General features: G+C 45.2%; 1 protein-coding gene across 1 annotated transcript; it reads right to left on the bottom strand.

Moving 5' to 3' along the window:
• Positions 1-34,288: 34,288 nt before the first annotated feature.
• Positions 34,289-122,193, bottom strand: RCOR1 (REST corepressor 1). The gene is made up of 12 exons (XM_064460809.1): positions 121,773-122,193; positions 121,605-121,664; positions 77,988-78,071; positions 58,965-59,017; positions 54,750-54,911; positions 52,018-52,136; positions 48,402-48,480; positions 43,956-44,150; positions 42,874-42,951; positions 42,122-42,179; positions 41,351-41,580; positions 34,289-38,729 (listed from the first exon to the last, which is right to left on the bottom strand). Exons 1-12 carry the CDS (start codon positions 121,957-121,959, stop codon positions 38,688-38,690), a joined length of 1,347 nt encoding a protein of 448 aa, XP_064316879.1. The 5' UTR covers positions 121,960-122,193; the 3' UTR covers positions 34,289-38,687.
• Positions 122,194-127,500: the final 5,307 nt, after the last annotated feature.

Below are 127,500 nucleotides of genomic sequence, written 5' to 3'. Positions count from 1 at the left end.
GCAGGAGCTTAATTCAGTATGAAATGAAGCTTGATGCATTCATTAAAGGGATTATTCAGTACAATCACCTGCAAAGACAGCCAACTTGTTTCAACAGTCCCCAAGATCTCCACCTCTGTTCCCAAATCCCACTGTTTGGGATTTGGGATTTGCACCTTGCTTTTGCATGGCTTTCATGGACCCAACAGCACCACACTTTAAGAATAAAGGACAACAGTGCAAAACAAATTTGGAAGTTATTAATGTAGCACCATACATATTAGTACTTTTACACTGATAAGACCAACTTTTTCACTTAGGAATATAGGGCCAATCAAGGGCTGCAAGAGCACATACAGATCCGTCCCAAAATAATGCTTTCTGTATATTTCAGGAATGAACCTTAACTATACTTAGGATAAGGAATTTGTCTTCATGTGATGAGCCTGACCTCATCATCTACAAAGGGAGAGGTTGTGAGCAAGCAGACACTCCTCCCATCTGCAAGGTCCAAATCACCAGTATATTTTATATATTTAAAGTACTGATCTGGAACCCATTGCCATAGCGTCTGGGTGCCTGGTAGTCTGCCTAAAAATAAACAAATATCTGTTACCCAAGTGGGTGACTCATAATCATACATGAGCCCCTTCCAGTGTGAGCGGGTTGGGTGGTTAATTAACTTGAAGTCTGACTAACAGATGATCCTAATACCATCCTTAAACTACCATCAAACCACATTAATTAGTATGTGAAAAAGGGCCAAAGTGCACAAAGCTATTAAGCTAATTGCCCTTCCCTCTTACATCATGTGCTAGAAAAAATTCCCCATTCTCAGACCAGAGGTCTTCCCTATCGAGAAGAAATGCTCATAGAGCTTTTTCTGTCCCACAGTCAAAATATGGGCAGAGGGGCATCATAGCACCAGCAACAACCCTTCACCAAACCATGAACCCAGCATAAAATTCAATTGCCTCTTCAGATACTTGTCACGATGCTCAAGTAGCCCGTTGATGATATTTCTGATAACTTAACCTTGTCCTCCATCCCCTCCACACTCCTAAAAAATACACGGACTATTGAGATGATATTTCTGAGTCTTGACCTCATGGGAAATATTTTTTTAAAATATTTCAAATTAAAAATATTTTTGAATGAGTGGAGCCCTTTGGAATCTGATAAGTTGTTTATTTCCTTGAGTTTAGTTTTTTGTATATAAAAACTCCTGTCTACATGTAGGTATACGCACAAACAAGAACATATATATAACTAGAAACACACACTTATATATATAGATATATGGGACCATATGGAACTCTTTTTGCCAAGCCAGACTCAGCCCAGGGGGAGCTTTGCTGGCAATCACAGGAACCTTTGCCATCCTTCGACTCAGTAGCAGCCCTCTCACTGCCAGCAACATCAGTTTAGTTATCATTCAAAAATGGAGAAAAAAATCTGAGCTTAATTTCCTTGAAAAGCTACCATACTCAATTGTTCCAAGAAAAATAAAGTCCATCTTTTAAAAAAAAAAAAAAAGAAAAAAGAACAGCTCTTGTGGCATCTCTCTATGAAGTATTACAACTGGCCACCTTTAAAAGACACTTGAAGATTAAACCCATGTCATACTCCACATGCTGGTTGCTTTCCAGTCTAAGCAACTCCTCTGGGCTGGCGAGGGAAGGAAGGGGGATCCCAACAGACACTCCTCATCTGTAATCAACAACTATAATCGCACCTTTCTTTAGCTGGCTCTAGCACTTTCCAGGCTAAACCCCACCATTCTCATGCAGGGAAAACTCTTTGGAAGTCAATACAGAACTGCCGCTCCAAAGTCAATGAAAATTGACTTTTTCAGCCTGTCTGCAGGTGCTGGCCACAGTCGCTTTTTGACATCCCTGCATTACACTGGCTTTGTGTGTACAAATGAGTGAAGTTGCTCCCCGGTGACTGACTTGAAGAGACTTATTACTACCGACAGCTGCAGGAACTCTCTTTTTCACTCAAGAGATAAAAATGTGTGTTTTGGAGCCAAAGAACCAGACAGTCAGAGTAAAACACACTGAAGTTGATGAGAAAACTCCTACCAACTTCAGTGGGACTAGGAATTCATCCTTCTCCAGGTTGCTGATACATATGTGCTGCTGTGCCTGTTGCCTTTCTGACTGCTTTACAGCTCACACCCCGAGGGTCTGCTCTGGAGCCCTGCAGCACAGCAACATCAGGGGAAAGATCAGAGCTCACATCACAAAGCGGTCTCGTGTTCGCACCAATCCCAACATTTTTCTATACAGTAATTTATGCTGGCCGGTGCTGTCTAATGAATGAGAAAAACATCTGGTCTCATAACCCCTTGTATGGGCTCCATGAAGCTGAACTGAGATGACTCTTTAGGGCTAAATGGTCATGTACAATACTTCTCTTGGTGTTGCTACTTGAATTTTCTATCAGCGTTCCAAAATGTGTGAAAACAAAGATAACTCAGGTTTTCATCTTACTTTATTGACTATTTCAAAGCGATGTTCACCAGTGCCTACCTAATTATCTAAGTGAGATAATACAACAAACACCTTTCAAGCCACAGGACTGCATCAGTGGATGAGCTCTGCATATTATTTGTACCATGAAAAATACTGGTAAAGTAAGTAGGGTTTTGTTCTAAGTTATCCTTCAAAAGCTATTTTTTGTAGGAGTTATGAAAGTACATGAAAACAAATGGAAAAATGTGCTGTAGAGGCAAACACAATGCTCACCACAAAAGCCAGCCCAAAGAAAAAAAAATTCCTGACATTGTTTGGTGCGGGTTGTTGTTTCAGGGAAGAAATAGCATGAAGAGTTCAAATAGGCTGTTCTCTGACCTGACCAGACTCTGAACAAAGACAAGAAAGTCTTCATGTTGTGGCTTTTTCCCCTCTTATTTTAAGATACATGTGAATGTCATGGGACATTTGCAGCCTGATATTGGGAAAGTGTTATAAAATACAATTTCACGTGCTACACCTGAGCTTTTTCTCTCCACTGAATGCTATCCTGGATATATAAGTGCAGTTTCTTTTAGAGCTTCCTTCTTACTCTAGAAAAGAGTCACCCAGCTCTACAAGGGAAACAAAATAGCTGCTTTCACATGAAAGTAGCAGCAAAACTGATAATACAGAGCATATCCTCAAATTTACCCAGGGAGCACACTGGAAAAATAGAGACATTTTAATTATTTGGGGTAGTGTGATGCTGAAGTTGGCAGCATTCTTTCAGCATTAGCAAAGACTGACAGTTTGCACTGGGGATCAGAGCATTCTTTATCTCTACGTAATGGGGTCTTCTCATTTAATGAAGGCACATACACCTCCCCCTGCCATCGAGCTGGAGTTTTTTTCCTACTTCTGTTAAGGGAAACAGAAGATGACATAAAATATTATAAAACCTCTGGCACAAAAACAATAGATGAATTTAAAAGACATTCAAACTACAAGTTTTATTACTACTGAAAATATGTCATTTGTGCCAATGTACATTGTGCTCCGGCATTACACTGCAGTGAAGTGAATTCTGCCATGAATGTTACTAAAGGAAAGTAGTTTCTACTTTAACTCCCACCTTGGGGCTTGTGTCTGGGTTTGCTTCTTGATTTGAGGTTTTTTCCTTACTTTAAAGCTCCCTATATAAAAGACCTTTAGGTTTTGGTGGGGTTCTTTCTTAATTTCAGCATTTAAAAAGGTATTCAGCCCTTCTGCCTGGGTGAAGCCCTGTGCCAGGTAAGAGCCCATCCCTGGGGGACTGCCCATACCAGCATACTCAGGGTAAGCCCTTCCTTCTGGTTCCCTGAGACTATGGGAGAAGAGCTCCCCACTTCTCCCTCATTTTCTCTGTGTTGTCGGGAGCTCAGAGGTGGTGATCCGATGTGAGTACCTCATCCATTGCTCATCTGCCAAGCAATTCCTACAGGATCCAGAGGATGGGGACTTGGCCTCTCTCTCCTTTGTCTATATCCTGAAGCAAGAAGATAAATAAGTTATATCTTCAGAGCCTGCAGAAGTGCACTCAGGTAAACATGTTTATGCTCCACCCAGGTAGTGCACACACGTTCTGGACTGTTCCAACTCATGGAGATCAGACTTTGCTCCAAGTGGAAGCACTTCCCAGGTGGTACAATTGATGGCCAAACCAGATCAGAAATAAGATCTAAAGTCTGTAAAGAGCTCATAATCCAGAGAGTTTGGCACAGGTTTTTTTCATTATACCAGTAACATAAGAACTTGGAATCTCCTGTGATCATCTGGCCATGAAGAAAGGACTATCCATCCAATACTACTGCTGCCAGTGATAGCACTGTTGGTATCACTGATGACAGGCAGATGGATTTCAAAAATTCCTCCGCATCCCTTGTCTTCATGACTCAGTAGCCAGCTGATCCTACAACACCCATGCCAGCCCTATAAGCCTCACAGGCACGTCCACTTGGTGCCAGAGGTACATGTGTCTCTGTGAGACCCAGTCCACACTGCTTGCCTCACTCTTGTATCACAGCCCTGAAATACCTGCTAAGCACCATCAGCACCAGCGAAACTGTGTCAGTGATGACACTGTTTTGCACCAGCAGCACATAAACTCAGGCTTTCAGCACAATCCTGAGGTATCTTGGTGCAGTGGCATGAACCATATCTCAAGCTCCCACACCCATCCTCCTTCTGAAATACAAGAAGGAAATTTCTACCGACTGTCATCATCCAAATTTGACTTCATTAGGGTCCTCTCCAGGCATATCCAGGTTGTTGGTACCTTTCTGCTCAACAGACTTACCCACTGAGCAAACTGGCAGGTCCAGGCCCAGGCAGGGGTCTGCCTGAAACATGCTGCACTGGATTTTGGCCTAGCAGCCATACCAACCCTGATGCGTGCCAGGGATATCTTCACCTCTATCACCTGATTATTCATGCTATCAGTGCTGGTCAGCATCTTCAGGCTACACCAGAGGCTTTCTTGAAAGACTTGTCCATAGGGGACATCTGAAAAGCAGCTGCTCCACTGCCACAACCCTGACTTCCCAATGTGCCATGCCATGATGAGGTCCATCCAACACTGACATCAGAGAGGCTGTCCTGCCCTCAGGCTTTAAACAAACCCTGAGTCTCAGTATCATGGAGACCTACTTGGGATCTTCACAGACAAAAACAGACAAGTGCAATCTATCATAGAAACAAGCAACACTGGGCACAGCAAAATAAATACAGTTTTGTTTTCTACAAAAAATGTCTTAAAGGTGAGGCTGGATTTTTCCCAGATACCTGGGGAAAGACGAGTTGCTGCCACTTCCACGTCCTAGAAGTCTACATGTTCATGGAATTGAAGGAGCTTGATACTTCTGGGGTCCCCAAAATTTTGTCTGATTTGGTCAAATGAGTTCAAAATCAGAGGAAGACAGAGTGATAATACGAGCACGTAATCTCACTTGCATAGTAACCATTTAGCCCAAGTCACACCCCCATTTCCTGCAGCTCCCCAGCCCTCTGTGGGAACCGAGAGCCAGACAGCAGGAGGACACATGTCACCTGGAACTTCTTACTGTGGGAACTTTTCCTGTGTGCTGAACAAGAGCACAGGAAAATGTGTGTGTCTCACACCTTGAATGGAACCTCTATGTAGGCACATAACCATCACTATTTTTTCCCTGCTGGCCCACTAATGCCAGGGGGACCATTCACAACCGAGATAGGGACTGCTATGCACACAGTAACATCCAGAAAAGGCTGGGGCGGTCAGATAGAGACAACCAGGCTTCAGACTGCCACCACAGGGCCTCCTGGGCTCCTCTGACACAGGCCTTGGTTTCTGTGGCTTAGGTTTTCTCATGAAGATAAAGCTACTCCCTTTCTCCTGCTTGCACTAGTCTGGCTTTCTCAGTAACTGCATGCAGTTCAAAAAGCATGCAGGGGAGCACCCCAAAAACCTGGGGTTTATTTCTTCTTTTTTTTTTTTTTTTCTGGTAACAGAAATGCATATAAATTTGCAAGTGTTTGATTCAAATTTTTTAAAGGGATATCTTTTCCTTCCTGAGCATCCCCATCTTCCCCAGCTACAGATGACATCTCCCAGCAAAGACCCTTACGGAAATTCAGCTTATTGCAAGGTCCTTTGGCTGGAATATCTCAGACTGGCTCTTGAGAGAGAGCAAATAATGCCAGCAAAGTCCTTTTCAAGTGATACAACTGCATCAGCACTGGGACATTTGCCAGCACAGCTATTTTTTGACAAGAGAAGGGTGAAAGCCACTGCTCCAACCAACATAATGAAGCTGGCAAAACAGAAGCATGGGCCACTGCATCGCTAATAGCACCTGTCTCCTCTGTCCCCCTTCTCCAGCCCCACTTTCTCCCACCATCACTTACACACCCGGTTTCAGGTCTGCCTGGGAAGGGAAGGGATGTGCTGCCAAAATATCTCATGTAAACAAGTCCAAAGGACCTGTGGGAGATGCAGACCTTATGCTGCAAGTCAATTCATTCACTCAGTCACTCATCACCTCATTGAGACCCTAACCTGACAGAGTCTCCTCAGATGTCCTTGCTAACTACAAAGCTTTTGCTTCAAAGGAAAATGCTTTGAATGATCTTTGTGCAAAAAAGGATACCATGTCGGCGATAAGAGCTGCAGTGCAGCCATTTGGTCTGTGGGGCACTGCTGAAAGAAGCAAACAGGCAAAAGCGTAGCTGCAGCCTGTTCTCTTTAATGAGCAGTGAACTTCATGGGTGAGTTGGGACTGTTTCATCAATAGCGTTATTAAGCCAAGTGCATTTGTCCTCCCACCTGCCGCCCAGGAAAAAAAGGAGAGAAGCTCAATACCGAACTCTGCGCTAACACAACTACAAAATTACAGTTTAAGAAAAGAGCTTAAAAAGGGGAAGCTGGGGGACTCTTTTAGCAGCAGCCGTAGTGCAGCCTTGCTGCAGTGACCCAGGTGGGCTTCCCTGGGCGAGGGCAAGCTGACAGCTTTACATCTTCGCTCGTGATGCTTCAGCATAGCAGAGAGTGCAGGAAGACTTGGCACAGCCTGAATGCAAGTTCCAGTGCATCTGCAGGCTCACACCTTGGCTTTCATTTTAGCGAACAGCACATGGTGCAGTCTGACAGTGCCTGGAAGGAGGCTGTGCTGTAGCTACACCTGCATGCAAGCAAACTAAGCAACAGATAGGAAAAACAAAGTATATGCAGCCACATCTCTGCTGACATGCAGGTAAATCCTGATGACAGACTCTAATCCTTCTTGTTAACATACCTAAATTTCTCCCTGTGGTTTAGCAAGTTGATGCAATTTGGGCAAAATACCACAATCAACATATAAGTTGGCGGGCACAGCAAATTGAAGAGGCTTTGAATAATGTTGATCCAATTCATGGCTTGAAAGCTTATAGCTTACAAACAACATAACATGTAACAACACAGTGTATTGATTTCATTAAATAATAGCACTGAGCGGGGGGAAATTGCTCTGAATAGTGGCTTTTAGGAAAATCACTTTATAGTCCATAGTATCTGATAAAAACGTAGTGCTGGCAATCAAGAGCAAGGGGAGAAAGAGCTGAATCAGAGGCCCCTGGGATGCAGTGCCAGTCTCTGCTGCAAGGGTGTGGGAATCCTGCAGCAAATTTTACTAATTCTCCTCCAGCCCTGCAGTAGCAGCATGTGACCGCAATCCCCCGGCCCCCGGGATGCCACCGACAGCCCCGCTCTGCCCTGCATCCCCAGGAACCGCCGCTAAAATCCTTCATGGCAAGACACAGTATCAATCCCCCCAAGCAGCAAAACGGTCAGATTGTGCTGCGGAATAAAACGTTGCTGGGGCTGTCAGGAACATTTTGGGCAGGGGTTGGAGCTGCGCTGGCAGCGTTTTACCAGGATACCCAGACCAGACCATCCTCAGGCAAAGTAGCCACGGTATAGGCGCCGGTCAGCTGCAAAACTGAATTTCTACCAGATAAATGTACTCAACCTCTCCTCCACTCCCCTCACCCCAAACAACCTCTAGCACATAAAAACCTGCTGGGGGCATATCCAAGGGGCTTTTTCCAATACAATTCTTTCAAGCACCTTGTGCATCTCATCATATCTCCACCCAGTGCAGCTCTGCGGGGCTAGACCAGAGCCTGACCTCCAGTACGATGCGAGGGAAAAGCCTCAGATCTGTCAAATTAGATCCCGCTTAGAGCAGCATGCACTACACTAGGATCTAGTGGGGCAGCCGTTTAACCTCGCCATCAGGCAACCGGCTGCCTCTGCCGGGGTGGAGCCCAGTTAATTGGGCTCCTGACCTCCCCATTCCCCTCTCCTCTCATTCAGAGCAGGCTCGTAAAAGTGCAGAGGTTGCCAGCCAGAAGCGCGCTATTAGTAGTAATAATAGTGGCGCCGTTATTATTAGCTAGGTTTTTATTTATTTTTTAGGAAGTTATACTGCTGAACTGCAGACCTGCCTCTAATGCTTTACTACGGGGGGGTTAGGGAGGGCAGACTCCCAGGCACCAAACCCATCATTAATCTATTTTGAAAACAAGATCGTGTGTTTTCCAAATATCACTGCATGACTCGTTCCTATTCTGCCAACATATTTTTATGGTGGTTTGGGATTTTTAGGGGGTTTCTTGGTGGTGGGGAGGAGGTTAATGACTGATAAGTGTACTAGCCTGCTTTGCAGTGAGCCAGGAGAAGAGTCCATGTCCTTGCTCGGGGTGCACTGAGCAAGGGAAGCCTTTCTGCACCAGACGGGGATCGGGTCCGAGGGAAGCTGTCTGCATAGGCGCTGGCTGTAATCCATTCCAGCCGGAGGATGCGCCCGTTTCAATACACAGCGATAGCTGGAGGCAACGGTGTCACTGGCCACGCATGCAGGAGGCTTGCAGGGTGCATGCCCTAGGAGCATGGTTAACCCCCAAAAAAAGGCAGCGTGGCTGCAGCCCAGCAAGATGCAGGGCCAGATTCTCCACCGATGCTCTGCAAAGCTGAACTTTCTCTGCCGTGTCGCCGGTGTAACAGCTGCCTCTCCTGCAGCACAACGCCCCTGACTTTCCCGCAAGGCTGACCCTGCAGCCAGCGGTGCAGGGAGCTGGACCTTGCAGGACCGGCTCTGCCCGGAGCCTGGGGTAGGTTCCTGCAAGCCCCAGCCATGTTTGCCAAGTGCAAAGGTCCCGTCTTGGTCACTGCTGTGATTAAAGATGAAGCTCAGCTACAGGCTCCATGCCAGAGCTGGTCTGAATGGTTTCCAGTGCTTGAGCGCAGACTGGTGCTCCAAATACAAACAGATTTGTCCTGCACCTCCGTAAAGACTAGCTCAGGATTGAAAGCTGGTTCAGTCTCTAACTGCTGTTATTTAAGGGAGATGGGCACTGTCCTGACAGGAAGAAATCAGCTAGCTGCTGGCAGGCTTTGTGGGCAGGAGCAGCAGGGACAGACGAGGACCAGCAGCCTTACTGTGAAGACAGTGAGGAAAGCAAAACACTAGCATTTTAGCTCATAGCTTTGGACCCCATTTGGGGAATTCCCAGCGTACAAGATACTGTTTGCTTTCTCCTGGGGTCCGTCAGGAGCTTTTGGGCAATTACAAATGCATGCAGCAGAGTGCAAACCCCAACTTCTCCCTGGGCTAGATGATGCAGCCTGGTCCTGCACCAAGGGCTTTCAGCAGCCTGGAGGAGCCAAGCTCACAGCGAGCCTCTGCACCTCCCCTGCCTCCAGCCAGCGCTAATGTGGGTAAAAGGCACCCAAGCAAGAAGCAACAGAGGTGAGAGCATGGACCTAAAACTGAGGAAACACAGTCTCTACTTCCAGCACCACCTTCGCTTCCTGACGATCCCGTACAAGATGCCTGGCTGTGTGCCTCAGTTTCCCTCTCTGTAAAATGGGCTTGCAGCCAGCCTTCTGGTAAGCTCTTTGACAGGCAGGGAGGGGAAGCACTGCGAGTGCTATCACACAGGCACTGCCCTGGGGAGAGGGCAAGGGAAGGGGACAGGTAGCCGTGTAGCAGGAACAGCAGAAAGGACCTTAGCACTTGTTTTTTCTCAGTTTAAAAAACAGGAATCCTGGGCAAATGAAAAGAAATGAGTAAAATCAGGTGAGAAGCCAGATAGTTGGTGAAGTGACGCAGCTGGGGAAACTGACGCAGAGGCAAGCTTCAGGTGGGAATCAATTCACTGACACTGAAAAGCCTCTTTAGCAGAGGGTCTTGTTCAACCCTGAGACTGGGACAATTCTGGCAGTTGTCGTACTTCTAAATATTGCAGAAAGTCCCAGCTGCTGCAGGGACAGGAGTCCTCTCCCTAGGCAGAGCCAGGCCAGCTCAGGAGAACGTGAGTGTGCTGCAAAACAAAACTCAGTGAGAGGTTACTGGGTGCTTTGCTCCATTTAAAATGGTGTTGTGCTTATTCATCTTTGTGCAATGTCCCCTGTGATTGCATGCGGCTGCATGCAATACTGGAGAAGTTAGGAGAAATTCAATTATATTGATTTACAGAAGAAAGAGACAATAACAAATGTAATGGGTAGTTGCTATTCCATATTTTATCATGAGCCATTAAGACTTCAGTTTCTAATATCCTCTACCTTTAGTGTGAGAATGAAACTAAAACAATAATTTTCAGGATGAGGTGCTTCTCCCCTCAAAGCCCGGAGCTGCCAGCTAACCAAGTGTCAACACACATAAATCAAGACCTCCTCAAATCTGGGTGCATTCAGATACTTGATGGAAATAACTGAAGAAGGTTCTTCTCAGAAAAGATGCTTCTTGGTATAAAACATGCCAAGTGGGTGTCCCACTTGTGCAAATCTAGTGTAGACTGGATAAATATACAGTAGGAAACTGAATCTGAGTAGGTTTCTGTTTAATGTCCATGCTTTGAAGATCCACCTTCTAATTACTAGGTAGCTGACCACAGTCTACAGCAGGGAAATAGAAAATGCAAAGTATTAAGCTAAAGCAAGCAGAGAATTGTACTGGTCTGTAGCACATTCCAGGCAACAATGACCAAAACCTGACTGATTTTAGCAAAGATCTGAAAAGAGACAGATTTCTGAGAGGGGTAATAAATCCAGTCATCCAGACTTGAAGTTACCAGCTAAGAAATCCCTGGCATCTCCCACTGCTGGATACACATATCACTAGTGACAGCTTAATGTGCTGCTGCTCTGCTGCCGGGCATACAGCTCCACATCCACAAGGAATAAAGCCCTGAACCTCTCCTAGCCAGGCTTTCCTCCCTCTGGCTCACCTTCCATTAGGGGCTGCAGTACCATGATGGCTCAGATGGAAAACAAAGTGCAACCAATTCTCCAAACCTCTTCCTTTCAGCAAGTAAAATCTGAAACCAGCTTGTTTATAGGTAGACTGCTAGCGGAGGAGTTTCCCTCCCCAATATTCAGATTTTGCTGGTGACACAAAACCAGGCAGCCGCTTTCTAACGTAGTCTGAAAACACCTGCTCTTTATTACAGGCAAGGGCTGAAAAGCTGCTGAGGCACATTCCAGCATTGTAATATTGCTCTGAATGCAAAAACAATAGGATAAAACTCTGGCTTCTGGAGGTAGAGCATTTTTATGTTAATTGTGGTTTAGGAGCCCTGCTCAGTAGTTGAATGAATGACCATTTGTTTGCAGAGTCTTAAGCTATGACTGCATGCAGTTTATGGCAATTTAACAGAGTATTTATAGCTGAGGTTATTCATTTCCCTGCAGTTTTTCTTAGCTCCTTGCTATCATTTGACACCTTGAATGGCTCCTCCCCACCCACTGCCTGGACTGAGCAGTGACATGCTGCCAAAACAGCAGCAATGCCTCCTTCAGTGTGCTCCTGCCTCGGCTGAGCGATGGGAGCAACTTTTAACTAGCTAAAGCATTTCTGTCCCCAGAAATCAGCCTCAGAGTCATACACCTCTCTCCCCAACCCCATCAATGTGGGAGGCTTCCCAAAAGCCCCTCCACCCTGAGACACCAGGGTAACCTGCATCCCCTCTGCACAGAGGCTGATGGGTCCCCAGCGAAGCTCCTGCAGGACATGAGGAAGACTGCCAACCTACCCAGCCTTCCACCAGTGAGCAGACTGGAGCACTGCTTAGGCTTGCAGCTGTCTGGCACTTCTCCAGGTGATGCTTGCTTGCTTTTCAAAAGCAAGACACCCACAGCCCTTTCTCCGGCAAGGTGTGACATGTGGCAGCATCTGCCAAGCTCTCACCAAAGATGTTCTCCCAGCCCTTGCTTTCTGCACAAAATCCGGAGGCACATCGTGGTCCAAAAGCACCGGTGGGTGGAAAGCGGCTACTTTGAGCCCTGGGCATGGACCTTCCCCAGAACATTCTCCCTGCAGAAGGCCTCCAAAGGGCTTGTGGTTTCTCCCAGCAAAGTCATTTCCCTGGGGTGGGAAGAGCCCCAAGGGCAGCTCCCTTCATCAGGTTCTTCCCTCTGCCCCAGAGCACAGGTTTTGCACCTGGATGGATGGATGGATGGATGGATGGATGGATGGATGGATGGATGGATGGATGGACACTTCAGTGCTTCCACCTCCTCAAGGATGCACAGCTCCTCTGGGGCAGGTCACTGACAGCTGGCTCTGCCCCAGCCCAAGCCTGCAGCTCATCCCACGGGTCCCTCCAACACTTCAGACCATCGTTGGGAAGACAGGACCTGAGGTTTGGGTGGAGGTTGGGCAGGTGGGAGGGGACTCTGGGGCATCCCCAGGGTGCAGGGCTGGGGCGTGAGGGGAAGCAGCAGCTGCACACCTTCCCTGGGGAGCAGACAGAGCGAGAGACGAGTTTCAGTGCCAGTTTCAAAGGCACACGCTTCTCACAATTAACCCTCTGGCCTCCCAGCACACCCTGGGCCAACCTATTGACACTTTCCTTGGAGTTTCAGAGGCTCAGGGCATCCTCCTCAAGCTTTACAACAGGGGAACAATGCACTAGGTATGTCTCCAAGCAGGAGGAGAGAGCAAGAGGAGCAATGGGACCGGGTGATTTGAGGTATCAGCATGGCTGAAGCTGGCAGGGACCTCTGGAGAGGGTCTGTCATTCCCCCACCCAGGGCAAGGTCAGCCAGAGCTGCTTGCTCGGTCAGGCTTTGTACATCTCCATGGGTGGGGATACTATATTCTCTCTGGGTGAGCTGTTCCCATGTTTGGCCACTGGTAACATCCAGGCAGGCTGGGATTTAATCTCAGGCCACTTCTGAGAATGTCATTAAAGCTTGGGCAGAGCTGGTAGCCTTCACCCTTACTCCAGGCCTCCTCATTTTCTGTGTAAAACTGCTGTCCTCTGCAGGGCCCCTGGTCCAGCTCTGCTCCTTGATGCCCATGGGAGCCTTCACCACCCCAGAAGTATGATCACATCAGCACAGGAGACCGTCTCCCAGCTAGACCTACTCCCTGCTCTGAGTTCATCGTCCATGCATTTGATAATTCACAGATTCAGAATATTCTACCTTTGCCATTTAACCTTTGTCAGCAAAGTTATTTGCAGAGGCAGATTGTGAGCTCTGTGGGACAGAAACCACATTTTTCTAGCGTGTTGTACATAGTAACAGTTTCTATGTAATATTCTGTAGAAATAAGAGTCTTTATAGGACAGGCTAAATATAACAGCTCTAATGAAGTTACCTCTGGTCTTAAACATAACATGCTGCCTTTCAGCCTGCAAGGCTTTAGCACATGCATTGTTCCCCTTCGTCAAAAACAAGGGAGTAGGATGGCTGTTTTTCTATCCTCAGGCAGCTTGACCTGATTCTTCTTTGGCCTGGGAGCCACTTTGATACATTCTTTGCAAAGTATCACACAGTGACTCCCTAGGAAATGACACAGCCCTCCTTTGCCACCTCCTCCCACCCAGGCCACTTCCTACCATTCCATGGCCTTCTCGACATCACCCCTGCCACTGCCACTGCAAGAGCCCTCACCAATTCCCAGCACTACCAAATGCCAGCAGAAAACTGGTCTGCCAGATTTTCCTATGCTCATTTTATTATTTCCAGTTACTGTTTCTAAAAATGAGGAGATAAAGCTTATGTGAAAGAAAACAAAATCATCCCCTAACCTCAGGATGAACAAAACTCAACGTTGCCTGGTTAGATAGGGCAGAATTGAAACCTCCCTCTAGAAGCTCACAGCATAGTAGCTTCAAACCCAAGGAAATTTTAACGACCTCAGCTAATCATGCTTATGAATGAGGCTGCTTGGGTTGATTCCTATTGTGCGTTATACAGGATCGCGCACAGTGCAGCAACACAGCCAGCCAGGTTAAAAATGTGCACAATCACTTCTAGGGTTGTGGACAGTAATGGCAGACAAGGGGTTCCTGCCTGGCCCAAAAAGCAGAGCTCTGTGGATCACTGCACCCTAATGTGTAAAGTTATTAAATGCATTTATTTGGGACCATCTGCTCCGTGAGCCGCAGCGTGAGGACAGGGGAAGCTGCCTGCAATAGCTTGTTGTCTCTAGCTGCTTATCTGGAACCCAAGTCACAGTTGGCTGGTGGTCCAGAACTGAGAAGCGAAAGACACCCAAATGAAATGTAGTCGGCTCAAGCACTGCATTAGCATTTCACTAACGGGCTGCCTTGCTTAAAATCACTTACAATTTCTGTTACACACTCAGCGGGAAAGAGCACTCCAGAAGTTACAGATACTCTACAGATGCACAAAAATAAACAGTGGCTTAGCTAAAACTGAGTATAGCTATGGGGCGGGGGGACACGACCCAGTATTTCTATTATGTATTTCAGGCTTACAGATAATAAGAATGTGATTCTCCTTTCCTGCCTACTAGCTGCATTCACTTCCACTGCGGGCAATGTTTGGAAAACACAAATAAGCAAAGAGTACCTGATGATATGCCACTGCACATGCAGTGGTGGCACTTGCTATTTGCACAGAATTGTCTTTACTGTACAAAACTGGTGTCGTGCTCTTATAAAACAGGCCAGAGACCCTGTCCCACACCCCTTCACTAGAGTAGGTACACCTACTACAGGTGCATGTGTCAAACTTTGCCTATTCTATAGGTAGAATAGGGACACTCATTCTCTGTAGCCAAAGGATGTGCTGGATGAACAAGAGAAGTTCCTTTAAAATACCCATTTTGCATTTCCTGTGAAGGCCAAATCCAGCCAATAGCACACTGTACCGCAGGCATTGCAATAAGCTGTAGATCATCGTTTGGCAGGAGACTTACCCACACACTGCCAAGCTGTCCAGGAGCTAGTAACAAGAGACCTTGCTGCCTCTGGCTAACCCTGACGTGCTCAGGACCTGCGGACCGCTGTGCAGCACTCTCCCCTGTGAAGCAAGTATGGCTCAATCCAGGTCATGAAGTCACTCTCATTGGCAACAGTGGCGGATGCATCCGGCTGCATCTCAAGCCACAGCTGAAAGCCTCTTGGCTGGGATTGTTTTGTACAGTCCCCTGTGGGCTCGCTTTGCAAAGGGTGACCAGGCAGGGTGGAGGCTAATGCTGTTGGTCAACTGGCTGGCTCCTGCCTGCCCCTGCTAGTATTCCTGCTAGTAGCCGTGGAGGGTTATGTGCCCCGTGGGTTCTCAACTTGGGATATTAACATTTGAAGTAATAGGTCAATTTACTGAGCTAGACCCAGAGCTCTGTACTTGCCAGGCCCTGAGATGGTATTTCAAGCACCATGCTGTCACCAGGAGCCAGCCGCCTGCCAGCCCCAAGGTCTCCAGGTTGGGGCTGCAACTTGACTCTGAAAAAAACCTAAAACCCATACAACATTCTCATTTTCTGTTTTACCACTGTGAAACACTGTGTTTGCTCAAGTGGCTGACGGCACTCAGCCATCACTGCTGAGTGAAGGCAGCTCAGCAGCCACATTCACTCTGGCACCTGCGGCGTGAGACCAGCTGGAGCGTGAGGCCGTGCAGGCGAGGGGAAGAGCTGCACCAGAGGGACAACAGGAGAGGCAGAAGAGAGGATCTTCCTTCTGCTTTCCTCTCTGTTCTGTCTTTTCTCCTTTTATCACTCTCGTTCCTGCTTTACCTTTTTCTGCTGCCTTCCTCCTCCTCTATTCTTGATCCTGAACCCTTCCTTGGTTCCCACCAAAACCAGATGGGTCCAGTCTCTGACATTTGCAGCCCCCAGCACTGAATTAAGCCATGCTTTTTCTCAGGGAAGAGGCATCAGCTCCCCCACCAAGACTGATCCCAAATCTCTGCACCTGGTTCCCTCCACAGCTTTTTCCCCACCTGTCCCAAAGGGCAGGAGCTGTCTGGGTGAGGTTAGGTTTGGAAGCTGCAAGCAGATGCCTGCAGTAGCAGAGGACAGCCTTTTGCTGGGTTACTGGAGCAGAGCACCGTGGACACCTGAGCTTCGACACCAAATACACATGTACCTGGGGGTCCATATGGGCATGGTGCATCCCTCTATCCAGCTGTGTCTGGACCCACAGCTCTTCCTTCCCAAGCTGGCATGTCTACTCACGCTGTCACCATGTGCTCTGCCTCCAGCACTTGCTGGTAACTCAAAATCAGAGGGTATTCGCAGTGATTTGGTGGGAGGTACCTATATCCTTCATTCCTAGTGTTTCACCATGCAACAGTGACCAGAAACTCTTCATATTCAGTTTCTCACAGTAATTTATTTCCTTAAATCCTCGCCAGAAACCCTTCAGGTTATACACACTGCTAACACAGCATAAGACTCGGCATTAATCCAATAAATTCAGATTTGTTGCTAAAAAAGGTGAGAAAATGCGTGGCCACTGATGCATCCATGACCTTGCCTCCAGCATCACAAGGAATTACTATTTTCCCCTTACCTGCCACCTTCTCTTCCATTTTCCAGTATGTGAAACAATTAAGCATGGAAAGCATGAAAAGCACGGAAAGCACGGAAAGCACGGAAAGCACGGAAAGCACTCCTCCTTGCTCCTGGAGACGGGAAGAAAGGAGCTGCAGGACATTTCTAGCCCAAGTAAAAAGCACTGGGGTAAGAGTCTGGCACCAAGTCATTCTACAGAAAAATTAGCAATGATCTCCACTGCAACACGAACTGGAGCTGGCTGGATATTTGTCAGGGTTTTGGCATGTGTGGGTTGGGGTTGGTTGGGTTTTTTTGCTTTTATATAAATTAATTTAGAAATGGAAGGCAGAGGTGCCTCTTTTATAGTGGCTGAGCTCAGGAAATGTTGATTTGCAGTTTTTGTGAGGATTTAGGTGATAATACTCCTCTTGCTTTTGCTGTAGCAGCCCATTTCTAGACCATGGACACACTGATTTGCTTCCTCTTTGCTAGTTTGGGAGGAATATATAATGTGTGCATATATATATACACATGGTTGTTTGTTTTCCATGTTTGTATTTCAGACCTCCTCTTTGTTCTTCTCCAGGCATCCTTGTTGACAGACTAATAAATATTACGGCATCTCTTTCCCATGGATTAGGAGGGCTGCAACTATCTGTTCAAATGCTCAGAAAAATCCACTTTTTCACTGCACATAAAGGGGAGGGGAAGAAAAAGCATCATAAACCATGATGGGCAATCAGGAGGGGAACAGCATGTACACAAAAGGCTCCGTAGCGGCTCTGGAATTACACTGTGCCTTTTTTCTGAGAGCTTAATTTGTCATTTCAGGATTTTCTATACCAGAGGATCCAGCTGCAGCCTTGAATCATTGTATTCCTGTCAGGGCAGCTCCCAGAAATTGTCTAGGAGGTAAATTGTATACCAGCTTTGCAAGGTATATTGTTTTCAGTAGGCCAGGTAAGAATGGATTTGCCGAAAAAGGGGCATTTCAGAACAACGCTGTGCCTGTAGTTCTGGAAATGCAGAACCAGGTCTGAGGTTCTTGAGTCAAGAGCAATCTTCTGGTCTTCTCAAGCACATAATATGTCAGGACGCTCCGGGCTCATCTCCCTTCCCAGAGGCAGCGTTGCCTTAGTTAGTCCCTTGCTGCAGTTTGGGACCAGATGAAGGAAAACCACACTAGATTTGCATCACTAATTTATTGTGGCTGCAAAGCTCAATGCTCTAGGCAAGAGCAAGGCAATGGGACTTTGTAAAATCGCTGCTTTTCCTCAAAAAACCTCATCTCTTGCCTTTATTGCAGGAAAGTTACCCATTGACACATGGTACTTAGAAAGCACAGGGCATCAAGTGGATAAAACAGATGGGGGTAAAGGATAAACAAGATATGAAATTAAATAATGGATTATAACACTTGTCTCTTGCCTGTGAGAATTTGGAAAATAAGAGAAGGAAGGTGCTTAGCACTAGAAATACCATCAAAAAAGGCTCACGCAAGATTTAATTTTTATGAAGACATGCTCATGAGGAAGACAAGCAAAGCATGGCTCTAAAACAAATATAATTTTTCACAGTCAAAAAGATTAGTCTTGCTCAATAGTCTACAGTTAAGTGGGAAGAGCCGGTTATTAGGCGACACTAGAAAAGATATAGAACACCACTGCGGTCTTACAAAAAAAATTAGAGGCATATCAGTTTCATATAAAGACAGAAGCTTCTGAGGTCTGAGATGGGAGATTTACATCAAACCCAGAGCCTAGTGAAATGCCTAGTTTAAAGCCAGATTGTAAGGGCTGTCTGAGACACAAAGCTGGCAAAGAGCCTGCTAAAAGAGCCCAGTAAAGATTCACTATTGCTGTAGCTCACAACTGCAAAACCTGGCCAGAAAATCATGGTGGACCAAGGGAGAAAATCCCAGCCCCAGGGACCAGGGGTGCAAAGCCAGAATTGCAAGACCCAAGAAAAGATTTGCAAAGCCCAGCATATTTGCACGAAGGGTTTGCTACCCACTGTGGAAGTATGCATGGGCTTCTGCAACTCTGCTGTGTTTACAAGAACATGGTGAGGACCCACAGAAACATACCTGGAAAGAAACCCCAAAGGTTCAACCCTGCAGGTAGTAGATGACCTCAGTACAAAGATGAGGAGGGGAACTGCTCACGAGGATTTCTCAGGAAGCCAAGGCACCCAGCAAGTGAAACATCAGCATGAGCATGAAGGTCTCTTAGAAATTGAACACTCCTATGAGTGGGTAGATAGAGTTCCAGTAAAAGGGTTGAAAAGAAAATGCAATCATACTCTTTGCTGAACTTAGCTAACACAGTAGGAAAATATTTTCTATCATAGATAGAAGCAAGCTAGATGTCAGAGGAAAACAAAATATTGAAGAGTTTGCTTCAAGTAACAAGTTCCCATTCTAAGGCTGAAAACATTTTAAGCTTCAGCATTTGGGTTAATCTCCTCCAGCTTTCACGACATCCGGTATGGAAACCTGCATCTGCACTACCTGTCCAGGGTCTACACATGAGCTGGTTGGTCACCATCACCTGAAACCAGGGCAAGATTCATCTTACCTTACTGAGTGAAAGTTTGTATTACAGGACAGGAGCTTGCAGAGAAACAAAATAAAGAGAAGCAGAACTAAAAAAGGTCAAAAAAACCCAAATAAAAACCCAGTTCCCAGTAGTAGGTGAAGGCGATGCGGAAAGTGTTACCTCTAAAGTAAGATGAAAAAGAGACAGAATAAAAAAACCCCTAAGCTAATGTTTCTGAACATACTGAAAGAAGCCAGATTCACAGGCCAAGGCTGGCACAGGCCTGCTTATGCTGGGAAAATATATATTGATTTTGGATCATTGTTCTTAGAATCCAAAAATAACATTATTAAAGATTACGAACCAGTAACCATGTGGTCTCCTGTCTAAAAGTCTATCTGCCAGTCATAGCATAACAGCTATGGAAACAACAGATAACAAACCACAGCTTGAGTGTTACAAGTTTAAGTGTTTCAGGGTGTGTGGGGGGAATTATTGTGAAGACAATTTCCTGAACCCAAAGCAATTTGGCTCAGTCTGGGATCTCCAGCTTATCTACTGCATGGGAAGCAATGCCTATGGTCCCAGCCCAGCATACAAATATAGAACAAGGTATTATTCTGGGTGCTGGGGGGCAATTCCACCCTCCTCCTGCCTCCAAAGGACTTATTGGAGGGGAAGCAGACCTATAAGAGAAACAGGAAACCCTTCATCAGATTTATCCAGAAAAAGGGGATATGGCAGGTCTGGTTCTCCAAGCTGCAGAGCAAGGCTGGCTGGGCTCATTGCACCAGGGAGTGGACTGAGGGGTTCAGCACAGGGACACCTGGGGTACACAAGAGCGAGAAGGCCAGCGCCAAGCACAACCAAGTCCCATTGAATTGTTTTTCAATACTATGCAAGTCCTTCCTTCAAGAGAGTGGGGCTGAACCACAGCATCCCAGAGCAACCCAGTCAGAGCAGTTTTGGGAACAGTAAGAGTTTGCAGCCAGAGACAAGCAGACAATGCCTTCCTTCAGCTGGCAGGAATATTTTTTAATTCACCTCTTACACTAAGATGCATCCAAGTCATTACCCCAGCCAGGCAACTGCCCTCCCCTCAACCACTACCACCACCTGCACGTACTGCATGTGTGAAGAAGCTGTTACCAACACCTGGACATCTCCACCCAACTCTGTGGAGGTACCTCCATGATTCAGCTACCCGGGGGAGTGGGCTGGTCCCACGGCAGCCAGTGCTGCTGAGGAACTGAGCGGTCGCTGCTGGAGCTGCAGCCCTGTCTGGGTCACCGTCAGCTCTTCTGTGTCTGGAGCACTGCAACCTTCAGGGTTTGCTGCAAGCTTGAAGTTCACATTCAAAAACCGGGAATTTTTAGCCCTAGGGAGAGGCACAAGAGAGGATGGAGGAGGGAGAGGTGGATGGAAAAGAATTTGATGCTGTTCTGAGCACAGTGAAAACTAGAGAAAGAAAAAATAATCCTGCAGAGGTAGAAAAGCTGACTTGCAGCCGAGCTCGTTTCTAGAGCGGCAGCCACCAACATCTGCTAATGGCAGTAAAAGTCCTCCCACTTTGGCTACATATCAGTTCCTGTATAAACTCATCCAAAGGCTGACAGGCATCCTGGGTTGGCTGTTCAGTGTGTTTTATTGCTTCAGTGCTTGCAAAGGGAATGAATATGTGTCCCCAGTGGCTAAAAGCCACATGTAACCTGCAGCCTCACCTCTCACCGGAGTTTAAGACCCCCCGCATCCCCAGCCAGCCAGCTGATGCTGCCTCAGGCCCCCAGCCCAGCAGCCACCCTCACAGCAGCATCACCAAGCCCCTAATTCCCTGCAGAGGACAACACCATGGCAGCCGACCTACCTTTTACCCAACCATGGGCTCTGTTAGGAGGGAGGCTGCGGCTAACCAAGCCCATGGCAGGCATTGCCTGGAGTTTGCAGCAGCTGGGGTGCTTCCCGCAGGGCAGGGGAATAGCTACAACTTCTGCTAAAACTCTTCTGCAAAGTACTCAAGATGCTAATGGGTTTTAATTTTCCATGAATTTGCAAAAGCAGTATCCTACAAAGCTGCAGATGACTGTTCATGCTTCCTCACCTAGTCTAACATTTATTATATTTTTCAAACAGACATTAGTATTAATTTAATCTTGATTTTTTTTTTCTTGAAGCAGGTTATAATTAAATGTCCTTTTCCCGTGACATTTGCTGGGATATATTGAGGCCAGGGCGTTTTTAAAGACTCATTCAATCTAACTAGCATTTCAATTAGTGTAAGTGCATCAAGTAAACATTAAAAAAAACAGCCCAGTCACTTGAACTCATACACATGGGACAGTTTAATTTTTAAATGACTGGAATTTTTTATTTTTTCAAAGGAGAGGAAGCCTGACTGAGTGGTGGAAGTCCTAGCAAAGTATGCATGTTAAAGCATGCTGAATTTCTTTTCATTTTCTCCTCAGAGCTGTAATATATTTTCCTTTCCACAGCTGAAGCTTCATGTTGACACTTCATCTCTGTGCTGCTGCCCTTACTTGGGGAGATTTTCATACAGGAAATTTCCTACTGAGCAACACTGTTTCACTGAACGAAACTGCCTCTCTTTTGGTCCATCACATCAGCAAGCCCAAGCATGGACTGGCAAAGGCATATGTAATATTTTCACCAGCTTACTGTTTCTTTTTAAAAGCAATCACAGAGTCATATGGTATTCTTCTCGTTCCTGTTTTTCAGGAAACATTTCTAAAAAAAAAAAAAAAGCCTCCTTTGGGGGTTCACAGATCCCAGCTATCTGCTGAGAAGGAGGTCATTAAAGCAAGAGTCACATCATGCTGTATATTAGTGCAGCATCTCACACAACAGACCCCTGACCTTGCTTGGGGTGCTGGGCACGAGGAGGCAGTGCTATGCAGCAGCAACTGTCATTGAGCCTTTAATAAGTTGTCTCAAATTACCATAGGAGACATTAAAGAAAGGAACATTTAATTACAGTTCTCTGTTAGAGGAGAAAGAAAGCAACAATCATTTTAATCCATCTCCCACAAGTGTGGAAAAGGAAGAGCATCGCCCCCAAGCCATTTAAGTCTCCTTTCTGTACTTCTGGTAACCAGAGCGGAGGTACGGTGGGAGAGGATGCCAGCCCATGGGGTGACAGTGGCTCCTGGAGAAGCAAAGTGGAAGGCTCGACTTTTCTAACCCAATATAAAAACACTTACAATACAGCACTCAGAGATATTGTCCTGCTTTGAGAAAGCTCCCCATGTTCCTGCTGGTTACACAGGTCCGAGGGTGGTGTGTCTGTAAGAGGGCTCCAACGCTTCTGGGCTTGCTTCAGGAGCCACATGGAGAAATGATGTGCTGAAAGTGAAAAGACAGGCTTGGGAAAAAGGCGAATACAAGCCTTCCCTGCAGAAAGTGGAGGCCTGGGGGCTTGCATGGTAGGAGGGTCACATCCCCAAAGGGACAGCTCAAAAGCACATGCAGGAGGCTCCCAACATGGACGCAGCAGCAGCAGCGAGGAACACCGCATGCAGATACCTCATCCCTGAGTAACCCAACCAGGCTGCAATAAATCAGGCAGGTCTTTGGGCCTTAATTACCACCAAGACCCGGAGAACCATGGGGACAGTGCTTCAGAAGAAACCCGGCATCCATACCGCTATTTCTCTTCCCAATAATACTGTTGCAATACCAAAATGAAGCATGATTACAAAAAGTATTTCTAAAAATAAAGGGAATATTAGTAAATACCTACATATGAAATGCAGCATTTTATCTAACACTACCAATTCAACTAAACACAGCGCTGCTTGCTCTGCTGTTCCCAGAATAAGCACGGTGCATCTCCAATTGATTTACCCTTATTACTCATTTTGTACTGGGGTTTGCAAATTCCTCTCCCAGCGCAGAACATAATTTTTCTCCATTGCTGACGGATGGCAGCAGGCTGACTCTGATAAATCCCACTTGGTCAGAACTGAGTATCTACATAATCATTCCTCCTAACCAACCGGCTGAAACACTGCTGGCACTGCATTAGCGGAGGGCAATTTCAGTAGTTGCATTTATATTTTCTTTAGCCTCTTCCACAGATCCCAGAGCTTCACCATTATTTCAGATGCTGGAGATGCTTTCCTCAACTTAGATACAAAGCAACCCTCTCCAGGAGGAGAGGCGATTTGAATGCCTTCACCTCTGGATAGAAAGCCACCTTTAGGAAGGCTTGACCCAGAACCATCATCTGCTCCCAAGGGGAAACGAGCATCCCACTGCCTTTTTCCCACTTCAACCAATGGCACTTGGCTTGAGCTGGAACCCAACAGACGCCGTGGTCGGGGTAAAGTTTATGAACAATTTAGTGACGTGTTTATTTTTGTGCAAGCAGTTGCTACAGTTACTGCACACTGATAGTTGTCCTTGATGTGACACTAGGCTTTCTTCTGGGCCTGGCATTTCCTGCCCAACAAGTCTACCCAGTGGGTCTTATTAATTAATCTTTGGCCATCCTTAGTATTTGCTGATGGGAGCCCTGACTGGGGGTCTGCACTCCCTTTTCCTGGGCACAGAGAACCTCATGTCCCCCTGGTTTTTTGGGTTTTTTTAATCAAAATTGCAACAGGTTGCTACCAGAGATAAACAGGGGAGGAGGAGGAAGATGACAAATTAAATACCAAAGCTGACCTGCCCGGCATACTAACGAGGCTCCTCAGTGCATTGCTGCACTAGCTGGCAGCAAACCCTTTCCCCATCTCTCCCTACAGCAGCGGAAAGGCAGCACAGAACAGCACTGCAGGGAACACAACCCTGTTAGCGGTGCCTCTAGTTAAAGGCAACACCTAGAAAGCTCCTCGCTGCAGGAGGGAGGCAGCACACCTGGCCCAAGGTGCCCCTCTGTATCCTGTGGAAGGGATACAGGGTCTGGAGCCTTCTCCATGCCCTTCCCAGAGGAGCCTAAACCCAGCTCCCCACCTTCTGAATCAGTTTTGCCTTGAGATCTTGGTGCCTCCCCAGGCCTCAATTGGAAACCACATTTTTGGTTTTTTTAGGTACTTCTTTTAACACCTGGGACCTCTTGCCTGGACTTCACCAATTAGAGACAGTTGCAGAGACTGCAGAATCGCTCTAATTTTGTATTTCATTTTTTCAGTTAGATTAGTTCAGGGATCAGAAAATGAATGAGCTTAGCTTGAGTCCCACAAGCCTGCTTTTCTCCAGGCAGCTAAACACGCTGCTCTGCTTGCTAGACAAACATTTAATCACTTTCTGCACTCAGCATCCTCAACTCACTGGGAGATGGGCTCTTGCCAGGTTCCTCAAATAGACAAAGCAGCCACAAGCATATATTTATTTGCCATGCAAGTTGTGGCTGACTCACAAGGACAGACACAAAGAGAGGAAATCACCTTTTGTAAAAGGAAAACCTTGTAAATAGGATCAGTTTAAACAGGTTCCCTGACTTCCAGAGCATCTTCAATGCAACTGTAAAACAGGAACCTATCTGATAACGTACCTATCAGGCAATTTATGCCAGGAAACATAGGGGAAGGGAGATTCACTTCCACGTGTTACCAGTGCCAAATAGCATGGTTTTGAGAGGACAGCATCAGGAACCATTTCAGTTCTGTAAATTTGCCTTTTCATGAGGACAACAGCAAACTCGTACTACTGAGTTTATCCAAAATGAGACTATGATGTAGGTGACTTCTCATCTACAAGTACCAGATTGGGAAGAAGTGTCTGCTAATAGTCCTTAACCTAGCAGAACCAAGTAGAAAGAAAAAAAAAAAAAGATGCTGGGCAAATTAAGGCAGCAAAGGCAACTTACTATTGAAGCAACTTGCTTAGGGACCTTGTGAATTCATTGTTGCTTGAAGTCAAACCTGGGCATCTTTCCAAGAGCTATGTTACAGCTCAAGAATAAATTACAGGTGTGACAGAGCTGATGTTCTGGAAGCACAGAGATATGATAAAGACCATGGAAACATTCACATCAAGCAGAAGTCATTATGAATAAATCGGTATTCCTTACCCAATGGGAACTGCTGAAGCGTGTGGGAGAGGAAAGGGGAGAAAGGGGTAATTAGGGCAAGCTCCCACAATTGCCTACATAGATGGCTTGATCTCCTGAGACATCACCTCCCAAAGAAAACAGCACCACTTGGCTCAGGAGGCTGGATGGGGCCCTTGTGCTAAATAAAAATACTACCAGACTTGTAGGAACCACCTCACTCTGGTACAAATGCCAAACATGTGCCCCACACATGCCATCTGCTCCCACCACCATCCTGCTCACCTAAGCAAATGTGGCCTTGCTTTGTGGGAGCCTCTGTGATGCTGCTGCCCCCAGCAGAGCTGGGGAGGTCAAGCTGACGTCCAATGCATTGAAATCTCCACAGTACATCAGAAGGCAGCAGCAGGTTTAAAACCCATCCCTGGAGAGACATGAATGTGGGACAGAGACAGCAGAAAACCTTGAGAAGTCCCCATGGAGCTGCAGAAGAGCTGCAAGTATGGCCAGCCTGGGGCTCCAAACAGGGTCTCGGTGCAGAGTTCATCAGGCAGGTTCTGAGATGTTTTAGGGCTATTAGAGTCTGAGTGGTGGAACAAGCCACACAAAACATGGCTGTAGGCCTTTCTGGCTTCAAAATCTACAGGGATTCATTCCACTCAATCATTTTTCGCTAGACGCGTGGGTCCTTCATGCCTTCCAGCATAGCTTGTGCCTCCCCCTCAGATTATACTCACCTAGACTTCTCTTCAGAGAAAACCCCCAAATAAATAATTTGTGAATCATAATTTATTCAAGTAGTTCCCAATCCTTTGGACTACGTGTTGCTTGTGTTGTCATCTGACAAGATTAATCACTTTTCAGAGCCACTGGGAACACCTTCCCCATCCTCTCCTCCTCAGATCTTTACCGGCTCTGGCAAAGTACAGGCTGGAGGTGCCACCTGGCACTCCTGCACCGAACGCAGGCTGTCGAGAAACAGTTTGTGTAGAAAGACAACCAAACTCAAAGTTTCACAGCAATAAAGAACGTCGCACATCTGTCACTCAGCTCTGCTAATGATTAGTTCCTTTTCCCACCTCATTTCCAGGACTTCATCAAGAGCTAATTTCTACCCCTACCACACATCCTGGGCGAAAGCATCCACCTATCCACCATCTCCTGCAGAAATAAACCTTGTCGGCTCAGGGCTTCAAGATGCTCCCTGTGCCCATGGCGTAGCCTACACCCAGTGCTTCCTTTCCATCTGCTGAGGACTTCCACTGCTTCCCTCCAGCCCCTCGCCATTTCTGCCATCGCTCTTCTGCAGCCTCAGCTTCACCACCGGACAAGAGGTAGATTTTTTAACAGTGGATTGCTGGAGCAATCCATCCTTACATGAAGCTTCCCACACAAAAGAGTTTTTTTCTTACATGGGGGTAGGAGGAAGTGAAGAAATATGAAGACACATCCATGCCCCTTCCTCTTGTAGGGTCTACAGATTCTTCCCAAGCTTCTGCTGTAAGCAATATTTAAGACAGCAGCACACACGCACTACCCAGCTTCCAGCCACAAACACATGGCTTCCAAAGGCTTCTGCAAGCATTAATCAAACACTTCAGGACACACAGTTTTTACATACTAATTTACCTAAATGACATGTTACTTTGTCTTCACAACCGAGACACCTAAACAGCTGAACAGAAATCACAAACTGAATCTCACAGGAATAATTAGTATATGAAAAATAAACCAAGCCAAGCTAGAGCCACCCAGGCAAGCGGCCCTTGGGGTCTGCCTACAAAACAACTCATTTAGAACCAAAATAGTCACACACTGAAGAAATTCGGACAGCCTCTCCTAAAGCTCCAGCTATTCTAGGAAAACAACCTGCCTTAAAAGGCTGTCGTGAAAACTGGATTTTGTGATGTGCAGAAAACAGACCAAACTGTTCATCCATTACTCAGGAATGGATCTTAGAGATGGGGCCATGGCAGGGGTCCCAAGCCCCACCTCCCCCACAGACTGCGACGGTGCTTCCACTACTCCCAACTCAGGTTCAAGGTACCTTTTGTTGAATTCTAGACGCCCACGCTAGTCTGTAGCTGGAGCACAGCCCAGCAATCTTGTTGATGTGTGACATTACTAGCCTTTAACCTGAGCCCACAGGTGAGTTAATGCTGACTTAGTTTTGGCAGAAATTAGCAGAAATTATAGTTTTGCTTCTCCTCCATGAGCACGTTAATGACTGTCAGCAGTGCTGTGTGTCCCCCCAAATGACCAGCAGTTGTTTGAAGCCCTTAGTAGGGTCTGAATTTTTAAACAAAGATGTATTCTCCTGAGTGTTTACAGGGCATTAAGTAACTATTAAACTTTTTAGCAACATTTAAAAACACTGAAAACCATCTCAATTACTCAGCTTTCATTTATACAGCACTGTGACCTCTCCATCCCAGGAGGCTATAGAAACAAGACTGAGTTACTAAATGAAAAAATTCACCTTTACAAGAAAAACAGAGATGGCTCTGCTGCCTTTTGGTAAACTTCAAATGCAAGAACAGCAACAAAAATTATATAAACCCTCTTCACTTCATTTTACAGATTACTTTTTCCTTTCATATCAGAGCAAAAGCAAAACATGGCAGGACAGAAACCTGGACCACACCCAAGTTTGAAGGCACTGCCCTCTTGTTAACACATGTTACTAGTGAAATCCTCGAGATTAACCAGTTTCATCTAGAAAATTACCATCTCCAGTGGACAAATTAAAAAGCAAAGAGTTTCCTGGATGCGACATAATTCTCTCCTCCAAGTCCTCAAAACAGGTTCACCAACCAACAAGGAAGCAATTCCGAGGTGCTAGATGCTCTCTCAAGTCGATAAAGCATTGCTGAAACCTTGCTGCTTCTCACAGCATGCTGATGCTTTCCGTCATTAGCAAGGCACATCTTTCCTTGTCAAGTTTCTGCTTGGCCCTAGACACTAATGAGAGGCTGATGGGTAATCATTTAAAGCTGCATTGGCTCTAATGTTATAAAGTTATTTACTATCTACCTGGACCAACCCTTACTGCAGACTATGTAAAAGCAACTAACAAGACTTGGATTAGGCTCCCTACTATTTATTTAACGCCTATAGCGGGGCCATCCTCATGTGGGGAACTTGCAGTTTGAAACATTAATACAAAAACATCTTGGGAAATCCAGCAGAAGTTAGGGAGTCATGAGTAATTTTTATTTATATATGTATGTATATAAAAATTAAGTTTTCTCCTCCTATTGTAAGAGATTTTCTCTGCACCTTGAGAGACAGGCTGGCAGAAGAGTACTGACTGTATTTCACATTATGGAGGCACTAGGCAGCACACTTTTGAGGGCGGCGAAGATGCAAGTCAGTTCATAGTTATTTATTATGGATCTTTTTTCTTGACACTGGTTTCTAAACCACAAATGTGGAGCCCTGGGCAGATCCCAGTACTTGCTGCTAGCAATGCACAAAAATAAAACCGGGAGGAATATAAGTTATCCATCCATGGCTAGGGCTGAAGGCATTGTTCGTAACAAATTGCTTAACTAGTTTATCTTCCTTGTGTGCATAGCACAATTCTCGTAAATTATTTTTCTCCTGCTAAATCCCACCGTGGTCCTGGGTCACTCATTGAAAGTCAAAGCGAGAGGCTGCCTGTGATGGAGCATGGACACGGGGTATTGCTTGCTTCTAGAGTACGGCATAGTGCTGAACCGAGGGCCTCCCATGATTAATTGCAGAAACTGGAATCTTTATACAAATACTTCAAAAGGAGAATTTGATTAAGCTTAAAAGTTATCTTCTCAGAATACTTGTATCAGTGAGACTTGATTGTGCAAGGAAGAGAGAACCAGCCATGCAGGAAAAGGGAATTAGCTTAACTAGAACATCCAATTAACTGCTTTTGGTTTTGGTTTTTTTTTTAATAGTTGTTTTTAATTTATTTTTTTAAGGGAGAACATTAACAGCACAAGATACTGACCAGAGGCTCAAAGCTACTTTTGGCATCAGAAAAGTTGTCCCTAAAGTTGTATTGGAAAGGCCAAACATGATAGGAAATATATAAGAATAACATTTTTGGCTTTAGTGAATGATGACAGTTCTACCCTGAGCTGTCTCTTCAAGAAAGGTAGGACCCAGGACCCAAAAGAATGGAAATTGGGTCCAGTGAGGTTGTCCCATCCCCCCTCAGCACAGGTACATTTCTAGAGTACTGAAAATGTACCAAGCAGCAGGGAAGCTAGTTCCGTTGTCAGAAACATATCTCAACAAGCAACTCAATTTGGCATGTTCAGGAGGACGTACTTGTTTAGAAGCTCCAGAATTTTGCGACTCTGTCCCACATTTCCCACTATATCTCATGGCAGGGAGCAGATTTAATTCTCCTTCACAAGGAAAGAGCACAGGACAGGAGTAAGGACCTTTCCTACAGGAAAGCAGGATAAGCAATTCAGTTATCAATGATGGAGACAGGCCTGCAGGCCATGCTACGCTGCAGTTTGTGGAAACACAATATACAGTAGCTACTGAAATTAAAATATACAGAATGCCAGTCTGTCCTCTAGGGAACCCAGTTCATTTTACATGAGGAAAAAAGAAAACCTAAGCCAGCACAAAATCCCCAAGCCAACACAGCAGGAATCTGGATCTGCTGGTGCTCCCCTGAGTGCCCTTCCGAAGCCTCCCCACGCCAGCGGTGAGATCCTGGGTCTGGCACTGGGAGAATGAGCATCCCAGTGGCAAATGGCCCAGCTGCTGTGGGCTGTGGTCCAAGGCAGGCAAGGCAACTGGAGCGGGTCAAGGCTTCTTCAAATCAGCCTCTGTACCCAGAATAGTACGTGCAAATCCAGACCAGAGTGCCACAACACAACTTCTACTTGGCCAAGGGCATCTCTCTTAGTCTTTCCCTATCCCAAAGACATTTATCCCACCTGCAGAGCATAGCCCAGGACCTGATAGCTCCAGGGAGCCCTCCATCCCCAGCTTTCACCCACACAGCTGTCAGCCAGCAGCTTCATCCTGGTTTGAGTCCAAGCTTGCAATCCACAGCCAGCACACACTCACATGCTCATAGCGCCGCTTTTCATCTTTCATACTAGAGAGCTGCTTGGCCCCTGCTTGGCCAGCTGCAGGCAGCCAGGCACCCAGAACAGGGGAAGGCTACAGGTACAGTCAGAGGCAGGTAAGTCTTCCAGAGAACCGTTCCACCAGAAGCTGTGGCCCTGCCAACGGGACAAATCCCTGTGAGTCAACACCACTACTTTCCTGGAGCAAGAAAACCAGGTGGCAGTAAGGGTGGACCCAACTGGTAAACCAGAGCTTGCCCAATACCCTCTGTACCAAGGAGGAGGAAGCTGGAAAGAATCTTCAGCTGCATGGAGTTCAGCTCAGTAACCACAGCACCTTCTTCACATGCTTTCAGAGCTTAGAATTTGCCTCTAACCTGGAAAAGTCATCTCATTAAGGTTAAGGACAGACTAAAATCCAGCCCAGTTTTTCTGCCTTCAACACTGCCCTTATCTGTGCTCCCCAGGGTGCCATTTACAGAGAATGGGAACAACCCCCAGCCCCTCTTCCACCTGCCCAAGCAGGCCAAGCTCACTGGGTGCCTTTCATTTCTACCTGCTCAGGCAGACCTGTCTTCCAAGGGATGAACCAGGATTATGCACAATACCCCAGAGGAGCTTTTCAAAGGATTGGTATGATAGTACCAACCTTTACTTGTCTAGCTGAAAGTACAATGCCCAGCACTGCAGTGAGGGGTCTCAGTCCTTGCCCCCTCCTGGGGTTAAGCCCAGGCAGCCATGGCACTGGTGTTGTTAATGCCCAGCTTCCGTATCTGAGGCTCTGCGTATAATCTATAATGAGAGAAATAAGTCCTTTCAGGATGTAATACATTAGATCAGTCTTCAACATCTAATTTAGGATTAAATTAATTATACCCTAGAAAAGCGTATTTCTCTCTAAGGGATTCTGGACAGTGAGCTCAGGCCCATATCCAGTTATGAATCCCACACCTTGTGATTGACTAGTCAGGCACAAGTCTTTCTCTGGCAAACCCATTGCACCCATTCTTCTATTTTATTAATTCACCTAATTCTCCTTTCCATCATGACTTATTCTAAACCTTGAATACATAAGGCAGTATCAAGAAGTCTGCAGCTTCCTAGATCTCCTATTCATCTTTTCCTTTTAGAAATCAGTTCAGTTCTGTCAGTCACACAGTATCATTTTCCATTTTAAAAGCTTATTCAGGTCTTGCTAAGCCATGCTGTTTCATATGCTAGGTGTCAGACAAATTATATCTGCTCCCCCAAAATGTGCAGATGGGGAAAAGCTCTTCCCAGTTCACACATGCACATTTTATTTCCATCACCCCACACACCTTCTCCTGTTCCAAACTACCTTCATGAAAACTAAATGTCCAACTAGAATCAGAACAAACATCTCGACCTCCCCCTCACCATTCCCTCCAGCTGGAAACAAACAGAAGTCAGCCTGATGTGTGTCAGTTGTTCTCTTACTCCCATTTCCTGATCTCCCCTGTGAAAACTCCATGACTGATCAATGTTTTCCCCCCACCTTACAAGTCCCTGCCCTTTGCTGCCCTTGTTAGGCTAGGCCTGCAGCCTTCTTCCATACAAACTTCTCCCCTTTCAGTAGTGGAAACGTCCATGTGATTTCTCCATCTTTGATAAAAGTTCAGACCTCCTGTATGCTACCATCCTCAAGTTTTCCCTTCTGGATGATTTCAGAAACAGTCCCCTTAATATTTTACAGTAATTCTATCCCTTGCCCTTCTGCAGGAAAAGCAAACAATTCCTCTACCGCTGTCAGTGGGCCCTTCGCTGAGTTTTGGGGGGTGTTTTCTGGTTTTGTTTCACTGGGGTTTTTTGGTTTGTTTTCACATACACACATGCACATTTTGTTTACAGTTTACTAAAAGCAAGACCAGAAATTACATTTGCTCTTATTAGTTCAAAGAAGATTTGGGTGGATAAGACAGAGCAGTTTAGAGGGGAATGAGAGAACGGGTTTGATACCTGGCTCTCTCAAATATCACACTGTATCTTTCAGAGTGGAAGTTCGTTTGTGAAATAAAATCCACGCTTATACTGTTATTTCATAAAGCCGATACTTGGGGATTAGATTAAGATCTCAGCACACAAACAGCAGAAACACTGAACGCTTCCACTTCAGCCTGAACTCCAGCTAATATCGCATTCTGCAAGGCAGCTCCTATCCTAAGGGAGAAGTGCTCGGTGCTGCTGTGTTGGTCATATTCCACAGCTTGCAGAGACAGGAAATGCCTAGAAGACATGTGCATGTGTTCTGGAAACTACAGTTTCCCCTTATACACGTATTCCCATTCTCAGTTATGGTCCAAAACTTAATTAAGGTCAGACCTTAGAGTCTAACCATAGTAGTTGCTGGAGTGCTGATGCCTTAAGACCTCAACACTGGAAGTTATCTGATACCAATTTGTTTATGTAGGGAACAGGCTGTCAGGAATACTAAACGCAGCATTTTAACTCCATTCATCATTAATTCAACACTGCATTCCCATTTACAAATACATACCATTACTAGGTAGAAGTGTAGCACCTGCGTTTTTGAAAACAGTAGCATTACCACTATTTTACCTTTGCTTCTGGACTCCTCAGGAGACTCCTCAGGTATGTGTTTGGGCAGAGGAAGTCCCAGCTTCCTCACCTGCTTATGCTCCCTGATTGAAAGGAGAAGCAGCTCCTTTTCTATTTGTTTCTCCTTACTTTGGGGTTGGGGGAGGGGCATATGGGCAGGAAGGGCTGGTTTTTGTTGATGGTTAAGGGCTGAAAGATCTTCAAGTCAGACTCCTCCACTAAAAAAGCGATCACTACCTTACAATACTGGTAACCATATCCTCCACCACCAGGAAAATTACAAGATGCTTTCCAGTAAGGAAACACTCTCAACTCTTAAAAATGCCGTCTGTGCTTCCAAGACCCCAAGCCTGTCTCCCTCCCAACAGACCTTGCTTTACAGTACAGAAAGGCACGACTAATTCTTGCCCTCCATACGCTACAGCATTGGAAACCACCACAGTATCTTGCCATATTAGTTCTGCTGCATTTAACACATGCGAACAAAGCAGAAAACTCCTTGTCATTAGTCCTGTGCTAACACCCAGACTCACAAAGCACTGCTGGTACCCCACCTGATGAATTTAACAAGACAACACAGAGCAGTTTTCCCCCAGCTGCCCTGTAACACCTTATCTGTGCTTCTGCATTTAGTGCTTTGCACCCAGCACATTAAGACAGAAAATATTACCTTCCTGAAAATCCCAAGGTTCAACCCCAGTGCAAAATTTCCTGCCATTTTGAGCATCTGTGATAGCAACATCTACACACTGCCAAGCTTCAAGGGTAAGAGTCATCTTTTCCCCTGTATTTTAAACGCAGGACAAAGATGATGATCTCATTAAGTTGTACAGCCAAGTGCCAGCCCTTTGCATGCAGCAGCTTATCCTTCAGGTCCTCATTACAACAGCGATGACTGTTAGCTAGTCTCCATCCATACCCTACAAGCTAGACTCCAGCTCTAACCCCTCAAGGCCAGCCAGCATCCCAGTCCCACCACTTCTCAAACAGGAGAGCTGTCTCGAGCCAGTGCTGCCAGTTAGCTGAAGGCGATGGCCGTGCCAGCGGGACTGCGGGGTGCGGCTGCACAGCCGGGGGAAGGAGCATGCCGCACCATCACTCTCTCCAGGGCCACTGGCATGAATTGCACCAGGCAGCTCCAGCTGGTAGCACTGTACTAAAGGTTGCTCGAATTCCCAAGAGCCGGGGACTCTGCCCACTGACTCCGGCAGCAGTAAACCTGCGCTCCAATAACACCTACACGCAGACAATACAGTACAGGAGGGGGCAAGCCCCGGTCTGTTCTCCTGACCAAAATTTGAAAGGTAGGGGATCAGTTACATTTCGGAATGACATTTTACATCAATAACATTTTACTACATATTTTATTACATCAATGGCTTGAAAAAATTTTATTTGATGTCAGCAAACATTGGAAATCATAGAAAAATGTATTATGTAGAATTTCACAAAGGAATTTACCCCACTATATTCCTCATACAGTAAAATAATTCAAAACCAAATGTTACTTTTCAGTGGCTAAGCAATTTTATAATGCTATGAACATTCATCACAGTAAGTGTGCTGAATAATAGAAAACAGGCAAAAAAGACATTTAAAATATTACTTACAACAGCATTATTACAACATACTTTCTTTAAAATCCCAACGAGTATTTTAGCACTTCAAAAGCTATACAGAATTTCCATTATATTTGCAAACTTAACCTTATACATCTTTTAAAATCTTGAAAAAACTTCTTTTAAGCAATCTATAAGCAGTTAACAAAATTGATAAAATCTACATAATGGAATACTATACACTCCAGTATAAATTTTATTTTAGGAGAATATGAATGTAAACACTCATTATTATACAACATGCATAGACTATACTGACCTTCCATCTTCTGAACTGTAACTTTCACTGCAATTGTGCTTTACTATCAACAGGAGAAGCTGCATTAATCCAGGGAGTGGCAGAAAGTATTTGCTTTAGGGGCATTGCACAAGATCACTAGATTTTGACTTGCTGAAGACAAGCTGGAGCTAATAAAAATACTCTCTTTTTTTTTTTGTAAAGAGTAAATATCAGGCCACTCATCACTGAATGGGCTAGGCATAATTTTGTACAGGTCTGAAAAAATGCATTATCAGAGAAATCTCCTACGATATTTTTGCGCTTCATTGACTTGGAGATTTATGTTCACAAATCCAGTGATCAAGTTAGTGTAATGCACTGTTTGGCTCATTTGATGTGCAAGAATACCAACAGCATGTTAGCGATTTAGAGACTAAAAACTGAAATTTAAAGTGACAATGAGCATATTTTAATACATAATGTTTCAGATGTATTTGTACAGGAGAGAAAAATGCTTGTCAGGACATTGCTTTAAGAGAGTAGGAGTCTCACTCTTATGTTAACTATTAAAAAAGTGTTCTATTGGATATTCATGGGGCCTTCTGGTTGCAAACTTGTAAAAATATATTAAGAATTCATTATCCCCATTGGTATTAAATATATCAAGACACAACCACTGTGGTTGCAACTACCAGTTATGGCTACTATGGTCTTAAGCATCTGATTGTACATTGTTGCTATATTGTTAAGCACAACTGAGGCATGTATTTTTTCCCTTGGTTATAAGATTATAAAAATTGATCACTGTTTCAAACCAGTTAAACACGAATATTCAAGTAACAAGGTGGTTTTAATGGATAAGCGAGAAAAGAAGTTACCTAGCACTTTACACAACTACATAAAAATTAAATAGAACAAATGAAATTTGTTTATGTATATGCAATACACTTTTATATCTTTAAGATTTCTAAAACTAAAACTTAAACTATCATTTTCTTTAACGATACCATATTTTGCACAATAACTTATACTTAGGAGAAATAATTTCCCATTTTCCACAAAATATATATAATTATGACATTCACATTGATAGTTTAAGAACAAAATTTAAGTGAATATTCTATCTTATGCAGTTAACTTTGTGGACCCTTCTAATCAGAATGCAACCAGTTGATGTATCTAATACTTGACCCATTTAAAAAAAAACAAAGCAAAGAGGGTCTTCACCTAAACAAGACCAAACCATTTAAACTTTCACAAGCTAAAATTATTTTATCGCATTTAAAAACAGAGTTGAAGAGAATGTAGGAAACTAAGTGTTGAAAATACAGTGCTATTATATTGTATGTATCAACTACAATAGATAGCAGTCAACTGAAAAGTAATTTAAACAACTTTTTTCTTCCCAATATCATGAATTATATATGTTTCCCCCTACCCCTTGGGGATGAAGCCAAAACACAACTTTTCTGATCATAAGATGGACAGATTTGAGGGCAAAAACCGATGAAAAGTCCTCACAGGTAACTTAACTCACCAGCAGAAGCCTCCCCGATGAGTTTAATCACCTGGGATGCAAGCTCACACAACCCTCTCACACTGGCGACGACCTGTCTCCGTGCATTGGTACCAGCAGGAGGTTTAATACTAGAGTATTTCTAACGAGTGGCATTGTTTTACACCAGAACTGTCAGCTGAATTCACAGTGCTATTTGCCTGTCTTTAATCCTAACTCACACTGGCTAACAACTAGTGTCCTTTCTGATAAGAGACTCCCAACTCCAACTGGCACAGGACTGAAGGAACATCTGCAGGGCCACCATCAGAGCTGCCAGTTCACATCAACAGCTGCAGAGATGCAGCCACAAACTTGAGATTACAGGTTTCCAATACAGAGGGCAGGGAATAGCTCCCTTCCATCCCCCCATCACCTCAAAGGAACTCTCTGGAGCAACCAGAATGAAACTGCTCAGAAACAGCTGCCAAGTGGCTGAAACAGGCCCTTTTGGGGCTCCAAGCTCTAGCTTGCCCTATGAAATGACTATCTGCTCCTTCGCCTGTGTGTTGTAGCTCAATTTCTGATGTTGAATTACTTTCTTCACACAAGGCCCGAGGAGGAGACCGCCATAGTGATACAAGGATACCTCCCCTGCCTTTCCTTGGGTTGTGTCTACACTGCAGGAGGTGCAGTCACAGCTGGCTCGTTAGCTGGCTGGCATTAGCTGACCTAGTTTAGGTACAGAGAACAGAGTCATCACAGCACACAGCATGGCACAGCCCAGCAGCTCAAACATCAGCACCAAGTTTGGGGCTAGACTCCAAGCTGCAGCACTTCAGCTGCAGGCCAGGACATGGACTAGCTCATTTCAGGTTGTGTTAAAGAGAGGCTGGTGCCATATATTGCTGTGTGCCATCTTGGCTTGAACCCTCTGTAGAGGGAGAGAGGCAAAAAAGGTCCTTTTTTCCACCTGCAAAGACACCTGGTGGTTTCTTCCAACAGCATTATATTAACCATTTTTAAATGCTTTGTGACTAGTGTTATTTTGCAGCTTTCCACTGGCCAAGAAGTAATACTGCTGCTTCTAGCTTCTCTGAACACTGTCTGCTCGGCAGTCAGCAACTACCTTGTTCAAGGTGCAAAGTCCTCATACAGGACTTTCAAGAACAGCTCCAGTTCAAGCCAGCTAGGTAGGCCACAGCACAGGTCATCTGAGCAGAGGGCTGCGGATTTGAAAGCTGCATGCACCAAGTATCTGGAAAAGCACCTCTAAAGTTTTAAATTGCATATTTTGGTTCAGAACATGAAAGCAATGTGTGCTTCAGAAGGGTTAAAGTGGCCAATGAAATTAACCCAGTTCTTCTCCATTAGTTTTCCAAGAGATCAAAAACTACCCTAAAGGCTGAATTTTGTGCTCCAACCCTCGTCCAGACTTCCAGTGGGAGAAGTAGTTTAATGTCTTTGGCAAACAGCGCTCTGAAGAGGAATGAGACACTGGGACAGAAAGTGATCTACAGTAGCCAAATGTAAAAAGGCACATATTCCGACAGGAGAGGCACCAGAGAAAGTTGTTTTGACTTAATCCCGCAGAGGATCAGGAAAAAGAAAGTTGTGTTGTACTCATTTAACAAGTTACAATGCAAATGCTGAATGCCAGGGGTTAAATAGCGTATCAAACAGTTTCAGGTTATGTATTCCCTTTTGCACTAAGTAAAAGCCATTAAAATATACAGGAATAAAATGCTCAATTAGGGAGCTTTCTATGAAGCAAGAACACAAATACAGTGGAAAAAATTGCACAAACCAGAAGTGTAATGAGTTATGTTTACAACCTTGGACTGACCAAACCTCAGAAATAACATTTCCTATCACTTTGCATTATTCAAGATTGCTTGTTAACATGCCCTGTCATTTCAGAACAAACCTGACACCACTGGCATGTGCACAGGCCTCTCCTTTATAGAAAGCTCGCTAATAATAGTGTCATCGTAAGAATACACAGGAAGCGGAGACCACAAGGCCATGCAGCAATATGTACTTATACCCTATGGACCAAGTATTATAAGAACTTCTAATGTGTAGAGTTACTGTGGGGGCTCCTTGTTTTGCAGGTTGGTCAAAATTTACAGACAGGTGTTACTGGTTCTAGAAATCCCCATGCTTAAGCAGGACGTTGATGAAATGGAGAGCTGAGCTACCTGGGTGCTTTTGAAAGAAAGTGGAGGCAGTATGGAGGAATGAGGGGAGATTAAGGCAGATGTAGCACAGGACTGGAAGCGTTTGCCTTTTTTTGGTAATAGCTGCTTGTCCACAGATATGATGCAGATGGCTGTCTGAGGTTTGCTAATACCTGATATCCTGGATAACACAGTAGTCAACACAAATTGTTCTAGGCTACAGCACCTTCTCACGAAGCAGATGCATATCTGACATCAAGAACAGAAGTAGCCTGGAGGGAAGGGGGAGGGGGAAGAAAAAGGAGATGTTTAGTTTAAAAATGAATACACATAGGCTTTCTTGCCTCTCCAAACTTCACCCTAGATCCACAGTACTGAAAGTGACAAAATGGACAACCTGGCATATGGGAGGAATCACAGCAGCTTCCCCTATTCTGAGCCACACTGTGATTAGTTGGGAGCACAAACATTCAAGAATTAAGACTGAAGTTGATGCCGCTTTATGATCAACCATCTCACCTCCCCCCTTCAAAAAAAAAAAAACCCAACCAAAAAAAGGAACTGTGGCCACTTGCTATGAAAACACACTGAAGGGGAAAGCCCAGAGCAGTCAGAGGGCTGACGAAGCTTTTACTATGCTGACAGCCAGGCAGACAAGGCATGCCAGGGGAGAAAGCGCCTGAGGGGCTTCAGTATTAGGCCAGTAAAGTCTTCTGGCTACTGCTGACTGAGTTCACCTGACTTGACCAGGTGGACTTGCCTGTGCAAGTGCTCTCAAGAGCAGGCATCAGCCACACAGTACTGCACAGCTCAGGAGGGATGAGGAACCCGCCTCCTAGCCCATATAGGTCACTTATGCGATAATCCCAATGACATTTCACTTTGCCTCCAGAACTGCTCCAACAGGCACCCAGTCAGCACTGTGTGTTACCTCTGAAGACACAAGCACCACATCTATAGCCAGCCTGAGAGGCAATGTCTGATGTGGTCAGAGAGCATGGTGGCCATTAGATGTCCACTGTGCAACACTCTTGTATCCCTTCCTTGTGCATTTTTATAAAAAGCTGCAGGCTTGGTAGTCAAAATCCCCTCCATGCTGCTAGCACCTTCCTCCTCCCAGCCACAACACATCAGTTCCTACTGTCCAGACTAGGCTTCATCAAGAACCACAAGCTGCATGGTGCTAATGTAAGGCATACACAGTACGTCACAACTGGCAGCTCGCTGCCACCCTGCCCAGCTCCTGCCTGTGTCAGCATGGTGCAGGCAGGCTCTGCCCTCATCCCTTACTGTACTGCAAGGCACAGTGAACTGCCTGACTCACAATAGCTGCCTTTTCTCTAGGCTTTGCAGCTATCCCCACCAGCCTATTGTTTTGGTCCCCCTTCTACACTCAGCACTTGCTCGGCTCCAGCCTGGGCACTTTCCATCACTAGTTTGGGGATCACAACTGCTGCTCCACCAGTTATTTCACCAGACCTTGCTGTCATGCCTCCACTCTCCCTCCTCCTCTGCTAACTTGTCTGGGATCCTCACTGCTCCAGTATCAACATACTTGGCCACATCATCACACTCCAGTTCCTACTGCAACCATTTTCTTCCTATCTCAAGTGAGACTCCCCTTTTTTAACTATAACTTTCAGGGGCAAGGGTGTATTTGAAGCCAGGAAGAATCTCAGAGAGCTCAGAGAAGAAAAGCTCTGCACTGCCAACAGATACAGTTCTACCAGTCACAGGAAAAGGCAGTGAGACAAGCTACCTGTCTTTCAAATGGGTGGCTAGATACTAGTACTTCTTTGCTCCACCTCTCAGTTCTGGAGGAATGGGACAATTTTGCTCACAAGCTTCTGAGAAGGCAAGTTTTTTTAGTTTGATTTTGTTCATCTTTGAACCTAGTCCCCAGATATAAGCATCTTTGAGTAACACATTATTAGGATTTGTGAAGCAATCAAGTTCTGCTCTCCGAATGTCTGAACGGCAACATACAAGTGGGCAAACCACAATCAGGGCAATAAAAATGTAGAGTATACTGAGAAGTCTTTAGTCCATGTGAGACCAAAATTTGCCTTACGCTTTTGACTGTGCTTGCATTTAGAAGATACAGCTTTTGTGCCAAGCTGCCTTATAAAATGAGGCCAAAGGGAGTCCTAGATCAGACATTTAACATGCAAACCTCTAGTGGTGTTTCCTTTTGCAAGACTGTTAATATTACATTTTTGTAACTAACTTTCATATTTAAACACTCTACAGTCTCTTAGTTAACTTTAAACACACATTGTCTTTGGAGAAGTGTTAACTCCGTGAAGCTCCATCAAGGAGAGGCTGTTTCTAGAATTTCCGTCTTCACAGAAACTGCTGTAAAATCAAGGAAACTTTGCCTCTAGGTAATTCCAGAGTGAACAGTTTCATACACTCGACTTGTTTATAGCTTTTCTTCCCTTCCCCTGATTGAAACCACTCCATCGTCAAAAGTGAAAGAGCGAGCGTTGCCTCAGAAGACCGTACAGTCCCACAGAGCCAAACCTAGAACAGCTTGGAGAACTGAGTGCAGGGAAAACATCCAAGTGAGATAAAGATGTATGGGGTGTCGGCAGCAAGAGGCATTAAAATGTCCGTGTGCTGATGAGATACAGATACAGTCAGAGGGCTGCAAATTAACTGTTCTCTTTCCACTTTCATACATGTCTGGAATTCCCAATTCCCCAAATCAGTACTGGAATCTGTACATTCAGAGGAAGTGAAATATGCTCAGATTGAAGATTGTCAAAAAATGGCTTTTGCAAAGAGTATGTATGTGTATGTGTGTATATATGTGTGTATATATATACCCACACACCCCTATCTGAACTGAGGTCAGATTGGGAATTTTGCGTCATTTTTAAATTGGATTTACCTCATCTTCCTCTTCGGACATTTTAGTGGAATTATCAGGGGATTTTACAGGCTTCTGGCTGTTGGTTCCATTTGTCTCCTCTTTGCCATGCTCTGCCTCCCACTCCTGTAGAACTTCATCTATGTTGAAACGACGTCGATAATTTACAAAAAAGTTTTTCACTTGCACCACAGATTTGTTTCCGATCACATCAGAGATTGCCTGAAAGTCTCGGCCGTATTTCCTGATTGCTAAAAGCAACAAAAAGAAAAACAAAAGCAATGTGTTATTTCCACACAGACCACAAATCAGGCTCAAGTCACAGGGTAAGGATCCGAAGCTGAACTTCTGTGAAGGTTTCAAGCCTTTCTCAGATTAATCCAGAAGAAAAAGTCTAAATTGGGCAAGAGACACAGTTAAGACTAGTCCTGAAGAAGAGAAAACACAGAGATGTAGTAAAGATGGGCAGAGCCAAATGCAGAAAACCTGTGTAAATCTGCCTGTACTATTTGAGAAGTTATGCAAGCAAAGAGCAGAGCAGTGATTCCAGGAGTTTCACTTTCTGAAAGCTTGGACAAGCAAAGGTTATTTGCAAATGTTCATATGATGCGGTTTATACTGCCCAGGGAAGGGAAGGGCAGATACCATTTTTTGTTCAATTTCATTCTTCAGGCGTTAGTACACAGCAATGTCAAAATCCTTCATTAGCCACTGAAGGGAAACACAGCTCTGAAATGCCGCAGAGGTTTGATTATCACCAGCTGAAGTACAAGTAGACTTGTAGTGCCATACCTTGCACAGCAAGAAGCTGCTCATCTGTGGTCCAACGGGCATTAAATTTCTGAACAACCTACACACATAAAAAAAAAGGGTAACTTCATTTACATAAGCAACAACTTTCACTTGTATCTGAGCTCATAAAAACCTCACAAAAACACAACAGTAGTCAAACTACATCATTCCTTTTAACGTTGAAAACGTTGCTACTAAGAACTGCATATGGCATCCATTCAGTTAACTGTGATAAACACGGTCATGGTAATATAAAAAGATAGGGAATGGTCTGAGCAGATAACCAAGAGCCACACTCCTCTAAAGCACCTACTTGTTGTTATCAGACACCCTCTGTAATCTTGGTCAAATTATTTCCAGCATGGGGTACCAGAGTTGGAAGGAAAAGAGCAAAAGCACCAAGTGCCAAGAGAAAGATGGGCCACTGACATCCTCTCCTACATTTTTCAGTAGTTAGAGCAAAGCAGCTACCTCTCTCACAGGGCATACGGATACAACACTGACAAAACGTGGTACATCTGGGATACCTATCCTTCTGTTAGAAACCACTTTCACTTGTTAAGCACTGCTCTTACTTTCTTCTTATCTCCATTTCCATTACACAACCACAGTGAATATGGTAGTGGTCTTGATTCACACTGACAACTAAGAGGACACTGGTCCTAGTTTACTGGCAACTAGAATAGCCCTGGTATGTAAACACAGATTAACATTTACCTCCACAATAAATAAGGGTCAGAAAATGATCCTACCTCTGGAAGTCTGTATTGTTCTATACCACCTTCAAGTTTTTCTTTGAGTGCGCTGTTTGTCTGTTTGATATTCTGAATCTGAAAAGAAAGTTTCATCCCTTCAACAAGGGAAAAAAAAACAAAACAAAACAAAAAAATCCTCTGGACAAGCCTTCCAGCAGCCCCAGCAGGAACCCCACAAGCTCAGCATTCCAGTTTTTCTCTCAACCTCCCTTTTCCAAAAAGAAGGTTTGTTACATTGGAGTAAAGGAATGCAGGAGCAGCTGGCACATCAGGAGATCCCATTTAATTTATTTTATCCTGTCTGCAAGTTATTTGGAGCAAGAACTGCCCCAGCTTCCAGTTCTGTCTAAAGCCCAGTGTAAGAAGAAAGGCCCTGTTCACAGCAAGTAATGAATCAAAGACTGCTAGAGAGCTCTGCTTCTCCCAAAATGCCAAGAAAAAGGCTTCAGGCCAAAATACCAATTCTATTAAGTTTAATAAAGAGCTTGAGCCAGATCCCTGCTTTAAAAACAGTGAAAACGTTCAGATCTAGGAAACAGACTCATGTAGTAAACCTGTCTTTACTAACTGATATTTGAAAAACATTTGTTTAAAAGACAGATCCATCACGGAAGCAAAAAGGACGTAGGAAAGTTTGTATGATGCCTGTCTAGGAAAGACTAAAACAAACATATCTGCCTGTTCCAAAAGTACCATATGAAAAGGCAAAGGAAACTGCTGCAGATGGAAATCAGATACTGCCGAAACCGATGTAATCTGAGGGAAGTCCATAGTTAAAACATAAGGAACTCTGAACTGCAGGAAACACTAAGCGCCAACAAATGTCCTTTCAAGTCAATACTATGGGCTTTTCCTTGCTTCACATTAGGTATAAAAGTAGGCTTGCCCATAGAACTAAAACGTAAGAGATGTAAACCTAGGGCTGCATTAGTTCATAGCACAAGGCTGGTGGCTTGTCAATTAAGGCACATAATGATGTGCATCATCACTGTCAAGCTACAAATTCCTGCAAACTTTGCAGGCTGTGATAGGCACTGCCACCAAAACCAGCAGTTATTCTTGAACTATCCTATCCATACCTGTCGTTTGATTGAGACTAATTCCATGTCCAGTTGTCTGAGTACAGTGGTAGCAGCTGTCGCATTGGCAGAAACTGCCTCCACATCTTCTTGGGAAAGGAACATTCCTTTGGGAGGTTTCCTCTTCGCTCTGTTCTTGGCCTGCGTACTGTGCTTCTCCTTCTTCACCTGAGGAACGGTTTCAGCAGGCGGCACCTGACAAACAGCAGTCATTTTACAAAACTAGATGATCTTTAAAGGTCCCTTCCAACTCAAACCATTTTGTGATTCTATGGCTTTTAGCCACCTTCAAAGGTTGGAAAATGAAAAAGGTAACTTGCAGACAGAAAGACATTTTTTGCTTTAAGTGGCACATCATACAAATGCTGTCTTAGACAAATCTCTCCTTTCTCCTAGGTAGCTTTCAGTGTTTACAGAGATACTGGTTGTCTTCTCTGCCCATTCTTATTTTGGGAGACAGATGCCCAATTTTCCAGCAGTTAAATATTCTGCTTAGTTTCAAACACCCAGAAACCTCTATTCTTGCTTTCATCGCTTTCATCACTGGGCCTGAACATGCCAGTTTAAATGAACACCAGAAAGAAACAAAGCAGTGTTTGGAGACAGGAGAAGAACACAACTAGAAGAGTTTACAGAGACTCACTTTTCCACACATCAGACAGGAGAAGGAGTAAACCAAATTTATTTAAAAGCTAAGTATAAAGAAGCTCGGTGACTACAGAGTAATTCTTAGATTGTTATGCAGCTTCTTGGAAGCCAGGTTTTCTTGCATAGCACTGATATATCAAGTGTTCCATTTAACTGATGCAGTTTTGCCCACAAATAAAATTTAAGTCTCTTTTGGAAACAGGAAGATTTCACACACCACTAATTATTTTTATGCCTGCTGTCTAAAGCAAAGAATTAGGTGCACACCTCTAACAGGTAGATCAGCTAGGACACTATACTACAGATCCCTCAAGAGCACATCTGATTCCCTAATACCAAAACCATTTGTTCCAGCAGTTATTTTCAACAAGCAACTCATACCCAAGATTTATTACCCAGTGGCTGAAGCCTGGCCAAGAACACAGAATAGAAGGGTAGCAGGGAAAGAAAAAGTGGAGAGGGGAGGCTGCACATCTGAAATCGTCTACTTGATCACTGCCAGCTTTAAACACATTGGCTTCACTTAGCGCTATTGTTTCCCTCCTAATTTGCAGCTACATGTAGTTTCTACACAGTTTGCAGCATTTGCTCATTAGTGAGCATTAAAAAGTTTGCATTCAACATAAGCATGAGGTTCTGCCTCCTGAAGCCTGGAGGACCCCAGCACAGCTGCCAGCAGATAAAAGCTTGCACCCTCTTCATGGGCTCAATGGCCACAGCCACATAGGAGCAGTAATGTGGACAACTACCTGTTCTCAACTTTTCTTCCCTCCTTTAGTGCAAAGGACCCCATAAGAGATAATGCCTAAGGCAAGCCCAGGAGCAAGAGATAACTATTGCTGCAGGATGGATACCCTATTTCTTTCTGCAGAAGGGAGTGGGGAGAAGGAGAATCCATACTGGTTTAGCTACGCACAAGTAAGCTCTGCACTCCGCTTCAGAAGTGAGCACTTTGATAACTGAGCTGGGTAAATTATTCAACATGGATAGACGTTTCATCTACATACAGAATGTCACAGGATCATGCAGTAACACTTCACAACAGGTTCAGGCTGTAGGTTGACCAACACACAATGCCTGCAGTGCAAATGTCCCAGAATCCTCAACAACAGGGAAAAAAGAAAACAGTTTCAAATTATTTCACAGAGTTCAAAGAATGTGAAGCTCTTCAGTGTTGTGGACAAGAAGCCAGAGCTCCAGCAGAACGGTTTTTGACAGCTCCAAATGCCTCTAGGCCCTGGTGATATTGCCCAGGCTCTGAAAATTTAAATGTCTACCCTATCTTGGAAACTCTTTTGCTTTCCTGGGCACACACATATCTCTGTAGAATTAAATCAATTCATGACATCCAGAGGGAATTAAAAATGCAGGGATTTAGCAGTGCTTCTCTGTTTATTTAGATATTGCCACTGCTATCCAGTACACTTCAATCTTACAAACCCCTTAATACAAACAAGGTTCCCTTCCTCAGATTTCACAGTGTAAGAAGTAAAGACCAAGCTATCTCAAGTCATGTAAAAGCAGAGGATGAAATGGGAGGCATTTGCAGGAACAGGGAAGATGTAGAGAAAGCAGCTCTAGTTCATGACCTCAGCAGTATGGAGTCACTATCTGAGGAAACCTGTGAGCAGTTGCACTAACACTGAAAGTACAAAAAAAAAAAAAAAAAGGAAGATTCCCCCTCCAATAACCCCCAAAAGAGGAAACAGATGAGAAATTTCAGATACTCTGAGAAATCCCAGTATTACTTGGCAACTCATACAGTAACTGACATGTCTCAGAGCTGGAAAAACCATCTCTACAGGGTTGGGACAGGGAGGTTCTTTACGGTAAGTGTCCAGGGCTAGTGGTACATCACCACCCCTGCACGTCTGACCACGTCATTAAAAGAAACTTAATAATCAAGAAAGAGCATACACCCCTCCTGGATACCTGCTCTTTCTCAAGGCATTTTCAATCAGCCCCAGGCTCAGGTACTACAAAATCAAGTCAAATTAACTCTGAACAGGCTATACAGGTTGTCAGCTTTATTTTATCCACCAGTACATTCCCTGTCCAGAAAAGCTCCCACAAGGCTGCCTGCCATCACATACACAGCCAGACTGCACATGCTCCATGAGTTCTGGTGATCTCTTTCAGACCAGTTAGTGCACTATGGCCTGTATTAGTGTGACAGGGAGAGCAGACGGCCTCCTCCCATACAAGGCTTTCTACAGAAAGTGCTGATGGTAGCTATCAGCCACCTGCTCTGGTTTGGCCTTACAACAGAGGCAGCCAAGTTGTTGAAGAACCTTTCCCTCTTCTGCAGCAAGTTCAGAACATGTCAGCATAGTAGGGAAGGAAACTGTAATAAAGGGGATTGAAGGGAGCTCTTACAGATGCAAGCTTTCAAAGAGCTTATGGAGAAATCTAAACTCGAAAATGTATTAAAATAATGGGAAATGAGATAATGGTATTAATTATTTACAAGACACTCTGGAGAGCTGCAGTATGCAGCTGCAACTTAGTCAAGTGAAAACCCTCCCAATTTGTGTGTTGCTGAGGCTTTGAAGAACTCAGCTTCTTGTAAGGATGAACATGAGTGGCTTCCACTCTGCTCCTAGGAAGTCATCGGGAATGCCAGTTCCTTCCATGGAATGAACAGCTATGCTTTTCTGGAAGTCTAGAGAGCAGCCTGTCGTGGGTAAAGAAAAGACTAAAATGCTATGATTTTCCAGTTAATTCCATTCAGAATAATTTATTAGAGGAATTAATCTCACTGACAGTGACTGACAAAGCAGCTGGTCTAAGGCCCTTGTTTTTGCCTGTGTGCAATCATGGTTTTAAATAATTCTAGAGTTTTTTTCCTACATATACCCTTTTAAAAATAATTTTAAAAACAGAAAGAGAATGACTATGGGAAAGAAATCAGGCTACAAGAAATCAGGTAAGGGAGCTACTTCAAGGAGAGGAGGCCTTACGGTAAACATCTTCCTGTAGCATTCACTCACACATACAACCCATGCTACTGCAGAAGAGCAAGGCTTTTCTATTTAGTAACAGATAACCAGCAGGTTATATACATGAAAATAAAGTATTACCTGTTAAGCATCACAGACTAGGTTTTCAGAACTGTTGTATTTGTGTGGATCTATTTTAATCTAAAACAGTATGTCCACGTAAAATTAAGTATTTGAAGTGCAAGTACTACCTTTTAATTAGACAAAAATTCTGTGCCTAACAGGTGAAAGCCCCCTGCCAGACAAAATGAACTGACCACACAAAAGCTTTCTCCTCTACTGTTCACCACTGTAGTTGTAGCCCTGATGCCACTGAAGTCCTCGGCACTATCGCTGAGGATTTCAGTATATCAAGAATTTACCTCAGAATCTAAGGTGTAGATAAACACAGTCTTCCTGGTCTACCTAGAATAGATTAAAGGACACACTTGCCCTCCACCAAGACATCTCAGTGGGGACATAGGCGTTTCTACTTCATCTTCATGCAGTTAGGTTGATTTAAACCATCACTGAAGGCGGTTCAAGCTAACACAGCCAACCTTGAATCAAAGAGGCTAGAAACATTCAGATGGTACATTATCACAGGATGGTAAAGTCTTAAATTTTACCAGCTCCATCCATAACTACTTATTTGTCTCTACTTGTCTTGATCTAAGAATAATCCTGAAGACAACTCTTCTTTTCTTGTATGACAACTATACAAAGCACAAATAAAGAAAATTAGATACTGTCAGCTTCTACATGAAGTAGCTAGTAAGTAAACATTTTCATTTGTACAGTAGTAAGAAAAGAATTATACCTCCTTTTTGCTCTCCTTATTTTGTTCAACATCCATATCAATAGGGTTATTTCCATTTGCTTCTTCCATTTCATCCTCACTGGAAGACAAAAGCATCAGTACTGTATTAGTTTGTGAGGCTCTCTATAAGTAGTACACTAAAGGAAACGCATGGATGCAGTAGCGAGTCCAACAGCTGTCCTTAGTTTTATTCTCAGGGTGATTTTTTTTAGGGGGTTGGGGTGGGTGTTTTTTTGTTTTGATTTTTTCGTTTATTTGGTTTTAAGTCAAGAAATTCTTAATTGTAAAAATACTAGGGACCATGTCTTGTAAAGAAAGACTTCTCAGTAGCGTACTTAGGCAACATAAGTCTGATCAGATGAAGGCAAGATACATGAAATAGATTACACAAGTTATCTTTTAAGGAACATGGGACATTGAACATTTTAACTTTAAGCAAATCAAGAGAAAAACAAAGACTTAGAATTAGAGCAAGTAACTAAAATATCAATTTCTGTTTTGGTTTTTTGTTTCTTTGTTTTTTAGGTTTGTTTGGGGGTTTTTTTGCTGGTTTTTTGTTTGTTTCAAGTTTTGGTTTTTTGTCCCCATCCCCCCCAGTGACAGCCTCATATTTCATTCTTCCCTGGAAAAGAAAAAGAGGTTATCAGTTACAGAATAGTAATAGGCATGAAATTGGGGCCATATTGAAAGTGACTTTAACACACCTGGCCAGTTTGGCTTCATTGAAATTTTAATCAGACATTAAATCGAATATATTTTCACCATTTAGAATTTTTGTACTGTACACAACTACAGCTAATTGCACCATTTGGGATGATGTCCAGGAACGGAAGAATTAAGCTGACCTAATCAAACAAATAAAAAAATAAACCTATTTTATCACGTCAAACTTTATAGCCTGGGATGAGGAACTTTGGCTGGTGCAGGTATGTCACAGCGCCAGCGCAAAGCAGGGCTGTGCAATGAAACCCTGGCAGAAGCTGTGCTATGCTGCTGGGGTGCTGGAGCCAGCCAGGGTGCATTCACACAGAAGCAGGGGACAGCAGGCACGGTGGGTGCTAGCGAGCACGGCTGCAGTACCAGCACTTGCTCACAGCTGTCTCCCTGCTGCAGTGATGTCCTGTGCAGACGCAGTCTGAGGAGGAACGTACTGCCGGGTGGCTTGAGCTGACATCCATCTCCACAAGAGCAGTCCCTTGTACAAGCCATTTCTGCTCTCCCAAGCCACCTGGCTCACCAGCTGATTCACAAGATATTTAGTTTGTATAATTGCAATTCCAGGGAATAAACTCACAAGCACCCCCTCCCAGAGCTGCACACACAAAGTCCCTTGCATACAACTAAGAACAGCTACTGAAAACCTGGTCCCAAATGCACTAGGAGCTATTTTAGTGACAATCTGAGGGGTTGGGGAATTTCCCTGCCTAGCCACAGAAGAGATATAGCAGTATTCAAGTGAGATACCTCAGACTGCCTCTTCTCTCAACTCCATCTCCAAAAAAGCTTGCTCGTGTTCTCACCTAGGTTTAGATTTCAGCCTTTCTGTAAAGGCCAAACCCCCACGGGCTTTGTTGTGCTCATAGTTTGCTCTGCTATTCCAGCAAGTTCCCTAGACATGAGCTAGATCAAAATCCACCCACTCATTTCTGCAATTTTAGACATTGATCACTATTCACTGAAGAACATTTCTGAAGTTTTGCCAACACCCAATGGCAGAGTACTACCTCAAAATCCGGGCAGCCCAAACTCACCCAACTCTGCTTCCATGCCCTGCATGGCTGCGCTGACAAATCCTTCAGGGGTGTAGAGGTTTGACTATTTTACTTAATGGAGAGGAAGAAGGGAAATCAAACATCAAGCTGATGGCCTGGTGCTTAGCTTGCTGCAGATGTAAGCCACATCACACATTTCCAATCCAGCTGCCTTCCTCAAAGGTTACAAAATTACAGCACATAGCAGCCCATACAGTTCTTTCCCAATCACAAGACAATCTGAGGTGCTGCTTTGCCCAGAAAACAGGCATAGGTACCAGAGGTGTATTTCCAAATTGCTGTAATTTCATTTAGGAGCACAGAACAAAAATAGAGAGGTAGTATTAAAAGATCCTAACCTACATAGTACGAGACAAACACATCCTTATAAGAGATTCTTCCCCCTCATAAATTAGTAGGAAAATTTAAACAAAAAAAAAAAGCAGGATGGAGGAAAGAAAAAATCAAGACAGCCTTTGCAGAGAGAGGGAAAGAACAGAATGGAAAAAGAGAGTCAGGCCAGAGAAAGCCAACCAAATGCTGGACAAGTTGGCTGGTAGTATACTCCCTGGCCCTGCCTGTTAAGCAAGCATTGCTGATCTAGCAGAGAGATGGGAGAGGTTGAGTGAGTCATTGCTGTAGTACAGCTCAACCCTGGAAACACATTTCTTCCCCCTTCCCAAACTGGGCCTGCTCACATGCACTGGAGCCAGCAAACAGCTCCCTCGGAAGTCCAAGAGCAGTAACTCCTTTAAGGGAAAAGCTTTTGCAGAATTTTGTGCCATTACGTTAGAAGTCTTCCAAAGCCAGTCACAACCCAAGTTTGGTCTGCAAAGACATAAACTGCATTTTAGAGCAGGTTGAGAAGGCACCTGCATCAAGCAGATGGGAGTTACTGCTGTTCAGAAGGGGGTTTCCCCACATACACCTGAGGCCACTGCATTTTTGAGGCCCTGGCAGCTTGGTGACTAGGCAAAGTCACCAAGTGGCAGTTCTAACTGTATAGCTACTTCTAGCAATACACACAAGGCCACTGGCTGACCTACCTTCAAGGGCTTGCACAGGTATCCAGGAAGGTGAACTTGCAGACAAAGCTGCACAAGCAAGAGTCAAGATCATGTGCCGAAGCTCAGTGGCTAGTGACCTCCCAAACACCACCACCCGCACCCAAATCCTAATGCACCCAGCACTCCTTGGGACACCTTTGCCAGAGAACTCATGCTAAGTTCCCCTGTGCTACCCTCTTCTCAGTCTCTCAAAAACACAGCCTTAAACTTTCTCAGGAAATAGAGCTTGGCCTGGTTACCTTATACTGGTAACCTTTTCCAAAGGCAGGGGAAGAGTCTGTGTGTGCATATGCACAGGCTGAGGGGTGCTGCACGGGAGCCTGCTCCCCATCAGGTGCATGTTCTTGCTCGACTGAGCATCATGTGGCAGAAATAAAGGCAGATTTCTAGCTCTTTCATGACTTCCTTTCATCATCCTGCTTATCAGCTTTTCTGGCTCTGCTGACAACAGTGCCAATCAGCTTGTAAAAAGTTTTAATTTTATTTTCTCCACCCTCAAGCAGTATCAGAGAAAAAAGCTTCTAGAGTGATGGGACAGTGACCACTGCACTAGAGGGCAATCAGGAATTGCACAGTGTTGAAAAAGGGAGCACACCTAATTGCCGACAGGTTCCTTTTGGCTTTAAGCAAAGCAAAACATGCACAGCAGGGGAAAAGGGTGGGGAAAGAAGGTGTGGTACCAGGAAACATTTTTGGGGAAATCCTACATCTCGTTTCTTACACGCTAACAGGAATCTCTGAGATAATCTAAAGAAATCAGTGTGCATCAATACACAGCCTTTCTGCTTGCAAACCTACCTTTCCTCACGTTCCCTTTTTTGTTTACGAGCATGACGGTCCATCACGCTAGTTTTAGTCCTTGTCTTCTTCCAGGAGTAGTAAAATTTCACCAGGCTGGCTATTGATTTGTCAGGAAGCTGTAAATTAAACACGTATCCTTTTATATGTTTATATGTAAAGTATTCCCAGGATTTCACATACAATTGGTCTGTTTTTGCCAAGGAACTTCTGATCTCTCTCTGTTGGATTCTCTCAAAGGCTCAAGCAAGTCAGTTCCGCAGCCTTTCCAAAAGTGATCTATGGGGAGTGTTTCAGGTTAGTGCCAACTATTTAGGACATCAAAATCTCTAAAGAGCATCTCAGCAAGCCTCCACTCACCAGCCAGGTAGCTGGTTCCCTTCAGAATAGAGGAACATAGCAAGAGCAAATCCAAAATGAGGCCTTGAAACTGAGATAACAGTTTTAAAAGCCAGTACAGCCATGTGTAAGCAACCACAGGAACTGCTGAATTGCAGGCTACATCCCAAGCGTATCTTTGATGTTTGGTTAAAAAGGCTTATTCACACCATTCACATGATGAAGTCTGTTCAAAGGTCTCAACAAAAGACGTTTTCAAAAGGTGAAATGTTACTGTATGATAAACTGAGAATATAGGAAAACACGAGTCTCATATTTTTTTTAAATCTTCTTATGCTGTCATTGCCCTGTAGCTATGAATGAAATGTCTGCCTCCAAAAAGCATAAAACTACATTAAAGCCTAATTCTCTAGTTCTGAGGTACTCTGCATGCATGTTCTTACACAGGACTTCTACAAGGTAGAAGTCCAGCCCTTCTTGCTGAATAAAACATGTTTTAGGTAAGTGTCTGATTCAGCTTGTGGGGCAGGACAGGTGGGGAAGAAAAAAAAACAAACTGTGAGCAAGAGCCAGATCTCTCTTATTCAGGTACTACAGTTCAAGTCTACACTTGAGATAAGCCTGGTTCTCAGACTGCAGGTTGACTTTAGGTCCTAATAATGGATCGCACCAGAACCACCACCCTGGCCCACAGCCGCACACAGGCATAAATCCATCTGTGCTGGCAAAGCACAGGTGCTATGTCGATGTTGTGTTGCCAGTAGCCATGCAGCAGGCTGATATGCTGGAATTCGAGTTCCATAGAACAAACTCAGGGACAAGGCTGTTCATGACAAACATCCACTTGGCTACAAACACATGCTAAGAGTGCCAAAATATCAGAACCAGCTCCGGTAAATAACAACTCACTTTCCATTCTCTGGCTTTGATGATTTTTCCCCTCAGTTCCAAGCTGCACTGGTGGTAATGGGGCAGCATATATAAACTAACAACTAACATGCTCCTGAGCCATTGATTCCTGTCCCCTGCTAAACACAAAGCTTCATGCCATTTAATTCCTTTCATGCAGGATGGCTTTTGTGGGAGCAACAGTAAAAAACCAATATCATTACCTAGGGAACACTGCATGAGCTTGGCATCCCTGTATTGGAATGCACTTCACTCAGGGACAGAGTCATGCTTCTGTACATAAACCGAATTGAGAATTTCTTGCTTTGGCATTTAACTGAGCAACAGGACAGGCTTTATGTTCTCCTCCTTCCCCAGGACGTTCCCCTCCCCCTTTTTTCCCCTATATAAGAATAGAGGAATAAAAAAGAAAACAGCTTCACCCTCCAGGAGCCCACAACTTCCAAGGCTGTCTTATATCAGGGGTCCAGAGTATGTGCAAGCCCTGTCATCTGACCCAAGGGAGTGGGAGACCCTAGGACTCCAAGAACATTTTGAAACAAACACCAGTGAAGGAACATTCAAGGAAGACATGAGGAGAATGAGCCTCTTCCTGCCACCCTTTTAAGAAGGGGCCTGGCAGTTTTCCTTCACTTGGTAGGCAAGTCACCTTTTGCCTTTCAGCAGGATCAGCACCACAGACCTTCACATGTGCTTTAAAGAGGCGGAACAGACTGCAACAGCCTAGGCTCACTTAAAAGGTCACAACCAATGTAACCAGGTCCTGCTGGAACACTTGAGAGGCACTTTACTGAGGAGCAAAGGACAAAATTTGGTTCCCACCGAGGTGATGAACCACTTGAAGAAACTCAAGATACAATTAATAAGAACATTTTTACATCCCACCCTCTCCCGCTTCCGAAAGAATACTGCACACACCCCAGCAGTTCCCTTTCAGGCAGAAACCTACCCCTGAAGTTTTCAATCACAGTTTAAAAAAATACCACTACTAACCGAAAGCAAAGCACTGAATGCTTGCAATGATGTATAAACCTCTACCACAGCATCCACTGACAGTCCCAAACCCCACTGAACACAGACATCATAGTCAAATAAAAGGAATTCCTAAAAAGCAGGCTTTAAGAACTGAAATCAACTTTGCACAGAGATGATCTTTACTCTGCGTGTGGGTGGGCATGTGTGTACAGACCATGCCGGAACTCCAGCTGAGACATAAACACTACCATAGCTCACAGGGGAGTGAAAACTGTAATTTCCAACCAAAAAAATTGCACAGTGAAAGTTTATCCTGAACCAGTAACACACTTCATGAAAAGACTCTGGAAACAATGTTGTTTCTTCCTATTCATGGTAGTATGTTTTCTCTAACATCCCCCTTGGCCTGTTCTCTCCCAAGAGCACTCTACAGGAGCTCAGCACAATCAGCACTGAAGACGACAGTCTAACTGCCTGTTCTGCTTTTCCATTCCTCTGACACCACTTACCATCTGCTGGATCCTGTGAAAGGTTTTCCCATGGAAACTGAAGGCCTGTTCAAACAAGACCTTGTCTTCCACTGTCCACTCATCTGGGAATGGAGTAAAGTTTGGCAGATCTGCCAAAGACTTCTCAATGTTGTGCTTGTGCCAAAACAGCATCCCAAGGGCCTAGAAATAACAAGGACAGCAAGGGGACAATTGTAATCACAAGAAACGTTATTATATGCATGCAAAGGGAAAGCTACAGCATTTTTCTCAGGAAACACATTAGATAATTTTAGTTCTCAGCTAGATCAGATGCTTTTCTACATGGCAAGAAACCTGGAATCTGACACCCACCCTGCTAGGCTGCAAAGACCAACTTGAAATTTATCCAAAACACACAGGTAGTAATGTAATAAGAGGGTAGCAACAGAAAGGGGGGAGAAGAAAATTCAAGAAACTACTCCAACTTTATGATAACGGTGTACACAGGAGAGCTAGGCAAAGACTTGGGAAGACTACCTAAACAACAGGCTGGACTAAAAGGAGTCTTCCTGCCAGTGCTAAGCTCCCTTCATTTCCTGTGCAGTTAGGAGGATGGTTTAGTTGACTGGGTGATTTTATGGCTGTTTAGGGAGCTCTTTCTGAGGGGGTGGGGGAAGAGGATGAGGGAAGAACTGGAAGAAGGCAAGGCAGAGAGCATCCACAACCTTAACTTGCTGCTAAGATGACCCTGGCCCAAAGGAGGAATAAATCTCACTCATTTTGGGGGTCTGCTCATTTGCTCCCTTCCGAGATACCTCATTTCACTGTTGCAGTCTCTGGTTCTCAGTTCTACAGATTAAGTGCATGTGCTGTTTCACCACCTGCAAACCGTCCTCCTCCCTCCATCTGAGACGCTCACTCACAGCCACCCCTCTCCCAGGGGTGTGCAGCCCCTGTGCGTTATGACACATCACTACATCTGGCATGCCAGTGACCACCGCAAGTCATTTTGGGAAGGCCTGACTCTGCAGAGCTAGAAACCAGCCTTTCACAATGGCTGTAAAGTGAAAACAATCCCTAACATGCCGAGTAAAACATCAGAGTAACCCGCTCATCATATGCAAACTCAGCTCGGGTTTTGCAGCCACAGTTACCCTCATCTAGTAGTTTCGCCCTGGCTGCTCAGAGCTACAAAATCCCTCCAGATTTGGGGTTTCCCCATTATGCTTTGCTATGCAAAAAGCAGTTCCTTTATGGGATCTTGCTCCCCTGAGATTCTGCAGAGAATGAGTATAAATATTAGTGTTTTCCAAGATCCTGTCCTGACCCTACTGGCCTCTCAGCGCTGCCCAGGGCACCCTCTCCCCCCTTTTGCCACCATGTAGAACAGGAAGTAGTCTTGGTTGCAGCAGTCATTCAAGATGTCACAGGAGCCACACAGCCACTTATCTCCATCCACTCTGGCAAGCATGGAGCCACAGAAACTATTCTGCAGTCATGAAGGACCAATTTTTCTCTCCCCTCCCATCCCTTTCAGCCTCAGATATGAGCTGTACCAAATATCCGTGTGAGAAAGCAAGGGAAAAACAAGGATGGAGACATTTTGGGAGGGCATGGTAGTGTTAAATACAACTACGGTGCTAGCAAGGGCTGAAGGGACAGCTGCTTACGCAAAGCAAAAGGTAAACAAAACGGTTTTCCTTATAGGCTTGTTTAACAGAAGAGCAATATTCTTCCTCCACCCCATGCTGCCCTAGGAGAGCTCTGCACTCATCCATAGGTGAGTGCACAGCCTTTCCAGCCTCTTTTGTCCCAGGGCACTTAACATAGGCTGGCAGGAGAGCACAGCTAATAGCCAGACTTGCTGTAGCGCTCCCAGGGGCCTGTGACTGCTACAGCTCCACACAACTACCTACCACAGTTTGTCAACACCAGCTAAAGTGGGCTTGCCCTGCTGGAGCCCACTCGCCTGCCGGAGCCTGCCCTTTGCTTGCCGTCAAGCTGGAAAGGCTGCAGGGACTCCCACCAGCACAGCCCTGAGCCTCCAGCCATCATCCCACAGCAGCAGAGCCAACAACGGGGCACTCAGGCACAGGCAAGAAGAGAGAAAGGACAGAGATATGGGAGCTGCGCCCAGCAGATGCAGCCAGCTGGACAGGAAAGCTGCTGGGCAGAGGAGTGCCAGCACGTGCCCCAGCCACCCTGCCAGACAGCTTGTTGCTCCCTTCAACAAACTGGCACACCGTAGCCTGCAAAGGTTTTGGGCAGGGGCACAGCTGGAAGAACAGGAATCTGTGCGACAACTGTCAGCCAAGCCACCTGCACGGGGGTCCAAAGAGGCCGGTTGTCAGGGGGATGAACGTGTGGGAAAGGGCTGCCTTGGCCAGCAAAGGCCAGAGAGAGTGGCCAAATGCTAAAGTGAGCTCTGACTAGCTTCCAGGGAGGCCATATCAGCTTGTCCACAGTTACCCAGCCAACAGCAACTCTGATGATACCTGCTGAAGGGAGAGCATCTGTGGTGACACAACAAATCATCCTGATTTCAGAGCCCTGACACTTGTCCCTACAATACAAAATGAGTACATGCCTTCCAGAGTACTACAAGATAGATCCTCTCCAGTTATTTCCTGGAAGTACCTAGCTTAGCTCTCTAGGAAATCTCAAAGGACCTGGGAAACATGTTTAACTCCAGAGTATTATGCAAGAGTGCTAGGGAAAGAATGAGGAAGTTTTAGAAGGACAGACATTTTTGCAGTTTGCTTAGCCAATTTACATCCTGATGTGGTGAGTCCCATAACTTCTACTTCTGTACCCAGAGGAGGGGAGAAAAATGGGGAGAAAGTCTTTGAGGAATGAGTGGAAGGTCTGTAATTCCACTGTTTAAGTGAATGCAAGTATCTGTTAGCCAAATCTCAGTTTTGAAAAATATGAGAATTCAGGTTTTTAAAAATCACAAGCTTCCTTCTGATCAGTCTTCTGGATCAGTCTACACTCCTTAAACAACACTTCACCACCAAAATAACGAAACCCCTTTTTATTACCCAGAGACAATCTTTTTTGGCAAATACTATCCACAATATCCGATACTAGGATATACCCATCTCAACTGAAGTGAGCTACTATCCTTATTTTGATTCAAGTTCACAGCCTTGGTGTTCCTTTTTTTGCTGCTTTCTGCTCTTAGAAACCATACATATCAAGTCTGATCATACCTGGTTTTGCTGGAAATTTTGCTGGCTATCTCAACTTCAATGTTCTTGTTCCACAAGAAGCCTTTTTGAGCATGAGTATCAACCACTGAAAGTCTGACTCAAAGATGACAGCAGAGACATTTAAACAGAAACCCTTGTCCATCCAAATCATCGGTTTCTATGCTCACAGCCTTTGTCTGAACAACTTCATAAACTTTCGAGTTTTCATAGAATCCCTTTGTAGAGACAGTATGTAATTTGCCAACATAATAAGTCATGAGATTCCCCGCCTTCTCTTTCTGGTAAAGTATTAATGCATAAGGAAACTCCACAGAATTCAGAAAAGCTTCCCAGGCACATGTCTACTCATCTCCCCAAATGAGGGTTGCAATTGATGTTAGTTAACACGTGGGAGATTAGTACACAGTCCTAGACCACATGGAGTAAAGGACGGATCTGCTCCTCAGACCAGGATTTCCATCCCTAGGCTAAAGGCACTGGCTAACCTCAGGGACAGCTGGTGAAGTCATCCACCGCTACTGCACCGACATCTGAGGTGCTCATCTATGAAATGCAAAATGATTTGCAGCACATTTTTAAAGGTAAATAACCATGGATATTGGTTTGCCTCAGAAAAGCATATGATGGTTCAATAACTCATTAATAACTGCCAAGACATCCATGAAGCAGAGATGGAGCAGACAACTGGAAACTGCAATGCCATCAGGCAGCTGTCCAAAGACAAGCCAATCTTTTTAACGTTGTTCAGGGGTTCTGAAAATGTTCAAGAGGTAGTTACCATAGGAAGCATAATACTCATGGCCAAACTCTGTTAGAAATTACAATGGTTTTGTTTTTCTTCTTTTGACTCTTGATGTAAAACTAGGGGTGAACTCCATAACCCCAGAGCACAGGTTACTATTAGGAACAGTTAGTTTTGTGAAAAGTAGAAGAGAGAACACAGACAAAAGGGAAGAAGCAGTTCTAGGCAGTCACTTTAAGTCACGTTTTAATACCTGCTGAAAAAGATTTTAAAATAAAGTAAGTATTCAAAGGTTGTTACCTGCTCCATATTGTATCCATGCTTCTCTTTAGCAATGGCAATATATTCGTCCACTGAAAAAACAAAGAGAAGGTGTAAGAGCATTTCATATCACGATCTCAACTCCTCTTCCCTTCCCCTTTCCAGTCTAAAAGCAAGTCCTGCAGCTCTGATTTCAGTCATGGTCATTGCACCCTCCACAGAGAACTCATGAATAGCTGCTGTTTCCAACAATTCAAGAAAGGAAGGAAACAAAACAACAGTCACCAGACAACTACGTATTTTCCTTAACAAGCCTAAATGATGCATGATATCCAATCCAGTTCTGGTACTTCTGAAACATAGCATATAATATTTCAGAACTTGTTCACCAAAACTATAGTCATGACTGTCTCAGCTACTTTTTGATTGTTTTGGTTTTTAAATCCCCCAAAGCAGTTATTTTCTTAAGAACAAAAATCCCCAAACACAATCCATACGTTCCAGTACTGCCAGACTCCTAGTGTTGCACAACCACTGCAGATATCTTGGCAAATTTTTCAGCCCTTATGCCTCAGCAATTTTAATCTTGCACTAAACCCCACCTCTATGTATTATAATGCCACCACAAGCTTTTAACCTTTACAATGTGAAGATGCACTGAGAAGTTATATTTTGTATAGAAGGGACTAAAACCCAAATGTCTCTTTCAGTATGACTGACTGAGCTTACATTATATCCAATAGCACTCACTTGAGAGGACTGGATCAGGGTCAGTACCAGTGGTGGTGTTCTGAAATCTGTGCCCTTCTGCTTGGTCATTATTAAACCACACTGTAATGATAACACCACCCTTGGAAAAAAAAAATACAAGCTAAAAGGTGGGACTCCTACTTCACCTAATGGAGTGGAAGATGCTGGAAGCATTGATTGTCTGTAGGGTCCCCAACATGCTTGTACCCTGAAAGAGCTGGTACACACAGCCAGAATTCTCCTACAAATTTTGGACTTCAAGTCACTTAGCCATGAACTCAGAAATCATTCCCCTTTCCTTCTCTGCAGATACCCAGGGAGGGATGCAAGCGAATTCCTGTGCTGAGCACTGGATTCATGGAAAGCATGTATAGCACCTCTGGAAGGAAATGGTTCCATGGGCACTGCAGCTAAGGAAGTCACATTTCCCATAGTTTGGGCCTCACAATTAACTTTAGCTCTCAGATGTGCTTCTCCCATGTTTTCTGCCATTATGGACTCTCACATGGAGTTTGTTGTCTAACAGCACAGCATTTATTAAAGTCTTTCCTTCAAGCTGGAATACTCTTCAATTCTTCCTTCAGCTGAGCAAACTAAGCAATGAACTCCAAAGATATTGGGAAAACAGAGAGGGTAGATCAAAAAACACACAGCAGGAGAGCACCAGCCTCTTATTTTCAGCTTGTCATCAATACAAAGAAATTAAATCTAGGTACTTAAAGTAGACATCCTATCTTACTAGACAATATGATGCGATATCAGTGCTGGCCTTTTTGTTTGGAAAGGAGATGCATTAGCTAATTTTCACAAAAAGGTGTTGCAAGAAAGGGCTTTGTTAAGTGCCACAGAAAAGTCCGTGAGAATATTAATACAGCCACATGGTGCGGCAGGAGAGGCACGCAGTAAAATACAGGCACAGTTCTGCGTTAGCAGGGACACTCCATGAGGTGCTTGCTCTTCCAAGCTCACACCTGCACACAACTGGACTCCCAAGCTGTTGACGAACCTGTTTGTTAGACCACGTTCTGGATACACTCAGTACAAGTTTTATTAGCTCTTTGGAAAAAAAGCATAGCCACAACCATTCATGTGCACCCCTGCAGCACAAACGCATCTGTCTCTCCAGGTCAAACAAACTGTTTTTAAGAACCATGCTGAACTGCGATGAAAACTATCCCTTCTTGCAAACCTCTTCTTGCACAAGGCAAACAATCAAATAGTTGCTCAGATAGTGGAGGTGATTGGGACAGTGATAGAAACTTCGCAGAGTGAAATCCCTGTGTTGCCTAATAGAACATCCTGAAGGTTACCAAAGGGTAGGAACCTCAGCAATCAGCTTTGCCATGGAAAAAACCCAACTTGCAAAAGCACACCCCAAGGGGAGAACATGATCCAGGAGGACCACACAGAGGAAATGGGGACAGAGAAGGGAACTGCCTCTTCCCTGCACACCATCCATTCCCTCCACATGCTAAACGGAGCAGGCAACATCAGTAGGATTTGGGCTGACGAGCAACTTCAGATGCTTCCAGACTTTATAACCACACCAAAAACAAAGGCTGCCAGGAAGCCTTAAGTGCAGCATTTCCTTGTACTTCAACTAAATGCTCTCGGCTTCCTTAGGACAGGTATTGCACATGCAGTCTAAGGGGGAGGTGAAGGAAGGAGAAGGGAAAGGAGTTGAATTCTCTGATCCAAGGCTGAATTAAGCTCTTGAATGCTAAGTACTGCTGCATTAACTAGCTCACTTTCACTGTGGAAAGATCTACAGTTCCTGATTTGACTTCAGCATCTTATCCTTTAATATATACAGAGAAGAGATGAGGTTGTTATCTTTTTCCAGTATATTACCTTTCTTATCCCAGATGCTATAAGCAATGAAAACATACTTCCTTTTCCTTCCCCTTGCTGCCCACCCCCAAAAAAACATTACAGCATTTTCTCTCCTAACCAAGCAAGAACATTGCCAGGGCCACCCATACCAATATCAATAGGATTTCTCTTGTTTCAAGCCAACAGACCATAGAGTCAAACGGAAGACTAAGTGATCGGACACCATGGAAAGGAGGCAGGATGCTTTTCTTGTCATGGTGGGGTCTGTTACACCTCTGTGTTACAACTCATTGTTACAATGGAGGAAGAGAAAAGAAAAATAAGAAAAAGGCAACAAGGCAGTAAACTGCAGACAGCAATGTTCCTTCTATACACTAAGAGTGTTTGTGGATGAAGGAAGGACAAAGAGTACACCATTGTACTCTACTCTTGGCTTGTTTCCTGCCTGCTTACTGACAATCTAGCCCATTCTGCTTGCCATTTCTTGGCTAATTGCAGGCTCACTTGCTTTGATGCTTGCACCATCCGAGAGGTATGACAGTCCCTTGAGCAATCCTTCCGATTGCTCTTTCTTTACCATCCCCCTCCGTACGAAGTGAGCAAGAAAGAGCATGGCACCAGCTGAGTCACAGGATCCCTTTAGTCTCCCATACCAGTAGAGCCTGGAATTGCCACAAGCTTAATGCTTCACATGCCACACCAGATAACTAAGTGCCTCTTCCGTCTCTGCCTTCCCCATGCACCTCTAGCAAGTCCAGGGCAGCAGGCACATTAAATTCTGCTCCGCTGCGTTTCAGTGGCATTCAGTCACACTCAGCGTGTAACCCAGCAATCTGTTTAGACATCAGAGTTCAGAGCCAGAGGAACCTGGGGCAGAGCCCTGCTTACAACAGAACAGACAGTTTGCCAGCACAGCTCTTAGCCTCTTTCTAGAAGAGAATAAGCAAGAGCAGCAAAGCAACCCCATCACATTTTCCCCAGCATAAACTGCACCACCACACACTCTTTCAACCAGCATAACTTTTCCTCGAACAGGGCAGACAAGCATCCTCCCCACTCCAGTCCAACTCATTTCTCTATGCTGGAAAGATATTTCAGCACAGACCAGGCCAAAAAGACAATACTTGAATAGAGACAGTTGTGTGACACAGAGATGCATTGCTCCCACAAAGGCTCTTGTTGCTAATAGAAACCAGATGGGGGGAGGGACAGAAAAGAGAATCTTGAACTGGTTTTTCTTTACTTATTTGGCTATATTTCTTCTCTTGCATGCATTTTACCTGTGTGTGGGTGAGCAGGACCCCCCCATCCACCCACACCCAAAATGGAGTGAGCACTGGCCCAAAGAGCCCCTTCCTACAGCCAGTCATGCTCAAAAGGTGGGGACACAAAGGGAAGAGCGCCCCACATACACAGTGGCACCAGCAAAGAGGAGAACAGGGTGTTCAGATGCTAAAAACACACCTCTCCCTACACAAGAAGTGAGGTCTACAGCGAGATGACCAAAGGACCCCGGGTGCAGCACTAACACAGCCAAAGAGACAAGGGAAACGGAAGGGAGTGCAAAAGGAAGCACAGAAAGGTGCTTCCCCCCCGCCATCTAGAGAGGAGAGTTTCTGACCAAAATGTGCCATCAACTCCCTTAATTTTGTGGTCTTGTTTCCAGCGGTATTTCTCATACACCCTTTTCTTCTGCTAACTATCTTCCTGCAATAATTCCTCACTAGAGGCAAAAGAAAGTGGACCCTCTTGGCTGACAGAGGGAAGGAGAGACAAGAGCAAACAACTGCATTGCTGATTTTCAGTCCCGCATCCTAGAACAGTGAATTGAAAGATGTAAAACAGGAACATTAATTTCAGGGGGGTGGGAGAACTCTGAAAAGAGACATGCTTGAAAGCAACGATTCCACTCATCAGCATTTGATCAGATTAAATGACCTCTCCAAGTGGGTCTTCTGGGAGAATTTCTCCCCCCTACCCAAACTGCTTCTTAATGACCCCACAAGCATCATATCATGTTTAGTGGACTCAGTGACCCCAAGGAGGGTTTGCAGCAGAAGCGAGTGTGCTAAAGCCTATAGAAAGCAACAGGAATGCAGAGGTAGAGCTGTTGCTGCAACCTCAGTTCACCCCTATTACCGGGGTACTGCAGGAGCTCTGAACACTTTGCATATTACGTGATGCAATACCCTGACAGAACAGGGTGAAATGAGGACAAAAGCAGCAGCCTTCACAGCCTCAGTAATGTGCTTCACAGGGTTTGATCAATGCTGGAACCTGTGAGGAATTCTGGATGTTGCTGTACATCTCCCCCTCCCCTCCATCTCCCTCTATCTCCCTTGAGAACAGGAAAAAAGTCAAGACCCAGAACAACTTAATGCTATATAAAGAAAATAAGAAGCATGGACTAGACACATACATGTGAAATTCTTCCAAATTTCAAACCACAATTATGATGGTACACAAACAACTAAGCACAGTTTTTGCCTTGGCTATAAAAATGAGCAGCTGCATTGCCGTCCTGCCGCCCTTGCAGCATCGGTGGAACAATCCTGCCACCTCGTGGTCCCACCACAGGCAAGGAAGCCACAAAAAGCAGAGTTTGAACAAGTATCTCACTAAAGCCAGCTGCAACAGGAGGCAGGGAGGAACAGGCAGAGATCAAAACAAGGTGGCTTGACCACTTTTCCTGGGCAGAATCACTTAAAAGAAAATAAAACCTGCATATTTAAAGGAGTCTTCTGCCTTGGAAAAGCTATTTCCTCTTCTTGGCAAGATGTGATGTGTATCACGGGCAGGTGAGAAGCAGAGAGCCAGAGCACAGCCATGTTTTATGCCCTGTGCTGCATCCACCTGGGCAGGAATGCAGCCTCCTTTAACGTTGTTCTAGGAACAGAGAGTGCTAGTTACAGACACAAAGGCTACTTAAAAATCACTTCACACAACTGAAGGCACAAGAGGATTTAGGCCTCAACTCTGTTGCATCTGCAGCAGGTGAGGGAAAAGTCTGGATGCAACTGCAAGGCAAAGGAAAACCAACATTACCTGGGGAAGTTTACCTAAATAGAAGCAAAAGAAAATACCCTGCAGCAGGGCAGTGTACCTTGAGTCACGGGATTCTAAAGTATATCTCAACCTCCCACCCACGTCCCTCCCCGTAGCTCAGATTTTAATTGTGCATCATCACTTGTCTACATACCAAGGATCGTAGGGTGCCATTGCATTAGAAGTCTCCTTAGGCAGCAGGGCCAGGTTAGGCACTCCTAGCCTCCAGCCAGCTCTACCCACCTGGGAGCATAAACACTTGCCTGGACCCCCACAGAACCAGACAGGGAAACTGGTCCTCCTGAAAAACAACCAACCCCCTCCTGCTGCGCTAGTGGCAGCGAAGCCATACAAGCACTGAGTGGTGGTTGAAAGTATGGAGATGCTCTCACCTACCAGAAGGGTTGGTCCCAGACTCTCCTACCACCCGCCCTAGCCACTCAGGCTGCCCCCTTCTTTTGTACTAGCTCTGGAGCCACTCAAGGCACTGAACAGCTGACCACCACCAAAACAGCATGCTATTCATAAAACAGTTTTATACTTTTATATGGTTGCATACCATATAAAAAAATCACTTTTCTGGAAGATTACACAAGCCTGAGAAGTGATGAGCCCTCCTAGTTTCAGTGAGGGATGAGACTGGCTCAGCCAAAAGTACAACTCATTCCTTGCCTCGGCACAGGACTGTGGCAGGGATGAGCAGGCAGGCAGGAACAGGTATAGCTATGTAAACCAGCACTGCCGAGGACGGAGTTGCTCATGGAACCACACCTGGAGCCTGGAAACTGCAGCCTCAGAGTGCAGAAAACAAGGAATAAAATGGCATGCCCCATTGCTAGGAGATTTATACGTTTAAAAGCCCTGATACCTACTGAAAGCTTCCTTTCTCACACAACGGCAACCAGTCCCCACCCAAGCAGTGCACACTAATAAGCTAGAAAAGAAACACCCTCTTTCCCCCTTTTAATTATTATTTTTAATATTGCTCTGCTCTTTGCATAGCCTGCATCTAAGGGCAAGCCCGAAGTTGAAACTCCAGTGATATTTAAAGACCTGACTCATCTGCCTTAAGATTTTGCTATACCAGCAAGAAGGCTGTACTGCAGACAGGTGTACTGACAAATCTAGCGTAGTTTTTGTAGCTTGCCAGAACTACTTTAAACTGTTTACCAGAAAAGGCCTTTTGCGAGTAGACACTTTATTTTTAAAGCTTTTACCAACCTATGCTCATTCCTAAAGTTGCGCCCTCAGCTGACACTATCACATCAAGAAAAGGCTCAACACAGCGTGTGTACGTGTGGGACAGTGCATTAATGAGGATTACCATAAAGAAAGCCAGCTGGCCGGTGCTCTCTTGCCTCTCTTGCTCTCTGATGCTGCTGTTCTCTGCCAGAAAAGCTATGTGGATGCCCATTGTAAGGGCATCCATGGAAGATCCTCTGGGAAGAAAGATTGCTTCTTACACATCCATCACATTTAACCTTCAGCCAGAAATTTGCTCCACCGTATCACTGAACACCACTTTAGTGGAGGAGTGGCACAGCATTGAGTACCTACAGAGCCCTGGGTACCACAAACTCAGATGTCTCCGTATGTACCACAGAAGAGAAGGGGATGAGGGAGATCTAACAGGGCAGTAGCAAAGAGGAAACACCACCTCTGGCACCTAGCACACAATAGGCAGCGCCACATCAGATCACCCAGTGACACAATCTGTGACCACACAGGATCATGGCTGGATCATTCAGCAGTACAAACCTGATCCTAAATCAGACACTGGACTGTATTAAATGTAATTAGCCAGAGCATTTGATATTGGGTTTGAAGCCCACATGCAAACATAAAACCAGCACACAGTAGCTTCTGACAGGGAGGAAATACTCAATCTCACATATGACCTTCCAAGACATAGACAGGAAGTTACAGAGAGGATAAATGCACAGAGCATGTGCCTGAACAACAAAGCGAGGGTATAGCAGAATAGGTCTTTGCATTATTCAGCACAGTGCTCTCAATTCAGTCCAAGGAGCCCTAAAGCCAGATTTATTCTGCTGTCAAACTGTGTCTTGAGTTAACTCTGCTGAGAGGTTATAGCCTCAGATTATATACTTCAACTACAGACAGCAACATGCCCAAGCAATGCAAGTAGCAATATTATCAATAGTTGTGACAAGGCGTAGAATATTGAAAAAAATTATTTGATCAGACGGTTCACTGCAGAAGATGGTAACTTGGATTAGAAGGAACCTCCCTCATGCAGATTGTCTTATGGAAATTGTTTTTTGCACTCCTTGAGAATGCTTGATCCAGTGTATCCTTTCCAAAAGCCAGATTCACTAATTCAAAAAAAATACAGTTTGATACACACTGATGACAGAGTCAGTATGGGAAGACTACAGATTCAGCCTGCTAAGAGTCTGATACAAGGCTCCACCTTGTACTCTACCTAGGAACATCCTCAGCTCTTCATCCACGTCATGCTATATATGCTAAAATTCTTGGTCTGCACCCTCTTCTTGAGGGTGCCAGAGCAGTGGCACAGGCTGCCCAGGGAGATTGTGGAGTCTCCTTCCCTGGAGACATTCAAAACCCACCTGGATGCAGTCCTGTGCCCCCTGCTCTGGGTGTCCCTGCTCAAGCAGGGGGGTTGGATGAGATGGTCTCCAGAGGTCCCTTCCAACCCCTGCCATTCTGTGATTCTGCAAAATAGTCAGCACAGACTACCATAAAGCTTGGTCAAGGAACCTGCTGTCAACCAGCTTCAGAAGCCACCAAAGAATATCCAGGCTCCAAGCCCTCTAAAGAGGGTGAAAGCTTCCACAGGGTCCATTTTCCACCCCCAACAACATTTTGAAAGCTCCTGTCTAAAACCAGAACTGTTATATTCCCCGCTGTAGGAGGAACACAAACTAATAAAAGCACTGTATCAGAGCCAGGCTTCTTAAACAGCATGGGTAACTCCACTACACCACAGCACAGGGTCTTTATGCAGCATGAGGGCAGGCACACACGAAGTGTGTGTGAGCAGAATAGCCGTCAGGTTCAATTACAGCTCATTATTATTGTTACTGATAATAAAGCCTATGACAAGAGAGTAGAAGCCATGCTCACCCCCTTTATAACAGATACAAAAGCAAATGAAATTATCAATTTGTCCCCTAGCTACCTCCTTGAGGGAGGTCATTTGGGCAGAAAGGGAGTATCAGGCAAGCCAGCAGGCAGTGAAAGGAAGGCAACAAGTTGGAGTCACGCAGAGAAGCTGACCTCAGCAGATGTGCCGAGAGCCACGAGCTGCTCACGGAGCAGAGAGCGCCTCCAGCTGTAATTGCCCACATCCAGTTCCTCAGCAGCTGGAACAGGAGAACCCCATGATCCTGAATGGAGAGTGGTCAGGTCACAAAAGCATCACTTACTATTTTAGTTGTTTTTTGCGGCCGACTCCCTTACTTTCAATCTCAGCTATATGAGTAACATAATAGTCTCAGCAACTCACGAGGCCTCTGCACTCATGAACAAGTTGCACGAAACTTGCTTCCAGCAAAATTAGATGAAGAATGATAGGGACTAAGTGAAGGCTGCTTGATGTTGGAGGGGAACTAATCCTTCAGTTGTATTCTCTGAAGTATTACTGAGATGCTTTTGTTCCTTCTACATCTACGATTAAAAGCCTATTTTCAGATGTTTGGGTCTGGCTCCTTGTGGGAAGGCAAGGGCCTTCCCACAACTCCACTTATTGCGCTACTGCACCTTGAGCAAATCAGGTCTCAAACTTGCTTTGAAAGACTATTTCCTCACTTTCACACCAGCTGGATGTGAGCAAGTTAGCAGGAAGCAGAACAAGGGAGACAGGACAAACACTCCCAATGCAGAGTGCTGCACAACCTAAAGGGAACAGCTTGTCTTGAGAGCAGTCATGGCTCTGCCCCATCTCTCTACTGAAAAGTTCCTACTCCTGCTTCCTACAAGAATGGTTCTGCTGCTTGATTAAGCAGCTGCTTAATCACTTAATAAGGCAGGCCATGAACTAAGGCAACATAACAAGTACCTACTGCAGGTTAAGGCTCAGTGGTTCATGAAATTCCTGGTACCTTACCCCACATAACATGAGAACCTCGACTATAAACAGAGGTGCAGGTGAAGAGCCCATTCTCCACCAGAGATCAGAAGCTACCCATGGACAAACTCATATGGATTGCCCTACTGTAGGCAAGCCAACCTTTGGAAGATGCTAATGCTCAGTACATCCATTCTTGCACTTGTTTACTTCCTACAGGTCTGAAACCAAAGAGATGCAAAGAAATGTTTTTGACCCCTCCAAGAAGTCCATGCAGAGAGACAGCAAGCTTAAACAGCCCGATCTTGGACAAGATGATCTTTATAGTAGCCTCTAAACCAAAGTGTTAGTGTTATGTTGACAGATATTAAGGTGTCAAAAAAAAAAAAAATTAAGTCAATTTAGAAAAAGTCAAGTTACAGATCCACACAGGACATGCTGAAAAAAATGGATTACATACAGGCCCTCAGCCTTCAAGGCTGATCCTAAGAAACTGACCAGAAAAGCCTACAATAAACCAGTGTCACTAACTAGATTCTTGAGTATCACTGGTAGGTGGTCACAGGTTTTAGCCAGGATTTAGAAGCCCAGTCCTTACTGGGAAGTTATTATGTATTACTAACCTTGCAGTGGTAGAAAATGCACTACTACCTTACCATAACATGAGCCTGCATGAGAAGCACATGATCAGGAAAGTAACTTAACATGGAGTGCAAAAATAAGAGTAGAGGGAAAATAACTAGCGGGAGTGGTTCCTAATTAGAGCAAATAATGCCACAGCAAACACATTAAGGTGAGGGAAGCTCTGGCACATGTCCTTGAGAAAGCCTAGCTGCTCTGCCTGCTGCACTAGCACCTCTATAAAGGTCACAGTCAGCAGCACATGAAATCACAGCAAGCTGTTATGACCATGACCTCTTCGAGCATTCCTCAGTGGAGGACACTGCCCACAAGAGCTCCTCCGTACCTGCACACAGCTCCCATCACATCGTGCATTTGCTGACTAACCGGGGGGGGGGGGGGGGGGGAGAAGGAAGAAAAAGCAAGCAAAATTATAGTTACCCCCCCAATTCCCTGACCCTTCTTATTCTTCCCTCACAGCTACAGTAAGAGATGAGGTAAGGAAAGAAGACTTCGCCTTCTGAAATGCTCTGAGCCTGCCATTCCCATCAAGACCAGCAAGACTAGAATACACTCAGCCCATCCCAGGGCTGGGTCCAAGCAGCACGATGTAGCTGTAGCCTGCTAGTTCTTGTCATACTGGTCCTACAACTCACACAGTGTCTATCAGGCTGGCTAGGACTGCTCCCAAACGTATTTCAGATCAAGGCTTGCTACCAGGGTAACTCTTAACATTGCTATCATCACTCCATTACATCCACATCATTTTGCCTCTAAACTTCTCTTACGAAAAAAAAGCTTCTTCCTAGCGCCAGCACTAGTTCAATCCCCATAGCAGCAACAGTAGTAGCAGTCGGCATTTTCCAACTGGGTCATCTCAACACGTTTGGAGAAGGCCTTTTTCACACTGCAGTAAAAAGGAGGAACAAACAGGTGGCAGGAGAGAACAAGGCACATGAAAAACTGGTGACTGCCCCCTCCTTCCCAGCACAGCAGCAAAAATTCCTCCAGGATAAACACAGCTACCTTAGATAAGACATCCTTTTCCTGGATACTTTCCAACACATTCTGTCCTTCAGGTTTTTTGTTTGGGGGGTTGGGGTATATGTTTTGGGTTTGTTTGGGTTTTGCCTGTTCAGGTTTTGTTCTGTTCTGTTTTTTAAATCCACTGTACCTTGGGAGAAATCCAACCCAAACACACACCCTAGTCCTTTCAAACTAAATTGCCTTCCTGGCTCCAATACAAAGCACTACTCTGAAAGGGTTAAAGCCTCATCTTAATTTAAATATGCATTCAGGATCCAGAAATATCAACCTGCAGCAATAATGATGAAAGAGCTGCTCTGAGATTTCCACACAGCATTGCAACAGCAACTAGCACAGCAGATGACAAACAAAGGGGAAACTGCAGCTAAGTTTGAGGCAACTCAGCCATTTCTGGGATACACCCATAGCCTTTGAAGCCTGCATATCTTCTCTTTGCTGTTTGCAATATTGCTACTATAAGCATTGAAAGTTCCCTCAGCTAAAATGAAAAACTGCATCCCTTCACCTTCATCTTTTGAGCGTTTTCTGAAGTGCAGCAACTGCAGCTGCTGGGAGAAGTGGCCATGACTATTATATTTCTACAGCTAAACCCAAGCAGAATCTTAAATTAAACACCAGTTCTCTCGTTTCTGAATTCATAGAGTTGTATTCTTCAGCTACTGTATTTGCATCCAAGCTTCACAGCTGCCAGGTTCACTGCATAATATAAAATTTGTATTAGGGATAAACATAAACCCAGTCCTGCTTTTCCGTTAATCCTTTTACCTGTCACTGGGACAGCCAACAAACTGATATTTCTAGGGAAGAAGCACATACAAAGATCAAGATCTTAAGTATAGGTTTTTTGCTATCTTCACTTGAGTGACAAAAAGCAAGCACCTAGTTTCAAGAGCAAATTATAACCCCTGAAGTCCACCCTTCAGAGACCTGGAAGTCTTGGCAGCTATTTAAGGCTAACACCTTTCCTACTGACAAACAAAAAAACCCAACCAAAACAAAACCAAACACACCACCTCAACAAAAAACCTCAGACACAAACAAGCAAAAAAAACCCAAACAAGAAAAGCACAATACATACACTCCTTTCAAAACCTCCCAGCCAGGGTGTGGAGGGGGCAGGTATAAGCTCAGCTAAGAGTTGAACAATACTTTTCTCTCTGGTGGGAAAGCCTAAGCAGCTCCCACTCTCCCATCCCTGACCAAGGTGGCTGCACTCACACTGTGTGCCAGTGCAACATTTTCTGGGGTTGTGTTATAAACCAGGTCACAGAAATGACAGGGGCTGGAGGGGAGAGGGGACAAAAAATAAACCCACAATTCCAACTGTTTCAAGGATCCTGTTTACAGCATGATGGAGAGGAGGGACTTAAAAAGTAGCTTTGCTGATGCTGAATACACACCAGCCTACATCCTCTTCCTCACTGCTATTGCCCAGGGCAGGGGTGCCTCTATGCCCAGGAGGGGGTGGCTCTTGGGTGCCTCTGAAGCATTAATCCCTTCCATTTTAAATGCATCCTGTTAAATAGGGATTTCATTTTTTAAGAAGGAGATTTTAAGATCAACACTTTCTCCTGTCTACTCTCTCCCATTTGTGATTTCCCACTCACATTTATTTATTGCTAGGGCACCCTACACCCCAAGGAAAATGAGAACCGATGACAATAGTTGTTGGAGTCATATGTCCACAGAATTCACAGGCCAAAATAAGTGAGCCGAGGGGGAAAGGATATGTCCAAGCAGAAGCCCTTCTTAAAACAGCTATGGCTTAGCTACACACTGAAAACAGAGACTTGCCACACAAAGCATGATCAGACACACTCAACAACCGGAGAAGACAACCACTTTCAGGTCCTCTGCTCTGGCAGTCATTTTAAGTTAGAAAATTCAGACAAAGGTTATTTCCAAGCTTGTTAACATCACTTTAAAAGAGAAACTGAAGAATAATCATAGCCTTCTCTATGGATAGATTACCCCTTGAACTACAGCTGGAGACAGGCTCTGGCCACTTAAACCTGCAACCTGCCCTCAGAAGTTTTGAGATTTAGCTCACCTTCACAAGAGGACAGCAACCAAAACTCACTCTCACTCAAAGAAAGCTGCTGACACACTAATGACCAGGACACACTTACAGACTTGGTTGGGACATAGGCTTTTGAGATCCTGAATGCCAACTCATAGCTTCTTAGGGTGGAGCGCTGCAGCTCCATGCTCACAAACCGTTACCCAGTGCGTGGCACAGTTAACTAAACCTTCTTGCCCATCCAGGCACCACAGGGTTACCATCCTTAGTAACCATAGAAACCAGCTCTTCTCCCTCCATCAGAGCCTCAGCTGGCACACTGCTGCCTTCCCAGCTCAGGTTTTGCAACCCATATAGGGACCCCTCCCTTTCCCCCAGCCACGAGGATCTTGGAGCACTCGCTGATTCACCTAACTCTGGCACTCCCCTGTCCTCAAGTCCCCTGGGCACTTCTGCCTCCCCTAACCAGGGGTAGGGAGGCTATCTAAATTCTCTCCAAGTGCACCAAGGCAGGCATAATGTAAAGCAGAGAGCCAGCTGCAGCCTCTCAGGAAAAGATGCCACGGGGTAAGGGAGGGAGCATCCAAAGTTGGCATGTCAGTCAACCATCAGGTCAAACAGAAGTAGCACTGCAAGACCAGGGGACCCAGCTGCCATCCAGGACCCACTGTCACATGGGTATTAGGGACAGTACCTGCCTCTTCAGTGACACCCCATAAATCCACTGGAGACACCCACCAAGGAATCAGTGAGAAACCAAAACTCCCATAGTATTCCACACGTATTCTGACAGGAAGATAGCAGAAAAATTGCTTTCAAGACAGCTTACCACTAGCAAAACAATACATCTTTCTCCAGACGTTTAGTTCACCTTTGAACTGCAGATGCATAAAAGCAATCATCACATCCTATCCTCCCGCCTGGTTTCCATCCCTTGCTCCTGGGCAGCTGTGGCATGCCAGCACTTGCTTATTTCTAAACCAACTCAATGTGATTTTTATGGTTCCACCCATTGGCGTACTTGGCACAGAAAGAAACACTGCTGTTTTATTAATAGCTTCGTGCTGGCCCAGCTCTATCCTGTGCAGGATTTCCACAGCATCATTACAATGCATTTTTCACTATTTCCCCCCTCCTTCCCTATTTCCCCTGTACCACTCGAGACCAGATGCCTGTCTTCCACCTAGCTGTTCCTGCTCCTCAATGTCACCTCGCTGAAGACCTCACTCTTCCTCTCTCCCCGTCTCTGTCCCCACCCTCCATGACAGCATCCCAGCACAGCCAGAACAGTTGCCCTCTGTGGCACCAAGTCCTCAGACAGCCTCTCAGGAGTCTCATTTTGAGAGCAAGCTCTTTGTAAGAGGTGCGACACCAGCCACAGCACACGGGGTATTTGGAGCAGAGCTGGAAGGGGAGCACAGTTATTTTAAGTCCAAGTGTTCAGTTACTGCATAATGACAATTCTTTCTTTCTTCTTCAAAAGAGACAGGACAAACTTCTAGCTTTGGGCTAACTTTGTGAACTACTCACTAATGGTGACAACTGCTATGCAAGTGACCCCTCAAAGGCAGAAGTCTAGCAGTAGATATGGAACATGCTGGCAGCATTCCACTTTGGTATTAATAAGGGCAAGGCAGTAAGTGGTTTGTACCCAGGATTACTGGTTAACAAGGCACAGGATAAAAAAGTGAACAATATGCTAACACACACTTTTGTTTTAACCTTCTCTACCATATCCATCATTTCATGGCATCCAGGCAAAAGGTTTCTCCAACATGATTAAAACATTGCTCCAGCATATAAGGTGCATGGGTTCCAAACAAGCTTTAACTAATTGTATGAGCCTGGAGCACCAGGTATGATGATACCCACCAGCTCTTGGCTGATGCCCTGGTCTTGCCAGGATTCATTTCAGCAGCTCACAGAGGACCCTCCCACAACCTTCACCAGTTTGGCCAGCCATGAGCATGCATTGCTCTGAGCATTGTCACAGATCTGCTCACAGTATTTTGTAGCCCAGGTTCACCTTTAATGGAAGTGGCTTCCAAGAGTTTCACTGATTGCACAGACTTTGCTGCTCACGAGAGCCACCAGTTGACCCCAAGCTAACAGCTAACATGTGCTGCACTAACTTCCATCTTCACGTTGAGCCCCAGCCACAGGAACAGAGAATAGTCCTATGACTTTTTTAAAAGTTCACCACAATAACAGGCACAGGATGAATTAAAGGCTTTGGAATACAAATGAAAGTAACTAGACACAGGTACCAACATGCTGCTGATTAGAAGGATTTGTTCACCCACACTCTACCCTGAACTGCAATATTAAGAATGGATGTGCTAGCTAGGATTCACAGTACTTACAGCCCAATGGGCTACATCAACCTCCTCAAGACCACAGCTCCTTCCAATTGCCACTTCACACAGCCAGTGATTCATCCCACCAAGGATAATATACTCGTCACAAAAATCCATGGTTTAAAAAAGGCATCAAGAAATAGAGAATTCATCACTTCCCTGAATAACTTCCAATAGTCAATCAGGAAAAACACCCCACACACTCAGGCATTTCATTCCAGTCCATGTGTAGCCATTTATTTGTATTAGGCATGTGTCTTACGATGTCAAAATTTCCTTTTGAAAAAATAATTGACAATAGTCCCCTTTCAGTCTCTTTTCAGTAACCTGAACGGATGGAGTTTGCTTCATCTTCAGTTTCCAAAACATTTCAGCAGCTCCCATCTCCAACCTTTTCTCAGTTTTTCGACATTAAAGCCACTATTCTGAGGTTCATCTTCCTGAATGCTGCTGGGTGCAGAGGCAGCAAATGGTTCCAGTGACTACCTCTTTACATCCATATCATCCATTAGGAGGTGGAGGACACCGGGAACCTTTGTCAAATTACCTGCCGACTGTGTCCCCAAAATTGCTCTCCAAGCCACTTCTTCCCAAATATCAGCCTTATTACCCCACAGTTGGGTCATTAAGAGCCCACTGCATTGGCATCAGTTCAAGTTAGGAAAAGACCCAAAGCACTCTACAAGACTATTGGTAGCATTCATTTTATTTATCATCCTGTCAGTCTATGGCTCATCCTCAGTTTCTCTCCACAGCAATTCTATATCAATTCCCATATCACTAATGGAAATGTTGATCATCAGTCCTCTTACACATCCCCACTGACCCCATTTAATTAGGATTCACTATCAACAACGCCAAGACTTGCCAGTGAACTCAAGAGTAGCTGAAGAGACCTCCTGTCCCCTGATGTTATTTCTTCATAAACCATAAAACAGATTAGAGAACTCTGCTTGTAATACATTTAGTAAGTGCTCTACAGCCATTGCAGAGCACTGGTGTTTTGGAAGAGGTTCCCGTCTTTTGAAAGGAAGGGGGATTGAATCAGACTGTCATGCAGTAGCAAATCAATGCCTAACAGCTGGCTGAATACATTAGAGTACAAAGTTATTTCTACCAATCAAACCACTTCTAGTCTCAAAAAGAACAAAAGCAACTACCTTCAGCAGAATTTCTTTTTCACAGTTCATTTTTAAGTAATGCCAGGTAGAGACAGGAATAATTTGTGTCTTTTGGTAGTGTCAGCTCAAATTGACACAAGACAAAGCAATGACCAACCAGCCCATTCTTACCTTGTTCCCTCATTCCCTGCACATCTGCCCTCATCCCATCTGATCAAGTTCTCCTGCCACCCTAAGGTCCCTTCAGCCACCTCTCCCAATGCTCCTTTGGAATTTTTACTACTACTACTATACGCTGAGTTTCACAACTCCACCCCTCTATATCAATTAGGGGCTTGGGAGACATTTTGTGTGTCATGTATGGCACAAGAGCATCATATTTCTCTTCCCCAAACACCGTATGTTGGTTTTTTTTGTGTCTTTTTTGGAAGGTGAAATCACTGATGAGCCTACATTCTTACTAAAATTGAATCCTTTGGGAAGTTTCTTCTTGCCCTCTTCTTATATTCATAGATTTCCACAACTTTTTTATTGTATCAGCAACAGTCCACTGCCACCTAGTTTTTATTTATCAATGTCATACTACATTTTTAATTACCTCTTACGTTCATGACAACTTCTCAGCGGTTGTTATATCCTTTTTATGCTCTATAATATCACAAAATGGTAGGGGTTGGAAGGGACCTCTAGAGATCATCTTGTCCAACCCCCCTGCTTGAGTAGGGGGCACAGGACCACGTCCAGATGGGTTTTGAATGTCTCCAGGGAAGGAGACCCCACAACCTCTCTGGGCAGCCTGTTCCACATATTTTGTGCCAATTGCCACAGAATATTCAGTCACAGATTATTTTACTCAGTCCCACATATCTTCACTCCTTTTCATCCTCCCTTCTATCTTCCCTCTCCAAGAAACCTGTTTCCTATCAGGCAGGAGTTAAATGTTCCAAAGCTGAGCTGAGATTCAAAACTCTCTGACTTGAGAGGCAGCTACAGGAATCCTCTGTGTCACAGATGACCCATGAACAGTCGTTCCCTTTGGTGAAAGCAAGTTCCTTGCTTTTTATACCTTCTTAGAGTTTTCTAGCTGTAGTTAACTGTCAAATATATCCCTCTCCTCATCAGCCTTATTTAGTTCAGCATCTAATAGCCAGCAGGGAGCAGACAAGAAACCACTGGTAGGAGAGAAGGCAGACATGATCCTTGCAAAGCCCTCTTTATCTGTAAATCTCAGTACCATCATTCTTCTGTAATTGAAGGGGCAACTTGCTCAGTGTAACAAATGCCCCAGGGCAAGAGCCCTGCCCTTTCATGACAGAGCCAGTTTGTGCAGAATCTCTGCTGCCTTAATTTGCAAATGCCACTACATCCTCACAAGTGTGTTGTGATGCATCTTAGCCCTTGGGTCTAGGGGAAAACCAGGTATCAACTTAATAGCACTACCACAAACAACTGCAGAGGAACAGGAACGTAAGATTCTTATTCTTCGTCCCAGAATTAGAAAGAAGAAAAAAAAAAAGGTACAAGCAAAGTCAAAAATAGCTCCTTTCAGCTCCCTCCCCCAAAAGCACTTAGGTTTAGTTACTGCATTCAAACAGCAGCCCTTTAATCAAGGAGTCCTACTTATTCATAAGAACTGTAGCTAGACAAACCTTTCAAACACTAGTTCTGCCATCTGGCAGCAGCACTGAGACTTGTTCCCAGACACACACAGAGCACTAGTAATTGCCCTCACGTGGAATTCCAAGGCACTGCAACTGTTCTGGCATTTAAACCTCCATGGGCTCCAGATGTGGATTTTATTTGTGTTTTTGTGTGAGAAAGGTACAACTAATTACCATATTTTCCCCCTCCCCCCGCCAACACTTTTCATTTTGCTCTCCCAGTTATTTCTGTCATCTTCTACAGCACCAACAGCAAAAAAGCAGATCATGTAGGCCCATGGATAAGTGTCTTAAAGAATTCATGCCAAGGAAGAAAGCATGTCACATTTCTCCTGCTTTCCCTGCCTCCATGGATTTGATGCTCTGAGAGGCTGCTCTGGGGGAACAAAGCTCTTCCAGGCGATTGCTTTATAGGCTTTTGTTTTTTCAAATTGATTTCAAGCCATAACGGAAAGGTCAGAGACATAACCTCTCTACTGAAAGTGGCAACTTTGCATTGTTGAAGTGATACATGTAAGGGAAGAGGGGAATAAAAGTATTTGAAGAGACTTACATTTTGCTTCAGACAGATTCTGGTTAGGTGACCAGACCAGCATGCCAAGATTCTCTCTCTCCTGACTCCGCCTTGCAAGTTTGGCTTAAAAGAAAACAGATACAAACCAAGTTACAGAGAAAGTAATTTCAGATGCAAAATGGCTACAAAAGTGACTTATCACACATCTGCAGCTTTTAATCAAGATACAAAACCCATCTGTAGAGTTAAAATCCCATCTTCCCATTCAGACCTGAGGCTTTTCCTTGTTTCTTCAATGCATCACCCCCTATAAAATATGACAGATACCGCACACTCACTCTTTCATGCAGTACACTAAGAAGCATATGTTAGATCTAAATTAAAAGTTAATTAATGTTTCTCTTTCAGCATACTTGATTATTTTTCTTCCAGCCATCGTTAAATGAAAAAGGGAGGAGCTACGCTCAGGAAGCAGGCTCTGAGCCCTTGACATCATGAGAATGTACTGTGCAGCTAGATTAACACTTCAGGGTAGACACACGCATGAACCTCCCAGACTTCACTTCTGAGCACCTCCTCCCCTGCCCCAGCAGCCCCTCTATGCCTCCATCCCCCATGCAGACAAGAATGCCCACCAAGGTGACACTGGGTCCCCCAGGTCAGAACCAGGTCCTCTGCTCAACTGCTCCACAGCAATTCCTGTGCATTCACACCCACACTCAGAACACAAGTCCATTTTTAACCAACCTAACACATGGCTGGCATAAGAGCTCTGAAAAGTCTCAAGCGAAGAACCACAGCTGCTAGCAGTTTGATAGAGCAACCTCAAGCTAAGGTACATTTCAAGAGCAAGTTCTTACGAATCTGCTGCTGTTTGGTCACAGTCAAAGGAGGAGGAGGAGGATAAGAGAAACAAACTTGTTCTGTTGAGTCAGCACACACACAGCCAGCTCAACTACCCTGGCTGAGAGAAACTTGCAGGTCTTGTATGAACGAGTGCCTACAGTATTACTTCCACTACAAAATGTCACATAACGCTCAAGTTTTATGCAATATTTCAACACAATGCTATTTTCTCTGCACTGTGCAATTAGACATATAACCACCACTTCATGATGCACTAAACAGGTCAGAAAAGATCTAATAACATGAAAGATGCAATGCTAGGACGCTGTCTCATGGCACAGGGTATGAGACCAGGACATTATCTGCTCACATCTCCGCTGCAGCAGAAAGACCTGCCAGCATCCAGCTCCTGCTCATCTGAACCCATCAGAAAGTTTAGTAATTACAATGCTATGAACACTCATGGCTTGACCAATGTTTTTAACATGATATCTGCTCAGCTAAGAACAATCAGGGTTTAGATGACAAAAATATTTTACCATGAAGTTTAAAGCACAAATAGCATGTATTAAAAATAAGTAGTTGCAGCAACAGATTTACCTTGAAATAATTTTTTTTCATTACAAACACCATGATTACCTTTCACACTTTTTTTTTAAATAAGGTTAGCAACTGCACATACAAGATATTTTGTGCACTATGCATGTTCATTACTTTCTACACTAGGCAGAAAACAGGAGTGAGAAGAGATCACAACAGCCTTTGGTGGTGAGAGATGGGGGGTGGAGACCAGGTCTATACACAGAACACGAAGGGTACCTGAATTTAAAATTACAATACTGGATTCAAAATTACAACCTCACAAAAAGTCATGAAATGTTGGGGATTAAATTTTACTTTCTCCATCATTCCAAGTCTAGGTCAGGAATGCAAAGAAAGAGGCAACCTTAAGCCCCCGCCTTTATGAAATTTTGCTCCTCACTCTCCCTGCCCAGGATGGTCTGTCCTACTAAAATCTAGCATAGGGTTCAAAACGTGGAAAGAAAAAGTGTCTCTCTAGTCACTTTGCATTACACTAAAAGCGCATTCTCATCCCATAAGAATACTCAAAGACAGAAAACAGCGGTCAGGTGTCCAGGAAGTTAAACACTTTCCACCCAAATACCAACGCACCCCCAGTAACCCACAACAGTTCAGGAGCCCGATGCCCAAATTCTGCCAGCGAGGCTTAACACTAGGTAAATTGCCAGCCTGGCTTTACCACAGTTCCACTTGCTGAACTCGCAAAACCCACCTAACTCAGGAAGAGGGAAGTTTTCTCCCAGTTTAGCAGGCTGAACCTCCTCCCTGACACATCAGGCACACATCCCAGTCTCGCTGTCCCTTTCAGGAGCAGCGTGCCACTAGCACAGCCCACCCACAGTGAGGTGGGTGAAGTTTCACCTCCCATGGTTAAAGCCCGAAGTTATGCTTTGAGGCATTGCAGAGGGAGCTCCACCACCTTCCTGGCTGTGAATTGCAGCAAGACCTCTGAGGTGTCAGCCAGTGCAGAGAGGTACTGAGGGACGTCATGGCCCCCAAGCAGGGTTGGTGAAATGTGTTCCTCACCCTCCATCACAGCTCCCCCCCAGACACCCAGGACCTCCCTCTGCAAAGGGAGTGACTTGGGTTAGGAGCTACCTCCTTCCAGCCCCACATCCCCTCCCTATGAGCCAGGGTAAACCACTCCCTGGGCCTCACATCCATAACATGAACCCCCTGCAGATGGCAGGCTTCATGAAATCCTCAGGACCCCCTTCTGCCCAGTTCCCACAGTCCAGGTTCTTCCCCTCTGACCCCCTCCAGCCTCTCGGTAGCAACAACCAACCAAGTTACAATGCACTTGTAAACCAGTGCAAAGCAGTGCCTCCGGTATTCCCACAACATCTCTCCCTCCCTGCCTCTCCACCCAAGCCCACACCTGTTCACCCTCAGCCCTTGTTCCTCAACAGAGGTACAGGCCAGTGCAAGGCACACAGTAAAGTTAAAGCTCATGCTTCTCTGCAAAGGACAGAAGCACCTAAAGGCCAACAAACATAGAAGGGCAGGGGAGTGGGTCGGCATGTTCCTCAAACATCCACAGAGGCCAAGACTCCCTCCCTAACATCAGAGGTGACTTAGCTTGCCATGCAGCCCCACCACTTTCTCCATCACACCTTCTCAAGCCCACAGCCTCCATATTTACCATTCCCACACAGAAGGCAGAGATGACAGGCATTCTTCCAAGTCCAGCGTTGACCCAGTCATAAATACATGCACCACAAGGACTCTTGCTACATGACAGCAAGGAAGAGCTTAAGAGCTTGCTCAGAATTTGGAAGCATGTTGAAATGGTTATTTCAGAGCAACAGCCACAAGAAAGTTATTACATCCCCTTCCTGCATCTTTCCAAGCACAGCTGCAAGGCTCACCAACACAGGGGAATTCCTCCCTGTCCCCTACTTCTGGACAAAGGGTACCAGGGTGATTTCAAACACTCTACACTTCTGTGACAAAGCTAAAAGGCTAATTCAATTTAATCCATTATATATTTCACATAAAAATAGCTATGTAAGGAGGGCAAGGGTTACTCTTTTTTAGGGGAACAGATCAATTTAGGATCAATGGGGTTTGCTTGTTTAAGCAACTGCAGTTAAACCAGTGCAACCCATGTTTAAAGAAGCTGTATATTGGCAGACAAGATCATCTGACATTTCAGTTAATCCTGCACTTTCATCTAGGCTACCCACCAGGTATTTGTAAAGTCTCTACCATAGCCATTAGCTCCCTGTCACAGCTGTTGTGGCAGCAAACACACTGTAATCACTTTCCCACTGCTGGCTTCGCTGTTTGTCCCAACTCTGGGAGGAATCATGGATGCCTCCTCCATCCCCAAGAGGAAGACCTACTACAAGCAGAGCCCCCTAAATTTTGTTCCACTGCCAGAATTCACAGGGGATGCAAGCTCCCATTGCCTTTACCCAAGTAGAGATGTACAGTCCCAACCAGGCACAGCATTGTGTTGCCTTTTTTCCACGGCAGTTCCCATCCCTCTCTCTTCCCTTGTCCCCAGAACATACCCCTACCCAAAGGGCCATACGCTGAAACACAGAAGGGAAGTGATCCAGTTAAAGCTTATTTTGTGAGTAAAAAGTTATTTTTAAAGTTGGTCTCATTTACAGATTTGGTTTACTGCACAAGCCCCAGCAGTTCAGCTGTACAAGGGAGGAGATGAGGTAGGGCAGAATACCCATATATCAACATTATTCTAAAAAGAAGTTGTGGGGGCTTTATTTCCCCACCCCCCACCCCCCCCTTCCCTGGAGCTGTGAGGACACATCTCAACACCAGCATGCAGCTGACTACACGGTGTGTAGGAATATATTGATTTTCACAGCAGAGACACAAAAACGCTGCTGGAGTTCCTATCACTTCTGCCCGTAGGCTGAGGCTCCCCGTCCCCGGGGTTCCCCAGGCTGCCCATGCTAAGGCACCATCCTGGCACGTGCAAGAGCAGTGCACTGCAAGGATGTGAAACCCCGACCTGCAGCAGCTACATTTCTTCCCCACCTTTTGGAAAGCTGTTGCAAGACTACCCCACAGGAGAGGTTTCAACCAGCAGCAGCAGTCAGTTCAGACTCCAAGTGACATTAGTCTCATTGTAAATAAAAAAATATCTTGACTGAATCTTTAAGGCATGTCTTTCCTCTGCTGTCAAGGTTACTACATGGGACAGCCTCACTCCCAAGCATCTGTCTGTCCAATTTTCACTTGCATACAGAAAGATGTCAGTCCTGCTCTCCCACTACCACCCACAGTTAAAAGCCTCAGGGGTAAATCCACCTTAGACCCCATACTTGAGTGTTCCCAGCTCAAACAGGAGAAGAACAAAGAGTAAAGTGAGAGCAAAGAGGTGTGTGGGTTTTTTTCTGTCAATTTAAAAGAAAAGGGGTGAGGGAAGCACAAACACAAAGCAAAAAAAAAAACCAAACACACTTTTAAAACCCACCCCCTTCCTCCCAGAGCCACACTGCTGCAGTTACTCCAAGTCAGAGAGCAGCGGGTCAACCCTGCCAGGACCCTCTGCAAAAACAAAGGATAAAGGAGGAATTCCTTGAAAGGAACTTCTTAAAGAGCACAAAGCCCTAAATACCTTTGTGAGTCCTCTGATGTGTCTATTACCTTGGACCCCCTCCCTACACCAAGAAATACCCAAGTATGTCGCATTTGAGGGGATCTGCAGATACTGTAACTTAGTATTTTCTCTTAAGGAAACCAAAGTTGTACCAGTGCTGGAATTAGGACTGTATGAATAAGCTCGGTGTTGAATGTGCTGCTGAGTTTGTCATCACGAATACATTTGTGTTGACATGAAACCACAGATCTTTGTTCAGGTTCTCTCCAGAACATTGCAAGAGAGCCAACACATGTGTGTGTGCCCTGCAGGCTCCTCAGCCATCACGCTCAGCAGAGCTGCTGCAAATGGACAACAAAGCGGGGCTGAAAGCTACAAGTGTGCTGCTTCTCCCCACCTCTACCAGGGTGCTGTGAAGTCCAAACACCTGACACTTCAGGGCACGTCTCCAAACAGGAACTCCAAAGGCCACTGTACCTCACATGTGAAGTCCCCACTACAGGTCAGAGAGTACTTTCCCCATCCTTTTGACCCCTCCCCAATTTCAAGTTAGCCATGAAGCAGCTGGCATCAGTACAGAACAAAAGCTGTGCCTGGCAGTAATATCACTCCCTTCATCCCACCTGAATCTCCTTTCAGTGAGATGAACTAAGAGCCTCTGAAGAGCTGTGTCAAAAACACCGAGGGGTGAGGCTTGCACTTCACAGCTTGAATCCATCCAACACCTCACCACTTCTGAAGGAAGAGGAGGTTCTGCTCAGCCAGCATTGCTCTGCTCTCCTGACACAAACTCCCTGCCTCTCCCCTGCAACCTGCGTTGACTCTGGCACTTATCCCTCCAAGCCAAGCACATTTCCTAAAAGTAACATGGCAAAATAGAAAGCAAACAGCATCTTCCCCAGTTATTAAAACAAATCTGGCTGCAAGATGAGACAAACAGCCAAGCAGGGGCACAGGGAGCAACAGGCCCACGTGGACAGGGTCCTTTCTGCCTCTGCCCTAACACGATGGTTCAGCAGCACCACTGCAAAGGAAAGGGAGGGAGGCTGTTTCCCCTTCCACCAGGACCAACACCTACTTGGCAAACCAAAGCAGGGAATCTATCTGAGCTTAAAAAAAGTAATTCAACAACAACAAAAAAAGAGCAGTTAGCTTTAACTCATACCAATTCCTAGTTTTCTGCCGCATATCCTAAGAGCCAAGGAAGGGGAATGAGGAAGCAGGGACAGGCAGGATCACTTCCTTCAATCACAGCACCAGTTTAGGCTGTCTTTAAGGACCACTGGTGGAATGACAGCATACATGAAGAGCAGGCAGGAAGGCAGAGCCCGCCAGCAAGCAGGAACCCAGTGCTGTGCAGCTCCAGTCTGACACATCTCATTTTATTTTAATTCTCCAAGTTAAAGAAACATGACAGAATAAACTCAGTGGGAGCTGAGGCCTCTCAAAGAGCCACCAATCACTCTGGCACCTATTATTTTGCTTCTGTGCAAGGCAGCAGTGCCAGCTCCCACTTGAGTTCCTGCACTTGAGGGAGCTGCTTTGCCTTGCAGCTCTCCCCAAGGATGGCGCATGTTCCAGCTCCAGCTGTGAGCCATTCAAGAGTGCTTTGCACTTTGCCTTTGGCACCTGTACTGACCCCTTGGAGAGATGATCCTCATCTTCCTGCGGATGCCAACACTCTGCTCCCAGCTCCCATCCTGCCCAAGTCAGGGCGAAGCTCTGCCAGGAGGCCTCTAGCATTATTCCTTCTCCATAATCCTTTCAATAGTCTCTGATGCGAGTTTTTGCTCTTGCTGTTTGCGCAAGGCATTTCACAGCTGTTGAAGCCCTCTGTGTTTCAAAGCAAAACACACTAACACATGACTGTGTAAGAGCACTGCACCACACACCATGAAGAGTGGGAATCTGCTGCTAGTCAGTTCCTCCATTATTTAGACATGGCAAAAGGTAACTCAGAAAAGCACGTCCACCATCAGGTGCTCAATACAGACACACACTTCTGTACCTTCTCTGGAAGGCAAATATGGGCAAATCAAAGTTTAAAAAGTACTTGCCAGGGAATTACAGGGAATTCTTCAGGTACTGATTTTTTGCAAGGCAACGGGTAAGAAAAGATTTCCAGATCTAACAAAAATGTATTTCATGAAGTTATTAAAGTTTATACAACAACTGAAATCTCCAAAGCACAGGATAGCAGGATTCCCACCTACAAAGGCTATTGCATTGCTAACAGCACTTATTGATCTCCCCATAAGTGGTACTAACTCATTTTTAAATCACATATTGCAGGTTTAAAAAGAAAGACTAAGAAACACCTCTTCCTTTTAATATGTAACCCTCAGCATTATATACCAAACATGCATTGTATAATACCCAAAGGTGAACAGACATTATTGTTTGGGGAAGAGCTGGAGCTGACATAACTACTTCGCTGTTGAATGCTACTTAAAGCAGTTTTGGACCAAGTCTAAATGTATTTATTTCTAATGAAGTAAGATTAAACAAGTGCTTATATTCCCAACCCTGCATTTTCTTTATCAATCCAGACCTTATATTTAGTGCATAGGGTAAAATCCCCTGTTTACAGTACCCACGATGATTGTTAAACAAAATAAGACGGGGAGGCACTGGCTCCCATAGTCTAAAAAACTCACACTCACTGGTTTATTGATATTACGCAGACTCACAGTGTAACTGTAAGTGTACGACTGTGATACAAACAACAAATGTGTACCTATGTGGCACAAGAGAATTCAAACAAAGTAGAGTCCGAAGAAAAGCTTTTTCCCCTCTTCCTTCCCTGCTGCCGGCACTGGTGTCTCAGCAGCAACTCAAAAGACGTTTGAAGACCTTTGCTGCCCATCTCCACTTCCTCCTGCATGTGACTTCTCCCTAAGTCAGCAGATAATGCTTGTGATCCCTTTTCATTTCAGAGGACTGCCTAGATATAGTAGCTGGTACTTCATAGAAATACCATCTTTGTACACACTATAGTGGCATAAAATGTTCTGGTGCATTTCAGAATGGAGTCCTGCAAGTTGAGGAATTTTTTTTAATTAAAAGCTTACAAATTAAGCAGCAGTTAGCTCCTCCTACACATGACTATACCTGGTTGGCACTATATATGCAAATAAAGTTCTGAGGGCTTTTTTGTATCTGCCTAGGGAAACAAAGGCCACTATTTGGGTTTCTATACAGAGCAGCAGCACTAGAAACGCAGACTAAAGGGCCTTATTGCCTCAGAATAACTGTAGGTGCTGTACTACAAAATCCTACAGTATCACACATTACAACAGTGTAAAAAATATTGCTTTAAAAATTACCCAGTTAAAGATTAATCATCCAGCAATGATTACAAAGGTCACTTTGCAGTGATAAAAATTATTACCATTAGAAGAACTGCAAGAGAAAATAATAAAAAGCATGGATAGCAATGCAGTTTCCTTTTCTTTAAAGTCATCAAGTTCAACCCATACTAAGTCTGAACTTCACGTCTTTGTATGCTTTGATTTTATTTTAAGCTTTTTAAGAATATATCTGATCTAAGATACCTTTTCAGTTTAAGAGCTAGTAGTGAAGCAAAAGCTGCGGCCTACAATTTGCCCACAGCCCAGGCCACACCAAACAATGAAGGCAGAACAACGTTGAGGCCTCGCCTTGATCACACCCCTCCCCCAAATAATAGGAGTCCACTCATTCTTTCCTGCAAGCAGGTGGCACCAATGTGCAGCCATAGATGAAGTCTGAATAACTATACAAACAAACAGCCTTCCAGTATACACTCTTAAGTGTGTAAAATCATTTTTTCTACAGGCATGCAATTCCAATCCAAGCTCTGCAGCAAGTTCTGTGTACACAGCTCTGCAACCCATACAGGAGCAGGAAATACATTAACATAACATCAGAAGCATGAATATATCCCCGCACACACACTCCGTATTGAGAAGCACACCTCTGCTAATCACAACGGGCTTTTGTCTAGACATGGCCGGAGTTCTGTACTGAAACGTGAAAGGTTTGGAATTTGTTTAAAAGGTAGAGTTAAGTATAAAATTAAGAGAAAATGCACATCTTTTGCAAGCCTTTTTAAAAATGTAAAAATTTGCACCGACTTTTTTTTAAAAGGAGGGCTAGTAACTATACTACAGCAATCCTGAATACACAACCAAAAAGCAGGCAACCAGAACAAAGCAAGACCCTGCAGTGCACACGTCGGGTTGGAGCTACGAGGCTCACCTGCCCTCCCAAGCACAGTTCTCCCCCCTCAACATCACCAAGAGCGTCCCTGATCTCCCTAGGCTGCAGTTCAGAGCCACAGCAGCTCCAAAGCTCCATCAGGACTGGGATGGGACTGGCCCTGTGCTGCCCTGCCAATCAGTAGCAACAAAAGCAAGCACCACCCACGGAGCCTTGTGGGCCCCACACACCCTATGGCTACCACCCTACAACCCATAGCTGCCACACTGGGCCCACATCCTACCACCAACCCTGGGAACTCCTGCACCCTCACAACCTACAAAAAAACACCAGGAGGACCTCCACAGAGCCACACAGTGAACCATTTTAAAGTTTGTTAAAAATAGGTAAATGCATGAACACAATTAGTTCAGAGAGCCAAGCTACAAGCTGAGCCAAGCTACAATGAGCCAACTACTGCTGGTTTCGGTCCAATCACCCTGAACACTGCCCCAACAAGAAGATATTTCCTTCCTTCGCTCCATGCTCTTTCCTTTCCACTCTTGTTTAGGTGACCAAGAAGTCACACAGGCACGCCTACATGTATCCAAGTAAGATCCATGTATAGAATTTAATATACAGAAAAGGAACAATAACACAGCACAGTTCCCTCAAGTGCCAGGTCTCGTGCTGCCAACAAATATCTAGGTACTGCCAAACCTATCTGAAGCCAAACAGTCTACTGATGAGGAAGCAAAGATAAGGCAAAACATATTTTTTCTCTTTCCACCACAGATCTTGATTCTGCAGCCTCTCCTTTTCCTCGACAATCAGCAACTCCTACATGCACAGCTCCACATTCACATGGTCTCCCAATTCTTTACTAAGCCAGCCCTCGGCCCTTCCCACCCATTGAATGGGGTCCTCTGTTGTGTTTCCCTTACCCCCAGCAAGAAGAGCTGTTGGCCCAGTCCTGCCCATTATTCACAGGCAGCACTTATGAATAGTAAGACCAAGACCAGCAGAGACTTCCTGAGCCTTACACTATCTGCATCATTGGATTTAATGGCCCTTCATGGGAGGAGGGGGAAAAAAGTCCATCAAATCATCTAATCCTTTTTGAACCCATTTATAATTTTGGCATCTACAACATCCTGTGGCAGAGTGCTACAATTTAATTATATGTTTGTTGTCTGAAGGAGAACAAAGAAAGCCCATGCACACGCTCCCTTCTCAGCTCTGAAGCTGCTACCCAGTCATTTCATTTGGTGGCCCCATTTCCTGCCTTATGAGAAGCAGAGAATAACTGCGCCCTGTTCACCTCCTCCGTGTCTCCTGTTGTTTTACAGACCCTCTACCACACTTCTCTCGGTCATCTGTTTTCCAGGCTAGACAGCCTGGACTTTTCTGCTTCTCCGTCGTACAGAGATGGGAAACAAGAACAATGCCTGTACTTTATCTAGTTATCTTACAGCTCTGAGAAGCATGTATGCATGGGGGAGGGATGGAAACAGGGCACAACCAGAACTGTACGCAGTGTTCAAGAAGAGGGTACACCACAGGATTTATAAAACATGCCATAATGAGGTTCTGTTTTGTTCTCAGATGCTTTCATAACAGCTTTTAACAATACACTTGCCTTTTCACTATTACCATTGAGTTGATGAAAAAAAACCACTATGACTCCCAAGATCTTTATCTGGAAAGGCAACAGCTAATTTGGAGACCACTACCGTACACATACAGTTAAGGGCTGTTCCACCCTACCTCACCCCCCTCACCAAGTATTACTTAGCACATAACAACAAGTGTCACCCGTCATTTTTACAGCCATGCTGTCACAAGACTGAACAGGTTGCCCATTCCCCCATTCAGCAGATATCCACACTCCCCCATCACCCCCTCCTCCCATTCACATACTGCCTTCACACACTGACAAAAGGACAATCCAGCTGTTAGTAGTAAAAATAAAAAGCGAGAAACAAAAGTAACAAGATACGTGATTTGACATGGAGAATACATAAGCATCACTTTGTTCAGAGAGTGAGAAGTGCACGGTGGCTCCTCTCCAACCCCTGGCTCCAGGATACCTCTGGCTTCAAGGCTGCTTCTCTCAGAAGCCATGACATAAGGAGCAAGAAGCCATGACATAAGGAGCAAGAAGCCAGAGGGTTTTCTCAGACCTTGCAGCTCCCCCCATTCCCCTTCCTGTTAAACAGCAATGCTGCTTGGACCCAAGTACTCCCCATTCCCCAGCTACCCTTTCCCATTCCCCAGCACCCTTTGGGGAATGAGAAGAGGAACAGAAAATGGGGAAGAAGGACCAGTGCTTTTGCCTCTGCTCAAGAGAGACGCTTGTACCACCCTAGCTTTAGAAAGCACTGAAACTCCTTACTGACAGAGCAGACCTGGTTTCCCCTTGCAAAGCTTCAAACTTGGCCTTCATCTGCCTGCACTGACAACCCAAACATACTGCATTTTACTCATCTTTCCCACACACTAAGGACCAGCTGGCCTGTTTCTATTGCCCAATGCAGGAAGAAAGAAAAAAAGAAAAAAGAAAAAACTCATTCTCAAGAGTTCACAAAGCAGAGAGATTACTTTTTGAAATTTTTAGCAACACCTCTTCCCTTCCCACCCATCCAAAGTTCACATTTCACATGACAGCATCCTTTTGAAACAGGGGAAGTAAAGAATGCCTAGAAAGCACCAGTGATATAAAATGTAGATTCTTGGTTAACAAAGTAACTGGTTTATTTTTTCCACCACACTTCAAAAACCCTTGCCAAGAGATAGTCAGGAACAGATCTGACTAACTAGAACCTGGTCTCAAAAGAGTATGGATGTAGGCACTTTTCCTCTTCTTCCTCCTCACCCTACAGCTCAGGAGTTCAGGGAGAAGGGGGGGGTGGGGGTGGTATCAAAACCAGCTATGCTCAGTGGCTTATGAACTGAGGCTACTGGGCAAATATATTACTGCTTAGCAAGGCAGTGCTGTGAAGGGCACCCAGATAGGTCACACTAGTGCCTCCATCCAGGCAGGAGCCCACTCAAAAGGTCAAATGAGAGCACAATTCCATGCTACTGTACTGTTGCAGCTCTAAGACAGTAGAGACTTCTCACATTATTGTTATTCTTTAAAACCCAGATCAAACACTAACACTTTTCAAGGCCATAAGGACCATCACATACAGTGGCAGACACACATCCTCCAAACCCAGCTGGATGTCCAGTGAGGTACCACCACTGCACCCCCCTGCTGGAGGGTAGTGCCATCCCCAAAAGCAGCAGAATCAGACCCTGGCAAGCATGCCCAGGAGACATCTCAGCTCTGTGCTGAAGTCACCTAAACTAACCCTGCTACTTCTACCCAAAGTTGGTTTTGTAGAGGTTATGCAAGTGGCGTGGCTGACAGAGTGGCAGACGTAGCAACCTGAAAAAGGAGGCACGGCTTCCTCTCCTGATGCAGCCATCTCCAGAAGCAGATACCTGTCCTCAGGCCAACATGAGCGTATGAGAAGCTTACATATCAAATCCCACCCAGCACTGAGTCATGCACCGATGTGGTGTGCAACTGCAATCAACAGGCTGCGAGCATGCCCAGTTTAACCCACACAAATCCGACTTTTAAACGTCTGCGACAGTTGCATATCCTCCTCTCACCCCCATCCATGACAGTTTTCTAGGTCCTTATCCTCACAGCACCTCTTCCAGCAGATGAGAGCTTTTATCAACATGCACACACACGAAGTGCCAAGTGCCAGGCTCGCAAGAGTTGAGCCAGGTTTCCCAAGCCCTGTATTAGGGCCCCAGCTGTGGGTCACCCTTCCTCATCATTCCACACTCAGAAGTACTGAAATCAAATAGGAGCCCATAAATCAGACATTTGTAATATTTTAAATCAGATCTTGAAAACTCAGTCTGCTTCCAGCTTTCCTTGGAGCTGGCTGTTGTATTCATTAGCTCACAAGCTCCCTTGAGGCACAGTCCCTCTCCTGTCTGCACAGGGCCTGGGCTCAAGAGGGAGCTGTAAGGACTATATTCATACCCAAAAACACGAAGGCAGATTTAACGTGCCCTTGAAATGCAGGCAGCTCCTGGATCACATTTTTCCAACAGATTTCACAAGTCAGTTTGTTTTTTCCCATTTTTGCCAAACTCGGAGGCACAGTAAGGACTATATTTAAAATGTAGCTAACAATCATGGCAAATCTTAAAATTTTGTTTTTAACAAACTTTTAGTAAAAGACTATCCAAAACAAGTTATTTGGTTCCTCTCCTCCTGCCTTCAAAAGAGTCTCAGAACTAGTTTGTCTTGCATCTACATTAATCATTTCAGAGCAAGAAAGCAGTATGATAACTATGAGAGGCTAAACACTTAATTCATCATTGCTCCACACCAAGCACTGCCTAGCACTCATTCTGCACAGCTGGTGTGCCCATACTCCCACCTTATGCTGAACAAAACTGATCCTAAAAGATGCCAAGTAACATCAAACCAAACCCTGGAGAGAGAGAGGCTTTCAGCAATATGCAGCAGCAAGTACACTTGCAGCCCAGAGGAACAAAAGAGGGGCACAGCCCTGCAAAGATGTTGGATTTTCCTGAGCTGCCTCTGCTTTGGGATTATGAACACTCCTTCTGCAGTGCCAGCATTTGCATACCACAGCATATTTACAAAGAAATCAATCGGGACACAAGCACGAAGGTGAACAGAGAGAAGAGGCCCGTAGCGCTTGGGGCACTCTGCAGAAAAGCACGCAGCTTTCTATACTGTTTAGATGCTTCAGGGACAAGCAAACCGGTTACAACCTATCCAGGTCTAAGGCACAATCCCTTTCTCCACCGCGTTTAACAAAGAGGACAGAAGTTTGCAGGCACAAGGCCTTACAAGCTCTCTAAAACACAACGACCACGTGGCGAGCGTCAGGAGCAGAGCTCACACAAAGAGCCGAGAGGCAGGAGACAGAGGGGAGAGGGCTGGGAAAGCTCGGCAGCCAGGAGACGGGGGAAGGGGAGACCAAACCTTTTTCTCCAGCCATCCTCACAAGGAAGCGAGCACAAAGGGGACGGTGAGGCTAAGCAGATAAGGAGAAGCCAGCCGAGTGCCAGCCTGGCAGCTTAGATAAGCGGAGGAGCCAAGACCCTGCTGGAGGGAGAAGAGTGTGGTTTGGTAGGGAGCTGAGGGAGGAACCTGGCTTGGCGCTGCCCCGGGAGGGGAAGGAGGAGACACTTCCTGGCAAGGCAGAGAAAGGCGCCTTGCACAGCACTTACCTGCCCTGTAGCACGTCCCTCGAATGGCACATGCTGCGGCACAGTCCTCCTCTCACACACAGATACACAGCTACAAAATTAACTTAATTTTACTGTGTTCAGGGCCATTAGTCTTTCCATTCTGAGGACCAGGATCCTATTCAGCACTTAAATGCCTCTTTATTGAGGCTGAAAATTCTTCCGTCTTCTCCGATTTAAGAAGTAGAACAACAAAAAAATCCCTTTTAGACATAATTCATGCTCACAGCAAAACATCGCCTCTCTCCCTTCCTTCCAAAACCCACCATCATAGTGAAAACAGCCAGAGCATCCTTGCCTGTGTTAAGAGCCCAAAGGTCTTGTTTTCCCTTTCCACAAATTATATAATTGAGAAAAATGCAGTGGCCAGCCCCTGGCAGCTGTTTGATAGGAATACAGCTGTGCCTCCTTGCACACCAATTACGCTGCCCCGCATTGCACTGGACAAATTCAAAACGTGGCTGCCAATCTCATTTTCTTTACCTAGTGATCACTGGATAACTCCTTAAAAACAACCAGCGGCTCTCTGCAGGACACTGTACTGCGCTCCAGCCACGTACAAAGGCATTAAGCAATTGCCCCTGCCTTCCCACATCCAGTGCTACCACCCTGGCCGCTCTGGAGCGCTATCTCCACACTATCACCTTCTGAGCATCAGTGACCCAATGCAGCCTCTTCTGCCTGGTTCTGCCACCAGGTCACTTTCATTTCAAATCCAAACCTCAGCTCCCCCAGCTTGTAGAAAAGTGCTTACACACATCCAGAGCATCAGAGGAGGGACAGTACTTAGAAGAGCCAAGTTATTAGAGACTGAGAAGCTAAACCATGCTACGGCTGCCAGGTCTTCAAAGAAAAATTCTGTGCAGAGCATCTTGGAGAACACAACAGCCTTACAGGTGCATATGTGGGCTGGAGCAGAGAAAAGCTGAGACACACTGGCACCAGAGGGGAAAGCAGACTGTCAAAGAAAACTACATGCCAAGGTAGGTCAGGGAATCCGCACTGTTTACCCATATCAAGGGGCTCTGCCAAGAATTTTGAGACACATCATCTTCAGCAGAAAACCTGCATGCCCTCTTCATTTCTATGCTGGCCTTCACTTTCTCAGAACAGGTTACTGCATTTACTGAAAGACAAGCATTTTCCCCGACATCTGGATTTTCATAGGCTACTATTTCAATAAAAGTTACCTTAAAGGACAGAATACAAGACAGGGACCATGAAATGGGGACTAACAACCACCATTCTTAGTACAAATGAGCTCTATCTGCAACTAGGAGCTGTAGGTACTACCCCAACACTGATTTCACCCTGCGCATTTGAAAGTCTTAAGTCTTCTGCTCTGTGCCACCACTCCAATACAAATTGCCACAAGTCCAGTTATATCTATGTTGAGGGGAAAGAACAAGTGTCAAAATAATTCAGGATAAGTGGATTCCACAGATTTCTCTCTTCCACTCCTCCTCCTACCCCAGAAAATCCCTCAGCCTTGCCTCGCCTCACCTCCCCCTCCTTGCATGTACATGGCCCCTCGGCAAAAGCTTTGCAAACATTAAACCAATACTTGTTAGCACAGCCAGGGACACTGTGAGCCTCAGGTCCCTTGAAGTCATGCTCTGACTGGTCCAACTTTCTAATGATAAAACTATTTGTAGTCAGTCACGATGCTGCAGTGACTCTTGGTATATTTCTATTCATTAATACCTAGCCTGAATGTACAACAGCAAAGAAGGAAGAGCCCGCAGCCTGTAAAACATACCAAGCTCCAGTTAAAAAATAAAACAAAACAACACAAACTCAAGGGTAAACCAGCTTCACTGAACAAGATGACTGAAGCTCTTTTCTTATGGCAGATTTCTGCAACGTGCATTTACTGTGCAGAGTGACAAGAATATCTTATTCTACTTGTTCTTATGATCCTGCCCAAGCAATGCCCACAGAAGGCACTGGCTGTCTGTACTAGGCCCAAATGCAAGCAAGACTCCAAGCTCACTCTTGTCAATGCTTCCTATGTCTCCACTTGCAAATCCCTGTGTGAGGGCACCCAGCTGCAGCACTGTGACATGCTCACCCTCCCACACCTCCAGAGACAGCTCTCCACTATCCTGCAATGGCTGTGGGAGCTTCCTACAGGAGCAGTCATGATATGTGCCATTGCACAAGCCACAGAAGCAGCAGGGAAGTGGGACTCCCTGACGACCCAGACAACCGCCCCATCTTCAAACGCTGTCATTCAGCAGGAATATGGCCCAGGCTTTCTCAACAGCTGGATGCTAGATCTTTGCACCCAGGTATTTTTTATGCTGGATATACCAGAAGCTACAAACATCAGCTCTTCTGCTCCAGCAAGGTCTGAACACCAGCAATGCTTGCAAGGCAGAAGACAAACATCCCTGCTGAGCCCCAAGAAATTTGGGATGTTCTTTTCCTCAAGGTCATGATTATCATAGGTACCAGCATTGTGTCGAGGCTGGTAAACCACATGCTAGATCAATTCACATGGCCTCCAGCAACAGAGACCTAACAACATCTGTCTTAGACCTGTAGCCACATTTTGGAGGGTACTTCAGACAGCCAAACTGCATGGCCTTACTCATTTCTGTGCCTCCACAGAGAAAGGAAGAAGGAAGCTGCTTAGAAAACTCCTTAAAAGACCTCTTTCTCATAGCAGTGTTCTAGATCCATTACCAGCTGTTCCAGGCTTGCAAAACAAGATGATCCCATTGCATCTGGTGTTGTCCTAAACCAGGAGCATCAATTTACATGCAGGAAGGTTTAGATGCCTGTCGCTGCTGGGTCAGGCTATACTTGCAAACAGAGTCCCTTCCAAAAGCCTCCATTTCTCCACCCCCCCAGAACACAACAGGTCAACCACAAGTATAAACAGGTTCATCAAAAGACATTATCAGTCCAAGAGCAGTTCAACAATGAGTCCCAGAGCCCCATCATCTCCCTCCACAACCTCAGCACTCCTTATGCAACTGCCCAGTCAGTATGTAGAAGACTCACATGAGACTAGAACAGATGCTGGGAGAGTAGGTTTTAAGTTATTCCTGCACAAGAAACAGGAGTCTTAACTAAGCAATGCCTAATAAGATGCCTGGGCTCTATCTATTTGAGAATCCTTGCACCCTTGACTACAGCAATACACCAAGAAAACGGCACTCCCTCTATGCAATTTGTTTAAATACCTGTGCTATATCCAGTACAGAACTCTGCAGCAATTTCTAGGAAAGATGACACCAGAGCATCATGGTTTCCACATGGTTTCTGGCTTACTGCCCTTTGATAGTTCTTTTTGTGCAGTGTCAGTAAGGCTGGAAAACTTGTTTCTATCTGACGCTGGTGGTGCAACCTCCCACCCCCACATCCTAACCTAGCGCAAAGCCCTTTTGAAGATCCTATGCAGTGGTTTACAGGAACAGAATAACTACATCTTTTCTTCTAAGCCCCACTTTGCCAGGCTGACACTACTGGAAAGCTAAAGCTTTCACAATGAGCTTCTAAGTTGCTTCTCTGTTCCTAAAACTGAAGGTCACATGCCAGCAGGCTCAGCTAGTGCCCTGCAGTAATGCTTCACAGAAGGCAAGGGCACCATGCCTTTGCTGTCCTGCAGCACATGCAAGAATTTCCCCTGTAGGAGCAGGAGAGAGAAAAGGGACGGGGAACACATGAGACTATGGTATGCAGAAGCAAAACGTAAGCATTTGTCTCTTACAGCCATCTCCTGACAGATGGATACTGCAGAGAAGATCCCCCCCACCAAGCTGTATGCATACTCCCTAGGTGGGCAGTTGCTGTTCCCTCATCAAGTTGAGACTTGGTCATGTCCAACTTTACCCTGTGACATTGGCACCTTCCGGAACAGAGGTTTTAATTCAAATGTATAGGCCAGGGACATGCTACCAACACTGTGAGGAAAGCAGATTCTTCTGCTTTGAGAAGCCCCTCCTTTACTGTTTGTACAGAACCATCAATTTTGGCCACTAGAAGCCGTGCCACAAGGGAAATTTTTATATTTATTTTTTTTTTTTAATAGAAGCAGCAATTATCATCCCTGGGTTTGCCATTTAGCTATATTAACAATCTCTTCCCTGGTTCCCTTGGCTCTTCTATAGAAAACTCACTTGAAACCATCACTCAACCCTACTGCTTCTGCCATTGATCAAAAACCATGATGAGTTTCCCTTGTTCCTCCTGTTTCTTTGTTCTGGTGACTCCAAGGCCATCTACAATACTATTCTCAGCACTGCCACTAAATATAACACTTGTGAATTAGAAAGAGAACTTCCCCAGCCACATAAATCCTTGGTAGAACAATGCACCACATGCAGAAAACAGAGGGAAAAGTCCATGCCATGCCCCGATTCTCACATGTTAGACAGTGTCCTGTCTTGTTACATCTTGACATAAAGATGATCAGTCCTGTTCACCTCATGCATCACCCAGAGATGTAATGTTTCCTTAAGTTTTGAAACATGGGGAGTGAAAACTAGTTCTCTTTTCTTTCTACCGGCCCTTTCCCAGAAGTTTTTGAAGTCAGCTGTAGGAAGTTGGAATTTCATTTGCTCATCTAGGAATGAGAAGCGCGTCACGTGTAATTGAGCTAGCCCATAAGTTTCCATCAGATATGCTTTCAAATAAAGGCCTTTAATACAAGGTATATTTATCACCATTCAGAAGCAAGACTAGAACATCACAGCACACTGCAGTAATAAGTGTATTTGCTGCAAGTTGGTGTATCTCTAAAATGAGACAAAGGAGGGAGGGAAGTGTCAGAAATAACAATATTGACAATTTCTAACTCAAACAGAAGGTTATATATCCTGGGGGGTTTGAAATTGTACATAAAGACCTTGTATCATAATGCAAATGTAAAGAAAAAAGTACAACATCCCAGTCTACATCAGTGTCCTTCACTGTGACATAGAAACAGCAGGACAAAAAGTTAATCTGATCCCATGTTATCACTAATTAAATTAATATATACCGATTTTATTTTTTCAAATGAAGCAAATATGTTCAAATTCATTAGTGACAGAAAACAGTCTGAATAACTTCAGTACAGCAGTCATCTCCCCTTAAAGCTTTTCAATTTTTATCCTAAATACATCTCAAGAATATCCCTTCCGATTTTGACATGCTGGACTTGGGGAAGGGGAAGTGGATTCTGAGAGCTAATGACTTACTCTTTTCCCCTATTGAGTCCTCACATCTAGTTCATTGCATCCATGACCTTTCCATAGAGATTAAGTGTTGTTTCATGTACTGAATCTTGCCCTAGAGAACTATCTGGCCTTCATGAAACACACCACTATCATCCAGGAACCAGTCCCAGGTATCACTTCTGGTTATGAGGATCTGCATTAGTCTGACCTTCTGACTCTGGGATCAGAGTTCATAAGACATCCATAAAACCACTTTATTTATTTATTAAACCAAACAAAAAACCTGAGAGGATTATTTTCTTCTCATAGACCTAAAAGATCTGTTCCTTGGAATGGGACTCCCTGCATTTCATTACTGATTCACAAAGACCTTACCCTGCTAAGTTGCTTTGCAGCCAGAAGCCCCATGTTCTCTCCTCTTAAGCACTGTTACAACAAAAGCTTATGTTGTCTGCTGGAATGCTTATGCACTGCAGTTCTGAAGAGAAAGCTCTATGAAAATGGATTTATTTCTGACTACCACAGAAAGTGACTGAACATGGAACAGGGATGCTATATGGGAAACCATGCTTTGTTCCCTGGAGCAGAAGCAAGTAATTTCACCTCGGTGCCTCAATTTCCCCCTGCCTTCATCTCACAGTGATACTCAGCACTTTGCAGACATATATGCAGAGGGCTAGAAAGTCTACAGACCATTACCAGGACAGCATTCCAGGCCCCATGGCAGAAAGAACTGCTACACACATGCAAGCCAGGCAAAGACAGACCTTGAGGAAATTTTCGCCACAGTGCACTTCAAAGTAAGACCACAGAAAGTCAATTCAAGTTACCTCCTGGAGGTAACGGTGGCCAAGGAGGCTTCCATCCACCACATCCAAAGAACAAATCTCCCAGTATTAATAGCTTACCAACACAAGCAGATCACCATGCTTGCTGAAGAACATCATCCACAGCAGACTGAACTACAAAAATACCCCTTCTAAGGAAGAAGTGCAGGGCGGGGAAGTGGAGTTCTGCAGGAGAGCAACTGTGTTTTGCGGTCACACCCTCCATTATTTTGTAACTTTTCCAGCGTAGATACCAACAGCACTTGCACATCTGGTTCCAGTGGTAATGGGAGCAGGCACCAGTCTCAGGCCAGTTACCTGGGCAAGTCTCTTGATAGCTGTGTCCCTTTTGCTTGAGACACAGGCCTTTCCAGTGACCTAGATATCAGTGATCTCCATAAAATGGTTCCTGGCCTGAAGGCAAACCAAGATCAGAAACACAGAATCACAGAATAGCAGGGGTTGGAAGGGACCTCTGAAGATCATCTTGTCCAAATCCCCTGCTTGAGCAGGGACACAGGAACACGTCCAGGTGGGTTTTGAATGTCTCCAGGGAAGGAGACTCCACAACCTCCCTGGGCAGCCTGTGCCACTGCTCTGTCACTCTCACAGTAAAGAAGTTTTTCCTCATATTGAGGTGGAAATTCCTGTGTTCCAACTTGTGCCCACTGCCCTTTGTCCTGTCATTGGGCACTATTGAAATGAGCCCAGTCCCATCATCCTGACACCCACCCTTTAGATATTTATAGGTATTGATGAAATCCCCCCATAGTCTTCTCTTCTCCAGGCTGAACAAACCCAAGTCTCTCAGCCTTTCCTCATATGGGGGATACTCCAGTCCCCTGATGGTCTTCGTAGCTCTCCGCTGGACTTGCTCAAGGAGTTCCACATCCTTCTTAAATGGAGGGACCCAAAACTGGGCACAGTACTCCAAATGCAATCTCACCAGGGCAGAGTAGAGGGGGAGGATAACCTCTGTCAATTTGCTGGCCACACTCCTTTTAACGCAGCCCAGGATACTATTGGCCTTCTTGGCTACAAGGGCACATTGCCTGCTCACAGTCAGCTTGCTGTCCACCAGCACTTCCAGGTCCTTCCCAACGAGCTGCTTTCCAGTAGTTCAGCCCCCAGCCTGTGCTGGTGCATGGGGTTGTTCCTCCCCAGGTGCAGGACCTTGCACTTGCTCTTGTTGAATTTCATCAGGTTCCCCTCGGCCCAGCTCTCCAGCCTGCCCAGGCCTCGATGAATGGCAGCACGGCCTTCTGGTGTATCAGCCACTCCTCCCAGCTTGGTGTCATCAGCAAACTTGCTGAGGTTACACTCTATTCCATCATCCAGGTCACTGACGATTATGTTGAACCGGACTGGACCCAGCACTGAACCATTCACTCCAACAGGGCAAAAGGAAGGCATCTTTGGGCTCACAGCCTCAGAGCGGGGTATAGTAGGTTATGAGATGCTTTGCCTACCTAGGAAAGTCTGTGGCTTCCCAAATATCATTTAAGGTTTCACAAAGCCCCTTTCTAAATAGGAGACCCCACTGGGAAAGAGAAAGCAAGCTATGCACTACTGACTGCAGTTCCTCCATAAGGGTTATACAGCCTTCACTACAGCAGATTAAATTCACACCCTAGCTCAGCTCATACAAGAAAAGCTTTTTAGTATAGACAAAGTCAGAACCCTACATCTCTGCAGATCTGTAGCCAGAGTTGTCCTACACAGCTTAAACTTTACTTAAAACAAACTACCAAAAGAACACAGCAGGAGGATTATACCCACATACCCGAGTTATCAAAAGGAGTTCCTGAAGTTCTTATATCCAGGAATCTCACTGCAGAGTACAGTTAGCCTACCTATAAGCTGCTGCCCCAAGCAGGGACAGTCATGACATAACCCCCATCTCTGTACAGATATGGAAGATGAGAGCAAGTTAAACTGAGCAGTTATCAGTGAAAAAGTAGTCGCACCATACTATGTTCTTTCTTGCAGTGGAATGAGGTTGCTTTGTGGTTATACTGGTATGATTGAGTCAATTAAGCAGCAGAACTTCATCAGGAAATCAAAGTCCTCTGTGTCCATCTGGTGTGCTCCTCCTCAGAGGCTGCCGAACTAAGCCTTCTTTTCCTACAGTCAGGTTAAGACAGACAGCAAACTTCGGGCCGAGTCCAAGGATGCTCTGACATTCTGCAGTGTCTTCACATACGGTACCTTTGCAGGGAATATTGCCCAAGGTACAACAGAAGAGCAAGGTAGGATCAACCCCACTCTCCCTCAAATACCACGTGTTTCTCCATAATGAAACTTGATAGGTTATGTGCCAAGAGAAAGTCTAGCCCTAGCTCAGGATAAATGATGCCAATAAAAAGGAATTTTAACTCTGGCTGGTCAAATGTTGGATGGAAAAAAAAAATCAGACTGAACCACCCAGTTATTTACAGCACTGCAGACTTCCTGTTTTGATGCAAGTCAGCAAGATCTTCTGGAAAACTCAGGAACAAAAAGCAGTAGTTAAGGAGGATAAGTTGGTTACAGAGAAGCTAATGATCTGTCTCTGTTAGACTTCAGAACAGAGGAAACTGCATCTATGCCTATCCTTTTCTAGCAGTATTTCAAAGACTAATGCACAGGAAAAGGAAGGAATAAATTAATGAACTAGGTAGAAAAGCAAGCTACTACCTATAAGAAAGGAGGCTATCTATGCCTTTCCAATTTCAGATACAAGTCTTCTCCCCAACTTCCCCCCACCCAGTCCATCCTTCCTCAAGTGCCACATCAGTTTATTCTAACCAGACACTGCAACAGTAGGTACCAAGTACAAAGCCTTTAGGAGGCAGGCAGGCAGAAGTGATTCTGAAAAGTTCAGAACAGCAAGACTTACCTCCACACCAGGTGAACTGCCTGAAAGAGATCACTGGAGACAACTGCTAAAACAAAAAGCTAAACAAATGAAGACAGGACATTTGGGTTCTAGAAATCTTGTTGTCCTTATCATAAAAGCCCCTAGAATACTAAAAAAAAGATTTTAATATATTGCTAAGCTTTAATCAAGTCTTTTGCCAATTTTCAATTTTTGAGAATCACAGATAAGTCAATACTGTGGATTAAAACTAACTACATAAAAGGGAGTGGAGGGGACAAAACCCCCTACAATTCTTTCACATCATACATCGGGAAAGAGAAGAGAAATGGCATTACAAGGCCCAGCCTACAGTCCTCTGACCCAAAGGGACTTGTTCCACTGACCTAGCCGGGCTCTGGTTCATGGTATTTATGCTCTGAAGCTCATGGATTCACTCCATAGCAGTTAAGTACAAAACCATCCCCAGAGCATTCCCAGTATGTATCCTGCTATATTGGTAGAGCTGTGCTCTGTACAACTAGAGCAAACTGCCTCCCAGCAAGCTCTTCTGGTAGAAAGGTGGGGTTTACTGGCCACACAGCACCTGCATTAAGGATTTATGCCTGCCAGCAGCTGACCCACACCTCTATCTCAAAGATGAACAGCGTATCCTGCCATCACAAGCCTGCACACAGCCAATAATTCCAAGTTTATTTTAAAAGCTGTGATTGATAAAGCCATGAGGAAAGTGCTTTGTGAACTAGTGACAGAGCTACCCTGCAAGCCCTTGATCAGAACCAGTCATGGTGTACTTGAGAATGACGGGCCTCAAGGACTGCTCTTGAAATACCAGCATCACCCTCTGCTCCCCTACAAGCAGCTCTACAGCAGAACATGGTGCTGCACACCTCTTTCTTCCAAGCCCCTGGACCAATTACTGAGAAAGATCATTCACTTAAAAGCACAAAACTTCACAGAGCTTAGAAGACACAAGCAGCAGGCAGCCAGGCTTTCAGCAGCTGCTCCTGAACCCAGGGGCTCCATCCAGGCTCCCTTGCACATACTGCATCAAGCAAGGACCAAGCCACCACCACCATGCACTTCACACTTGCTCCTTAGCCCACCAGAGAGTTCACAATCTGACAATTCAAAAGCAAGTTTCCAGGAATAATTAGCAGGGACTTTTGTCACTAGATGGAGGGATGATTTATGTTAGCATGATAGACATATCCTGCAAAAAGACTTATAATAACCAAGGTACAGCTACACACCAATTTGTCTGAGACATGAAACACTCTGCATAGCTGGTAATACACCTTATAAAAAATACATTTTCAAGACACCTGGGTGCACACTAGCAAGCAGGTTGCCGAGCCAGTGTTTGTTTCATTCTTCTCTCCACGAGCTATTCCCATAACATGCTGATTAGGACAACATCTCTTTGGCTACTAGATCCAGGAGAAGCTCTTCTAGCTACTCTGACCTCTTACCCTCTTCTCTGCTCACTTGCGTACTCATCTGTCATAACACATGCCAAACTACAGCAAGGCATACTTGGTCATAGCCTTGGACCAGCCTCTGCTTGTCCATGTCATGATAGCATCTCTTCATGGTAAAGCAGGTCACCAGGAGGCCTTGAACCCTGAGAGGGGCCTCCTTAAATTATGCCTCCACATCAGAGTAACAAGAGCCTATTCCCCTCAGGGTGCCCTGAGGCTCTGTTATAACTGAGCCTAGGAAGATAATTTCATCATCCAATAGACCGTGGTTTTCACAGACCACAGCAGACACATTTAGGACCTGCTTTTAATCTTTTTTCCCTTCCAAGAGCTGACTGAACACAAGTTCTGTTAAGATTTCCAAACAACCAACATTCACATGTTGTACAGACTGGCCTGGAACAAACCTGAGCTCCACTACCAAGGACTTCTGATAGATGCAGCAGGCAATCAGCACCCTCTGGCTACCTTGCACGTGGCTGAGTGACAAATGCTGTGGTTTCTCTGTAGACCAGCAGGCCTCTCATCACTTAGCAGGGGATAGTGCTGGAGTTGTCATTTAATAAAGATTTGGAATTAGTTTCCTGTTTTACACTATCGTGGGGAAAATTAGCTTAGCTCAGAGGCATGAGACAACGGTGTGACTGATGCAGAGGGTGTTTATTTAGGCAGGCAGCTGGAGAGGACTCCAGAAGAACTGAACATGCTTCTGTTAGCATCACTTGGCATTCACTTCTCCAGCTTTTGCAGTAGATGAGGCCTTTGAGTGTGGGAAGTTCTGGGCTTCGGGCACTTGCTTGAATACAGCATGCCAGAACACACTACCTCAAGAGTTTCCTTACTTTCTCCAATATCATGTATTCCCCTCCCAGATTTTCAAGGGACAGGCCTCCAGGTTCTCAGAAACACTCTGGTGAAATAGCCACAGAAGAAAAGCATGGAAGAGAAACTGCCAAGAAACACCCTCCAAATCCTTTGTTTAAGGGGGAAGAGGGTTTCTCCTGAGCCAGTGAAATACCCCTGCTCCAGGGTTGTGGCTGCTCCACCATGCCAGGCTTCAGCCACAGAAGCAACATGTCAGAAACAGGGACATCGCCAAAGCAGTCAGAGCAGAGGACTCCAACTCCAGCAGTCCCTGGGAGCAGTTATTCTTTCACAAGCAAGAGAGGCAGCATCATGAGCTAGAAGTTAAGGTGAACAACAGAAATATGCCCTTACATGAGCAGCACTGGACCTTCCACTCCATCATTATAGGCAGAGGGAAGGAATTAAACTTGGAGGCACGTCAACGCTGCTCATAAGGCACAGCACGGGTCTAGCACAGAGTCTAACCCCAATACACATTTATTTGCTATATACTTCTCTTCCTTCCAAGCAGCCTGAAAGGGAAATGGGTAAATTTAGCTTCTGCCTTCCCTGCTAGAGCCATCTCTCCCTCCCCCCACAGTGCACAAATGCAGACTCCTCCCTGAGATGGACAGGCAAGCTGAGCACTGCCTGCACCTGCTTTACTTTACTGTACAGCTAAAGCAAGCACACTGTCTCCACAAGGAATTCACAGTGGAATAGTTAATGCACCTTAGTTACCCTGCAGCCAGAAACACTTTTGACTTTTGGAAAACAGATTACAAAGGAAAATTTCTTCCTGTTTTACCTTCAGAACATGAATTAGTCTGCTGTGGTCAGACCAGACTTCAGATGCATCAATTCTGTTAAGACAGAACACGAACACTGACACTGCCTCTCCCCATCTTAATCATCACTAAATCACACAGGGGTTTCCAGCCCTGCCCCATAAAGCACTAGCTCTGCTCAGGCTGCTGGTTTCTTCTCTACTGTCTCTAGATACATGCATGCTTGTCCACTCCGCTCTTACCCACATACTGAACACAGGCAGATTTAAGGTAAAACAGAGAAAGCTAAAAGGTTCAGCTTTCTGCCCAAGGTCACACTGGAAGTCAAGCAATGAGTTTCCTACAGTGAAACACCTGTCACAGTCTACGCCAAGTGGAAATTATTCTCACATGTCAAGATTTTAGGTGACTCTGCTTAATGAAACCAAGCTCTTTTTAGAGTCTTCTCACCTCCATCACCTCTTACCTTCAGATGTGAAGTGTTCCTTGCTGCAGGGCAAAGTAACCTAAACCAAGCTTACCTTCCCTTATTAGAAGTCTTGCCTGTTTCCCTGTTTGAGAAATCAACTGGAGGATGCTTTTTTTCAGAGCAATGTTTTACGCCACTGGGCAAAAAGGGGAAGGAAAGGGAAGAAATATCACATTATCTGCATACCAAGCTGGCTCACCTCCCAAATGGTTTCTCATCTCATTCTCATGTGCAGCCTCCATTGTGCAAAGAGAGGTGACCCAGCTAGGAACTACCAGAATAAGAAACACAAGAACTTGATGAAGGCTTAGCTATGAAGAACACACATGCAGAGCAGAAGTGCTAGTTAGTCATCTTAGTATCTGGATTAACTGTGCACTGGAAGTCCTGCCCTAAATGGGAACAGTGGCTACTTCCCCTGTGGCACCCAAATGTCCCAAGCTCCTCTGTGTGGAAGGACATAAGTACCAAGAGCCACAAGCACTTCAGGTGATAGGCATTCATTTTCCCCAACCCCAGCACAAGCTTGTACTCTTTACAGTCCAAGTTACTTTTCTTCCCCTGCCACTGCCCACCTTCTCGTTACTAAATGTCTAAACCCTGGAAGGAACCTAACAGTCAGCTTCACAAGCCACCTCCAGTGGTCAGATATTCCCCAGAAAGCCTTTCAGAGGCGTCCTATGTGTTCTTTCTCCCATCACTGCCCATTAGTCAGACATCTACACAGAAAGGCCATTTTCTGTGTGCTGACAGCTTCCCCCATCCAATTCATTCCAGGGTCTGTCCATGATCATTACTTCATTCCCTCGCTCGCTTCACTAACGCTCTAGCTGTGCTTGGACACAGCCAAAGACTATTTATTTATGGCTATCTGGAGGCAATATTCCCACCACCTCCCTCAATGCTAGCCCATTCTCCTACTCCACTCAATTGTAATTGCATAGACATAGTTGGCTACAATGCAAGTTAAACAGCCACTTAAACATCTGCTTTGACAAGATGATGTTTGTCACTCAACAGTTGCATGATACGGACACGTCTGTAAAACAACAGGTGTAACTGTACTGTGATCTAAGTATGATGGGGATCTCATGCCTCTCTAGCAGCACCAGCACAAAGTGCCTACTCTTACTGAACAGGGTCCTGGCCACGCCTGGCCAAATTCAGTGCCAGAGTAACCACCTGCTACAGCAAGGACACCCCAACAGCTGAGGGGAGAACCTGCTCTGAATGCACGGCACAGGAACAGTGCACAAGTGACTGCAATATTGCTTGTGTTTCAGAGGGGGGAGTTTGAGCTATTGCATGGCACAAGGAACAGGGATTGACATGACCCAGGAGACCCGAGTTAGGCAAGGCCTGTCCCAGCCTCAGAGAGGTCTAAGAACAGAGGTAGTAATAGTATTTCCACCTCTGAACGGGATCTGGTGCTTTGTGCAGCTGAGGGATGAAACAAGGAGTCTGGAAAGAAGGGAGGTTAGAGGTAGAAAGAGAGAAAGCCAGAAGGGCCCCTTAACCCAAAGAAATATTTAGCCAATAACTTATATGGAATAAGACACAGGGATGGAGGAATGAAACCTGTACTATAAAACTCAAGCCTGAACAGAAGTAACAAGACTTGAGAAGATCTACTCAGAGGTGAATTCAGCCTCTAGACCCTGCAAAGCATGTCTTGCAATTTTAGTCAGCTGAATATTGTGCCAAGAGCCAGCCTGCACGGTGACTTACAGTGTTTGGCTCTTCATGCATCTGGCTCAGGCACGCTCCCCAGAGCCAGCAGTTCATTTGGCTTGCTCACACTTCCAGCACCCTGCTAAAGTCCAGCAGAAGGTAATCACACACAAGGTCCCCATGCCCCGAAGGCAGTACAAAGGGATGCTGCCTAGCTTCAAAGAACAGGCAGGACAACCATCAGGAGAGTAAAATATACTGACAGGATGGCTGAAATGCTCCCTTGCAACCCCCCTACACTTTTATCGCAGGTCATGGCAAGCAAGTCATTCGCTCCATGGTGACTAGGCTCCACCAAACCCAGCACAGCAGGGCCAAGTAAACAGTATGCTGTGGGGACACCACACTTTGCTGATAGTCACAGGAATCACAAGTGACAGAGCAACAACAGCAGGTGCCAAATACAACTTGCACCCCCTCTATGTAAGCCCTCAACTTCTGAGCAAACTGCTTTTGGGTAAGGTAGAACAAAAGTCACAGCAAAGAAGAGTTTCAGCTGGATGGCCTGAGCAGCTGTGGGGCTGGCAGAGGACACATGAACCAAGAAAGCCACAGCTCTCCTTCCCTGGGAGGAAAGAAAGGAAGGACAAGCCTGCTCTGGCAAGCTGCATATTTGCCCAGGTTGCCAGAGCAGCATCCAGCCCCTAACGTAAGCCGCTAACACAGACAAGAACAGCTGCTGTAGGCAGAAGCAGTAGCTCAGGTCAATGTGGATGAATCAGACCTTCAGATACAGCAGCCTTTGGCTAGTAAGATACTGTCACAAATGTAGCTTTCTCTCCACCACCACCCCACCAGCCTGGTTGTCTCCTGATCTCAGAAATTCAGTTCAAGACCATATTATCCAAAGTGTAGGAAGGGTAGATTTAGACTCACCTGAACTGGCAACTGTATGTTTTACCTATCAAATGATAAACCAACGGAAGGAATAGCCAAATATCTTTAGAAAAGGACACTAACAGCATTTTTTTTAATTAAGATTTTCCCCACTGCCACTGTTCAGCCCTTCTTGGTTGGTTCTCCTCCTATTCCTTCCTGCCATCTATGACAGTTAGCTTCCAGCTCTGCTGACCTCGCAAGTCCTTCTTACATCATTCTTGCGTCTTTACCAATTTCTCTCTCCTTACAGTTGCCCTCCAAGACTACAGAATCTTGCCAAAATGCAGAAGATAAAACACATTCTTGTTGTCAAGTCAGCTTGTCCTTTTCACATATGGCACACAGAGTTTTGTTTCATCTTAAACTCAAAGCAACAAAGCTTAGCAGCCAGCTCTCATTATAGTATTACAGAAGTTGAAATTTTAGGCTTATTTAAAAAGGGTATTTAAAAATCTATATAGATTCAAGAACACTGGAAGGTAGTTTAAAAAAAAAACACATTAACAAAACTAAAGGCAAGAGAAAGATACAGCCTAGAAACAATTCTGCCATTTGTTTTAAGCTTTCTAGTAAAATAACATGGCCTTTGAGTTAACATTTCATTTATAACCACTTTAAAAGTATATGATTGCTCTGTGATTGTTCTGCTCCTATGGACGTTGCTGTTGGAAAAAGTCGAGATATGTATGTTCTCTAGTCAGTGCTCACCGATTCCCTAAAACAAAGGGCAAAAGACCCAAGGGAATCAGAAGATGTTTCTAATTGCTGTTACACTATTGATGAGAAGCAGATACTTACTCCTTGCTGCATAATCCCCACGTGCCAGGTACTATACAACTCACCAGGACATTCTCTCCCAAAGTTGCTTAAAACAAGCTGTTCTATTAAGCTTTACTGTTGTTAGAGATACCAAGGCTGTACAATAGTTATTAACCAAACAGAGAGAAAGTGACACAGTAACAGAATGGTTCTGCTGAAATTCATCACAACTGTCATTCCTAAAACTTCCAGGTACTTTATGAAAACATCCCCCCCCCCTCCATTCCCATCACATGCATAGAGACTGACGAGATACACCACTGCTAAGGAAACTTCACAGGTAAGCCTTGGCCAGGTCTTGACTATAGCTTCACTTAGTCAGGAAAGAGAATTTTAGTTAGAATTATTATGCCCAGAAAGATATGGAAAGATGGATTTCTTTTGGAGGCAGTATCCCATATCAAATCCATTTCCACCTAGAGAACAGCTACTTAGAACATTTTGTTCAAACTGAAAAATTTCCAGCCCTTTGATTACAAAGGCAACCTGCCAAGTGAGAGTATAAAATTAGCACATTAGTGCAGTAGTATCTTCCTTAGTCTGAAGACAGCTTCAGTGCCTCAACTGTGTGCCATAGTTTCACGGGGGTAAAACTGAGCTAAGACTAACTAGATTCATTCTTTCCTACTCCAGAGGCTCAGAATCACTTGAACAGCAGTGAAATACAGATATCAAGCCAAATTATGTCTACTGATGAAAAAGCAAGAACCGAGTAGCAGTAAGAGTGCGAAGGCAACCCTAGCACACAATGAGAACCACACTGCAATAGCCAACCAACACCACAGTAAGTGAACAGCACCCAACCATTTTATCCTTTGCTGCTGCAGGGTGTATTGCAGCACAGGTGTTTCCCACTGTGGCTTGCAAGCACCAAGTCAATTTTTCAAACCCTGGTTGTAACTGTGGCTCCCTTTAGAAATATAAGTTATTTTAAAAACGCATCATCAAAAAAAAAGGTTAAATACAACCCTTTTCCTTTTATTCTCATGTTTGATAAATATTTCAGCAGGCATCTACCCAACTTAAGCAAGCTCTGGGTGTGCACCTGCTCCAAGCTTTGTCCTAGCTCTGACAGCATGAATTTAACCCGCTGCCTTTATTTACACAGCCACTATATAGTCATTGGAAAGACTTCCCCTACCCACCTCTTTCAGAGATCCCAATGCATCTCCTCTTACCCCCTCCCCAGCAGCCATTGAAAATAATTTGCAGCAACATTTCTGCACCCAGTAGTTTCCTTCTCTTGAGCTAAAGGACACACTGCTACTCTGGAGGTATTGTTCTGGGCAACACAGCAAAGCAAGTGGTAACCAGACAGGACAGGATTCCACTCAACTGAGCTGCAGACAGTTGGTTTCAAGACGAGGTCAGCATTTGCTCCCAGAGCCTCTTCGCAAGGGCTCAGGTAAGAGGTCATGAAAATAGTCTCCTTCCCAGCATGTTTCAGAGCCATAAGGACTGCTTCCAAGCTTAATTCCCCGATACCTCATTTATGTTTTTATGACCTCTAAAAATATTCTTATTAGGGGTTTAAGAAGTTCTGTCTTTATTTCTCCCCCACCTTCCAAAGTAACTTCAGCAAGATGGGTACGGTAAAAGACATCAATTTGCCTAATGTAACTACTCTCACACACACTTTGCACAGTTTAAACATTTATAAAGATCCTCTCCATATACATCCATCCTTTCAAACCAGTAGCAGCCAGTCTTGAATTGTCAGGCAAAACAAGTGCTGCCAATCTCTGCTCCTGGACCAGCACATGGATGTTCCTCAGTCACTAGCTGCACCAGAGCAAACTGCAACACCTCCCAGCTCCACCACCTTTGCTTCCGCTCAAACAGGAAAAAGTAATTTTTCACCCAAGCAGGATGGCTGGATTTGTGCCTGCCCTGTTTGCACCACTTGGGCAGCATCTGACCTGCATGTGGAAGACAGCTTGCTGTTTCACCTGAAATTGCCCAAGAAAAGAAACCAAAGAAACAAAAAAACTGATCTCAGGCACTTACACTCCCAAGCAAATGGGGTGGGGGGGAAGCCATCTTAAGAACCAAATCAAGATACTAAAAATCCACCCAAAATACAGAAGGAGCTAAAGCACAATGCAGCAGTTTCCCAGAGAGCAGACGTGCTTCTCAGAGCCAGTAAGCACAGGAGGAAACAATTTGCCAGGCAACTCAGATCTTGGGCTGGAAGCCAGAGGACAGCTCTGAAAAACCTTCCCTCTGCCACCAAGTTCCCACCAGTAAGCCTCTCCCCCAAGTTAGTCAATACTTGTACAAAGTCTAACAGAAGAGAGGCAATGAGAACTTCAGATGAGATCCAGCTGTACCCCTCCAGCTCCGCTCAGTGCCACCCAACTCAGCACACCCGATGAGCCCAAGGCTGAGTCTACAACGAAAAGAGAAGAGGAAAAGCTCTTCAGAGCACTTGCCCATCCTCAGTGCATCACAACTCACTGCTTGCAGATTTGAGTCAGCCAGCAACCCTGAGGTTTGCTTTATTCACAAAAGAGACCTCCCCTCCAGACTCATAGGACAGGCTTCAGAGCTACTCACAGCCACTTGGCCTCAGTGCCCAGCAGGCAGGGGCCGACTGAAGGCTCCAGCCAAGCTCTCAGCCTGCCTGCAGAGCAGCCCTGGCTGCAGGAGAGATCAGCTTTCTTGCTTTTCTCACACCTGTTTGCTCACAGCAGCAACAGTTCAGGAGGGTGACACTACTGGCCAAAGAGACAGATGCTCTACCAGGCTAAAGCAGGGAGAAGCATTTGCTCCAAACAAGAGCAAGCAGCACCTTGAGGCTTCCACAGGAGAAGCTGAGGCACAAATTCTTCAGTGATGCAAAAAAGCCTTGAGAAAGGAGCCTGAAAAGGCAAAAATATCACTGCTATTGAAATACTTGAAAAGCAGGCAGATTCCATATCCAGAGAGGCATGCAAGTTTTTTTTAAAACTCTGGCCCTTAACAATAAGGGCCAGAATTCTGCTACACTTTCCCCTCTTTTAGAACGAAATTATAACAAAGTAAAAATCATGACCACTTTCTTCCAGCCTGAGAAGGAACTTGGGAGAACAACTACAATGTAGCTCAGGGACAAAGAAGGTGTCTCTCCTGGAGGTACAAAGCAGGGTGAAAGAGGGATCAGGAACATAGGGAAGCACAGAAATCTGAGCAGGGCTGGGTTAGTAAGAGGGTGGACAGATAGGATCTATAAACTGTACACAAATTATAATGAAAGTGGGAGAACCACAAATAGCAACTTAGGAAATATAAAAAAAAGCTGAGGCGTATTAAAGGAAAGCAATGCTCTCTTAAGAGAGTTGAATACAAAAATCTTTGGGGGCAAACCAAGCAAGCAGTTTTCCCCCCAGAAGTAGGTAATTTCTGGAAGGACAACTGCAGTTTTTTAGGATGGTCAGAGGGGAAAGGGGTTGCAGTGAGCCAAGGTGCAGAGAAAAAACTACTTCAAAGCAGTTGCTGTGGGAGGTTAAATTAGGTAAGAGTGTACTTTGCTAAGAAAGAAAGAGCAGGTGGTAATTGGGAGCATCTCTATAAATGGCCTTATTCCAAAAGGAGTGACAGTTACTGCACAGCAAATGTTTATAAAATGAAAAAAGATCCATTTAAACCAGTGGCCAGACCACAACCAATTACTGCTGTGATACAGGAAGCCAACTGCTGCAGAGACAAAGGTGTGCTGGAGCTCAGCCCTCAAGAAGCACGAGGCCCATCTCTCTGAGTTTGGGCCTCCAGTTCCCTTCAGGCCCCTATAATTTGCCATACATCCTCTGTCAGGCATTGATGACAAAAATAAGACAGGAGAACGGACTGCCCTTATTTCTTGAATAAGAAGTGCCAAAACACGAGCTTGAGACAAAGCATCTTATCAAGAAGAGATTGCCCAAGTTAAAAGGACACCAGCTCATCCAGCACATACCAGCAGCTACGCTAACAGTGTGCAAAAGCACTGTCAGTTTTGAAGGTGTTTACCTTGTCTTAGTCATAATTTTAAGTTTTTACAGCCAGAGTTCAGGAGTGGTCTTGTGATATTTTAAGCCAGTGACCTTTGTTTAGAGTGTATGTCACTTTTAGCAGTATCTATTTTAATTCATGCTACAACTTTTAGACTATATGAGCAGCACAATGGTTTTGCCTTGGATGGCACATCATTTTACTTTGCAGAACTTTGCTTTTAAGAAAAGGTTGCATCAAAACCTACCTGCTGAAACTCCCACTCACCCAGCCACCACGTACTCATTCAGATGTACAAGACGGGTTTCCCCCAAGGTTGCCTAGTGTCAGGGGACCCTTTTGGGGCTGGTTTCATTCTGCCAGCCTAAAGACAAAGACCCAGAATTTGGGGCGAGCCGAGCTGTCTTCCCCCACAAAAGAGGTAGGGTATCAGAATATTTTTGTTGTTGTTGTTAAGACTACTTAATCCACACATTGAGCTGGGTCTGCCTAGCAACAAGTTGGAGTTTTAAACTTGTATCATCCTACTTGTGTTCCCATGGCTACTGTCATGAACAGTGCGATGGCAGCTGCACAAATCAGCACAAGGGTCCCAGGAGGGACATCTTTAAGATTCCCAGACAGAAAACAACACTGAGAAAGTACAAACGCTACACCTGGTATGCCTGCCTGCCTTTACAGCCCTTTAACCATGCACTCCGCTCCCCGTGAAAGCACCCAGAGCAGCCCCCTCCAAGGGATGGAGAGATGTCAGCCAGGGGAACACATGTGCACACCGGTATCTACAGATCACCTGCACCATTTAGCACAAAAAAGAAGTTTGGATTACAGATGCAGCACTTTTAGCTTCTCACACAGCTGTTAGCAACCTAAACACAGAACTATATACAACTCCAGCCAACAGTAGCTGCTGCATGGGGCAGCTAACTCTCCACACAAAATTGGGAGTAGGTGAAAAATCCTGCCCGATCCCCATTCACAGGTGGCCAAGACTCAAATCGATGTCATTGATGAGAACAGAGGGATGAATTTAGACCCCCAAAGAAGGTGGAAAGTCAGAAGAGAAAACACTCCATATTTCAATGCAAGCTGCAAGTAAAGAGTTGCTTCAAAAGCAATGCTATTATGTAAACCAGACTTTCCCAGTCCTGCTGCTTCAGTTCCTCGAGACGGGAGACCATTTCCTACTCAGGAGAGGTTTTATTTAACCTTTATCCATCCCCAGTCCCCCTATGGATCTAAAATCTCTCTGTGCCCTCCCCAGAGACTCTCACCAGGGAACAGTTAAGAGAGGAGGGCAGGCATTGTGCCCCTGCATGCAAGCCTTGTTTATATGTATTCCTTCGGGATTTCTGAACGCAGATGCCACAACTATGATTACACATTTGTTACGTTGTGCTTTCATACTATGGTTATAAGTCTAGAAGGACACCAATTCAAGGTCACAAATACTAATAATTATTTTCAATATCCAACTTTCAAATCAAAGTCTGTACATGAACTAAACCCCAACTTGATAAGACATCTAGTCATCTAAAAGTACATGCACATGCTATCATTGCAGGTTATCGCAGGTACAGCAGAACTGAAAAGTTGACACGTGGTTAGACTCCTCTAATTAGACAGCTACACTACAAAAACAAGCCGTAGGCTCTCTCAGATTATTATTTGTGAAATCCATCCAGGTGAAGAGCACAGAGATAAGGGAGGTGGCAAGGAAAATTAAATTACTAAGGACAAAAAAAACTCAAAACCTTTCCCTCCTGCCCCTAATGGGGAAGGGGAATACTTTTCTAGAGATATACCTAGTTACCCACACATGGAGTACATACGAGCCCCTGCTGAGGTCCCCTAGCAGGTACCTGCATGATAGAGGACAGGACTGAAGGGGGAAGCATAGACTAGAATTTCCTCCCAAGAGGGGATTTTTGCAATTTTATCACACTGCTGCAGCCTCCTCCCCCCAGAGAGGCAACATTTACCAATACTTCCTTTATGAAGTTCAAAGAGCAAGCTGCTGCATAGAGCTGAATTTCTGAAGATACTTGGAAAGGTATGTTAAACTCACTTGTTTAGTCTAAGAACTTTACATAAGAAGTGAAGCAAATTCATTGAGTTTGACCTACAATACTTAAAGGCAGTCACATCACAGTCTTGCATTTCAAAACAGCGAGGGGAGCACAAATGCAACCCAATTCTAGAATATGCTGGAGAAACTTTCACTGCCTTCACGAAGGCTGAGCACATCCTCTTGCACTTTCAAAAAGCAGAAAGAAGTCAAAACTTTCATATGGGGCTATAAATTAAAAGCTTGTGAGTTTAAAGAGACACCTAATCTAACATTCCTTACAAAAGCAGGTTTTAAGACCAAGTTTAGTTTACAAATCAACTTTGTATTTTCAAGAATTGAATTTCAAACTGCTCTTTCAAGTTTCAACACTTAAGAATGTGGGATTGCTCATCTTCTTATACCATCAAGTCAAAGCCTCAAAAGACAAGGTCACCCAGTGCAGAAAGAGGTACAGACTTCCTATAAAGGGAGCATGCTCTTTCTAACTACCCCAAAGTTTTCCTTTTGATTTGGTCTCTAGAGTCAATTAGCCACTAGTCACCATGTCTCAATCTTACCTTACACTTGGAATGGGTAAGGCAAGCCTTGGCCACGACCAGAAATTGTTATATGCAAGGGAAACAGGAACGACTAGCATCAGCCACAAGTTTCTGAGGAGTCAATTACCTCAGATTTACCTGCCTGGCACATTATTTAAAAAGTGTATATTAAAGTTACAACACAGTTAAAATAATGCATAGGGATGTCCAACAAATCATTGTCACTTATACTACTCTGAAGGTATGTGACTGTACTAGAGCCCACTATAAGCCGCATTATACAGTGCACCTTGATCACAGAGGCAAAGATTTCAGAGCTAATTATAATGACTAATCACAGGGAGCTCTAAGCCTTCACTTGGCCAAGACACAGACCTAACTAGGGCTGAAAACAAGAGTTTTAAGAGCAACTCATTAAGCAGCAGGAACCAGCTATGAAGAACAAAGCATTCACTCTACCTAATATTAATTCCAGTCCAGCCATTAATACATTTGTCAGTACATGAGACAGCTATTACCTCCACATACAAACACTGCATGTGCCAGGCAGGGAAGGAAGCCACAGGCTTTGGCTGCACCGAGACTTGTTTGTTTACTACAGCATTCAGGTTTGAGAAGGATGTTCTCAGTACTATTTGAATAACAAGAAAGCTCCAAAGCCATGCCTTGGAATAAGGTGGAGCAGGGGCTAGGCTGACCACCAGCAGGCTCTGCACCCCTTCACAGGATGAGTGAACAGACCGGGTAAAAGCTAACTACTGAGCCACGCAGGCTTAGAAATGGTCTGTCAGGTGAACAGCCCAGAGATAAGAAAGGTATGGCACCAAACAGCTGTGCTCCTGCTGAGGTGCCAGAGATATGGACAATAAAGTTTCCAACTTGAGCACTACTCTTTTTCTCCAAGGCGGATTTGAAAAACAGAGGCTAAGGTGAAGTGTCAGCATCTACAAGTCAGCCTCATTCTCCTAACGTAGGTGTAGTGGGACTGCACCCTCTCCTGCCGCAGTGACTGGACCAGCAGTACATACTGGTGATGGAACAAGACGAGACTGAGACTCACCCACGCACCAGCAGAGTTGCCAGCACAGTATGGGGGCGGCAAGAGTCATCTCCCCCTTTGCTAGGGCTGCTGGGGACTAGCCTGACCTCAAGAACCCCTTTCCCTTGTACCTAAACGCTTGTGGTGTTGAGACAGATGAAAAATCAAGGTTTCGGCAACAGCTTTCAGTGGAGAACCTCCTGGGGAACTTCTCATCTGCTCCACAGTACAGCACATACAGAGAGGCCATGACTCGTGGAAGAAGGAGGGCAAGACAAATACAGCCCATGAGGGAGTAAGGGGCTAAGCAGACTACAGCTAGGGGGAAAAGACCTTCTCCTACCAGAAAGTTTAAGAGGACCCATAGTACCTAAATTTTCCACCACCTAATTAGGAAAACACACTTGCTGGGGACAATGCACGTCTCCTCAGACAACAGTGAAAGGACAGAGGCGCGTCTGGTTGATCAAGACACCAGGCAGCCTGTCAGCCCAAACACATTGGACATCAGTACATTATGGTTTGGTATTCCTGATTAGATCAAACATCCTCATAACTCTCCCTTCTTTTCCAAAGAGACTGTTGCACTAAGGGAGTTCCTGACTGTTGCGTTTAAGGCACAGTCATTTGCAGAGATGAGATAGCTTTCCAGGATACCAGTATTTCCAGTTTCAGGAGCTTGGTTTTGACTTTTCCACTCGCTTAGATGGAGATCCCAAAGTCTCACCTGAAGAGCACACTTTTTTCCTCACCCCATTTCTGAAGAGTCGGTTCATCTAAACACCATTTTCTCTTACAATCGTTGGGTACTTAGGCTATTTGCAAACTATTAGAACTGTTAAGAGCAGGACTGTTTGACAACAAATAAACAGAACAAGCTAGCTGAGAGTTGGACTTGCCAAGTGCAAGTCATAAGGGGACTTTTAACAACCTCTTGTTAAAGGTCTACATTCCCTATTGTGTAGAGCTCTATGTGCTTTGCCCAGAACCCCGCAAAGTAGCTGAAGACACAACCTAATGAAATCTGGCCTTTACATCCACCAGAGAAATACAGCTGTACTAGGGGAATCAGCCACCCAGGGCCTGTCCCATTAGTATACTCTCACCTTTGATCCTAAATAGACAGAGGGTGGGCGCATTTTAACAGCCAGAGTTGGATGGATGTGCTCACCAGCTTCCTCCCCTAACACACAGCCGTGCCTCCACTTCCCCATTCCAGATGAGAGACTGCTAGGGGGTTTTTTTGTTTTGTCTTTTTTTTTTTTTACCCTTCTTAGACACAACTACACTAACAGAGTTTCTGACTACATTGAAACTGGTTATTGGTTCCCCACCCCTTCATCTTTGGTAACACTGAAACAACGCGGTCTTGGGCACGAAAGAAGGCCAAGGAGTATCAAGTGGTTGTGCAGGAGCAGAGCACAGCTAACAGCATGGATCAGAGAAGGACGTCCTCAAGGATTAGTGACTTTCTGGCAGTGAGCACCTTCCAGCAGGCTTTTCTGCACCTACAGGTGAAAGCACTACAGAATTTCCTTCCACCATTTTCACTTTAACTGTAACAGTACATGAACAAAAAACTGGGAAGAGAGCAGCATTACAAACAAGGGATTGGAGTCTTACAAATGACACACATCCCAACTTCAGATCTCTGCAAGACACTATGGAGTCAAACCAGCTTTTGCTCATCTGTTTCCACTGGAAACAGCCCTGGAAGCTGCTATCCAAAGACGATCAACACAACTGATGTCCAAAGGCACAAGGTGTGACTTGTATTTTTACTGCCATTGCAATGAATGAGGGAATCTAAAGTTACACTGCTACAAGGGAGAAAGAAAAGCTCATCTGCCTTCAATACATGTCAAAATTTAACATTCAAAATTATTGAAGCTTTAATCTGTACTTAAATTCACTGGCTGTGTTACAAGTGCTCACTAATGTCTTCTTCCTCCTATTTTCAATGTTCCGATAGTATAAATTAATAAGTAACAAGTAAAATGGACAAGTACAATATCAGTGCTTCCCCATACAAAAGATTTTTATTTAGCTTTAGGATATGCAGTGTTTCCTTCCACTGAGTTTTTCCATTAACAGGACATGTGGGTTTCATTTGTATGGATTAAGAGAACCATAATAGTTTTCCCTCTTCAAAACCTTCAATGTCTCAAACTGGGAACTCACAAGAAATGCTGACCTACTGATACAAGCCTTTGTTTAATTCACAGAATTTTCAACTGGTAAATATTTGACTCTGAGGTCTAATAAGAGAGGAAATAGAAGAGACAATAGCAATTTTTCACATCGCATCTCTGAAATCAAGGCCAAACAGTGAAACACGGCTGAAATGCAAGTTTTACTGATTCTAGTGAGCTCTGGCATGGGATTTTCAGCCCAAAAAGTTTTGCCTGTTCTTCTCCCTAGTTGAATCAGCTTGTTTAATAAACATGCTGCCTCTGCAAAAAGCCTTGCCTTCACTGCACAACTATCCTTATTATACAAGTAATAACAGAAGTGTAAGAACTATACCAATAACAGGTGTAATTTTTTGAGAGAATAAAAGAAGTGGGATCAACGCAGTGAGAACTTACTTTCCCAAAGTAAGGGGAGACTGGGATGGGTATAAAAGATAGCAACATTAATTTTGGCAAAGAACTTTTATATGCTCTGGCCGCACATGAAACAGGCCTTGCCACCATAAAGAGATTTACTAAAGGAACTGCAAGTAAGGACCACCTCCTACGGAGGATTCCAGCCACAAGCATTTTTACACTCAAAGAATCACATCAGGCCCTTCCTTGGCCACTGCCACAGCAAGTTTTAGCCACAAGGAGAATTAAGAACTTGCATCAAAATATTTTAATCCAGAATGAGTTATTTTCTGGTTCTAAGGATTAAGCAAAAATAAAGAAGCACAAGCCTTAGCTATTTTCCTCACACACTGCTCAAACAAGGGAGAGACAAGCACTCTCTATCCTCCCTCATGCTAACTGAAAGGTGCTGAGGTCCCTTTCCTCCCTAAACCTAGGCAGTCATTGAGAAGACGCTCTCTTCACTTTCAGGCCATACCATCTGGTACTTCTTTACTCTTCTCTGGCTATTTAATTCAAGAAACCCAGATCAACATCCCACCACTGCCTTGCTCTACCTCTCTTTTCTCCCATAGCCTCACAGATAAGGATTTCAGAAAAGCTTTCCTGATTTTATTGCTCTTTGCTACAGCTCGCATGTGACTGAGAAGTGAAACAAAATTAAATGCTTTCTCTGCCCTTATGTATGGGGACAGGGGAACACCCACGTAAGAATGCTGATGTAAGAATCAGCAGTTACAGATATACCTCAGCCAAACCCGAGGTATAATTGAACATTAAGTTTAAAAAAAAAAAATACACACAAGGCCTAGGCTGTGCCATTTTCCCCTCAGACACAGCTAGAGCAGCATGAGCCCTCGGCATTTTACCAGCCAGCTAATCTGAAGGTGAAAGCCTCCGCAACACGACACCAAGCAACCTTCAAGCTTTAGGATCCTTTGGTCAACCAGTCCCTAAATTTCTAGTGAGAAACAGGCACAGCATCTGTGCACTCTGATAACACTGTTCCATTGATAAAACTTTTAAATTAACAGTGAGACAGGACAATTTAATAGTTTCAGTCAAAAGGTCTTAGTGCAGTGAGTTAGGCTTATTTAGGGTTTTGTTTCTTAAACACGGAAACAAAAGAGACATAACAAATAAACATGACATGACTAGTTAGCCTTCAGGACCAAGATCACAAAATTCATAGAATAACACTGCATTGCAAAATTATTCCTGGGTAATTCCACAGGCCAGGAAACCTCAACACACAAGCAGACAAAAGTTCACCTCAAACTTGTTAACTAAAAAGTATACTTTTAAGAATTACAAAAAAAAAAAAAAAGTAGAGAGGCCAGTAAAGGAGGATCTGATGCCCATTCAGGTCTTCAGAAGACTGATCATTTACTTCAGGTGAATCTACTAAGAGCTTGCTATATTAAACTGCACACACAAACAAGAGTGCCTGCTGATGCTGTGTTAGGGTATATATTACTCAGAAAAAAATTTCATTCTCCACATCACATACTTCCCCCTCCCTTCCACTCCAGATAGCACAGAAAGCAGTAACCTTTGTATAGGTCACTGTATGTAAGTTAAAACCAGAACAATGTATAACTGAACACATAGTAGTGAGGAAGGGGCACAGAGTATTTTTTTTCCACCTCCATCTATTATGTTAGAGAAATGAATTGCACAAAAGAGTGTAATTCACAGGGGTGACCGAAAAGCCCAAGTATTGTTGTGATACCTGGCTAATAGCCAGTGTGATGCGCGTTGTGTGTTACAGAAACGTTGCATTTGACCTACAGATTGAAAAACAGTGTCAACTGCTGCCTAACTAACAGCTCCCGCTCCCCCTCCCCCCCCACTTTTTCTCATCCTCATCCTCCTCCTCCTTCCTCCCCCCCTCCCTTCCTCCTCCTGGTCAACCAAGAAATGGAGTTCCCATGTGCCAAGACCTTGTATCTTATTTTGTCAAGAAAATGAAGGGGGAAAGGAGTAGGTAAAAATGATTTTGTAAATAAATACAAGTAATACTGAACTTAAGAAAAAAAAAATCCTTTTTGCCCCCTCCCCCCCAAGACCTTAACAGTTAAGAACAAGCATATATATTTAATAATTAAAAATGCATCCAACATATTAGTACACAGTCTGAGGATGATCCACAAGGAACCGTTTTCCTGAATCCACACAATAGCAACTCTCAGGATTATTCGATAAGGAGACACCGTGGCTTTCCACACCATTCTTTTTGTTTTAAGGCAAGAGGTGCGGAGGATTCAATTAAGTTTGGGCTGGGCAAAGGGACAACTCCAAACGCTAGGATCTCCAGACAGAAGGGTTTTCGCTAGCTTCAATCTCCACTTACAAAGAAAAAATACAAAAAAAATTTTTTGCTTAGATTTCAAACTAAGGAGGTCAACAGCCTGTCTTTCTATACACGGAGATACATCAGTACTAACGTGCTTCCAGCACCTGCCTTTCAGCACAGCCCCAATTCCTTTGTTTGCTCAAAATTTGCTTCCATACCACTTTAAATTAGCTTACAAAGAACCGCAGCAGAATAGCTGGAATGTGAAACATTTTTTTTTTTTTTTTTGGGAGGGGGGGAGGCGAGCAGTTTCTTAGGAGGAGAGAAAATTAAAATACAGACCCAAGTAGGTTCTAAATACCTCCAGAAAAAAATTATATTTACAACTTGATGTCTTCTAGTTCCACCCCTAGCACTGAGCCCACGGACACACGAGTCCAGGAGCAGGAGTGGGGGGAAGAAAGAAAGAAAAAAAATAAAAAAAACCACCACCCAACTGCCATCTCCTGCCTCCCCTCAGCCCTGCCAGCTTCCCTGTTCCTCCCTGCCTGCAAAGCGCCCTCTGGAAAGCATCGAGACTTCTTTTATCAACCGTGTGTGCTGGGGGGGAGAAGAGGGGGGTGGTCCTTGTTCTTGCTCTGGGTGTTTGGGACTGGAATTAGAGGGGATTATTTTTGGACCCCCTCGATTATTTCTGGAGCCCGGGGAGGAGGGGGTGTACACCCCTCCGGGTCCCCCTCATCGAGGGGGTCCAAAGCAATGGGGGGGGGGGGGGGGGGGTCGGGAAGTCACCCCCCCTAAAAAATAATAAAGACTTACCGGGGTCGAAATCGGGGACCACCGCCTGGTACTGCGGCCCGACCCTCATACCGCCGCCAGCTGAAGGAGGCAGAGGGAAAAGCGTTACCCGCGTGGGCCCGCCCGGCCCCTACCCCCCCCCCCACCCCCCCCCCCAGTTAGCACACACCGCCACCCCCCGCTTCTCACCGTGCTCCTCATCGCTGGAGGACCCCGAACTACCCTCCTCCCAGGAGTTGCCGCTGCTGTTGCCGTTGGGGGCGGCGGATAAACTTTTGCTACCGCCGTTGTTGTTATTATTCGCGCCGGCGGCGTTGTGGTTCCTGCCCCGCCGTTTCCCCGAGACCTCCGGGCCCTTCTCGATCATGGCTGGCATTTAGGGGAGGAAGGTGGGGGGGGGGGGGGGGTGGAGAAGAAGGGAAGGGGGGGAATCAGAGTTTAAAAACTGCGTGGGGGGGGCTGGGGGAGGCGCCGAGGGCGGGCGGGAGCCGGGGCGGGCCGGTGCGCGGCGGCGGCGGCGCTGCTGCTACATCCCCCACCACGATCGCCCCGAACTTTGAGGCTCATCCCAGCCCTGCGCTGGGACTCCGTTCAACCTGCGCTGCTGCCTGCGATCGACTCCGCCTTCCCCCGCTCCCTTCCCTTTCAATTGGTTAAACCTACATTTTGGGAGGCCAGCCCGCTTGCCCATTGGGCGACGTTTCCTGTCCATCGTGGCGGCCCAGCGCTTCCGTTTGCTGGGTTAGGTGGAGGCGTATCGCCGGGCTGTACGTGTGCGGGCTCCGCTGTCTCTCCGCCCCCCGATACCTCTTCTCCGAGGGCTGAGCCGGCAGCGGAGCGAGGGGGGGAGAGGCGGGTTCGCACGCCCCCGCCGGAGCGGCGCTCCCTTGGCCCGGCCCGCGGAGGGGGCGGCAGCGGCGTCCGTTGCCCCGCTGCGAACTCAGCCCCCGGGAGAAGGGTAGCTAGGGACTACTTTGCGTCCCTTCCCCCCCGCGGCGGAAGGTTACGGCGTGGTTTGAATGGGATTCCATACAAAGCCCCCGTTGCCCGGGGTCCGGGGGACGCTGTTTGCGGGCGGGGTGGGGTCGGTTGGAAACGGGGCTGTGGCGCCCGACCCGGGCGGGACGGTCCCCGTCGGCGGGGGCGGCTGCTCTGCGGAGTGGGGGGAAGGAGGGAGCCCCCGGAGGGGTTGGAGGAACCCTGGAGACGGGAGTGCCCTGAGGGGAGGGCGGGAGGCGGCGCTGAGGTGCGGGACGGTGGGGGAGGCTCCCTCTTCCCGGGAGCGGTGCCCCGGGGGGATGAGGGCGGCCGGCCGGGAGACGGGCACCGCACGGACGGGGCCGTCAGCCGCAGCCCGGAGCAGGACCAGGCCCCGTCCGCGGGGTGCTGCTGCTCGCCGGGGTGCCTCACACAGCCACATGGAGCCGCTGGAGACCTCGCCCCGGGCTCAGGTCGCCCCGAGGTCCCCTCAAGTAACTCCTGAGCTCCCCCCTTCCTCTCGGGGGGGGGGGGGGGGGGCTCTTCGGCCAAGTCACGATGCGCTCTCGGGGCCCAGCGCGAACAACAGACCCCACGCCCCAAATTTCCCCGTCTCACGCCTTGCCAGTGAGACGCCTGGCTGCCCACGCAGCCGCGGCGGCGTGGCCGGGGGTCTCGGGTCGCGGAGCAGCCCCTCGGGCTTGCCAGGGCCTGGCGCGGCAGGGAGGCCTCGGCACATGGCTGCCGTCGGAAGAGCGGGCGCTGGGAGTCGAGGGCTGCATCATGCTGCGTGTTCGTGCTTTCCCCGCGTCTAATCCGATGCTGCCCTACCATCACCCTCCAACAGCAGCGCTCCCAAAACTGGGAAGGCGCCCGGGCGAGGGACGAGGGAAGGAAACAAAAGGGGAAGTGAGACCACTTTTCCTTTCCTGGTTGCACGACGGCTGCTGCGTTCTCCAGGGGAAAATCACTTCGGGGGGGAGATGGGGACACGGACCCAGACCCGTGCCGAGAAAAATGGGCAACAGAAGTGTACAAACTGCTCGCGTTTAGTTGCGACTTGAACTGTACAGCAGGGTGAGGGGAAACAATACATAATCATGGAAAGCAGCTTGTGGGGTGTGTCTTCTATTTTCATTCAAATTAACCTCTGTAGCAAGTTTTTTTTTATTGGCCCGTGCAATTAAAAGTGTAATTTGACTAGCAGCGGTTATCTCATATCAGACAAACTGTCCCCAGCCACTCCCCTCCTCCCTCTGCCATTTTAATCCAACAGAATTTGCACAGGGGGAGGGGGAAAGAGCTGCTGAGGGAGAGCTATGGTCTCCAGTACTGGGCTTACCCTTCCCCTTCTATATTGTGCTTGAGATTATCAACATCATTTCACTTCTAGATAGTAGTTTGGAAAGGATCCTCCTTAATTTTCCTGCACTGTTTGCTCCATTAAAATTAGGGAAAGAAATACCTTTTTGAAATGCATGTTAGTTTCTTTCAGCCTAGTGATCTCTTCAGTATTTACTTTCCCCTCCATACTCAGACTGTGTGTTGTATGTATACACCACTGATGCATAATCAGTTTCCTTCATGCACACGTGCATGTACCTGTGAGTATTTATTCAGCACACTTATTTGCAGCACAAAAAATAAGTTTATTTACATTACATAAAACAATAACTTTTTCTAGCTCACTAAATTTTATGAAGGTGACTCTTGATCCCATGCTCTTTAAAAATACCAGTTCTAAATCAGGGGCATAATTAGCGATGCTCTTAAACCCCAGAACTGACAGCCACAAATATTTCCCAGCGCGAAGTGTATTGGTTCTTTAGCGCAGAATACATTTTCATGATAGACAGGAATGCAAACACGGCAGAGCGTTCATTATCCTTCTCTCTACTCCAATATTGCTACTCCAGAAATGCAAGGGCTGGAAGGGAACACCCGATTTTTCATTTAAAAATGGACTGAGTGAAATTCGAAAGGTTTTTCTCCGTCTGCTTTGCAGGTCCCAGCCCTGAAAAAAAAAAGCCATAGCTCACCCAAGGATTAGACTGAAGCATACCTGAGTATTCAGCTTGAACTTGAACCTGAACCTGAGACCACACATGTGCTTACACTGACACGTGTGTACGGCATTGCAAATCAGGTCCTAATTTTGGTCTTCCTTCACTTCCTCTCCCTCCCTCCCTCCCTCTCCTCCTGTCTTCACAGACACTACCTGCTTAGGCCCTAGGATTAAAATCTAAGTCAACCATCTAAAATATTTATAACACAATTGCACTCTTTTAAACTGTTGAAATGACATTTACTGCCAGCACTTCACAGCTGTTTGCCTCTCCTAAAGCCGTGGCGGCGGCCTTGACCCTCCCAGGCATGGGGCTGAGCAGCACCATCCATAGGAGCAGGAGCGGCTGGAGGAGCAGCACATCCCCTGCGGCCCCACCTCTGCTTGGCAGCGCCCTGACAGATGCCACCCAAGCCAAAGCCATCACCCGGGACAGCCAGGCACGCTCTGCCACTCCCACCGCTCACCAGGCCACTCTTACCCCGGCAGAAGACAAGGAGATGCCCAGGAGCAGGAGCGGATCGGTGCTCCCCTGGGTGCCAAGGGGTGCGTGTGAACTGTGCATGTGTGTCTGTCCCCAGAGCAGGAAGTCTCAGGCTGTCACCGTCACGGCCAGTTTGCACCTGTCACAGCTGTTGTCCCAGGCCAACAACACCCTCTTCATCCCCAGCAGGGCTACTTTTCTTTTTCATACCTTCCTGCAGAAACTCATGAGCCCTGACTATAACATCCGTGATGCTGATGGAGCTTTTTATTTCTAACCATTGAGAAACCTTTTCGTGTTTGTGTTTGCTTCCTTAAGAGTGGCATTGGGTTTCTTTCTGCTTAGGCCAAAAGCCTGAAGGTTTGAGAGTGTCCCAACACAGCGCTACAGATTTTCACAGAATCACAGAATGGGAGGGCTTGGAAGGGACCTCTGGAGATAACCTTGTCCAACCCCCCTGCTTGAGCAGGTACAATTTGGTATTGTTCCTGAAGGAAATTTTGAAAAATTATTTTCTGGCCATAAAGAAAACTCTTCACAGAGTGTAGGCGAGCGTGCACACAGAGACTGTACACAAAATACAGAACTGTATTTTATTTTTCAGCAGCAATGGTGAATGCACGTTTTGCAGCCTCTGATCACTGCAAATGCCAAAAAAGCAACAAATTCTAATCCTCCGGCTCACACCACTTGCTCTGGAGAAACACGATGTTAAAACGTCACTATTTTTAAGTTCTGCAAGATGGGAAAAATGAGGGGGAAACACCATGAGCACTAAGAGAGCGTCTGGTGGGTACGAGGTCTTGTTTACCTGGATCAATACTTCATTTAGACACATTAGGCTGTGACACTGCACGTGACGGTACACACCCGTATGTCCTGCCGAGGCTCATCAGGCTGTGTGTGGGATCAGGAGGAGTTTCATATACAATCTGTAGCAGACTGAGTCACATAATGCAAGGATGGTGTTTTTCCTCGCCCCTGAGCTTGCTGCAACTTCCGGACATTACAGTAATGTAATCGTTAACCTGTTCAGCTGTTTAGATATCAGAGCAAAAGGAGGGGAGGGAAAGCCTTTTCCTTATAAAGACGCTGTCACTGTTACGTGTTTGCTCTAGCCTTAACACGTTAGAGCAGGCAGGACTGTCGTTTTCAATGATTTCTTGAAATTTGGTTATCTTTGTCAAAGGCAAAGCACCGCTCCTTGCCAACTTTTCAAAGAAAAATTTTTATTGTCATTAATCCTGTCAGTCCCACAAGTAAAACACAGATGAAGTAGAAACACAGCTGCAGTGCCCAACAACTGAGCAGCCCTCATTCCCTGGAAAAAAGCAAAGCGTCTTCAGCCTCTTTCTTGGTCTCCTCCCTGCCCAGGTGAGTGTTTCATGCCTTTCACCAGAACAGCAATGCTCGCTACGCGTCCCTGGGGCTGCCGGTTCTCGCAACAAAGGGTTACATGAGCTAAAGCCATTCCCATTTGCCCGAGTTGTAAAAAGCGCCTCTCACCTCCTGCGTATTTTATTTTCCTTGAAAACAGACACACTAAAAATGCTTACCCCAGTGAGAATGTGCCTGTGTGTTTACACAAGTGTATATATATATATGTGCGTATGTATATACACACACATATATTTGGTTACTAGTAGTAGAAGGAACAATTAATCACTCTCTAAACTGATTGTTTTTAATACTGAAAGGCTATTAATCAGGAAAATGTTACCCTTTGAGCAAGATGTTTATAAAGTCAACACTATGGATTGGTTTTTTTTTCCTTGGTGCTAAGCTGCCTGCTAAAGCAGAGCGGAAATCAGGTTTATAATCTCTTACATTAGAATTTCGTGCTCCAACAACAATTTTGGCTGGAATTTGGAAGGAATGTACGGGAGTTGATGCCTGGCTCCCTTTGGTTTCAAGGGGGCTTAGGTGTTCAAAACCCAAATCTCTGGAAGCATTTCAATGCCTGAAGATGTAAACAGACATCATATGCAAATCTCAAAGCCACCTCCTTGTGCTGAAAAAAATCCCAAGGAGCATCTAATTTCATATTAATGTAACTAAAACACCTTAAAAATCTGTCCCTAAATCTCTGCACTCCTTTGGAAATTTGTCCTTGGAGCCTTTGAGCCTGAAAGCTGCTTTTAGAGAAGGAATAATATAGCAAATTTTAATCCAAACTTTTATTTCCCACTGGAGAGAATGGCTCATATCCTGTAGTGAGTGGGAGGCCAGCCGAAAAAATACAGGGAGGACTGTGGTGGGAGTGCAAGGGTGCAGAGAGGCAGCTGGGGTTGGATCAGCTGCGGGGCTGGGAGGGGGGAAGCAGAAGGGCTGCTGGCAGCTGCGGGGTGAGATGGCGGAGTCAGGGGAGCTGCAGCAGCAGAGGAAACCCT

The sequence above is a fragment of the Phalacrocorax carbo genome, chromosome 9, assembly GCF_963921805.1.
Source record: "Phalacrocorax carbo chromosome 9, bPhaCar2.1, whole genome shotgun sequence".
Taxonomy (NCBI): Eukaryota; Metazoa; Chordata; class Aves; order Suliformes; family Phalacrocoracidae; genus Phalacrocorax; species Phalacrocorax carbo.
The sequence above is the reverse complement of the archived record's forward strand: the minus strand, read 5'-3'. Positions and strand labels throughout refer to the sequence as shown.

Bases quoted from the DNA above. Each gene is read 5' to 3' on its own strand.
- RCOR1 (XM_064460809.1), bottom strand. From the start codon at position 121,959: ATGCCAGCCATGATCGAGAAGGGCCCGGAGGTCTCGGGGAAACGGCGG. The intron at 48,481-52,017 runs GTAGGTTTGCAA...TTTGTCTTCCAG, and splicing joins AAAAGGGAACGTGAGGAAAG to TGAGGATGAAATGGAAGAAG. The intron at 42,180-42,873 runs GTAGGATCATTT...TTATGTGTGTAG, and splicing joins AACAATACAGACTTCCAGAG to GTTGTTCAGAAATTTAATGC.